Source organism: Eucyclogobius newberryi, unplaced genomic scaffold (assembly GCF_026437365.1).
Source record: "Eucyclogobius newberryi isolate DKJ021-1_F unplaced genomic scaffold, fEucNew1.0.hap1 SCAF_1, whole genome shotgun sequence".
NCBI lineage: Eukaryota > Metazoa > Chordata > Actinopteri > Gobiiformes > Gobiidae > Eucyclogobius > Eucyclogobius newberryi.
In genome coordinates this window covers 20,285,486-20,426,545 of record NW_027315723.1, presented here as the reverse complement: position 1 = coordinate 20,426,545, position 141,060 = coordinate 20,285,486, and the positions used below count along the sequence as shown (strand labels likewise).

Genomic DNA, 141,060 nt, shown 5'->3' with positions numbered 1-141,060 from the left:
ATCGACAGCTGAGCGATTGAGACAAACACGCATCAATACCGGTTAGCTCTCCTCAGCCTCTACCTCAGCCCTCCTGCGGCGCCTCTCGGGCCCCAAACCCGGGGCAGTCGAGTCTCCCACCGCCGCTCGCATGCCTCGAATACTGGGATCATTCGATTATACGGCCGCACAATGATTCATTCTCCTCCGCTCTGACAATCTCCTCTGCAGCGCGCTCTTCTGACGCCGCCAAATGACACCAAATGGCCCTCTTATCATCATAACGGGGATAAACAGTGACAGCGGCTGCAGGCGGGGGGGCGGCGCCATGGCAGCGGATCAAATGAAAGCTCGTTATGAAAAGTCTGAACCTTAAAAAAATAAGAGTTCGAAATGATGCCCGGGCACATTCCTACGGCGCTTGTGTGGAAGTACATTTTACACACACGGAGTAGAATCAAACACGTTATCCTACTTCGAGAGTAGATTTAATAGTTTGTGTAATACCGTATTTTACGGACTATAAGTTGCACCTTTATTCATAGTTTTGGCCGGGGTGCAACTTCCACTTCTACTTATTTACTTATACTCCAGAGCGACTTATATGTGATATTTTTTGTTATTTTCACACTTGCAACCGCATTTCATACTCCAGTGCAAATTATAGGCAAGGCAAGTTTATTTGTAGATCACATTTCATACACAAGGCAATTCAAAGTGCTTCACCCAGCAGGACAAATGCATTAAAATCACAAAGACATTACAGACACTCTTTCACATATTTATTTGACATTTCCAGCATGACAGGCGTCTCCAGGATGGACACATCACTTTTAGATTGATTCTTTCCCATATCAACGCGCTATCTGCAAACTGTTATATATGTTTTTTTCTTCTCTATTATGCATTTTTTGGCTGGTGCAACTTATACTACATTTATTTGGGGAATTCGTATTTTGATATCGATTTGAAGGTTTGTTCATGTTGTGTTGCACTTATTTTATTTTGGGTACATTTATTCAGTTATCCTGCTACACATGTATACTTAGGTGGCTCCTGTTTAAGTTGTTTCTGTACAACGCTTTTGATTGACGCACAGGAAGTGAGTGGAAAAACCCGTGAAAAGAAAGAAAGACGCCGCTAAACACTGTCCTGCCGTGTTTGTGTATTTAAGCGAGGAAAACCGCAGAAAACATATAACATCTTTAATCCTAACTGTAACCCGCGGTACCCACAGCCTTCAGAGACTGGCGAGATCAAGACTTAAGGGTCACAGTTTGCCTTCGACTGAAACCCAAATGTGCACCTCCATGTTTTTAAAGTCTGTGAGTTGTTCCGGTCATGTAACAGATCTATACTGTAAAATGTTGATCCACGATTGTCACGGATAATAACTAGCAGACAAAAATACAATGTGTTTTATTTAAAGTTGTGCGGACCAGTGTCACGCCGCGAAGTTTCCATTTGAAAGAACATTTTCGCCGCCCGTTGTCGCCAGAAGAGGGCCTCTGACGGGCAGTTAATCCAAGCGTTCAAAGAGAAAGTTGAACGCTACAAGTTGGCTTCGTTTACAAAGTCAGGGAGGTCAAACCGCAAGGAAACTAATATTTACCAAAGACGGAGAACATGGAATAGCGAAGTAAAGTTATTTTCGATAGCCACAATTAACCACAATCCCTGTAACTTCCTGGCTATTTGGCCTTGTGCCTCATACAGCTGACAGAAGAGTGACTTGCCCAGTTTAAAGTGTCCCCTACAGGTCGGACGACTCAATGAACTAAAAGGCAGTTAAGGTTTATATATTTAAATGTTGCTAAAAAATTACAAAAATATGTATTCCAGAATTGCTTATTTTTTAGCTTCATAATTTCACTTCCTGTTTATAATTGATGACATCACACTAGGAAATAACCCAGCAAACACTGAGAAAAACTAATCTATTCTTTGACAAATGAAAATATATGAGAGTGACTTTATTTTGTTGAGTTAACGTTTAGAATGTGGAAAAAGTAGTTTCTGGAATGAGTGTCCCTAGTGTGATGTCACTTCCTGCCATTTTCCACTGATTTTTCAACTTTTCTCCACAAATAACCTGCTCGATTGGTGTGAAACTATAATTTATGTGTACAACAGGTATAAACACACCAAAAAAAAAAATCTAAATGAGAAAATCGTAAACACCTGTCATAGGCACTTTAACTTTACTTACACCAGTGCATCCGTCTTTCTTTCTTTTTCACGCTTGTCTTGTCTCACAGTAAAACATGTCAGTCTCCGGTGCCTTATGTCACTTCCTCCCCTCCCCCACGCCCCATGCTCTCTCCCCTCTGCACTTTCTCTCCATTTTTGGACATCCCGAATGCCAAAGAGAGAGAGGAAAAATAGACAGAAACGAGCGAAAACGGCGGTTGTGTTATTTTTCCTCGAGGATTATCAGGACTTTTCACCTCGCACGCATTCGACAAAGATCGCATGTTTGTTTTTAAGTATAATATTTCCGCGGCAAGTTCATTAACACGCCGCGTACACGTTGGCGGTAGGCGAGAACGATAATATTTGGACGTTTACATCCCCGCCGTGAACGTGGAAACGCCTGACATTCACGGCGGGGATGTAAACGTCAGGCGTTTCCATGTGGTCTGCGATGTCTGGGAATCGACCCAAACGAGAGGGAAATGCAAACCACCTGGAAGCAAACCCGGAGTATTAGACGTCCAGTTGCGTATTTGAAAAACTGTTTGTCTTACGCTGCTGGTTAAGCGGTGCACTGTAAAACATAAATATCTAAGATTTGTTGAGCTAGCTTGAAGTCAAAATATTAGTCTTAATTTCAATGGTTTTGGCAAGATAACATCGATTTAAATGATGGATCTGGGCTATTTGACCTGTTTCAAGAGGACGCGTACCTATATTCCTCGGTACCTATGTTCCCCCTTTTCTATGAACGGGGGAACTACGCTAATACTAGCATAGGCTACTGGTTCAGGTTGCACAGACCCAAATATTTTGCATAAATGTATGGTTTTACAGTATAAAATATAGCAGCATATGACCCAAACCCTTGGGACGTTTCTCACTTCAATGCATTACTTTCTTTTTTTGCCAATGGGGTAAGAGAATGTCACTTGCCCCTTTGGAAAATTGCAAGCTAAATGTACGAGTAACCATCAGAAACATCTTGAAACTACGTCACATCAGCAATTAAATCTCACCTAATCAAATGTACTCAATTCCAGTTTAATCATCTAAATTTAGATCATTTTAATTTTTCTTCAGTGTATAGACAGTGTAAAAAAAAATAATAAAAAAAAAATAAAAAAATAAAGAATACAACTTGTTAAAAATCCATTCCTCTGAAACTGTTTAATTGAAGAAAAATTTAATACATATAACATATTTTCTAGACTATAAGTCGCACCAGCCAAAAAATCCATATTAGAGGAAAAAAAACACATATAAGTTGCACTGGAGTATGAAATGCATTTACAAGTGTGAAAATAACAAATAATATCACATATAAGTCGCTCTGGAGTATAAGTATAGTATAAGTATATAAGTATAAATATAAGTATAAGTCGCACCCCGGCCAAAACTTTGAAAAAAGGTGCGATTTATTGTCCGGAAAATACGGTAATATATTTTAAGTCCAAACTTCTTGAATGGTGAAGCTTCTTGAATGATCGACTGAGCCTAAAAGACCAGGCTCTCCAGTGGGATGCTCAGCCCGAGGCCCCAGAGCCACCGGACCCTCTCATGTACTAACTATCTGAATTCAAATGACACCATGAAGGGCATCTGGTACATTCTGCATTCAGGTTTTAACTTTGCCACAAGCTAGATTGATATGATAGTTCTCATAAGGTTTGCGCTGAAATATTAAATCTGGGAAAATGGAAGTGTCGACTCCATTTAAATAAATGATGAAGCTTTTTCCCCATTAAAATGCTTTTTGTTAAATTAATGCTTATATTTTAAGGCATTCGTACAGAATATATGATTTTGATTAGCATAGAGGGTCAGCTTTTCTTTCTTTTTTGAGAGTCATAAAATAGAGAACATAACAAAACAATAAACTATTTACCAGAATAAATGTTTAACACCTTAATATATTTTATAACAATTCAAAAGAACCATTGTTTTTTAGTTGCATGGAAAAAAACAACACAAAATACTCACTACAAGGTTATAGTGACGTATGAAGGGTTTTTACGATGTCCTAATTTTGACTTTATTTGGTGTATTTATACCCGTTGTACATATAAATGATAGTTTTACATCAATCGAGCAGGTATTTGTTGAAAAAACGTTGAAAAATAGGTATAAAATGACAGGAAGTGACATCACACCAGGGACACTCATTCCAGACAAAGTTTATGCAGAATTTACACAATGAAAAAGCTTTTTTGACTCTTTGAAAATGTATTCAACAAATTAAAATTGCTCTTGTTTATTTACATTGGTCAAATTTTTAAAGAAGTGACATTAGATGAGTTTTTTCCCAGTGTTTGTTGGGTAATTTCCTGCTGTGATGTCATCAATTTCAAACAGGAAGTGAAAGTATAAATCTAAAAAGTGAGCTATTCTGGGATGATATTTTCATGATTTTAAGCAAACATAAATATATAAAACTTAACTGCATTATAGTTCGATGAGTCGTCCGACCGGTCATTGGCCCTTTACATATAAAAAGCAAACATTGCCTGTCGTGTCTCGCCTTGACAGTGTTTTTTTCCCGTCCCTGGGGAGACACTTGATCTATTTCATTTTTTTCGTTTTTTTTTCGACCACTACTCGACATTAATTGGCCCGGATCTTGTTTACTTCCATTAAGCGTGCGGATATGAAAGGCCCGGAGCTGAACTGGAGTGCTTTGAGTGTTACACAAGGTTTCGCTGGACTCAAAAACAATATACAAAAAATATTTACTTTCTCTATTTACTGTCACTAAAGACTTTTTTCTAGGTCAGCCTCAAACAATTTTAACGCTGTCACAACAAACAAGCTCTTCACACAATAATATCTACTCAGAAAGTGCCATTAGCAGACTCTGAAAAGGCAGGATTTAGTGTGTACTCCGAGGACGCCGCTGAGCTAAGAGGTTACTGTACTTTGGGTAGTCGTATTATTTATCTATCAAAATCATTTATTTGAAAAAGCTACCGTATTTTCCGGATTATAAAGTGCTTCGGAGTATAAATCGCACCAGCCCAAAAAAAAAAAAAAAAGCATAATAGAGAAGAAAACATGTATAATTCGCATTTTTGGGGAACATTTATTTGATAAAATCCAGGACCAAGAACAGACATTTAAACTCTTGAAATGCAGTTTATAATAATAACAGATTAGAGAACATGGTGAATAGATGTACGTATGCTAACGCTAACACCTTCAGCTACATGACGCACAGACAGAACTGTGGTAAGTGTCTGGTATGTTAACGTAACATATGAACAGTTCTTCAGATAACTATAGCATTAAGAACATGCGAACAAGTTTACCAAAGCATCAGTTTTACCCCAAATCACTAAATCCATTGAATTATTCTTCCTCTGTGTCACTTCTAAACAACTCCACAAACTCAGGAGGTAAAGGAAGTGCAGATTCTTCTTCTGCGTCACTTAAAGCCTAGAGCGCCCTCTTGTGGTTGTCAGTGTGAATTTTTTTCCTCAAAAGTCTATAATTGAGGAAAATTTACATTATGACGATGAAACATCTTTTGGCGTGCATTTCAGAGTCTGTATCGATGAACGATTATCGAAATAGTCAGCACATATTTTAGCAGTTGATTCGTGTAACTACCGTACTTTTACTGCCAGGACACCGGTGCATCTTTTTACACCACGAAAACAAAAGGGAAGATAAAGAAATGCCACAGCTCTAATACTTTACAAAACGGTACGAAAGAAAACGTACACAGAAAGAATATTCACTGTGTTCGCCGACATATGACCATTGGTAGTTGCTTTTCCTTGTACCGGCGTTTTCTTTTACCGTCCCGTTTCTGTTTCGCGGCTTCTCTCCAGCGACGTCCAGGGCAACGCCAGCGGTCACATGACAACGCACACAGGTAAATCTCTACTTAAATAAGACGCGCAAAGAATTAAACAATCGTGACAACATTTGGGTCAATTTGGCGAGTGACTAACGAATTTTCTAAAGTTTTAGGTTTCGGTGAGTAACTCTAATGAATTTCCAACGTTTTCGGTTTCTCTGTTGCCATAGAAACATATACTGACAAGTAAGCGTCAGCTACAATTAGTCGCGATCACCCTAATTCGTTGTTCAGTGCAGAAAGTGGCTCGGGTGCACGTTTAGGCTGTTTCTTTTTCACATTTAACCTGTAGTAATTCCGTTGACAGTCTGGAGACTTAGCCCAGGCGACTTGTTCTAGAAAAAATGGCAAGACGGAGGTTTAATTTAAAGTCGTCCTGAACATCAGAACGGTACGATTATGAATGAAGACAGTTTTGATCTGGATGACGGAACGATCTGTCGCCGTGAGTTCGGATTTGACAGAGACGGACCGGAGGCCACGTTATCCGAAGAGATCAAACTAAAGCGCAGGATGTTTCTGAGCTCGAGGGTGAGGCAGCGGGTGAAGGGGGAGTCGCCGGGGGTAACGGGAGATCGACACAGAGATGGAGAGAGAGAGAGAGAGACGAGCTCCGACTTTGGATGGACTCCAGAATCCTGCTCTCCGGCCGACCAGAAAATTCTCTCGGCGAAACCTCAAAACTTCAGAGACGAGACGCTTCAGCGGCACTGCGGAAATGTGGATTTGGAAAAGCCTTTGGTGAAAAATATGCATCCAAAAGTCAGGAATAGAGGACAAAATGAAGTGGAACATGATGCGATTTCAAAGAACGATAAAGGTTCGGCAACAGAATATCCCAAAATGCAAACGATAACCAGTCGAGTACATGTGAGCGATGCCAAAACCTGCTTAGAAAACAAAATTTTAGTATTTTACATTGTTTAATTGGTGATTATTACATGTTTTGTCAACTTCACGCTGCAGAGTTTTGCGCATTCTGATGACAAAGCATTAAAATTGTTATTATATCTATACATTTTTTATTGATTATGAATTAATGATATTTGCCATAAAGTCATTTATCTCGACTAGATTCAGTTTAGTGGTTCTTTACGTTCTGTTTTAGACCTGGATTAGGCTTGTTATAAACCAAGGTTACACAAATGGCATCGATTTAATATCTATTATATAACATGTGTGAAAAGTTAATAGTATATATATATATATATATATAAATAACAAATATTTAATATTATTATTTGACTGATTTCAATAATTATGTTCTTTTCCCAAGTATAATTGATTGCATTTGAAATATTATGTTAAAAATGATTCACTGTTGATAAAAGTTTGAAGAGAAATTGAAACAAGACAAATAAGTGTTTAAAGGCTTATTTATTATAGAGGATATAAGAACATAATATTACTCTTCTTTCTGCTCCTTTTCATTAATTCTTTGTGTAACTGTATGTCACCGGTCTTGTATTTTACAGGTTATGAATGGAATAAATAAACACATGAACCTGTCAAAACGACTCAAAAGTGCACTCTTTTTACAGCGTTAGCGTGTGCTTCGTCATGTGTAACGCCAGAAGTGGACTTTTGGCCTTGGTGCGTGTGATTAAAGCGTCCGAGAGGAGGAGAAGAGTGATGCAACCTAAGGAAGTGAAGTGAGAGGACGAGAGGCCGGAAGGAAGGAAGGGAGGGAGGAAGGAAGGAAGGGAAGGAGGGAGGAAGGAGGGGAGGGAGGATAGTAGGGTACTGTAGTTGTACGTAGACTTTAGACTTTATTCTTCAGTTTTCTCTATTTTTTTCCTTTCTTTTGTTTTTGTTTGTTTATGTTCTTAAAAAAAAAGAAAAAAAAAAGGAAAAAGCACAGACTAAAACACGCTGCATCCTCATGAGTGAAAAGGCAGTTTAAGCAGTGCAGTCAGTCCACTACGCTGTCCTATATAAACCCTGATAATCCTATAATTAACACATTAGTTATGGTTTGTTTAATCTGGTTTTGAATGCTGGTGAATCTCTAACTCTTTAATTTAACCCTGAGGTTGGATCGACTGCTTTTGCCTTGCGACGACAAATTTTACACTTTTACTCACGCTTGCTGTTTATTTCTTTATTTGTGAGGCTGAAATTCCATGCGCGCATTGAATATGTAAAAGGCAATTTATATTTGAAAAAGGTTCAGTTGTATCATCTGGACTCGTTTAGAAAAAACAAAACGTTTCGACTCTCATCCAAGAGTCATTGTCAATCTGCGAATTTAGACCGGGAACTCAGATCTATTCTGTGGTAAGCCCCGCCCATCGGGCCCTCCTGAAGTAGAAGAAAAAGTTGTTTGCTTCAACAGAAACTTACACCTCTTTGTTTTCTATCAAGCTAGCCTCTTGTTTACTATCAGTCCTTTAATGGGCTAAGTAGTCTCCTCCGGGCTCCTCCAGGCACCTCCGGTCTCCTCCGGTCTCCTCCGGATTGTTTCCGCCCTCGTAGCCCTGCAAGCGACGGTGGGAATCTATTTTGGGTGCGAGCTGGAGCCCCCCACGCGCTCGCTGTGGGTTTGGCCGATTGGAAAGGCTGGACAAACAAGCTATTTATGAACACAACGCAAGTCCTTGAGCGGGCGAGTCTGCCGTCTGAAGTGCTAAGTGCTGTATACAGTTACAATAGAGAGAACACGGGCAAGGACGAGAGAGGGCGGAGCCGGGAGACGAGACGAGAGAGGGCGGAGCCAGAGAGACGGGATGAGAGAGGGCGGAGCCAGGGAGACGGGACGAGAGAGGACGGAGCCAGGGAGATGGGACAAGAGAGGGCGGAGCCAGGGAGACGGGACAAGAGAGGGCGGAGCCAGGGAGATGGGACGAGAGAGGGTGGAGTAGGAGAGACGGGACAAGAGAGGGCGGAGCCGGGGGGGGAGAGCCAGAGAGACAGGACGAGAGGGGGCGGAGCCGGGGAGGAGAGCCAGAGAGACTGGACGAGAGAGGGCGGAGCCGGGGAGACGGGGCGAGAGAGGGCGGAGCCGGGGAGACAGAGAAACGGGATGGCTTTTTTCTGGTCAAAGTTAGTGTCACAGTTTGAGGGGGAAATGTGTTTTCGGAGGATTGCAATTGCGATTTAACTTGACTGAAGTGAAAAGTAGGATTCTGTTCATTGTAAACACCAGGAGCATTAACATTTGGAGGAGACACAAATATGAACTGATGAACTTTGCAAAGGACGTTCTATCCATGGGATTCAGAGCGATTCAGATCCAACACCAGTGCCATGGCGACAATACAAAATATCATATCATCTGAATGTCCTCAAATATCATCCACAAACAGGAAGCTGAAACCATGACAACTGTGCCAGCCGGGCTCGAGTACGATTTAGCATTATTATATAGCATTATTATTCAGTATTATGATTTAGAGTGGCAGGTGAAAGTGGGACTATAACAATCACTCGAACGTGTGCGATTCGATCGAAACATCGTTTTGAGAGAGTTTAATGATGGAAACTAATAGAGTAAACGCTCTTTGTGTCCTTTACTGTATTTAATTGTATTTGTTTTATTCCGTGGTACATTGTATTTCAGTTGCTGCACGGTGACCTTGAGTGGGAGGAGGGAGGGAGAGAGAGGGGGAAGAGTAGAGAGATGGGTGAAAGGGAGGAGTGAAATAGTATAGAGAGAGGGGTGAGAGAAAGAAAGAAGAGTGAGAGAGAGTATGGGATCAAGGAGAAAGGTGGCAAAAGAGGTTACGAGAGACGGGTAGGGAAGAGGAGAGAGAGAAACAGAGAAAAAGAGAGACTGAGGAGAAACACAGAAAGAGAGAGAGACAGGAAAACAGCACGAGAGAGAAACAGAGAGTCAGCGAGAGAGAGCAAAACTGAGACAGAGAGAGAGACAAAGATAGATTAAAAAAGAGAGATACATAGACACAGAGAGAGAGAGATACAGAGAGAGAGAGAGAGAGACACATAGAGGGATAAAGCAAGAGAGTAGAGGGATAAAGCAAGAGAGAGAGGAACAAAGAGAGGGAGAGAGAGAGGGAGACACAGAGAGAGAGACACAGAGAGAAACAAGGAGAGAGACAAAGAGAGAGAGAGTCAATGGTCATGTACGCACTCGTTTCCTCTGAATGTGGAGCATGTTTTCATCAATGAAAGTTCTGCCAAGAAGAAAAACATCAGAGACTCAAATCCCAGTCATTCTCTTCAGTGGCCGCGTTTTCGACGTTAAGTTGTTGTCGACGTTAAGTTGTTATCGACGTTAAGTTGTTGTCGACGTTAAGTTGTTTTCGACGTTAAGTTGTTGTCGACGTTAAGTTGTTTTCCACATTAAGTTGTTGTCGACGTTAGGTTGTTGTCGATGTTAAGTTGTTGTCGACGTTAAGTTGTTTTGACGTTAAGTTGTTGTCGACGTTAAGTTGTTGACGTTAAGTTGTTGTTGACGTTAAGTTGTTTTGACGTTAAGTTGTTGTCGACGTTAAGTTGTTGACGTTAAGTTGTTGTTGACGTTAAGTTGCTTTAGATGTTAAGTTGTTGTTGACGTTAAGTTGTTGTCGACGTTAAGTTGCTTTAGATGTTAAGTTGTTGTCGACGTTAAGTTGTTGTAGACGTTAAGTTGCTTTAGATGTTAAGTTGCTTTAGATGTTAAGTTGTTGTCGACGTTAAGTTGCTTTAGATGTTAAGTTGTTGTCGACGTTAGGTTGTTGTCGACGTTAGGTTGTTGTCGACGTTAAGTTGTTTTCTACGTTAAGTTGTTGTCGACGTTAAGTTGTTGTCGAGGTTAAGTTGTTGTCGACGTTAAGTTGTTGTTAACTTTAAGTTGCTGTCGACGTTAAGTTGTTGTCGACGTTAAGTTGTTGTCGACGTTAAGTTGTTGTCGACGTTAAGTTGTTGTCGACGTTAAGTTGTTGTCGACGTTAAGTTGCTTTAGATGTTAAGTTGTTGTCGACGTTAAGTTGTTGTCGACGTTAAGTCGTTGTAGACGTTAAGTTGCTTTAGATGTTAAGTTATTGTCGATGTTAAGTTGCTTTAGATGTTAAGTTGTTGTCGACGTTAAGTTGTTGACGTTAAGTTGTTGTCGACGTTAAGTTGCTTTAGATGTTAAGTTGTTGTCGACGTTAAGTTGCTTTAGATGTTAAGTTGTTGTTGACGTTAAGTTGCTTTAGATGTTAAGTTGTTGTCGACGTTAAGTTGCTTTAGATGTTAAGTTGTTGTCGACGTTAAGTTGTTGTTGACGTTAAGTTGTTGTCGACGTTAAGTTGCTTTAGATGTTAAGTTGTTGTCGACGTTAAGTTGCTTTAGATGTTAAGTTGTTGTCGACGTTAAGTTGCTTTAGATGTTAAGTTGTTGTTGACGTTAAGTTGTTGTCGACGTTAAGTTGCTTTAGATGTTAAGTTGTTGTCGACGTTAAGTTGCTTTAGATGTTAAGTTGTTGTCGACGTTAAGTTGCTTTAGATGTTAAGTTGCTTTAGATGTTAAGTTGCTTTAGATGTTAAGTTGTTGTTGACGTTAAGGTGTTGTTGACGTTAAGTTGTTGTCGACGTTAAGTTGCTTTAGATGTTAAGTTGTTGTTGACGTTAAGTTGCTTTACATGTTAAGTTGTTGTTGACATTAAGTTGTTGTTGACGTTAAGTTGCTTTAGATGTTAAGTTGCTTTAGATGTTAAGTTGTTGTTGACGTTAAGTTGTTGTTGACGTTAAGTTGTTGACGACGTTAAGTTGCTTTAGATGTTAAGTTGTTGTTGACGTTAAGTTGTTGTCGACGTTAAGTTGTTGACGTTAAGTTGCTTTAGATGTTAAGTTGTTGTTGACGTTAAGCTGTTGTCGTCGTTAAGTTGTTGTCAACGTTAAGCTGTTGTCGACGTTAAGTTGCTTTAGATGTTAAGTTATTGTCGACGTTAAGTTGCTTTAGATGTTAAGTTGTTGTCGACGTTAAGTTGTTGTTGACGTTAAGTTGTTGTCGACGTTAAGTTGCTTTAGATGTTAAGTTGTTGTCGACGTTAAGTTGCTTTAGATGTTAAGTTGTTGTTGACGTTAAGTTGTTGTCGACGTTAAGTTGTTGTCGATGTTAAGTTGCTTTAGATGTTAAGTTGTTGTCGACGTTAAGTTGCTTTAGATGTTAAGTTGTTGTCGACGTTAAGTTGCTTTAGATGTTAAGTTGTTGTCGACGTTAAGTTGCTTTAGATGTTAAGTTGTTGTCGACGTTAAGTTGCTTTAGATGTTAAGTTGCTTTAGATGTTAAGTTGTTGTTGACGTTAAGGTGTTGTTGACGTTAAGTTGCTTTAGATGTTAAGTTGTTGTTGACGTTAAGTTGTTGTCGACGTTAAGTTGTTGTCGACGTTAAGTTGCTTTACATGTTAAGTTGTTGTTGACATTAAGTTGTTGTTGACGTTAAGTTGCTTTAGATGTTAAGTTGCTTTAGATGTTAAGTTGCTTTAGATGTTAAGTTGTTGTTGACGTTAAGTTGTTGTCGACGTTAAGTTGCTTTAGATGTTAAGTTGTTGTTGACGTTAAGTTGTTGTCGACGTTAAGTTGTTGTTGACGTTAAGTTGTTGTTGACGTTAAGTTGCTTTAGATGTTAAGTTGTTGTTGACGTTAAGTTATTGTCGACGTTAAGCTGTTGTCGTCGTTAAGTTGTTGTTGACGTTAAGTTGCTTTAGATGTTAAGTTGTTGTTGACGTTAAGTTATTGTCGACGTTAAGCTGTTGTCGTCGTTAAGTTGTTGTCAACGTTAAGCTGTTGTCGACGTTAAGTTGTTGTCGACGTTAAGTTGTTGTCGACGTTAAGTTGTTGTTGACGTTAAGTTGTTGTTGACGTTAAGTTGTTGTCGACGTTAAGTTGCTTTAGATGTTAAGTTGTTGTTGACGTTAAGTTATTGTCGACGTTAAGCTGTTGTCGATGTTAAGTTGTTGACGTTAAGTTGTTGTTGACGTTAAGTTCCTTTAGATGTTAAGTTGTTGTTGACGTTGAGTTGTTGACGTTAAGTTCCTTTAGATGTTAAGTTGTTGTTGACGTTAAGTTGTTGTTGATGTTAAGTTGCTTTAGATGTTAAGTTGTTGTTGACGTTAAGTTGTTTTCGATGCTTTCGTCTGGCTTTCGTGCGATGCTCCGTTACGTTCCATCCAAGGGGCAAAACTCGGGCCAGGACAGAGTGGATTTACTGCCGAGCGACGACGAGACGTTTGCAATTCCAGTGAATCATCGGCGGTCAATGTCCTGGGCCTAATTTGAGGTTTTGGAGTGGTGGTTTTGTACTGGCCGGAGTGAATGTGGGCTGGCACCGGCCCAGTGGCCCACTATTAGAGACCCAGAGGAGGGAGAGTGAGCCGCACTGTAAAACACAGATTTGCAGAGATCCGTCTTTTAGATTCATTTAGTATCATTTTTGTTTCAATGTTTTCATGTTTTCTACAGTGACGTCTCGGTGTTCGACCAGTGCGCCGTGTTTGAGAGATTCACAGATTTAATTGAAGTTCTTCATCACAAAAAAGAAATAAAAACAGTCATTATTATTGCAATACTTAAAGAACAACTACACAAAGCACAGACAATATATGCTACATTAAACACTGTTTTTTATATTTTTTTTTAATTTTTAGATTTGGTGAGCTTCTATCAAAAATACCCGAGTTGTGGCAGAAAGAATAAAGTCTAAAGAATAAAGTCAAAAGAATAAAGTCTAAAGAATAAAGTCTAAAGATTAAAGTCTAAAGAATAAAGTCTAAAGATTAAAGTCAAAAGAATAAAGTCTAAAGAATAAAGTCTAAAGAATAATAATTCTAATGCGGCACGAGAGGAAATGTCCCATCAAAATAAAAGCGGAAGAGGAAGTGAAGGCATTCATTGCGCCTCTGCTGGCCAATTGTGAAAATACACAATATCTGCAATGCACTTTTTTCATGGCGTCTCGAGGACAATATAAACCATGAGTTTCAAACAAATCAGACAATGTTGAGTTTTTCACACAATGGGTAGGGGGCGCTATAGAGTAAATTTGTTACATAATTGATATTTATTTCCAATCAGACCATAAAAACGCATTCGTGAGTGAAATATGAGCTCCGCAGATCAATTCCAATAGGCGTGACTTGTCCTTGAAAACACTGAAAATTAAGCCTTTTTTAAGGTCGTGTTACACGGAGACCGTAAAGAATATCAACATTCTTTTGAATATTTATTAAATTTCAATGTCTTTGGATGAAGGTGTTGTTTTGAGCTCGACAAAAAACTTAGAACGATTTTGAAAAAAAAAAGTCAAGCGTGGCGGTGCCACTTTGATTCGACATGGCTGACTTCCTGTTTATCATAGAGCGATGCTGCCAGGTGTGTTTTACTCCTCAAAGGTCAGAGGTCAAAGGTAGCTCTATCACTGTCCATGTTTCATGTGCCTAGGCCAAAGATTAAGCGTTTCATGTTTTTTCTTTTTTGAACTAGTCGGCACTGTTGCGACGGGCGTTCTCGCAACCTCCATTTTATTGGAGTTTTGGCCGAGCCGATTGCGTCTATGCCCCCATGTGACCTATGACCCCATGTGACCTATGCCCCCATGTGACCTATGCCCCCATGTGACCTATGACCTCATGTGTGACATTCATCAATGTTAGGGGGTCAAAAATGCCAGAGTTGTGGCAACATTTTACCATGAAAAACTATAATAAGAAACCATTCCATTCTGGAAGGCTCGAGCCAATAATGATAATAAATAATAATAATAAAAACAATTGTTTCCACTCAAAAAAGGTTGAAAAACACAGATCTAACATATCTTTTCTCATTAACATATTCATCTCCAATATTTGGTCAAATAATCTAATTGCATAAAACTACAAAAATCAAGATTAAAATTCTGAATTCAAGTCAGTTTAACGAGTCTACAAATGAATTTTTGTCGTAAATCATGAAGACCGTTATTTAAAGGAGACACAAGATGCTTTTTTAAAATATTTGAAACGTGGCAATATGACATTTTACAGCCTCACGTGAATCATCATTATTATTATTATTATTATTTATTATTATCATATTATAATATTATTATGACTAAGCACGAGGATGTGGTCGGTGAGTGCTGGAGCCAAACAGGAAAACTCAAACATGCTGGAATCAAGCAGAGGAAGAAACTCACAATAAAATGAATAAAACGTCTCCTTTATTTAATCCTAACGTGAACCATCTGAATTACGGCCGATTATTCGTGCATCGTGTTAATTTTATTCAGTCTGTCAGTTTTGGAAGCGACTCAACGGACGAAAATGATAAAAACGTGCGTCAAAGTTCAAGAAAAAAGCAAAAAAAAACAAAAACTGGCAGGAGCGAAAAACAATTGTGGAGCAGTGAGTTGGAGAGGTTCTGGCGGTCGGTGGGTTTTGGCGCTGGGCCGTGTGGTTAAAACGGAGAAAAGAGCGATGCATTTTGTGTCTTGGACGGCCACCATCCGGTTGTGTTCAAGTCCTGATGATTGTGGGCAGTTTGAGGTCATCCGCGGTGATCATGAGTCAGGGGTGTTAAGGAGAAGCAGGAGAAGAAGGAGGAGAAGGAGAAGCAGGAGGAGCAGGAGGAGAAGGAGAAGAAGGAGAAGAAGGAGAAGCAGGAGAAGCAGGAGGAGAAGGAGGAGAAGGAGAAGAAGGAGGAGAAGCAGGAGAAGGAGAAGAAGGAGGAGGAGAAGGAGAATAAGGAGGAGAAGCAGGAGAAGCAGGAGGAGAAGGAGGAGAAGGAGAAGAAGGAGGAGAAGCAGGAGGAGAAGGAGAAGAAGGAGAATAAGGAGGAGAAGCAGGAGGAGAAGGAGGAGAAGGAGAAGAAGGAGGAGAAGCAGGAGGAGAAGGAGAAGAAGGAGAATAAGGAGGAGAAGCAGGAGGAGAAGGAGAAGAAGGAGAATAAGGAGGAGAAGCAGGAGGAGAAGGAGAAGTAGGAGAAGCAGGAGGAGGAGGAGAAGCAGGAGGAGAAGGAGAAGAAGGAGAAGCAGGAGGAGAAGGATAAGAAGGAGGAGAAGCAGGAGGAGAAGGAGAAGCAGGAGGAGAAGGAGAAGAAGGAGAAGCAGGAGGAGAAGGAGAAGAAGGAGGAGAAGCAGGAGGAGAAGGAGAAGCAGGAGGAGAAGGAGAAGGAGGAGAAACAGGAGGAGAAGGAGAAGGAGAAGAAGGAGAAACAGGAGAAACAGGAGAAGAAGGAGGAGAAGAAGAAGGAGTCTTTTTTATAATGCATTTGGTCATGTATGTGTTTTAGCCTGTTCTACGCAGGCATATTTTAGGCCGCCCCGTTGTCTTAATTAGTCATAGATGGGTAATGACAGTTAACAATGCTTCTTTGCATCAATTTGAGACATCAATAAAATATCTTGTAATTTGGAAAAAATAGTTTGTCATTTTTGCTCCCGTGTGGCCTGGAGTGGCAAATATGCGACAAACCCAAAAGTACCATTATTTTAAGTGCTATTGAAAAAACATCAATGGATCCTTGTTTTGGGGTCTAACTGAAGTAGAAACAACCATTCGCATACTTTGTTTCATTATTTGGAAAATAATTCAGGTGCCGAGGGCTTGAAGCATCTGTGTTTCGTTACGTGGAGGAGCACCTTTCAGTGAAGCATTTCTCCCGCCTCCTTCGCCAATGACAAGTCGACGATATATCCACGGGAATTTAATTTGTTTCCAGGAGCAGCTGGCTAAACCTTGTCGAACATCTGCGGCGTTGACACGAGTTAAACGCTACGTTCCCGGCTCGTCCGTCCGCGGCTCATCTGGTGCCTACGGGTTTGAACGCTCCCTGGAGTCGTCAGAGGAGGCGCTCGAGCTAAATGGAAACAGCGTATCCGCGGGAGCGCCTGACCTTGTGTCGTCGTGGGCGCGGCTGCAGATGTTCCACGCACTCGATTCACACGTGTCGGGCGGTGATGACGTGGACGAGCCTTCGTACCCGAGCGCTTCCGTCTCCATCAAGGCAACGGTAGCATCCTGTGAGGGACACAACACGCATAGAGTACTTACAGATGAGATCAGGGCTAAAACAGGTCTGAACGTGGACTTAAGATGGTCTAAAAGCACTGTCAAAATGAACCAGAACAAGACTAAAAATGGTCTAAAAGCACTGTTAAAATGAACCAGAACAGGACTAAAGAGTGGGACCTGTACCACAAACACTGCACATTTACATACATTTACTTCTTTTTCTTTTTTGGCCTTTGGTGCTGATAGTTCCCTAAATATTGGACATATATACATAGTGCACCTTTCATTAAGTATGCAAGTATACATAGTGCACCTTTCATTAAGTATGCAAGTATACATAGTGCACCTTTCATTAAGTATGCAAGTACATTCCCCATGTTTTGTCCTGACTCTGGCACCAGCAGGAGGCCGGTCCCTGAGGTCCTCAGAGTCCGAGATGGTTCATATGGCACTAACATATCAAAGATGTACTTTGGTGCTAGGCCATGGAGAGACTTGTACACAAGCAGAGCTGCTTTAAAGTCTATTCTCTGAGCCACAGGGGGCAGTGCAGAGACCTGAGAACAGGACTCATGTGATCATACTTCCTGGTTCTAGTCAGGACCCGAGCAGCAGCGTTCTGGACGTACTGCAGCTGTTTTACAACTCGTTTGGTGAGGCCAGTGAGCAGGCCGTTACAGTAGTCTAATCTACTGGAGACAAATGCATGGATAAGTCTCTCTAAATCTGGTTTTGACACTATATTTTTGATTTTGGCAATGTTTTTTAGATGGTAAAAAGCTGCTGTTATTGATTTGACGTGGCTATTAAAGTTCAAGTCTGAGTCCATTATTACCCCCAGATTTCTAATTTGGTTTGTAGGTTTTAGAGCGAGACTCTGGAGGTGACCGCTAACACTTTCATAGTGCACCTTTCATTAAGTATGCAAGTATACACAGGGCTCAGATTAAGGATTTTCACTTGTATAGCGGTGCTGCTAAACAATCTGTTAATTTTTCGAAATTGGTATAGCAATTTCATAATTGCATAGCAAAACACGAAAGTGACTAACAATCAATATTTTCCATTGATATAACACGATCATTTATTTAAATTAACACTTTTTTAAAAAAAATCTTTAAATAAAACTTGCAAATAAAATTAATTGTTGAACAAATTAATCAACACAAAGTCAGACGGCCTTATTTAAAACTTTCTTCCATATCATCATCAATCAGATGACTATTTGCAGGAGTCTCATTTACATATTAATTGTCTTTACACTCACAAAAATATGTGTTAAGCTTCTGATGGAAAAATAAAGGTTGCTGTGGTGTTTCCATCATGGTGTATTTTATGTGTTATTCAAATTGTACCGCTCTATTTGACGTTCCATTCCATTTTTCGTTTTTCTACTTGATGACGGTCCCTAAGTACTCTCGTCACCGCTCCGGCTGCACATTTGATGACGGTCCCTAAGCACTCGTCTCGGCTCCGGCTGCACATTCGGAGCCGTGTAATTCGCTGCGCCCAAAATACACATCTGATTGTTAAAAACGAGGTTGTGTCACTTGGCAGTGTAAATATGAATATTTTGGCTGTGTATGATCTGCAAAGACTTTTGCGTTTAGGAGATATTGACCTCGGAAGTCTGAATCTGACGCTAACTTTACCGCACGTGGCTCCTCCCACTTTCAGACTCGTGGTCTGTGACAGCAGCGGGACTCGTCATGACAACACAGCGTCCTACATGTGTCATGACAACACAGCGTCCTACATGTGTCAGGCCGTTATTGACGATCGATTGACGAGTGATCAGTACTTTTAGGCGCTTTGGTTGTACAATTGAACACACATTTTTGTATCGCAAAAGCTGCAATACAAAAACACTTTTTTATGACGAATGCATTGCATTTGAGAGAAATTGCGTCGCATTTTGCGATGTGATACCGCTTATTCTGAACCCTGATAAATAGTGCACCTTTCATTAAGTATGCAAGTACACATAGTGCACCTTTAATTGTGCAAGTATACATTAGTACACTTTTCCTTAAGTATGCAAGTATACACAGCGCCCCTTTAATTAAGTATACAAAGTGCACCTTTAGTTAAGTATACACAGTGCACCTTTAATTAAGTATGCAAGTATACATAGTGCCCCTTTAATTAAGTATACATAGTGCCCCTTTAATAAAGTATGCAAGTATACATAGTGCACCTTTAATTAAGTATGCAAGTACACATAGTACATCTTTCATCAAATATGCAAGTACACATAGTGCACCTTTCATTAAGTATGCAAGTATACATAGTGCACCTTTCATTAAGTATGCAAGTACACATAGTGCACTTTCATTAAGTATGTAAGTACACATAGTGCACCTTTCATTAAGTATGCAAGTATACATAGTGCACCTTTCATTAAGTATGCAAGTACACATAGTGCACCTTTCATTAAGTATGCAAGTACTCATAGTGCACCTTTCATTAAGTATGCAAGTATACATAGTGCATCTTTCATTAAGTATGCAAGTATACATAGTGAACCTTTCATTAAGTATGCAAGTATACATAGTGCACCTCTAATTAAGTATGCAAGTACACAAGATACGTCATAAGGCGCTGGTACAGCTGGCAGCCCGGTGTAAACGCTCTCTCTTCTTTCTCACACTTATTGTGCTTTATCTCCTATATTTTGTAAATATAGTTAGTATATTTTTTATATTTTACTGTACGATAGGGACACGCGCTGGAATAGTTTTTTAATTCAACTGTTTTTGACTTTTCTTCGGCTGGATTTGAGCGTTTTTCATTGTGTTGTTGTGACGTGAGCTAGCTCCGAGCGAGCCCACCAGCCCCCCCCGCGCCCTCCGGCCGCGCTAAAGTACGGCGTGTCGTCGGTACACGTTTATATACACGTTTATATGAAAGAGGAACTTCACGAATGATCGGGATACGCACTGGAATCGCTTTAAATTAACTTGTTTTGACTTTATTCGGCTGGATTGAGTGTTTTCGTCGTGTCGTTGCGATGTGTCTTGGCTCTGAGTCCCCCGGCTTCGGCCCCGCCCCCCGCCCGGCGCCGTACCGCGTTTACACAAAGGAGGAACTAATGAAACTGCGGAGAACAGTCGTCTTACCCGGAGATCGTCACGTTATCCCGGCGGACATCCTAAGGAAAACGCAACGAAGCAGACGGGCTGGACATAAACTCCGAGAGAAGAGAGGGACAAACAGGAAGTCGATTCCCGCCGTAGTCATGGGTAACGTGAGGTCCCTTCAAAATAAAATGACGGAAATAGGGAGCCTCATGCGGTCCCAGAGGATTTATAGGGACAGCAGCGTCTTGATTTTCACAGAGACCTGGTTAACAGCAGAAATGCCAGACTCTATTGTAGGTTTGGACAATTTTCATCTGCTGCGGGCGGACAGAACGAGAGAATCCGGGAAGAAAAGAGGTGGAGGTCTGGCGGTGTATGTGAACACGAGCTGGTCCAAACCCGAACACTGCACAGTGAAGGAGCAGCTATGTAACAGGGATATTGAACTATTGGCTATTGGCATGAGGCCATATTATCTGCCCCGGGAGTTCTCACATGTGATTTTAATCGCAGTCTATGTGGCCCCGTCTGCCAATGCTGAAGATGCTTGTGAAGCACTGCTCTCCTGCACTTGTAGGCTGCAAACACAGCATCCACAGGCTCTCTTCCTCATCTCTGGTGACTTTAACCACGCTTCTCCCTCTTCTGTTCTACCAACATACACCCAGTATGTTACCTGCCCCACCAGAGAGAATAGAACATTGGACTTGTTTTTTGCCAACACCAAGGAGGCTTATTCTTCTTCCCCCCTCCCTCCCCTGGGAAGCTCGGACCACAACCTTGTACATCTGAGGCCTGTGTATGAACCCATCGTGCGCAGGCAGCCTGTGGTGTCCCGTGAGGTGAGGATGTGGTCTGCTGAGAGCGAGGAGGCTCTGAGGGACTGCTTCAGCACCACTGTCTGGACTGAGCTTTATGACCCACATGGGAAGGACATCAACACCATCACAGAGTGCATCAGGGGCTACATCAATTTCTGTTTTGAGAACATTGTTCCCTCCCGGACGGTGCGGTGTTTTCCAAACAACAAGCCATGGATTAACCGTGAACTGAAGGCTCTGCTGAAGGAGAAGAAGAGAGCCTTCAGGTCAGGGAACAAGGAGGAGCTGAGGAGAAAGATCAGGCAGGCTGAGGCCGGCTACAAGAGGAGGATGGAGGAGCAGCTGCAGCAAAAGAACATTCAGGGAGTGTGGAGGAACCTGAAAACCATCTCGGGCTTCAAAATCCCCCCTGCCCAGACAGAGGGGGATCTACAGTAGGTGAATGATTTAAATGCTCACTTCTTGAGGTTTGATCGGTCACCCGCCCCTCCTCCTGCACAGCTGCATGCTCCCTCTTCCACAGCTGAACAATGCCCTGCATCTGTTCCTCTTCGCTTATCTGCCCCGGACCATCAGCTCCCCACTTCGCCTGGACTAACCCATCCCCCCAGCACACGGTCCCCCTGCCAACCACTGACTGTCACAGCAGCACAGGTGAGGAGTGAGCTGAAGAGGATTAAAGTGAGGAAGGCAGCAGGACCTGATGGCATCAGCCCCAGACTCCTTAAGTCCTGCGCAGATGAACTGTGTGGAGTTATGGAGCATGTCTTCAAGATGAGCCTGAAGCTGAGGGTGGTACCACAGGTCTGGAAGACCTCCTGTCTGGTACCTGTGCCCAAGACACCGCGCCCCAAAGACCTCAACAGCTTCAGGCCAGTGGCTCTCACGTCCCACCTGATGAAGACACTGGAGCGGCTAGTCCTGGACCACCTCCGCTCCACCGTGAGCTCAGCCATGGACCCGCTGCAGTTTGCATATCGGTCTGGCGTCGGAGTGGAGGACGCCGTCATCTCCCTGCTGCACCGCTCTCTCTCTCACCTGGAAAAGCCTGGCAGCTCTGTGAGGATTCTGTTCTTCGATCTTTCCAGCGCCTTCAACACCATCCAGCCGCTGCTCCTGAGGGACAAGCTGGAGACGGCTGGTGTGGAGTATGACCTGGCAGAGTGGATCCTGGACTACCTCACAGACCGACCCCAGTTTGTGAGAGCCCGGGACTGTGTGTCTGACACTCGGACCTGCAGTGTGGAGCGCCCCAGGGCACTGTCCTCGCGCCCTTTCTCTTCACCCTTTACACTGCAGACTTCAGACATGACACGGACAGCTGTGTCCTGCAGAAGTTCTCTGACGACTCTGCCATCATCAGACTCATCACGGACGACGATGACGCGGAGTACAGAGGACTGGCGCAGGACTTTGTGGACTGGTGTCAGCGGAACCACCTCCTCATCAACGCGGGGAAGACCAAGGAGATGGTGGTGGATTTCCGCAGACGCCACCCCACTGCCCCCTCACCAGTGAACATCCAGGGACGGGGCATTGAGAGAGTGGACTCATACAAGTACCTGGGTGTTCATCTGAACCACAAACTGGACTGGACTCATAACACAGACGCACTGTACAGGAAGAGCCAGAGTCGGCTCTACCTCCTGAGGAGACTCAGGTCTTTTGGAGTGACAGGGCCACTCCTGAAGACCTTCTACGACTCTGTGGTGGCATCGGCCCTCCTGTATGGTGTGGCCTGCTGGAGCAGCAGCATCACAGAGAGGGAGAGGAAGAGGCTGGACAGAGTCATCAAGAAGTCCAGCTCCGTCCTGGGCTGTGCTCTGGACTCGGTGCAGGAGGTGGGGGACAGGAGGGTCCTGGCTAGATTCACATCTATGCTGGACCATGAGTGTCACCCCCTGCAGGACACTCTCTCCGCTCTGGAGAGCAGCTTCAGTGAGAGACTGATCCACCCTCGATGTGTGAAGGAAAGGTTCCGTAGGTCTTTCCTTCCTGCTGCTGTCAGACTTTATAACAAAAACTGTTAGTCCTGAACACTCGCAATACTGACCTAACCTAATACTGATGTGCAATTCTGTCATATGTGCAATTACTGTGAAATTCATGTGCAATCTATGTGCTGTCGTGACACATATTCATGTGCAATTACTGTCGGGATCACATGCAATGGTATTTATTTATTTATTTATTTGTCTATGGGAGTTTTTATTTATTTATAGGAGATCTTCTACTGAAAGTGTTTTTCAGACTTCCTATAAGTGATCTGTTCTTCTGTATCTACTTCTGTATCTACCTGCGTTGCACCAATGAAATTTCCCCATGTGGGACAATAAAGGAATATCTTATCTTATCTTAGTGCACCTTTAATTATGCAAGTATACATAGTTGACTTTTCATTAAGTATGCAAGTATACATAGTGCCCCTTTAATTAAGTTTACAAATGCACCTTTAATTAAGTATACAAAGTGCACCTTTAATTAAGTATACATAGTGCCCCTTTAATTAAGTATACATAGTGCCCCTTTACTTAAGTATGCAAGTATACATAGCGCACCTTTAATTAAGTATGCAAGTATACATAGTGCACCTTTAATTAAGTATGCAAGTACTCATAGTACATCTTTCATTAAGTATGCAAGTATACATAGTGCCCCTTTAATAAGTATGCAAGTATACATAGTGCACCTTTAATTAAGTATGTAAGTATACATAGTGCCCCTTTAATTAAGTATGCAAGTATACATAGTGCACCTTTAATTAAGTATGTAAGTAGACTTAGTGCATCTTTCATTAAGTATGCAAGTATACATAGTGCACCTTTCATTAAGTATGCAAGTATACATAGTGCCCCTTTAATTAAGTATGCAAGTATACATAGTGCACCTTTAATTAAGTATGTAAGTATACTTAGTGCATCTTTCATTAAGTATGCAAGTATACATAGTGCACCTTTAATTAGGTATGCAAGTACTCATAGTACATCTTTCATTAAGTATGCAAGTGTACATAGTGCCCCTTTAATTAAGTATGCTAGTACACATAGTGCACCTTTAATTATGCAAGTATACATAGTACACTTTTACTTAGGTATGCAAGTATACACAGCGCCCCTTTAATTAAGTATACAAAGTGCACCTTTAGTTAAGTATACACAGTGCACCTTTAATTAAAGGTGGTATGGACGATTTTTTTCAGCAAATTTTTTATCATATTTCCTTGTGGCGTGGATTAATCATTTGTCCTGCCACGTATCAATCATAAAACGCACCTACCGCTCACCCACAGCCGCGTCAGGCTCGTCCCCACGTTTCCGCGTGCCTAAGCACATGGATCTATCATAATATAGTTCCCTCAGTGTACGGGGCAAAATGAAGACGGAGAAAGACAGTTCGAGCTGACTCAGAAGAAGACGGAAATCTACGGGAGACGAGCGATGCGATGCGCTCCGTTGCGCTAATAAACAAACGCACGTGTGTGTTGTATCAGTCCACACGGGGGAGGGGCATGTGCACTTCCGCCTGCGTTCTCAAATCGCCGAAAAATCGTCCATACCGCCTTTAAGTATGCAAGTATACATAGTGCCCCTTTAATTAAGTATACATAGTGCCCCTTTAATGAAGTATGCAAGTACACATAGTACATCTTTCATTAAGTATGCAAGTACACATAGTGCACCTTTCATTAAGTATGCAAGTACACATAGTACATCTTTCATTAAGTATGCAAGTACACATAGTGCACCTTTCATTAAGTATGCAAGTATACATAGTGCACCTTTCATTAAGTATGCAAGTATACATCGCGCACCTTTCATTAACTATGCAAGTATACATAGTACATCTTTCATTAAGTATGCAAGTATACATAGTGCACCTTTCATTAAGTATGCAAGTATACATAGTGCACCTTTCATTAAGTATGCAAGTATACATAGTACATCTTTCATTAAGTATGCAAGCATACATAGTACATCTTTCATTAAGTATGCTAATAGACTCATAAAGCTGCATATACGTCTGCATTATGAAGTGGGCCTGATTTAGCCTGTAATATCAGAGTACAGTGCATGATATCAAAGACAAAGAACACGCCGCACTATGATGTGTGAGAGTGTGCTTCGTCGTAGGGAGCTCTATGAGTCACCGAAAAAGGCACAGAATTCATTAAAGACCAAAAAATGAAAGATGGACGGATTTCCTGTGGCTCGACGCCGCGGACAGAGCGCGCCGTTTCTGTATTTCTGTGTGTGTAGTTAGTTTCATCATTCACTAGCTTGCATGAAGCCAAAAAAAAAGAACTGCCGTTGCCATGGAAATCCCCCATGTTTGTTGCCGGTGCATAGAGATACATTAGCCAAGTGTCAAAAAAATAAATAAAAAAAACTTAACAAAAAAAAAGCTGTGGAACAACCTGCCAAACGACAGAGTCACTATCAGTAAATATATTTATCAATCTACAGTGTTAGAATACTTTTTAATGGACGGTTTAGTTAGTAATTAGCATCTTAAACTCTCCATGACATAGCAAGCTAACTGAGCTCGGATGGAATGTCAAAAAAACAGCCGTTGCCATGGAAATTCGCCATGTTTGTTGCTGGTGCATAGAGATAAGTTACATTAGTCAAAACTATATAAAAAAAGAACAAAAGAAGAACAAAAACGACCGAGCCACCACCGGTAAACACATTTATCAATCTAGTGTTCGAATACTTCAATGAACGGCTAGGTTTGGTCATTAGCAGCTTAATTAGTGCATTGTTTTAGCGTTAACAATAGGCTAACAATCCCGAGAAGTGCATGAGACGCTGGAATACATGTGCACGTTATGAAAACATTCTATAATATCGATGAAAACGAACAGAACTGTTAAAAAGAACAATGTTGAGGGGAAATATTAGCTTACAGTAGCGTAGGTTTCCCCCACAGGGCCAGCGTCTCCATAAATCACATGCAATGCATTCATTTTAAACCTATGGCGTCCTCAGGTGGACGGCTAACGCCACTGCATCATCCGGAAGCTCGAATCACGTCAGATGTGCAATGTTTTCAGCTATATTTTTTGTACTTTACGGCAGATCAGGTTATCGTTGCTGTAGTTTCATTGTGTTTTTTTTTAATTTTTGGTTGAATTTGCAGTTAAATAGGCCTGACTTCATGCTTACTAGACAGTGTACAATTAATATAAATCCTTAAATCTAACAATTTAACTAGAATATTAGTATAAACTTTGGCTAAAATCGGCGTAAAGATACAAAAAAAAACATATATATTGCTGAATTTACAAGGATTGTGGGATATTTTGCCCATTTCTAATCCCCTAAATCAGTAGTATTTCATCGCAAAAAGCGTCCGATACTATGAACGATCTGGGAACAGTAAATAAATCGTGCTAAACCTAAAAACGCCGTCGCCAAATCCATTTTTAATCTGATCTGGGGTCTGTTTCCGGCCCCGCACCGGAAGTGTGTTGCGCACTTCTACAGGAAATACTCCTCCGTTCTCACGCAGATTTTCGAGGCCGCCATTTTACCGACCTTACGGTAAGTAAACTTCACTTTGCCTTTTGTGTCCCGCGTGCATCCTGCCAAATAGCAAACAATGACGGTGTTTCGGGCCAATATCGCGCATTTTCGTCCAGTTTGAGCATTTATTACGTTGATTAGATCCACTCTACGGACAATATTCATGCACGTCGTTGTTGTTGTGCTACTGTTAGCTGCTGCAACGCTCTCTACCGAAACAACTGGCGACAATAATGTTTAATGTGTACATTTTATGAACGTCGACACGCATCAGCAATAGTTAATGTATTGTAGCCGTTTAAATAATTGTGAATTGTATACGTATTTATGACAAATGCTTTGTTATTGCAGTGTTTGAGCTCCTGTGTCCAAGTGATGTCCCTTGTGGATCAATAAAGTTTGATAATCCAGAAGTAAATATCCCACGTGACAGCATTATTATCGTTTTATTTAAACGTTTGTGCTTGTTCCATTAGCACTGAGCTTAAATATATTTTGTCTGAGCTGTGTTTGTTTCAAGAATTCAATTAAATTTTTTACTATTGACTGTCATTAATATATATAATTTAAAATAGTGTGATTGTAGTTATTTTTCAAAGAACTTGAATTTAGCACTGAACGAAATAGATTTCTTGCTTTAACGTCGTAATAATTACAGGCAAGGCAAGTTTAATTGTAGAGCACAATTTGTACAAAAGGCAATTCAAAGTTCTTCACGCAACAGGAAAAAATGCATTAAAATCAGAGAGACAGAAATCACAAAACAGTCATAAACAGACATAAAAGAGTGCAAATAAAACCCTTTCAATCATATACACAGCTAAACAAACCCATTTTTTAGCTTATATTTGAACATTGCCGGAGTAGAACCCGTCTCACAACTTCAGAATAATCTTACATTATAAGATCCAAAGTAAAAGTTCAAAAATGTTCTTATATTTTATGCAATTGCACCACAAATTGCCACATTAACAACAGTAGTTTTGTTCTGAATTCAAGACTACAGTAGGAAAAAAGTGATTGACATCCAGCGCTGTGACGACTAACTCCAGAACAACTGTGACTTCACATAATTATAATTAGTGTTTCGATAATCGTACCGGTTATCTGGACTGTACGGACTCTAAAACACACGACAAAAAGCATTATTACACAAAAACGCCACAAAAACGATGAAAATGTCAGATAAACTACATTATTACACATTATTCGTACATATTCTCTTCATTCGCCATATTTCAACCTTTTTATTGAGTAAAAAATCTATGAATGTACAACAGAAATAACCGTTTGACAGGTCGACCGATCATAAAAACAATCGAGTGTTTATTTCTCTTCCTTACTTCCTGGACAGTGCGGGACAAACGATGGCGGTCAGCGGGATCCTGCTCGAGTCGGCGTCCCACCCGGCCAACATGCTTGCGTCGCTGAACGAGCTGCGTCTCCGCGAGCAGCTCAGCGACATCACCGTCCGCGTCGACTTCCAGGGCGTCGCCGAAGAGTTCCGGGCCCACTGGTCGATGCTGGCGGCGTCCAGCGGCTACTTCAAGAGCGCCGCGCTGTCCGAGCACCGCGCCCAGGACAAAGTGCTGCTCACCAACATGCGCGCGGCCGACTTCCGGACGTTCCTGGAGTTCGTCTACACCGGGAGGGCGGAAGTCGGCGGGGGGAAAGTGGACGACGTGCGGGCGATGGCCAAGTTCCTGGACTGCCGGGAGCTGCTGGTGCTGTGCGAAGAAACGAGGAAACGTGAAAAAATACAGACGATAGCAACGGATTCTACTGCTGCCGCGGCGGAAAGGGAGAAGGAAAACAATCCGAGGAGGTCAAAGAGGAGGAAAAGGAAGAAGAAACCGGAGTCGGACGATGGCGATCACGCGCCGACGAGCGACGAGGCAAAGGGTAAAACGCCCGCGCTACGAGATGCGAGAGACGCGGCCGAAACGGACAAGGAAAGCGCGGACGATGACGAGGAAGAGGCGGAAGTTGAAAGTCCCGAACCCAAAAAGTCTAAAGGCGCAGTGCCGTCGGACGAAGAGTGGACACCGGAGGATAATGTTCCAAATGACTGTGGCGGCGACGGGTTTCTCGTTGGATTCGAGGGGCACGAGCCTTTGGGAGACGACAGCCTAGAGGAAGGGGAAGGGGAGGAGGAAGAGGAAGGGGAAGGGGAGGACACGGTGTTCAAGTGGACGTCTAAAGCTCAGTTCGAGTGCACCGAGTGTCAGCGAACGTTCCACTACGAGAAGAGCTTTTTAAAACACAGGAGGTGAGCGGGCGAGATGGTTTTCTTCTCATGTCCTTTGCTAGTTTTTTTGGCGTTCCTGTTAAAACGTGCGTTGCAGTGTTTTTTATATTTGTTACGGAGATGAAATTGTGGCTGATCGCGACGATAAAATATAATTGACGTCTTTTTTGAGAATCTTCATCGTTATCTGGTTATCAGGCTCTAAAACTCATATTGAATCAAAATGTCATAATAATAATACACTTTATTTATATATCTAGACGCCTTCCATCACAATATTTCAACCGTTTATTTGATGGATTAAAAAGAATAAATATCGCTGAATAATCAACTACTAAAATAACCATAAGTCGCAGCTCTAGTTATATCAAATACTGTATTTTTTTCATAGTTCTGGCCGGGGTGCGACTTAAGATTATATTTGTACTTATATACTTATACTCCGGAGCGACTTATGTGTGATCTTATTTGTTATTTTCACACTTGCAACAGCATTTCATACTCTAGTGCAATTTATATATGTTTTTTTTCTTCTCTTATGATGCATTTTTGGCTGGTGCGACTTATACTCCGGAAAATACGGTAACCTTAATTTACTAAATGAGAAGTCGATATTATTATTAAATTCCATCCGTAATTTTTTCCACAAACGACAAAATAAATAAATAAAAATAGTCTTAACGCTGCATTAAAAACAGCTTATTCTGCAGTATACAGCTGTACAAACCGAATTACACGTTTGTCCGTCCATAGGCCTATTTGTCTATATTTGCGTTTTGTCAGAAAAATCGCTATTAGATGTTTTTTCCCTAATAATAATAATAATAATAATAATAATAATAATAATAATAATAATAATAATAATAATAATAATAATAATAATAATAATAATAATAATAATAATAATAATAATAATAATAATAATAATAATAATAATAATAATAATAATAATAGAAGTAGGTTACTTCGTGTTGTAGTCCAGACGTGCATCAATCCAGCTTTTTCTGTTCTAATACTGATATTTTCACATATGCCGTCTAATATGTTCAGTATTCAGGCTTTAAGATAGGATTGGAAAACACCCCGTCCAAATAATTTTGTCCGGGGGTACAGAGGCCGACTAGGCGAAAAAACGAGTAGCTTAGGCATTCTCCGGATCACGGCTCGGCAGCCAATCAGAGCCAAGCACACAAATTTCGTTGATCGTTCAGCGCGCAGCATGCACATTTTCACTTGTAAACAGTAAACTGTAATGGTGGACTATCGTCAAATGCTTCCCGGCTCGATTTAATGATAATATTCCCTTTTTTTCTAAGATTTATAAATAAAATGGCCGTCCCGTCCACATTTTAAAATTCCCTGTCCAAAATACGGGAAGACGGGTCTCTATCTAAAAGCCTGTACGTATTCTATGATGTATTATACGATGTGATGTATTCTAATATGTTGTATACTCATTAAGACATTCTAGGCAACAACAGACATGAAATAGTGTGTAATAGTAGAACGTTTGAAGGCAGCAGTGTCGAGATTGCATTAAAATGACACCGTTACATCATAACGGTCGTGTTTTAGAATACTGACGATCCCTTGGACTGCTTTGCCTCCCGCAGCACTTACCACGGCGTGATGTCCGAGATCGTCCACCGCTGCAAGATCTGCCAGCAGTCGTTCGCCAACCGCAGCAACCTGAAGACCCACGAGAAGCACGTCCACAGCACCGAACGGCTTTTCTGCTGCGGCACCTGCGCCAAGGACTTCAAGCGGAAGAAAGACCTGGTCCGACATCAGCGACAGGTGAGGGAACACTGAGGGGGCGCGGCGGTCGTGGAGCTGAGGAAACTGTGAGGGGGCGCGGCGGTCGTGGAGTTGAGGGAACTGTAAGGGGGCGCGGCGGTCGTGGAGCTGAGGGAACTGCCAGGAGGGGGGCGCGGCGGTTGTGGAGCTGAGGGAACTGCCAGGAGGCGGGCGCGGTGGTCGTGGAGCTGAGGGAACGGCGAGGGGACGCGGCGGTCGTGGAGCTGAGGGAACTGTGAGGGGGCGCGGTGGTCGTGGAGCTGAGGGAACTGTGAGGGGGCGTGGCGGTCGTGGAGCTGAGGGAACTGTGAGGGGGCGCGGCGGTCGTGGAGCTGAGGGAACTGTGAGGGGGCGCGGCGGTCGTGGAGTTGAGGGAACTGTGAAGGGGCGCGGCGGTCGTGGAGCTGAGGAAACTGTGAGGGGGCGCGGCGGTCGTGGAGCTGAGGGAACTGCCAGGAGGGGGGCGCGGCGGTTGTGGAGCTGAGGGAACTGCCAGGAGGCGGGCGCGGTGGTCGTGGAGCTGAGGGAACGGCGAGGGGACGCGGCGGTCGTGGAGCTGAGGGAACTGTGAGGGGGCGCGGTGGTCGTGGAGCTGAGGGAACTGTGAGGGGGCGTGGCGGTCGTGGAGCTGAGGGAACTGTGAGGGGGCGCGGCGGTCGTGGAGCTGAGGGAACTGTGAGGGGGCGCGGCGGTCGTGGAGTTGAGGGAACTGTGAAGGGGCGCGGCGGTCGTGGAGTTGAGGGAACTGTAAGGGGGCGCGGCGGTCGTGGAGCTGAGGGAACTGCCAGGAGGGGGGCGCGGCGGTCGTGGAGCTGAGGGAACTGCGAGGGGACGCGGCGGTCGTGGAGCTGAGGGAACTGCGAGGGGACGCGGTGGTCGTGGAGCTGAGGGAACTGTGAGGGGGCGTGGCGGTCGTGGAGCTGAGGGAACTGTGAGGGGGCGTGGCGGTCGTGGAGCTGAGGGAACTGTGAGGGGTCGTGGAGCTGAGGGAACTGCCAGGAGGCGGGCGCGGCGGTCGTGGAGCTGAGGGAACTGTAAGGGGGCGTGGCGGTTGTGGAGCTGAGGGAACTGTGAGGGGGCGTGGCGGTCGTGGAGCTGAGGGAACTGTGAGGGGGGCGCGGCGGTCGTGGAGCTGAGGGAACTGTGAGGGGGCGCGGTGGTCGTGGAGCTGAGGGAACTGTGAGGGGGCGAGGCGGTCGTGGAGTTGAGGGATGTGTAAGGGGGCGCGGCGGTCGTGGAGCTGAGGGAACTGCCAGGAGGGGTGCGCGGTGGTCGTGGAGCTGAGGGAACTGTGAGGGGGCGCAATGGTCGTGGAGCTGAGGGAACTGTGAGGGGGCGCGGCGGTCGTGGAGCTGAGGGAACTGTGAGGGGGCGCGGCGGTTGTGGAGTTGAGGGAACTGTGAGGGGGCGCAGCGGTCGTGGAGTTGAGGGAACTGTAAGGGGGCGCGGCGGTCGTGGAGCTGAGGGAACTGCCAGGAGGGGGGCGTGGCGGTCGTGGAGCTGAGGGAACTGCGAGGGGACGCGGCGGTCGTGGAGCTGAGGAAACTGCGAGGGGACGCGGCGGTCGTGGAGCTGAGGGAACTGCCAGGAGGGGGGCGCGGTGGTCGTGGAGCTGAGGGAACTGCCAGGAGGGGGGCGCGGTGGTCGTGGAGCTGAGGGAACTGCGGGGGGGACGCGGCGCGATCCGGCGATGTCAAATGGAGTTGTGTTTGACCTGAACGCCCTTGAGGGAAATGCTGGGCTGCAGCTACCGAATATTTTATCAATCGGTAAATTTTTTTGTACATTTGTAAATGTTTTAAAAACGTATTAAATATTTATATATATTTTTTTAAATATTTTTTTTAAATAAACTTTATAATTTATAGTGATGAAGAAATAACAAAAAAGGAGTTTCTGTTTAGAATAACATATTCTATTCTTAATTTCACATACGTTTGTCCCCAAAACAGCATAATTTCACTTCAGTCCAAACTGTTTGTATATAAAGAATATATATATATAAAGGACTAATTCACAGTTTCAGTTGCCTTAAAATAAGAAACTTTATGTTGAGTGAGACCAGTGATGCTGGAGTTTTTGAACTGTAACTCTGAATTTTACATTTTGCAGCGTTAGCGCCGTGCGCTGTTCACTTTAGCCTAATTAATCGTTCGAGAATGTCTTCTTAGTCGACCAACATTTTTATTGGTCATCAAGTATTTATGTTGGAAAAAAGGGAAAGATGAGGAGTGAGTTAGCTGAAGACTTTGGAGTTTAATCTAACTTGTATACGTCTCATAACATAAAAGTACACCATTTACTAGTACTTCTCTGTACAAAGGGTTGTTTTTGCATGCACTCCAGTGCTGTCGTCTTTCAAGTGCAGTTCGGGTCAGTTTTGAGAGCTTTTGCGGTCGACAGGGCACAGTTTTAGTCACCCTCACCCCCACAATACCAAACACGTCACCTTTTGTCAGTGCGCGGGTCCTCGGGCTCGGTAATCATCATCCTCTTTGACTGACTTTCCTCTGCGTTCCCCCTCTCGAGGTGCACGAGCGCGAATACAGCAAGCAAATCTGCAGCGTCTGTGGGAAGACCCTGAGCTGCAAAAACAACCTGCTCCTGCACGAGCGGATCCACACCGGGACCAAACCGTACCACTGCTCTGTGTGCAACGCCAGGTTCACCCAGAAAACCGCCCTCAACATGCACTACAGGTAAAGAGACGGACAGAAACGAGCGCCAGAAACAAGCGCGCAATTCATTACGTATTCGTGGAGGTCTGATAATTGTTACTTTTAATACAAATGAACATATTGTCGCATCAAGTAGCAGTAATGGTAAGACAGGACCACAACTACACACAGGGCCGGCCCAGCCTATAAGCGAACTAAGCAGCCGCGTAGGGCCCCGAGGCTTTAATAGGGCCCCCAATCTGGCAACCCGTCTTATGAGAAGTGCAAGCGCAGCGTGCGCCACTAGTGTAGTAGCGCTGCTGGCGCGGCAGCGCACACAGCGGTAACATATAAGGCACAAACTGCATTTATTTGTAATGACAATCTGGCAACCAAGACACCAAACCTGCACTGATTGGGCAACTGCATTATGCGCGAGCAGAACGAGAGCAAAACATAAACACAACAGAACATGGTCCCTGCGTGGTCCTTATGTCCAGAGGAATATATCCCCCCGATGCCGAAAAACGAAAGAAGAAACTTCTTGACGATGTAAAGAAACTGCAAACTCAACAACACTTTCCAGGTATTGAACTTCTCTTACAAACAGACGGTTAATGCTGCTGTTTGAAACAACACGATTCTGTCACGTTAGTTCGCTCAGGCTGGAGGCGACGAGAGCTCTGCCCCGCGCATAATATGTGTCTGAATGAAAGATAATAAGCTTAACATTTACACCAGCCCCGTAGTGTTAGCTGCAGGTGAGGCCGGTGAGGGGCGTCTATGCCCCGGTCACTAGAGGCGGAGATCCGGTCCGGACGAGCGCCGTCTCGTCCAGAACCTCTGATGTGAGACTTTGGAGTGAACAGTGTGCGGCCCTGTCCCGGGCCCCTGTCCCGGGCCCCTGTCCCGGGCCCCTGTCCCGGGCCCCTGTGCAGCCTCAGTCAGAGATGAGCGGGTTTGAGTTTGCGTCCCTCTCTCACATCACCATGTGTGAGATCAATCGTGACTCGTGATGTCTGTTTTACTTCTTAACGTGCAATAAGAGGAACGTAAAGGTGCAGGAGTCCAGTGTGTGATGTTCTGATCAGAACAAACATTTATATTGTAATTCACTTTTAATAGAGCAATAAAACATTTCAATTTATTTAAAAAGCATCATTAGACTATTTGTTATAAATTATAATAAATTGATAGTGAAAAATAACCAGACATATTATGATTACGTCTGTTATAGAATAATACTATATATTTTTATACAAAAGTGGCAAAGTTGCAGAAACGCAGTCTCTTCACTATAGCGAGGTTTGGACCTTCACTTCTCGTTCTGTTCATTCTCTGGGAATAACATGTTTGCACTGTTTTATCAGTGTTAATTGTTAATCAAGCAATGCTTATGCCATTTGTTTAATTTAATATAACTTGTTTTGTCACTTTGGCAAGAAGGAACAGTTGGGAGCTGTAAAAGATAAATTAGTAAGGATAACTATTACTTTTACATTTTCAGTTAAAATTAATCAATTTGACCATCATTATTTTTCATAGCCAATATTGTATTGAGTAATTAAGTACACTAATGTATTAATAACTGGCTTTAGTCATTTTCTCCTGGCACAGTTTCATCACATCATCATTTTATAGCATTACAACCTCAACATTTTACTCTTACTTTAGCCGGCTGGACCACATTAAAATGCAGCAGAAGACCCAAAAAAGGTCTGAAAATTTCTGGGGGAGGGCCCCCAGACCCCCCTGTTCATTAGTTTAAACTGCTAATGTGGCTGTCGACCCTTAACGCCCACAAATACGCACAAAAACATATCTGGGACGTGTGTTATTTGTACAGGGAGTAGAGGTGATGTCAGCGGAATACCAAGTTGCATTGTGGGATTTAAGTTATCAATATTTGAGCTTGTGAGGTGTTGAGAATAAACTAACTGGCAAACGGATGCCCTGGAGTTTTGGTGCGCTTTGTTAGCGTTGAAGAAAGTTCCCATATGTGAATTGTTTACTGACAATGGCAATAAAACTGATTCTGATGACGTGGTGAGGGGCCCCCAAAAATGTTTTCGCTTAGGGCCCCCTGAAGGCTTGGGCCGGCCCTGACTACACACAACCATTATTTTATCAGTGGACTAGTCAAACGCAAAAGTATTTACGAATAAAGTGCATTACTGATGAAAGTAAGAAGTCTTTAATTCGTTTTTCCACATTTTGATTTAATAATGGCGCCGTCTTTGTTATTAAAGGTCTTGTGTGCTTGAGTCTGTACAGTCCGGATTATGACTATCAAAATATGTCGAAATACCGTATTTTCCGCACTATAAGGCGCACTTAAAAGCCTTATAATTTTCTCGCCTTATAATCCAGCGCGTCTTATACATGGATTCATTCAAACTGACCTCGAAGCGATTTTGTGCGGTGCACATTTTGTTTCTCTTAATGCGCCTTATACATAAAAAATTATCGAAAATATACCATTATTTGACAGTGCTCCTTATAATCCAGTGCGCTCTATAGTGTGGAAAATACGGTAGTTTATTGACGATCGCAGCCTTAAAAGGCACTGTAGGAGGTCAACTAGTAAAACCCATCCACATCTGCACTAAATCATGGCTCAATCAAACCATAAATTGGCACAAATTCAATGTACATTATAGAACATTGTACTGTCTGAATAAGTGCAGCCTGTCTATTTCTTAGCACTATTTCTTAGCTAAATTAAGTACATTTGTACAAGTTTGTAAGATTATAAAAGTAATTAACTACATATATTGCAAGACAGACCTACACAACTGCAAATTAGTAACATTTTGTATATCAGCCTGGATGTTAGCAGTTTTATTTCTGTTGTATAAGAACATTTTAGACATTAGCTCTTTATGGTTGCATTTGTTGCAGATATTATATTTAATATCTCTGTAATGACTGGGCCAACATGAAACAAAAACCGATAGAAACGTTAAAATGTTTTCTATTGACGACACACCTGAGCTAAGGCTAAATATACGCTTTACTTTTGTATAAATGCAGCATCGGACAATCTTGAGTAAATTATTATTTATGTTTAAGAGTACATTTTGTACATGAGTACATGTTCCCTGTATTTGTGCAATAAGATGTTTTTACCCTCTAATTTCAAATTAATAAAAACATGTCTCATTAGGACTGTAATTAATCAAATTATGATCAGGCACCATTGTCTAGAATATTTGTTATAATATTCATCAAGTAATGGCTGTTTAAACTACTATGATGTTGTGCAGGACGCATACCGGAGAGAAGCCTTTTGCCTGCACCATGTGCACCGCTCGATTTACACAGAAACAGATGCTGACCAGTCACATCCGCTCACACACAGGTAAAATCTACATTATACCTCATATTTTAGAGTCAAATGGCAACAACACTATGAGTTATTGTGTTTTTTTTCTGCTTTTTCTCCTCTTTTCCTAGGAGAGAAACCTTTTATGTGCGAAGCGTGTGGTAAAAGTTTTTCGTCCCGTGAATATTTGCGACATCATTTGAACATTCACACCGGAAACAAGCCCTTTAAGTGCGAGCACTGTGGGCGGGGCTTCTCACAGAGGAACTCCCTCAACCAGCATGTAAAAATACACACAGGTACGTGGAAGAGGTACTGCGTCCTGTTATACTCTGAATCACTACATGTTCATACTCATTTCTACTCTTGCCATTCGCCGCCATATTAGAGCGAGTTATGAACGTAAACAAACTCTTATAGAAAAATACATTAACTCTTGTAAAGTTCAATCTTAAAGTGCCTCTGACAGATTGGACGACTCATTAAAAAGAAATGCAGTTAGGCTTTTATATATTATTTTAAAACTTATCTCAGAACAGCAAATTTTTTAGGTTTATAATTTCACTTCCTGTTTGTAATTGATGACATCACACTGGGAAATTACCCAGCAAACACTGGGCCCAAAAAATTGACACGTGAAAATATATTAGAGTGACTTTATTTAGTTGAATTATGTCAAAAAAAGTTGTTTCTTTGTGTAAATTCTACATAAACTTCGACTGGAATGAGTGTCCCTGGTGTGATGTCACTTCCTGTCTTTCTACAGATTTTTCAAAGTTTTCTCCACAAATACCTGCTCGATTGGTGTAAAACTAATGTTTATGTACAACAAGTATAAATACACCAAATAAAGTCAAAATTAGAACATGGTAAAAACCTGTCATACGCCCTTTAACAGGCTACACTGGTAAAAACACAGTGGCCTTTAAAAAAAAAAAAAAAGATTTGCTTCCAGGTCGTACGTGATGCAGTAAATGACTTGTTCATGTCTTTGATTTGCATGTTTTGCTTGGTGATGGCGCGGTTACCGTAGGCGACCGTCCTTACGCCTGCCCGTTCTGTGAGAAGCAGTTCACTCAGCTCAACGCCTTGCAGAGGCACCGCAGGATCCACACGGGGGAGAAGCCCTACATGTGCAGCATGTGTAACCGCACCTTCACCGACAAGTCCACGCTGCGCCGACACACCACGGTAAGCGAGGCGCGCCACCGGCCACGCCCAAAAAGATGAATTTAATGAGCAAATCCCAGGCTGCAGTTATGTAGATGCTATTCTATACTCTCCAAATGATGGGATTTTATTGTGTATAAACCTGTTAAGTACTGTTTCAGACAAGTTCTGAAATGCATGTTTATGACATTTAAAGATTGAAAAACACAGTGGAAATGTGCCGAAAAGCTCAGATTGCTCAGTAAAACATGAAAAACTTAAGAGGTTATCGGTGTGCACTTGAGCAAGACACTTACCCACCACTTGATTGGGGAAAAGTGAAATAATAAGCCACTAAATTGTACAGAAAAATTAAGCGCCAAGATTTTATTTTAATGTAGGACCTATTACCGTATTTGCTGGATTATAAATCGCACCCTTATGCATAGTTTTTGCTGGGATGAGATTTATACTCCAGAGCGACTTTTATGTGGTATTATTTGTTCTTTTCACACTGTCAACCTACGTTAACATACCAGACACTTACCACAGTTCTGTCTGTGTGTCATGTACCTGAAGGTGTTAGCGTTAGCATACGTACACCTATTCACCATGTTCTCTAATCTGTTATTATTTTAAACTGCATTTAAAGATTAAATGTCTGTTCTTGGTCTTGGATTTTAGCAAATACATTTTGCCAAAAACATATTCTCCAATGTGACTTATATATGTTTTTTTCTTCTCTATTATGCATTTTTTGTCTGGTGTGACTTCTACGGTTGTAATTTTAGTAATAATAAAAGGTAATCGTCTCAAATCTTTTCCTTCTTATTTCAGACCCATTCTTCTGACGCTCCCTGGACGTCATATTTAGTGGTGCTAGAAGGAAACATCGAAGACAAAAAAAACCCAGAGGAGCTCAAGAAAAAGTCTCCCAAAACTGTGGATAAAAAGAACAAGTTAAGTACCAAGGAGGGAGACGAGGCCAAACCCGCCAGGAAGTCCGAAACGACAGAGACATCAACCGTTACCGTCCCGCCGAATTGGGCTAGCCACGGAGCTATTGCTTTGGTTAGCCACGCCGCGCTCGGGGGCATCACTGTCATCCACACAGAAATACCAGCAGGAACCAAACTCCAGCCGGTCGTCAATACCGATAGCACCGGAGCTAGCGTGCTATCCTTGGACAATTCATCTATAACCGTACCTTTCTCGATAGCGGCTAGCGTAGCTCAGTCTATGTCTACTGCGACAATCCCTGCCGTTACCATTTCGGACGGTGCGCTAGCGATCGTTTCAGAAAGCCCAACTATTAGCACGCAGTCTGTCCTAGAGGTGGCAGCGTCACAGACAATTTTAGCTTCGGGATCCGATTCGAAATCCAACGACGAAAATATTGTAGTGCTAAATGATGAATCTGAGGTTGAGAATGTGGAGACAGAGGTCGTTACGAATCTTGAAACCGAGGTTGTTACGACGACTGAAATAGAAGAAGCAAAAAGTGAGGCTAAAGATGACAACAAAAGGCAAAATTAAACACAAGGTCTTTCTAGAATTCTGATAGTATTGTATTCAGGTGGAAACGACAGACAATTTTAGATTCGGGATCAGACTCAAATTACAACGGAAATATTGTAGCTGCGAATGCCGTGAGGCCGAGGTCGCTGCGAGACTGAGGGACCGAGGTCGCTGCGAGTGTTGTGAGACTGAGGGACCGAGGTCGCTGCGAGTGTCGAGAGACTGAGAGGCCGAGGTCGCCGCGAGGGTCGAGAGACTGAGAGGCCGAGGTCGCCGCGAGTGTCGTGAGGCCGAGGTCGCTGCGAGTGTCGTGAGACTGAGGGACCGAGGTCGCTGCGAGTGTCGAGGCCGAGGGACCGAGGTCGCTGCGAGTGTCGAGAGGCCGAGGGAGCGAGGGACCGAGGTCGCTGCGAGTGTGGTGAGACTGAGGGACCGAGGTCGCTGCGAGTGTCGAGAGGCCGAGGGACCGAGGTCGCTGCGAGTGTCGAGAGGCCGAGGGACCGAGGTCGCTGCGAGTGTCGAGAGGCCGAGGGAGCGAGGGACCGAGGTCGCTGCGAGTGTCGAGAGGCCGAGGGAGCGAGGGACCGAGGTCGCTGCGAGTGTCGAGAGGCCGAGGGACCGAGGTCGCTGCGAGTGTCGAGAGACCGAGGGAGCGAGGTCGCTGCGAGTGTCGAGAGGCCGAGGGACCGAGGTCGCTGCGAGACTGAGGGACCGAGGTCGGACACTGAGGGACCGAGGTCGCTGCGAGTGTCGAGAGACCGAGGGAGCGAGGGACCGAGGTCGCTGCGAGTGTCGAGAGACCGAGGTCGCTGCGAGTGTCGAGAGGCCGAGGGACCGAGGTCGCTGCGAGTGTCGAGAGACCGAGGTCGCTGTGAGACTGAGGGACCGAGGTCGCTGTGAGACTGAGGGACCGAGGTCGCTGTGAGACTGAGGGACCGAGGTCGCTGCGAGTGTCGTGAGACCGAGGTTGTTATGCGGGCGAGTAGGCTAAAGATGACAAAGAACAACATGAAACATGAGGTCTTCTAAAATTCTAATACTTTATTGTATGTTGGTAATCGAATAATATATGAAATGTAGTTATTTATTTGACATAGCTGCGTGAAATGTTTAGTCTCTTTAAAACTGGCAAGCTTCATTGTTGTCACGGATGAAATAAACCTAAATGAAAGCAAATATACAATCTGTTTATTCAGTGTGTACTTTTTGAGTTGCATCGAGACCTTCGACCGAGACACAAAAGCGAAGTGGAAGCAAAGTGAAAACGTTTCTGCAGCTGAACTTTCCTTCAAGATCAATAAGAATATTATATTTAACATTCTTTTGAACAGCTAAGTGCAAAGACGGAACCAGATGACTTCACTTGACGGATGGAACACTTGTAGAGAGTCATTTATTAACACGGACAGCCTGCTCGTGTCGACACTAAACCAGTCTTCATCAGGGCTTCTTTGTTTCACGATTTGGGGAATATTATCTCGCTGGGCTCAAATATCAGCAGAGCTTATCCTCCATCGTTGTCACTGGATTCTGAACAATCGGCCTTGAAAACGTAGCGGCCCCGATCGTCAGATTTTGAAGCGCCTCGCCCGAATAGACTAAATTAAAAGTGGTTCGATGTGGATTTTCTGAGCCGATATCAATAATGAGGCGGGAAAAAAGGGCGGAATAATGTGGTGAAGGAGAGAGAATGTAAGATCTAAATAAATACACAAATTGACACATTTTGGCGTTATCGATTTCTCTTGGGCATTTGTGAACAACACACCAAAATCTGATCAAATAATTTAGATTTCTGATTATCACTGGCCATTTAAATGTACCCCGACCAAAAGGATTCAATAAATTGCACAGAAATATAGCGGAGTTGCTTCAAATTAAACCGGGAGCTCCAAAGTACTGCAGTGTGGATCTACTTTCTCCTCAGAACGGACTCGGCACGCCATCTACAAAACCCATTAAAAACCAGCAGAAGACAGACGTTTGAAGTTTGAATTGACTAACTTTATTGTCCATTCGCACAAGCACACACGGTACATCATAGAATTATTCCATCTCGACACAGTGGTCAACTATTCCCTTTAGTAAAAACTTTGGTCTGGCTCACGAAGGAGAATGTACAGCAACACTATAGTACACTTTAAAGGTACGCGCTGTTAGGGTGGGGAGGTGTGCCGCGGCAGTAAACCTCCAGGGATGATTCACGACAAATTACCCGACTACGTGAACAAAACTGCAGAAAAATGAGCTAAAATGACTCAAATCCTCCATTAATTTACATTTGTTTATTTTGTCACATTTTGGTGATATAACTGCCATTATCAGTTATACAAAACAGATTTTGTCCCTTTCTATCCAACATTTCTTTGCTCGTATCAAAGTTTTTCCGATTTGTCCCATACATTTTTTAAAGAATGATCAACGCGGCTCATATTTATCAATTAGTTTGGTCGTAATTCAAAATAGGATTTCTTTAATACTTTTCTTATTCATCTGAAGCGGTGGTAAAGACTTCAACATTTAGTAATTTTATACATTTCTTTCCAACTGATGTCAAGCAGGTAATTATTGGTTCGTTGAAATATAGAACAAAAGTAGACAAATTTACAAAATAAAGAGTGAAAAACAATTCGTAGTAGTAACGGCACAAATCAAAATGACGGTTGAAGCTCAAGCACAAAGGATTTTATTACTATCGCATGTTAAAACACCAACTAAGACTCAGCGCAATCATATTCAAACATTTAAATACGATGAGCTATAACAAAGATACACTTACGTAAGTAAAGTGTGACGATGTGTGAATTCACCCCGTGACTCGCGATAAGGTACAAGTGTTTAACAGTCTTCACTTGGTGCATAAGATCTTTCATTACGTCTCTTACAGCTGCACAGTCTAAAATAAATATATAGTCAATTTAAATTATACACAACAAAAACGTCTTTATCAGGGCTGTAGAAAACGTGCAACACTCGATTGGGCCACTAGGGGGAGCGTGGAGTCGTGAAACCTCAATGAGCAAGTGGATTACGTTTTCTAGATTCAAACGTGCCCAGGACATAATAAAAAATAAATAATGAATGACAAAAACGCAGAAGACGGCAGAGCGGGTGCGCTGTGGTCAGTTCTAACATCGTGCTGCTTTCAAGTGCGTGTGGGCATGTCCGTACGATGCGTTTAAGTGCCTTTGGTGGAGTTCATGTAGATACAATTCAAACTATTATTTCAGTCGACCATTTTGTTCAATTTAAACTGAATTTTTATGTTTTTGCACTGAGATTTTAGGCATTGTGTTGATTTTTAACTGTAAAGCAAAACGTCATTTCTTTGCTAGTTTAAATGAATTTATCTCCAAGACAAAATATTGACAGGTTAAATCCACAGCATTTTTTACCTTTGTAAATCTTCGTAAAATTCCCATTTAGAGTTCAAATTATTTTGCACAAATGAACAAAACATTTTCTTGAGAGAATTTACTGTAGAAACCTGCCAAATAATAATAATCTCAAAATGTCAAATAAATTACACTTTATAGACTATTCCCATATTGAAATAATACAAAAATGTGGATTACCGTATTTTCCGGACTATAAATTGCACCTTTTTTCATAGGTTTGCCCGGGGTGCGACTTATACTTATACATGTTTTTTTCTTCTCTATTGTGCATTTTTTGGCTGGTGCGACTTATACTCCGGTGCGACTTAGTCCGGAAAATACGGTATGTTTTTTATGCTCACTTTTACTTCCATATTTCCTATAATATAATATCCATCAGGTTGTCGTTTTCCACTTCTTTCCTAACTCCAAACACAAATGACCGAGCGGCACTTGAAAGCGGCGTTCTCCGAGTACTACGGACGGGGGCTGTGTGTATTTATTGGTGTGTAAATATATGGGTGTGTGAAACATGCAGAGTGGCCGGTGCGCGGGCTCATTTGAGGTCGCCTTCATCGCCCTGGATGGTCTTCTTGATGCGCAGCAGGAGCGTCGTGTGCCACTGGTCCAAACGAGAGATGGAGTCGAACTCTTTCACCTGGAAACAAAACGAGGCGCAGGCGTTTGAACGTGAGCGCTTTGCCATTCCGACAACAGAATTTGGCTCTAAACTAGTCAAAATGCAGCCGTTTTGACCCGGTTCATAGTTCAGAACGCTGTAATGTAACGGAAACTGACGCAAAAGCTCAACCGCGATGTCAAAATCTCACAATGAAGTCATAGTTTTCCACTGAATACTGTAACGTAACGAAAACTGACACGAAACATTGTCAAAATCTCACAATAAAGTAATAGTTTTTCGTTATATCCAGCAGTTATTTTTTAGTTTCCCACTAAATACTGTAATGTAACAAAAACTGACACGAAGCTCAATGTCTTCACTGTCAGCGGAAACACTTTTTTAATTTTATATTTTTTCAAAACAACTTCGAAACGTGATTTCGTATCCATCTAAAGGATTTTGAGCCATAGGATTAATCTGACACTGAAACAACTAATCTGGTTAAACATTATTTTGTTGTGTATAAATTTAGATATTTAAAAATAACAGTAAACTTCTTGACAAATGAAGAGCGCCTTGTTTTAATCCTCTATTAGTGATGAAATGGTTATAAATCTCACAATAAAGTCAGTTTTTCATAATAATCTGGTTCAACATGATTTTGTTGATAAATTTGGACATAAAAAAAACAGTAAATCTGAAATCCTCCATCTGAAATGAGAAAACGTGAACGCAACTTTTCAAACGTTTTAAACTCTTATTCAGCCCAATTAAATTAAAGCTTTTTTACACTTTGACACATGAAGAGTCCCTGGTTTAAAGATGAAACTGTCTCACTATAAAGTGGATTAATTGAAAAAGGTGGTAGAACTCACCGCGTCCGTGAAGGCCTCGGAGTTCTGCTCCTCGTGGGCCTCCAGAAGTTTCTGTTTCATCACAACACGAAGGTTACTCGACAAAACGGCGTGAGATTTACAGCGCGTTAGGCGCTCGCGTTACCTTCAGCAGCTTGCATTCTCTCGAGTCGGAAAAAGCAGGGAACATCTCCTCGTACTTCTCGATCGCGATCTGTGGGAGACGAAAACGTAAAAGAAGTCCAAAAATAAACACTTGTACCAAAGGTTAAATGACTTGATATCAAAATATGAACCTGGATTTGAGTGTTTTGATTAAATTAGATATAACGTTTCTGGTGATTTTGTTTTATTTTTATTGCTTTAATGACCAAGATAACATGACATTTCTGACTTAGGACAAAGCTAAAGGCTAACGTGTCTCAGAGCTAAAGGCTAACGTGTCTCAGAGCTAAAGGCTAACGTGTCTCAGAGCTAAAGGCTAACGTGTCTCAGAGCTAAAGGCTAACGTGTCTCAGAGCTAAAGGCTAACGTGTCTCAGAGCTAAAGGCTAACGTGTCTCAGAGCTAAAGGCTAACGTGTCTCAGAGCTAAAGGCTAACGTGTCTCAGAGCTAAAGGCTAACGTGTCTCAGAGCTAAAGGCTAACGTGTCTCAGAGCTAAAGGCTAACGTGTCTCAGAGCTAAAGGCTAACGTGTCTCAGAGCTAAAGGCTAACGTGTCTCAGAGCTAAAGGCTAACGTGTCTCAGAGCAAAAGGCTAACGTGTCTCAGAGCTAAAGGCTAACGTGTCTCAGAGCTAAAGGCTAACGTGTCTCAGAGCTAAAGGCTAACGTGTCTCAGAGCAAAAGGCTAACGTGTCTCAGAGCAAAAGGCTAACGTGTCTCAGAGCTAAAGGCTAACGTGTCTCAGAGCTAAAGGCTAACGTGTCTCAGAGCTAAAGGCTAACGTGTCTCAGAGCTAAAGGCTAACGTGTCTCAGAGCTAAAGGCTAACGTGTCTCAGAGCTAAAGGCTAACGTGTCTCAGAGCTAAAGGCTAACGTGTCTCAGAGCTAAAGGCTAACGTGTCTCAGAGCTAAAGGCTAACGTGCATTAACTTAAATATAAAACACACACACTTGATAAAAGAACATAGGATGCGAAGTGTAGTGTTTTTGTACACGGGTTAGTTCAGTTTGTGATATTTTACCGGTATCGATTACATTTATTGTATGTTAGCATTAGCTTAGCGACAAAAGCTCTTACTTTTATAAACACTTAGACGTACCAGTTGAAGTATTTCCACTGTACGTAAAGGTCTGAACGTGCTCCGCTGTCTTCATCAATTATTCATTTATTTTAGACTCGGCTACTTCCCCGTAAGGCACGAATTAAACAGGAAGTGAACCTCTGCATTTTTAAAGAAAACACACTTGACGGGCAAAAAAGATGATTCCACTTATTTACGGGAATAAAGTTGTGTGCCCCAGATTTAAAGACAAATAAAGTAATTTCCCCCTCCTCTTGCGTCTCGACTGGTTGCCGCGACAACTTGCCTTGGCGTTGAGCTCGTCCACGATAAAATGGCACAGGGAGGCTTTAAAGAAATACTCCTTGGCGCTGTATTTCAGAAGCGGGTTGTCCATCACGTTGGTCCCGACCTGTGGGGAGAGAAATGAGTCGGGTTTGTAGAATAAAGATGAATACTAATACTAATACTAAATATAGCCGCAAGCGGCAATGATCGGCCCTCGCCACGCCGCCGCAAGAGGAGGGGGCGCTAACGCGCCCAAATTGTCCTTTTATTACATCTACTGCTGAATCTGTGACGCTGTCACATCTTCTCCCCTTTGTTTTACCATCAAAAAGCAATTTTATTTTGAATTCTTGGCAAAATGTGCGGCTTTGCCGCACAGACACCGTGACTCTTTGAATAAAAATGTGGATAACTTTTGATGGTCCACCCCTGAAGATGAGTCTCACCAAATTTCAGGTTAATATGTCTAACGCCCTAAGAGGAGTTCATGAAAGTCTAAAGTGTAAACATGTTCTGGCGATTTCCCCATTGGAATAACATGGGAGGTTTTGGTCATCGCTAATGCAAGGCCATAACAATTATGACATGGCTCTCATTGACTTTTTTGATGGGGCCAAAATTGAGTTGTGTGTCAAATTTCATATAATTTCGCAAAACTAAACATTTAACCTCCATATAAAATCTGTAGGGGGCGCTGTGGCGCCAAATTAATTTATTTCACTTCAAGTAGGTTTAGGGCAAAGAGTTTAACAACTGATTCTAATTTGACGCAATTCGGACTTTATCTGCGCAAACGGCAGAAATGTTAAATTTGGGAGATTTCTGAAATTCTTGCTACAGTTTGCGGCTTCGCCGCACAGAGACAGTGACAGGTATCAATGTAATTTGATTAACTTTTGATGTCCCACTCCTCAGTAGCATTTTCACCAAATTTCAGCTTTTTAGGGCCAACGCCCTGGGAGGAGTTCGTAAAAGTACGACGTTTGGAAAAACTCCCGAGTCATGCTTGAAGCAATATGGCCGACATTTGGTTGGGCGGACGGAGTTGCCGTAATAATATTTTTTACTTCTCTTGTCACCATCTACCTCTGCGCTTACGATCAGATTTTTTTGGGGTTATTTCCCATCTCTCAATGCATTTTTGGTACATTTGGGGGCACTGACGCGCCAATTTTTTTATTTTAGAAAAGGGAAATAGCCAGAATGTAGAGAGGCACGATTTTTAGAGGTGTGAACATTTTTGTGACTTTTCGTCAATGTTCACTGGGTGAAAAATAGGGGGGTTGGTCCCGAGAAGAAAGAAAGAATAATATTCTGATGCGAAAACAATGTTTCCCATTTTTCAAATATCATAAACTATACATTTTCGGAAAGCGCTCGCGCTTTCCTACCTCATGGTGTGGGTCCCTGGTCACTGACGGGTACTTTCGATAATTTTGAGTGGGCTCCGCCCACTTTGTGTTTTTGGCCCTCTATACAGTAATAATGTTCAATTTTTGCATTACATGCTTATATGCACGGAACATGCAAGAGATGGGGAACGTATTCGTGAGCTACTTAGCGCAAATGAGTGCTTTATATGTAAAGTGCTCGTTTAGTGCGCACTTTTGCACGGGCTTTGCACGGTAATGTTCCATTTTCCTACTACTAATTAGTATGCACGGGGCGTGCATGAGTGAAGGAGTGCGTTAGTGAGTGTTTGGAAGTGGGCGAGCGCTCTTTCGCAGGCCTTACGAGACTAATAGGCCTCTCGCCAGCTTGTGGCGCTCGGGCCTAATAATAATTCTGGGCGTGTCGTCGGTAGTAACTCACCTGCTCGTAGATTTCGATGGCCTTCTGGTACTGCTCCAACTGGGCGCAGTACGCTCCCACTTTCAGCAGACATTTGTTGGCCGAACTAGGAACAGCAGAACAACCATAATGTCACGTATTATTAGCAGTTCAAATATGTACCAGGTCGTGGCCATTACCTGTTGGATTCTTCTCCTTTGTAGTAGTCTGCGGCCTGTTCATAATGTGCGATGGCCTGTGGACAAAAGGAACGGTTTACGGTTTCAAATGCAAACACAGGGAAGCTTTCGTTGCACGGTCTCGAATGAACGGTCCAGGGTTTTGAGCGTTCCCCACCTTTTCCATGTCCACCATTTCAGACTCGTATATCTCGGCGATGCTGATGTGATGTTTGGCGGCGATGGTGAATCTTCCCTTCGAGAGGCGAGAGTGAACAAAGACATTAGTATGTTTGTGAATATGACGAGTAAAGAAAGTATTCGGCTAGAACAATGACTCTACAACACAAACTATTGAAACTAAAGCTGCCATTAACCATTGTTTTAGTGTTCCTTTTGTACATCGAGACGTTTTAAACACATTATCAATCAAATAAAGGTTGAACTATGAAAAGCGGAGCTTCTAAAGAGAGAAGATTTAAAAGTAAAGTGCATTATTGTTGACAAAAAAATATATTTTGTTCTTTTTGACATTTTGATTTACTAATGCCACTGTATTATTATTTTTTAAAGTATGCGTTTCAGAGCCTGTAAAGTTCCGATAACGGTAAATCAAAATACGACTATAATTTCTTATTGTCGATACGCTTTTGCAGCGTTAATGGCAAATATTTTTCAAAACAGAGACCAAATCAGGATTAAACCAGGAATAAAAAACAATTAAACCAGGAATAAAAAAAGGACAAAACCAGGAATAAAAAACAATTAAACCAGGAATAAAAAAAGGACAAAACCAGGAATAAAAAATAATTAAACCAGGAATAAAGCAGGACAAATCCAGGAATAAAAAATAATTAAACCAGGAAAAAAACAGGATTAAACCAGGAATAAAAGAGGATAAAACCAGGAATAAAAGAGGATAAAACCAGGAATTAAACAGAATCAAACCAGGAATTAAACAGACTCAAACCAGGAATGAAACAGGATAAAACCAGGAATCAAAAAGAATCAAACTAGGAATAAAAAAAGAATCAAAACAGGAATAAAAAAAAGAATCAAACCAGGAATTAAAAAAGGAAAAAAAAAACACGGAATAAAACAGGATTAAACGGGATTAAACCAGGAATAAAACGGGATTAAACCAGGAATAAAACTGGACTAAACCTGGTCCAAACAAGCTCAAAATCACACTTCAAAACCTTGTCTAAACTAAGACTAAATAAATGTCTCTAAACCTTTGACACCAGGAGAGTCCAGTATAGTACAGCTTAAGAACAGGGATGTCCAGATTATTGGGATAATCGTAAATATCCAAAAAAATTATAATCGTGACCATTTTAGAAGCAAAATTCAATCTTTTTAGTTAAATCCATCCTCCAGAAAATAGACCCAACTGTAAATAACGTTTAAACCAATTAAACTTTCAGACAAAATAACATTAAAAGTGATAACACTTTTAACGTTATTTTGTCTGAAAGTTTAATTTTGTAAAGCCGGACACAAACTTGAGGAAGAGAACCAAAGTGTAAAATAATAGCACATAGCAATAAGCAGGAGAAAGTGAAAGTGTGGAAGCTTCCGGTCTGGCACGACCCTTACCATGTCCGTGTAAATATCGATGGCGGCGTTTAAACACTTGATTGCCTCTGAGCAGCGTGAAGAAAAAAGGGAGAAGACACCACAACAGTTCAATGCAAAAAAAGCGTCAGCGGCGGTAAATCTTCCGTCGGCATGTTCGTGGTTGCTCGGGGCGTGTCGCGACCGCAGAGGCGTGCTCACCGTTTGGGTCGCACTTCTTGTAAGCGTTGCCCGCGTCGATGAAGCTGACGGCGCTGTCGTGCTTGTTCTGCAGCTGCATGTGGATGCGGGCGGCTTTGCAGAACGCTCCTCCGGCCGCTAAGGAAACACGCGGTCAGATGTGCAGTATTATTATTACCGTATTTTCCGGACTATAAATTGCACCTTTTTTCATAGTTTTGGCCGGGGTGCAACTTATACTTATATTTATACTTATATACTTATACTCCAGAGCGACTTATGTGATATTATTTGTTATTTTCACACTTGCAACCGCATTTCATTCTCCAGTGCGACTTATATATGTTTTTTTCTTCTCTATTATGCATTTTTTGCCTGGTGCGACTTATACTTGTTGTATGTAATAAAGTGATTCTTATTTTTTATTTATTTTATTTTCAGTGGACGGTGGAGCTGAAGGGACAGTCTTTTTTTCCCACTTTAAACAGTTGTACGTTTGTAAAAAAAAAGGGCAATATAAATAAAGTGGAATAGATCTGAACATATAAAAGTAGAAATTTAAAGTGAAATATAGTACACTGTGGTTATTTTTACCTTTTCAATTCCAGATTAAAACACTAGTAAAAGACCGTGAAGGCCATATTCATCCTACCAGGTCATAACAGTCACAATATTATTTAACAGCACAGGATTATTAAATGATCGTTACCGCCCCAGTTCTTGGCCATCTTGAACATGTTGGCAGCTCTGCAGTACATCTCGCACGCCTCTTCAACTTTTTGAGGGCCTCTGCGTGAACACAAACACAATACATCGTTATTGGCGTGAATAAAAGGAACCGGGAGAAGATTCATCTCATCAAGATTCATCTCATCAACGCTCTTTTCACACATCGTTAACATAAATATTTCCCTTTCCCCCGTGTTTATGCATCGGACCGAACTGGTGTAATGCACGACAAATGCGTAATATGATGTGGGGTCAAGGGTCGTGGTACAGGTCACAATCATCATTATGTCTTTGACTTGATTACTTTCCTTATTTGATGTCATAATTTAACCATAGCTCGGCTCCACAAACAGATCTACTTCACACCAAAACGTTAGTAATTTTGGTTTTGCTTGATTCTGAATTAATTTAAACCCTATAAAAAAGCATTGCCAGTTTTACTAGAATCCCGCGGACCAAAAACAACTGTCCCGAGGGCTGCATTTGGCCCCCCGGCCGTAGTTTGGACCATCTTGATTTTAATGTTTCCTACATACACACAAATTCAAAAAGAAAATAGATTTGAGTAAACACGTCTTCTGACCTTATAATCTGACCAGGTTGAGCTTTGGTAGCATTAGCATTAGCAACTGACATGTTGCAGTGATTTAGAAATACATTTTACAAACAAGCTAAAGACAAACAAAGCTGCCAAACGTATAGATGGCAGGAGAATATAACGTGTCGTTTTTAAGGCTTAACTGCTTAAATGTGGCGTGTATGCGTGGTGAAAACAGGCTGCGTGCCAACTGTCATGACGCTGTTTATCTTTGCTGCAGTGCTTTCTTTGCTCTCTCTTACCCTCCAAACATTCCTCCCAGAAAAGAGCCCGTGGATTTGACTTTCTTGTCCGCGTCGGCCATGAGCTGGATCGCCTCCTTCTCTTTCCCGGAGCAGTCCATTTTCTCCTCTATTGAAATTAAACTCGCAGCAACAAACTGAAAAATCCGGAGATGTTTCAGGTGCGGCGAGGATTACAGTGGTTTATTTATCGTGGGCGTGTCCTCGGAGGCTTTACCGCGGTGCAGTCTGGGAAATGCCGTTCTTCCACGTGTCCACCATGGTGTCCACGGATTTCAAAGAACGGAGATTATGAACGCGGCCAGGGCGATTAATAATTACATAAATAATTATTTTTGAATGCTTAAAATGTTGGGGGGAAACGTGTAGAATCGATTTAGTGCAAAATAACAAAATATCAAAGAAACTACAATTCCCATTTTTTCAGTTTAGTTACTTTACGAACAATAAATTTAAACGTTTAATTATAAATGTGACGCCTGTTTTTGTTGGGTTTAATGTAAAATTAAATTGAGTACATAATAATAAAAAAACAAAATTAGAAGTATTTTGTGTTTTTTCGACAGCAGAGGGTGCAACATCACTGCTAAATAACAGAACTTTATCTAAACAGTTGGACGTACACAGCGGTTAGTGTGATTGTGTGTGCAATAACTCTGGGTATTTGTTGTGCTGGAAAGTTAGATAAATGTCTTAATCGTCCGACAAAACACGTAAAATACAATGCATCGAAAGCAACTGTTTTAAAGTGGTAAAGATTTAACGTCAAATAAAACGTCTCCTGGGTTATTCATTTACTGCAGTATCAAATCTGCTTGTATAGTAAATGCTTATCAAGTAGTATTTATCAGTTTTAAAAGCCCTGCGCTGGAGCGAAATAGTACATTGGTTTCAGGTATCGTTTATTCTAGTCTGTTGTGAAGAAGTAGTAGCTTTTGATTAAAATTGTAACAAAAAAACAAAAAGATAAGTTGTCTTGAGCTGTAAATTTAGATAGTTTCTTAAGGAATATGGTTTTAACACATATGATTGCATTTTTGCTTTGCACGCAGGGATGTAAACACCTAATTCTGGGCCCTCTGAGGTACAGAACGTCCCCCAAATGCATAATCTTGTAACCGTGTCGTCTCGTGAATAACTTAAAACTACGATACAAATGAAATACGCGTCCTAGAACGACCAAACATCGAGCTTGAACCGCGCATCGACCTCATCGAGACTCGAGCAAGAAAGTGACACAAACAGATTCAAAGAGCCGACTTTCCCTCAAATTTTCATTTTGGATTTGACACCGTCGTGGCAGTACACGTTATTTACAACATTCGTCCAGCTTTAAAGGGCATTCACACCATGCACTTGTCGCCCTTTTACATTTTCGTAGCTGGATTTGTGCGATTATGACATGAGGATACATTGCATACATTACAGTCAGTGAACACGTTGCGTTGCTAAGCGAGATTCTTCTAACACGTGCAAAGTGGAAGTAGAACAAGCAATCGGCTGCAGAATCCTGAATGTGTTGCGTTCGCGTTCACGTCTTGACACTTAAAACAGCAAAATACCACAAAAAATGGGCCTGTTCTGTCTAAAAATTAAGAGTTCATTTGCTAAAACAGACATCTCCGTTTTGTCAGAAGTAATATACAGTTGATTGCTTAAGTAGAGATGAAATCCTATCTTTATTGCACTAAAAACGATTCGACAAAGAGTGAATTGTAAGACTTCAACAACAACTTGTTAGTGGCATTTATCGCTTTATTCTCGCAACTTAACTCTCATTTTTACCTGAAGTTTGGTCAGTACGAATGCTAATCTTAAAAAACAGTTTAAAAAAAGGTGAAAATTGTTGTTGAAAGTTGTAAACATGTTTCTGTCAAGTTTGTAGAGCAAATAAAAAAGCGAGAAGACGTGCTAATTGCTGTTTTACAGCGTCTGTGATTTCGACGTGAACGAACGCAACCGATTCGAGCGATTGTTACGTGACAGAATATCACCGGAGCGCGGACAATTCCCTCTTTAAGGCAGCGGCTACCATTCATTTACCGGTAAATTCAGGTCGTTCAATTGAAGTAAATCATACACAAAGCAGAAAAAAAGAGCTAAATAGCATTGAGAACTTACAATTTCCCACCGCGTTCCATTTAGTCTAAGGCTAAACGACTTACAATCTACATAAGGAAGCGTTTTAGCACTTTGACTGGCGATAAATGTAGAAGGAATACAAACTAAAAACGGCACCGGCCTGTTGGTATTCCACGATCGCCGACGAGTTTTCTCAGGGAGGTGTAGATCGTCAGCATCAAAGAGGAATAAAGAAGCGAAGACGCGTGATATTTGGCTCAAAATGTGTGACGAACGCTATGTAGGTCTTCATCTTTTAATATTATTAGTCATTATTTATTACTCTTTTAAAAGGACACATATTATGCCAAATCAACTCTTAAAACCTCATTGTTTCCTCATCAAAAACATGTCTGGAGTAGCATTTAGCGTCGACGCGTTCAGCTTGTTCGGTGAATCCGGTTTAGCGCGTTCTTTTCCTCTACGAGCGTCAGAAAACAATCAGTTGCAAATTGCCCACATTTGTAACGTCAAAAGGTAGAGATCCTGAGTTCTGTGCCGTTTTTAAATCCACAAATCGACATTTTTCATTACGTTACTGTGTACATTTGCATATTTTGGGGCAAGCTAGCTTTTGTTTATTCCCTCTGCTGCCAGTAGATGGAGTGCTAACAGAATATCCCGATGAACGAACGACTCGCAGATGCTTTCCATACATTATTTTAAGTTGTAAAGTATGAACTGCTGGAGTAAAAGGTATTGAAGAGCATGTTTGAAGGCCAATAATGATACAAATATTGCATAATATGGGTCCTTTAAAACTGATTTAGACCTGGTTTTGTCCTGGTCACGTCTGGCTTTACGTCTTATTAAGTCCTGATTTGAATTATGTTTAGTTTTGATTTGGACCCAGCTTAGTAAAGACCTGTTTTAGTCCCGTATTTACACCTGATTTTGCCTATTTCGGAGACCCGATTTGAACCTGGTATCCCGTAAACCTTGTTTGGACCTGTTTGGATCTTGAATTAAGTCTCGGTTTAGAATTAGGCTAATTTCTGTCCGGGTCGCGTGAAAAGCTCGAGAATTGCAGCAACCTCGGCGGACATTTAGCGACGAGATGAAGTGACGGTTTTTATGAAATGAACCAGCTTTTGTCCGTAATCGCCTCAAACGTCTGCTTCCTGCTGTGAAAGGGGCGGCGGCTTCAGGAGGAGCTGAGGCCTGAATCGGACTCCGCACTGCCGTTCCGGGCCTTGGAGCAGAGGCCAAAGTCGGACTCCGCGATGCCGTTCTGGGCCTTGGTCCGGGCCTTGGAGCAGAGGCCAAAGTCGGACTCTGCGATGCCGTTCCGGGCCTTGGAGCAGAGGCCAAAGTCGGACTCCGCGATGCCGTTCCGGGCCTCAGAGTTGAGGCCTAAGTCGGACTCCGCGATGCCGTTCCGGGCCTCAGAGTTGAGGCCTAAGTCGGACTCCGCGATGCCGTTCCGGGCCTCAGAGCTGAGGCCAGAGTCGGACTCCGCTATGGCGTTCCGGGCCGAGCTGGGGCAGAGGTGGACGGAGATGCAGGGGATGGAGTAGCACGAGCAGGAGGAGCTTTTCATGGTTTCCTCGTTGATCACCTCGCCCAGAGAGTGCTGCGCCTCCACCTGGAAGATGTCCGGTTGCTCTACTTGGTCCTCGCCGACTCTACAAAAAGAAGAGGAAACATAACGGATGAGATGCGAACGTTCAAGAAGAGCTGAGAATCTACGTCTGCAGAGGAACGTGATGTGAATGGGCATGGCCAAAAAGAGGAAAGTATTTACTAGTAGAATGTCTGCTTGCACGCCGTTAATCATAGTTATTATGAATCATGTTATTATTATTGACTGTTTCATCGTTTTATGCTGCACAATATCGCCGAGGCAAATTCTTAAGTTTGTGATTTTTGTTCAGTGAAAATGGAAAATGTTCTAAATCAAATCGTCGGTGTTTTGTTCAGTCAAGTTACCAAATTAACTGAGGGAATTGTTTTTCATTGTATTTTATTGAATTTATTTTTATTTTTTATTTTTTAACTTATTTTATTCTAACTTATTTTTATTCTAACTTATTTTATTTATTTTATTACATTTATTTAACTTATTTATTTTAAATTATGTTTTTATGTTATTTATTTCATTTATGTTATTTATTTCATTTATGTTATTTACCTTATTTATCTTATTTACCTATTTAATTGTATTTATTTATTTATAGGCAGCTTTGTTATCATTCCTACATTATCTATACCTCTGTTTTTAAGGTTTCAGAGTGATGAAAAATCACAATCAGAGGTTGGTCGTTCTCATAGAAGTAGTTTTCACACTATAATTTTACTCCTGAATATTGTATCGTTTGAAAGGTGAAAATCTCTCAAAATGTCACGTACAAAAGGAAGTTGAACCCAAACGATCCATTTGTGTGTCAAAATGAACACAACTTGAACTTAAGCTGTTGAGCACAAAGATAATTCTGTTTTTTATATATTTATTTGTGATATTCTGGTAAAAGATGTCACCACGAGCTTTTATTTGATACGTGAAAACAACTAACGTCACTCACAACATCACATTGGCCCTTTAGATTCTCAGCCCCTAAAATAATAATAATTTAATTGGCAAAACACGTGTCAAGATGCAGTGTACAGGGTTAAGAAGAGTCAGGCCAAAGAAGAAACAGCAGCGTTAATTCAAATCAAAACAGTGAGAGAAGCAGCAGCAGATAAACTGTGAGCGGTATTCTGACTGTGAGCGGTATTCTGAGCAAAGCTAATGTTTCACACCTGCTTTTAGGTTTCAGTTTCAGAGTGTGAATAAAATCTTAACCGCAATAGAGTTTAAATAGTTTCTAATGGTGGAGGATCATCTGGTTTGTCTTTGTGTTAAATGGTACTGTCTATTGTTTATGTTGAGGAAATTATAGTTGAAAAAGTAGCACTGCAACTAATGATGATGATGATGATGATGATGATGATGATGATGATGATGATGATGATGATGATGATTATTATTAAATAATTTGTATTGTATTATTATTACATTATCTTTATTGTTAGATTATTTTTATATTATTATTATCATCATTATTAAATTATTTTTGTATTATCATTATTAAATTATATTTATTACCATTATTAAATTATTTTTATATCAGTATTACTACTACTACTACTACTAACAGTCGACTCGTCAGCGATTATCATTATTATTGATATTTTTAGAATACATTTTAAACCAAATAAATATGGCGAGTGAATGAACGCTTCCAGATTTTCACAAATAAACTGTATTATTGATGATGGCTTATTCTATTTTGCAAATTTTGTCTTAGTAATTAAACATATTTTTGCCACAATTTCAGAATGTGGAGAGTCCAGATAACGATTACAATGATCAAATTATGATTATTTTAATAGTCGATGAGTAACGATTATTCTGATTGTTGCAGCCCTAATTGAAAACTAGTTTTTAATTTGTTTTTTCTAATATAAAATTTAAATCTAAAATGGGGATTGTTGAAGATGGAGAAAAAAAACATGATTTAATGTACCGTATTTTCCGGACTATAAGTCGCACTTTTTTTCATAATTTTGGCCGGGGTGCGACTTATACTTATATTTATACATATGTACTTATACTTGTACTCCGGAGCGACTTATATGTGATATTATTTGTTATTTTCACACTTGCAACTGCATTTCATACTCCAGTGCAACTTATATATGTTTTTTTCTTCTCTATTATGCATTTTTTGGCTGGTGCGACTTATACTCCGGAAAATACGGTATATTGTTTTGTCATATTGTCCAGCTCTAATTAGCGTCGTCAAAAAACACATTTAATATCAAGGCGCCAGATCATCATTTGTGCCGGTTCGAGTAGTAGAAAGGGTACTTTAACTCAGAACAATAGTATTCAAAATTAAACTATTACTTATTTCAGTATCAAACGTTTTCCTTAGAAGTTGAGGTTAATATGCAAAAAGATTCTAAGTCTCATGCAATCACGTCAGCATTTCCACACCATGTTTTGTCTCATAGCATTACCAAAAAGATATAAAAGACAAAAGAATTGAGCAGCTTGAATGAGCCACAGGGCAGTTGACCCGTCAGCTTTAACAATACATGAATTTCAATGGACAGTTTCAGTGATTCTGTCACAGTTTGATAAAGCAAAGCGGTGCTGTTTTGGAGTCAACCGCCTTGAATCATCTCGCAGGAACCCGTTTGTTCCCGCTGCGCTCCAGACACAGAGACATTCAGGCAATAACCGAGCAGGTGCGGTTCATTCAAAAACACGGGAGTATCCGAGAAAGATGCACCGGCGGACGGGCAGAAGAGACACTTTACGGGAACTCGAAGCGCTCGAGTCAAAGTACATCATCGAGCAATCGTAGCAAATTCTGCAGGGAAAAGATAAAGAGTTGTGATACCGCGGCACGTGCGGATGTCTCGAGACACGAGAGCGGCGGAGGCGGCTCGGGGAGAGGGAAGTGAAACGGCTGAGCACGACGTTTGAGCAGATGTAAGCAGATTTAACGCCCCAATGCCATTTATTGTAATGAAAACATGTGCATTGGTCATGTTTTAAAGCTTAATCATGAGCATTTGGGTATCACACAACTACGGTATTTTCTGGACTATATAAGATAAGATAAACCTTTAATGTCCACACAAGGGGAAATTTCGTTGTTACAACGCAGTAGAACAGGAGGAAAGGACAGATTATAGAAGTTTCAAAACACTCTTAATAGAACTCTTATGAACAAAACAAAAAAACTCTTATAAACAAAACTCTCCTATCTTAATAGGGAATGGAGGGGGGGAAATAAAATAAGATAATCAATATTTAAAATAAAGATAAAAATCAGATAATAATAATAAATATAGCCGCAAGCGGCAATGATCGGCCCTCGCCACGCCGCCGCCACACCGCCGCCACGCCGCAAGAGGAGGGGGCGCTAACGCGCCCCAATTGTCCTTTTATTACGCCTACTGCTGAATCTGTGACGCTGTCACATCTTCTCCCCTTTGTTTTACCATCAAAAAGACATTTTATTTTGAATTCTTGGCAAAATGTGCGGCTTTGCCGCACAGACACCGTGACTCTTTGAATGAAAATGTGGATAACTTTTGATGGTCCTGAAGATGAGTCTCACCAAATTTCAGGTTAATAGGGCTGGGAGGAGTTTGTGAAAGTCTAAAGTGTAAACATGTTCTGGCGATTTCCCCATTGGAATAACATCAAAGGTTTCGGTCATCGTTACGGCAACGCCATAACAATTATGACATGGGTCTCATTGACTTTTTTGATGGGGATTCTAAAATTGAGTTGTGTGTCAAATTTCATATAATTTCGCAAAACTAAACATTTAACCTCCATATAAAATCTGTAGGGGGCGCTGTGGCGCCAAATGAATTTATTTCACTTCAAGTAGGTTTAGGGCAAAGAGTTTAACAACTGATTCTAATTTGACGCAATTCGGACTTTATCTGCGCAAACGGCAGAAATTTTAAATATGGGAGATTTCTGAAATTCTAGCTACAGTTTGCGGCTTCGCCGCACAGAGACCGTGAGAGGTATCAATGTAATTTGGATAACTTTTGATGTCCCACTCCTCAGTAGCATTTTCACCAAATTTCAGCTTTTTAGGGCCAACGCCCTGGGAGGAGTTCGTAAAAGTACGACGTTTGGAAAAACTCCAAAGTCATGTTTAGCCATTTTTGAAGCAATATGGCCGACATTTGGTTGGGCGGACGGCGTTGCCGTAATAATATTTTTTACTTCTCTTGTCACCATCTACCTCTGCGCCAAATTTCATGATTCTACGATCAGATTTTTTTTGGGTCATTTCCCATCTCTCAATGCATTTTTGGTACATTTGGGGGCGCTGACGCGCCATTTTTTTATTTTAGAAAAGGGAAATAGCCAGAATGTAGAGAGGCACGATTTTTAGAGGTGTGAACATTTTTGTGACTTTTCGTCAATGTTCACTGGGTGAAAAATAGGGGGGTTGGTCCCGAGAAGAAGAAAGAAAGAAGATTAAAGCCGCAAGCGGCATCCAACGGCCCTCGCGGGCCGCCGGCCTTCCGACTCTGTGCTTTTGACTTGATAAAGATGGCGCCCTTATTGTGTGTGAATTAGAAAAGAACTTGACAGACGGGGACACATTGGACATGGCCAATCCAGTGCAAATCAACACAAGTGTCAGTCAAATTTGCTGCGCCGCCGCACAGAGACCGTAGCACTTAGAATATAAATATGGATAACTTTTGATGCCCCGCTTGTCTAGATGATATTTCCCAAAGTAAAGCTTAATCGAGCTATTGCCCACGGAGGAGTTTGTTAAAGTGTGAAGCATGAATTTGAACATTTCAAAGATTTGGCGTTTTCCCATTTGTGACAGTATATTTGCAGCTCCACGGCACAGAGACCGTACCACTTAAAATCAAAATATGGACAACTTTTGATGCCCCGCTTGTGTAGATGATATTCCCCAAATATGAGTTTGATCGGACAATCGCCCTAGGAGGAGTTTGTTAAAGTGTGAAGCGTAAAAATGTGGTGATTTGAGCGATTTAGCGATTTTCCCATAAGGATAACATGGGATGTTTCTGTCATCGCTACGGTTACGCCGTACAAAATATGACTTTGGCTCTCATACTTTTATGATCAGGATGGCAAATTAGAATTTAGTGCAAAATATCATGTCATTTGGAAAAACTCTATTGTTTATAGGCCACTCTGAAGGCCAAATTGTCAGAATTCTGGGAAACGTTTGCGGCTCCGTCGCACAGAGACCGTAAAAGTTATCCTTAAAATTTGGATAACTTTAGATGCCCCACTTGTCTAGAGGACGTACACCGATTTTGAGGTTGGTGGGCAAAACGCACTAGGAGGAGTTCGTTAAAGTGTGAAACATAAAAATGTGGTAATTTGAGAGATTTTGTGGTTTTCCCATAGGGATAACATGGGAGGTTTCTGTCATCGCTACGACTACGCCGTAAAAATGTAGGCATTTTTGTGATTGGCTTTTGTGATCAGGACGGCAAAATAGAATTTTGGGTAAAGTTTAGACAATTTTGGCAAAACTAATTTTTGACCTTCAATGTTAATTTAAAGGTCACTCTGTAGGGGGGCGCTATCGCGGCCATTTCAATTTTGTCACCATAAACTGGTCCAAACAAGAAAGTTTAACAACTGATTCAAATTTGGTCCTAATCGGACTCGTTTTGATCAAATGGGAGCAATTTTTAGATCGGCAATATTCCAAAATAAGTGGTCCAACTTTGCGCACACAGAGCGTAAAAGGTATACCAAAAATTTGGATAACTTTAGATGCCCCACTTGTCCAGAGGACGTACGCCGATTTTGAAGTCGGTGGGCAAAACGCCCTAGGAGGAGTTCGTCAAAGTTTGACGTGAACAAAATGGCTAACTCTTGTTAGCCATTTTGGCTATGAAAACATGAAAATGAAAATGGCGGGCTGGGGTCTGGGGGCGTGGCCACAGTAATATTTTTTTTTTGTCCTCAAGAGAGGAATGCGTGTCCCGAATTTCGTAGCTCTACGACAAAGTTGACCTCGGGGCGTCTCCCATAGGCGCAATGTATTTTGACTTTTGTCGGTGGCGCTGTCGCGCCATTTTTTGATAAAAAAAAAAAAAAATGGCCCAGAAAAAATCAAATTTTTCGCCGATTCTGAATTTTGGGCAAAGTTTGGTGAGTTTTTGAGCATGTTCAGGGGGTCAAATTAGAGCTCAAAAAGCAGAAGAACAAGAAAAATAATAAAAACGAGATTAATAGGCCTCTCGCCAGCTTGTGGCGCTCGGGCCTACTAAAAAAAATAATAATATTTTTAGCAAAAACAATATAGCCGTTTCCACTATAACAACAAATTATACATCGTTTGAAAGCTCTAAGCCTTCCCCATGCCGCCATGGGGTGGAATCATCATTACGAGGGCTTACGCGCTCGTCACTCCCTATTCCGTCGGGATGCCCCGCCCACTCCCCATAGACTTCCATTGATTTCAGCAGATACAAGCATGACCCATGCCTGCGGCATGGATTCTCGCGTACGGGACGATGCCAAGAGGGTTTTTGGAGGAATGCAGCGCTTCGCGCTGCTGTTGTCAACAATGAGTGAATGGGCTACGCCCATTCACTCATTGTTGACTATTTCTGTCATAGCAGGAGTAAGTATGCATGATCCATGCCTTCGGCATGGGCTAGTTCACTGTACTTGCCAGGGGCGACGGGGTACCAAACATGCGGGCCCGCATGTTTGGTCAGACAGCTCCGCCCTGCAATAGGCCCTCCGCCCTGCTGGGGCTCGGGCCTAATAATATTCCGATGCGAAAACAACGTTTCCCATTTTTCAAATACCATGAACTATACATTTTCGGAAAGCGCTCGCGCTTTCCTACCTCATGGTGTGGGTCCCTGGTCACTGACGGGTACTTTCGTTAATTTTGAGTGGGCTCCGCCCACTTTGTGTTTTTGGCCCTCTATACAGTAATAATGTTCAATTTTTGCATTACATGCTTATATGCACGGAACATGCAAGAGATGGGGAACGTATTCGTGAGCTACTTAGCGCAAATAGGTGCTTTATATGGGGATGATGACCGCGAATTTAAAGTGCTCGTTTAGTGCGTACTTTTGCACGGGCTTCGCCCGTTTACAACGGTAAAGTTCCATTTTCCTTTTACTAATTAGTATGTACGGGGCGTGCGTGAGTGAAGGAGTGCGTTAGTGAGTGTTTGGAAGTGGGCGAGCGCTTCGCGCTCGATTTCGTGTGCACTACGTGCGCACTTTCGCAGCCGTGCTTCGCACGGCCTTAGGAGATTAATAGGCCTCTCGCCAGCTTGTGGCGCTCTGGCCTAATAATGATAATAGAATAAAATAAAAATAAAGTAAAAATAGCTAGCACAAGACTAGGTAATACTATTAGCAGGTAAGTAAACCGTATAAAAAACAAAATAGAACACTTATTTACAGGTATTGCACATGGTTGATTCAGTATTGCACATGAATATGATGGTATTGCACATGGTTACATCAGTATTGCACATGTTCAGGGCTAGCAGTGTTTGTTGTAGAGTCTGACAGCAGCAGGAAGGAAAGATCTGCGAAACCTTTCCTTCACACAGCGAGGGTGGATCTGTCTCTCACTGACGCTGCTCTCCAGAGCGGACAGTGTCCTGCAGGGGGTATATAGTGCACCTTTTTTCATAGTTTGACTTATACTCCAGAGCGACTTATGTGATATTATTAACACATTATTATATAATTTTGTTTGTTATTTTCACCCTGACAACCACAAGAGGGCGCTCTAGGCTCTAAGCGATGCAGAAGAAGAATTTGCACTTCCTCTACCTCTGGAGTTTGTGGAGTTGTTTAGAAGTGACACAGAGGAAGAAGAATTCTATGGATTTAGTGATTTGGGGTAAAACTGATGCTTTGGTAAACTTGTTAGCATGTTCTTTATGCTATAGTTATCTGAATAACTGTTAATGTTACGTTAACATACCAGACACTTACCACAGTTCTGTCTGTGCCTCATCTAGCTGAAGGTGCTACATTAGCATATGTAAACCTATTCATCATGTTCTTTAATCTGTTATTATTTTAAATTGTATTTCAAGATGAAATGTCTGTTCTTGGTCTTGGATTTTATCAAATAAATTTCCCCCAAAACTTAAAGACTTATACTCGGGTGCGACTTATATATGTTTTTTCTTCTCTGTTATGTATTTTTTTTGGCTGGTGCGACTTATACTCTTGAAAATACGGTACAAATTGAGCCCATAATTGAAGTTCTATTTTAGGATTGGATTGTTCCTCCTCTCCTTTACTTAAATTATTCATGTTTTTGTTTTGTCCGTATAAAATCTGGAACAGTCTTTCTGAAACGTGACGCAACTCGATCAAAATCAGGCTCAAAATAGTTCTGTTTAGCTGCGCACACAACCAAAAGAGAAGAGTGCAGATAACATCCTTTCAAAGTCAATGTTATAATGATTAATTTGGTTTTTATTTGTTTTTTTTTGCTTATGATTTTAACGCATCACTTCCTGTTATGTAAAGCACTTTGAGTTATTTTTAGACAGACTGGCCCGAAGGTTTTACTGACATGATGTTGACCAATTCCTGCAAAACCACAAATAAAGAGTTTAAAGGTTTTGTTTTCATTTTCACACAGTCGCAAGCGCGGACCGAACTTGACTGGACTGAAGAGCCGTCTGTCTCGGGTCGAAAGAATGTTTTATGTAACAGAATCCTGCCACAGAACATGCTGCCGCTCCCTCGTCAGCAGCTCCAGCTCATTAACCTGTTTGTGAACAATCATTACATAAACTGAAACACCGAAAGACACTGTTCGAGTGCTGCAGGAACGGTCTTTGATAAATGCAGAGAAACACTGAAACTGCTCAAACAGTACAGAGCCTCTCTCTAACGCAGTAGAACTAAATACATTTCTGTGAAGAGCACAGTTTGTATTTTCTGTCTCTCACAAACGTTGTACAAACCCTTGGTGACTCACCGGTCGTATATGACGCCATCGATGCCCTTCTCCCTCAGCTTCCTCCTGTTCTCGTGGTCGTTGTTGTCTTCTCCCCAGCTGAACACCACCAGACCTTTGGACTGGGCCTCCTCGATGTAGTTCAGGTGCTTTAGCAGCTCCTCTGTGTGTGCGCTGATCCCCTAAAGGCCCAAGAGAAAGATTCAGTTTATCTGTAGTGTATAATAGCATTCTGAAGCTATGGGGCGGGGCCAGGTCATTCTGATGCTAAATCAGGTGCTCAATAGTGATGAAGGAGCTACAGTCAGCTAACAATATGATTGATATGGCCCATTACAGGGCTGTTGGGGTAACAAAGAAGATTAGTTTCAAGGGAAACTCGGACAGTGTAAACACATAAACAGGACAGGCTCCGCCCCAGGGGGCAGGGCTAACGTCGCTCAGAGTAGGATAAACATCAGATTTTTCAGACGAGATCTGCAGATTGACTCTGTCCAGATGAGAGCAACTGAATATTTTTCTATGAGGAACACTTTACAAATGAGGGATTACACCAAACATCTGAATCTGGGAGTTGTGTTTCTCATTCAGCCAATCACAGTCCACGAGTCACAGAACCTCGGACAGTTCTGCTTCTTACATCGGCATCTGAATATATAAGGGTTATAGATTGAAATGGCGGAGATTGTTTTGTCAGAGGACAACACACTGGTGCATGCTGCACGTCTCCACCCGGTGGAAATCTGCCCACATAAAACACCGTCAGTGTCACCTTTACCTTTGACCCGGCCTTTTTCTCGGGTTTGAACAGGATCGAGCTCATGACAGTAAAACAACATCCTGGACACGCAAAACCACGTTGGCATTCGATTGTCCAGATTACATACAGATACAGATTGACTTTTACAGGCGTGTTTGAGCGCCTCGTCTGGGAATGAAGCGGGTTGTAGTCTGTATTCTTACCAGAATGTTCTCGCTCTGTGCAAAGCTGATGGCGATCTGCGTGGTCTGGCAGCGGGCGTCCATGAGCTCCGGGTATCGCTCACAGATGCCCTGACTCAGGAACAGGATCGGGTACTTGTTCTGTTTGTTACGCACCCTGCAGGCGAGAAAAACAGCACAAGTCATTCCAGGTCACAAAACGTGTCAGCGCCTGATCATTAAGCATAAAAGCATAAAACATGTTGATATGAAACTGTGAAATGTCATAGCAACAAGGTTTAGTTTATTAGACCTGCATTGTTGGACTCAAAGACGACATTTGAACAAACAATGACTTCTACAGTAAATGGATCATTTGAATACATTTTAAACCAGATAAAGATAAAAAACAAACTAAATGCTTCTACAGTGATTAAGTGCTAGAATTGAGTAGTTTTTTTATCTTGATTGGAGTATTTTTTCACTGTCTTAGAGAAGTTCTTTTCTTACTTTAAATAAAAAAATGCTCTTAAAATATGATCTGCCAATAAAACAAGTAGGTTTAATCTTATCTCAAACATGGCTAAATATGACTTAAATCAAGCACTTTTTATAACTAGATCTTACTAAGATCACTGTTCCCTCTACGCTGCGCACAAAATAAAAACCCAACCTGAATTGAAAATAAACTCCCCTCCGCGTAGGCCCCTCCCTTAGCCGTGTTGGGCCCCGTGTAGGCCCCTCCCTTAGCGGTGTTGGGCACCGCGTAGGCCCCTCCCTTAGCGGTGTTGGGCCCCGCGTAGGCCCCTCCCTTAGCTGTGTTGGGCCCCGCGTAGGCCCCTCCCTTAGCTGTGTTGGGCCCCGCGTAGGCCCCTCCCTTAGCTGTGTTGGGCCCCGCGTAGGCCCCTCCCTTAGCTGTGTTGGGCCCCGCGTAGGCCCCTCCCTTAGCTGTGCCCTGACTAAAGACTTGTGGCGGGTCAAATGCTGCAGGATCAGGCGGGTTTGCGTGAGGAGTGCACGTTTTTTTCCACTATAGCTAGAGAATATTCTTTACATATATACATACATACATACATCTTCTGGCATCTGTTTTAGAGTATGTATAGTCCATAATAACAACTAACGATTTTTTAAATAGTCTATAATTATCTTAATAGTCACTTTATTAGTCGACAAGTCTATTCAATTATTCCGATTACCGTATTTTCCTAACTATAAGTCGCACCTTTTTTCATAGTTTTGGCCGGGATGCGACTTATACTTATTTTATACTTATACCCTGGAGCGACTTATGTGATATTATTTGTTATTTTCACACTTGCAACCGCATTTCATTCTCCAGTGCAACTTATATATGTTTTTTTCTTCTCTATTATAATTTTTTGGGCAGGTGCAACTTATAGTCTGGAAAATACGGTAATTCACTTACACAAAAAACAAGCGATTGATTATGTTGCTTGATGTAATATTTTGTTTTATGGTGAGAAAATTTAAAAAATCTTGGTCAGTTCTACAAGAAAACTGATCTTGAAAACATTTTAGATTTGTCCATGATCTTGGTTTTGGCTTTGGACTTTCAAAATGCATTCTTATATCATCTATTTAAAGGCTTCTTTCTAACTCTTTTATTGTATTGCTTTACCAAGACCGTTTCCATCTTGCACTGCTTCGATTACAAGCGTTTATGTGTAAAAGCGGCTGGATTTTGACCTAATGCAGATGAAGTTTGAAGCGTCGGTCGCGTTTGAAGTGGTCACTCACATGGTGCAGATATCGGGGTCAAACGACGAGAACACGATGCGCCTGTTTCCACCTTTTTGCAGCACGCAGGACAGAATTATGTCCAGGAACGTGTTCATGTTGAAGTAGGACGAGAGGTTGCCGTCCCACGACCCGTTCTGAAGAAAAAGAAAAGTGCAAAATAGAATAATTTGGAAATAGCGGTTTTAATTTAAATGGAATATTCTTTGTATTTAGCAGAGGAAAAACAAACCTTCATTTGGCTGATCCATTTGAGTTCGATGTTGAATCCGACATTTTCAGGTATGGCTTGAAATATCTATAAAACGTGCAAAATATATTCATAGTTGTGTAATAAAGGGGCTGTAGTTTACATTTGTGGTGCCAAAAAGAGCAGCATGCCAACGTTTTGTGAAGAACACTATTAGGGCTGGGCACCTTTCCATTTCATTTATATCAGGACTGAAAAACCATACCTGATTTTTGATACTTTGACCGAAACTTTTTTCAACACCAATGTTATTTTAACGGACTTCTTAAACACAAAAGAATATCCTTGTTTTACATATTTGGGTCATTTAGTACTGTGTAACACAAGGGTCACCAACCTTTGGGGCAGAGGGCTACGTGATAAGGACTTGGGCTTGTGATTACATTTATAACCAAATTACATTTACTATTAAAAAGCAGCGTTTTTGGCTAAACTAGAAAGCTTTGGTTGAGCTGTTCTAAATTTAGAACAGGTTCATGCGGGCAACTGAGAGAGGCCCAAAGGGGCCCTCGGGGGCCCGCAGGCACCAGGGTGGCGACTCCTGGTGAAACACTAAAATTTCAAGGTCAATTTTGATACAGAGGGAAAGAATTTTGATATCACAAAAACACTCTTTCATGCAACAGAATGTAACTTCGACAGGGGATGTCACGATATCCAGTTCTATTGTGAGAAGAAATATCTCTCACCAATACATCAACACTCCTCATGTTTGTCACATAAAGAGGAGATAAAAAGTACTTTACATGTAATTTTACTTTCTTGGAGAATAGATTGAACCAAAATAACTCATTCTTGTTGCCTACGATTCTCAGGCAGAGCAAAATAATGTGTCTGTTTGCCGTAACCGGACCGACCCGGTATTAAACTAGCCGACTGAAACACAAATATCATAATTTTGTCAAAATTACGCCAAATTATTTTATTTTACTAATATTTCGCAGACTCACCAACCATTCTTTTCACGCTGGTGGTTCATTTTATCGCGCTGGTGACTTTATTTTTCATCCCACGGGACGAATAACACATTGTGCATAAGCGCTTACATTTTCGGGCCTCCATATGCTTCTGTATTAAACAGACCATGTAGGAGGGAACCCATATTGCCTTTTACCTCTTAGCTTGCCTCTGTCAGCGCCACTGCCCTGGCCACCGCTCATGCCGTTCTGCGTCATGGTGTGGCTTCATGTTAAAGGCCTAATGGATGTTATTTTGGCGATTTGAGATCTCCGGACTGATACATCACACACGTGCGTTTGTTTATTAGCCCGACGGATCGCATCGCATCTTTCGTCTCCCGTAGATTTCCGCCGTCTTCTGAGTCAGCTCGAACTGTCTCTCTCAGTCTTAATCTTGTCCCGTACACTGAGGGAACTATATTATGATAGATCAATGCGCTTAGACACGCGGAAACATGCTGATCTCCTGGGGACGAGCCGGACGCGGCTGCAGGTGAGCGGTAGGTGCGTTTTATGATTGATACGTGGCAGGACTAATCGGCAGTCCATGCCACGAGGAAATAAGACTCAGATTTGGGGGGGGAAAAAATCGTCCATTACACCTTTAAATTTGACCTGCGCTTTGCATTCTGGGACATAAACACGCCCAGCAGGGTGCACAAAAGGTCGATTGAAATATCTTAAAATCAGGAGATTTAGTCTTCCGATCGGGTTGATCGAGACGTTTTCCGTCATTGACTGTTGAAGCCTGACCCCTGGTGGTCACTCTGAGTCAAAAAATGGCGACGATTTTTTATATTTTTGTCCCCTTTAAAGTAAAAAAAAAAATGAATTTACCGACCCACTTGAAAAATGTTGGGTCGGGTTACAGCAAACATACAACTTATTTGGGGTAGCCTCATGATTATTTTTTTTAGTTCTTACGATTAAATTATTGTGTCCTGAATAATCCCGATTATTGATTAACCGAGTAAACTTGACATCCCCATTTTAAAACACAAAATGTAAATAGTTTCTCACCATCATCAGGTTTTACACTGGTTCAACAAACTCAATAAAAAAAAAAAATGAGTTAAAAAAAAATGGTAGTCACATCGATAAAAAGCCAAATGCTTTTGAAAACGAGGTCCGTCCTTGGCCTTGGTTTGGGGCAGAGTGAGCGCTCTTACTTTGGACAGTTCTTTGACATCTTTTCCCTCTCACCTGGGGCTCTGCCTCTATTGTTTGAGTACATAAACACATCGGTAAAGGAGCTACAGGCTTCACACACTATTCAATGCAGTCTCCCTTTGCATTGTGACACCACAGCATTGTATGTTAATCACACAATAAAATGGAGGTGCAACGATATGAAACACCGATACCGATGTTATGGGGACCACTTTGGCCGATAACCGATATTAGAGCGATATTTTCTAAATGGTTATTACACTTTTTTCTTGTTTTAATATATTTTTTTATTTTAGGATTATACTAGCTTTTATAAGCGAATTGTTATTCTAAAATACGATAAAATCTATTTTAACATCTAGTTCTCTAACAACTAGTTAGAACATAATACCCAAAGTTTGATAGGGCTTATGTAACGCTATGTGTAGAGATAGATAGGCAAGAGGCTTGAGTATGATTATTATTTCTTAAGAGTAAAATTAGCCTTTACCCTTTTCAGTTCTGTAAATTTCCTGTTTTATTTAGATCATTTCTCAAACTAAAGCAGGGGTGGGCAAACTACGGCCCGCCGGGCCACATCCAGCATCCGGCCCACCGGGCCACATCCGGTGGGCCTTTCAATCCGGCCTGCCAAGCTTGTAATAGTAGTAGTAATAGTAATATTAAAAAAAAAAAAAAAAAAAAAAAAAAATCTTGTTCTTTTTTGCCCTGAGGCATCTGTCTGCACTTGTATCCTTAATAAATATGACGTGAAATGACGTAAATAATAGATTCAATAGCCTATATTTGACAGAAAAGTGATATTTTATTTGATATTTAATTTTTGGGATTTCTTTTTTTCCACACCAATGATGGCGGGCCGGCCCGCCGCTACTTGCCTGGATTCGAATACGGCCCTCGGAGGAAAATAATTGCCCACCCCTGGACTAAAGAGTCTCTCTGAAGCTCTGCAGCCCATGTGTCATCATCGTGTTGCTGCTGCCGCTACAGAAGCTTGTCCTCAGACTATGATAAGACACTCTTCTCTTCTCCTTTCTCGCACTAGAGTTATCTAGAGTAAACATGTCTAAACTGATCGTTTAGGAGGAAAACTAGTCAAATAATGTCTGAAATAATGTCTGCTTTTATCGTGGGTCACAAGTTATTTTTAACGATAAATTTTGTCTAAAACTTTTCTAGAGCTTTTAAAAGCCAGTAACTTTGTTATTTGTGATGGTCAGTTCTACACGGCCATCATGGCGTCCATCCTCAAATCCTCCATCACTATGTGGTACGATGGAGCCACAGCCAGGAACAAACTGAGACTACAGCACATTGTGCGCTCTGCTGAGAAGATGATCGGCTGCAGACTTCCATCTCTGCAGAACACGGACTATTTGAGCCGCTCCCTCAGGCAGGAGGCCACTCCCCTCAGGCAGGCGGCCACTCCCCTCAGGCAGGAGGCCACTCCCCTCAGGCAGGAGGCCACTCCCCTCAGGCAGGAGGCTACGGTCCATCCAGACCAGAACCTCCCGCCATAAAAACAGTTTCTTTCCCTCTGCCGTTGGACTCATAAACACTTCCTAAACACTGTCACTTTAACCATAATTGAATCACTCACTGCACTGTTCACTTTCTGTACTACATCCGTAAATTCAACTGTAAATTTGTGTACATAGTAAGCCTATTTTTATTTTTTATCATATAGTAGATTTAAATTGTTTTTCTTTTTTACTTATATAGGTTGTTTAATCATTGTTCATTGTTTTATGTTGCACCGAATCAACAAAGGAAGTTCAATGTTTGTGAATTCTGTTCAATGACAACAAACCTTTTCTGATTCTGATTTCTGCGTCTTTTGACTCAGATTACATACAGATACAGATTTATTTTTTCTGTTTCTGAGGACGCAGAGTTAACTCTTTCATTACCGGAGTGTAACCATCGTGGACTATCAGTGGTTTTGGACTGAAACAGATATTATTCAGTGATGTGAATATCGGCTGATACCGATACTGGGCCGATATATCGGTGCACCCCTAAAATAAATTACATGTTTTCTTTTGTTAATCCTGATATTTATGAGAATACATGCACAGAACGTCAAAATGCAAGTGTTGGAAATAAGGGTTGCGTTCTGTGGTACAATTTATAGCAAAAAAAAACACAAATTATATTTTAACTGGTTTTAAAATGGCCGAACGTGGAAATGCAGTACTACAGGTGTAGTTTACTGCATTTGCATAATTTACACCGTTTCAGATGAAGTTTTTCAAAAATCACATGTATTTATTTCCACTAAGGCTGGGCAATTTTAATCTAATTGCAATTTTGATTTATGTTGATGCACATTTTAAACCCTTCCAGGAGCTTAACACTAGAGAGAACTAATATTTGCTGCTAAACTAACGAGAAAACCATGCATTTCAAAACAGGTTTCTTGAAATCGTTTACAGAGGAAATTACAACTCACATTTATAAGACGTAGACTTTGTTGGCGTGTTTCAGATTACTTTTTTCTTACCGTGAAACGGTAAAAAACGGCTTACATTTGACTCACTTTAATTTGTAAGACAACTGCAGCACAAAACGCACAACAAACACCTTCTCCCTTTAAACAGGAAGAAGAATTTGACGCCGTTTTTCTGCAGCCTTCTCAGAACTTCTTAATTTGTATATATCGAATCGCTTTATTTTCCTTCCGTTACGGCTCAGCGCTGGAGGTTTTCTGTTCGTGCCAAGCGGATTGTGTTTGGTACCCAGCCCTAAGTGCGAGCCTATCGGCGCGAGACGGTACAAAGTTTAACGTCCTCCCAGAAACAATCACGTTTTCACGACAGAAACTACACAGAAGTAACAAAGGCGCTGTTACCTATATTAATTCTGTCAATGAAAAGGTGATGGAGCCACAGGATAAACATTGTACGTCTGTGGCGCCCGTTACTTCGTGCGCGTTTGCTGCCGGCGAATGAAATGAAGCGGTCGGTTTTTCGAGCGGCGCGTACCTGCGAGAGCGACGGGAACGGCTGGTGTTCGTCCACATCGTCCTCGTCTTCCAGTTCTGCACAGAGACAAAGCGCCGCGTCGTCAGGTTAAACGACCCGGCAACAAAAAAACGCAAACATCCTTTTCAGCTAAACAAACGGGCGACGCGTACCTCGGTGGTCCGTCCCGACGCGACCCAGCTGTGGAAATAAAACAAATCAAGTCACCCCCAGGATAAAGGCCAAAACCGTAAAACTGTTTTATGTAGAAGTGCGTTTAATTCTATTTTGCAATCTCTTCTATTTGATGTGTGTTTGACGTTCATTTTTAATTCTATTTTCCACATTTTAGCCTAAATTGTAATGATTATGGCTTATTTTATTGCTGTGGTTCGATGAAAAATAACTCACTTTTGCTTTTGGTCATCACAAAGAAATGGATGGCACGGACCAACAAGGATTGGACTGAGATTGAGGCAGACATTCGACAAATGGAAATAAATGCCGTTTTTAACTTTGGACTAAATGCAACCTTTTTAATTCAAACACGTCATGATTCTCTTAGTATTTATGTTTGGATAATGTTTCTATGTAATGTTGTACTCTCTGGTCGTTTTGTGTTCTGTTCTGTTTGGGTTTGGTTTTATCTATTTGTTTACGAAATTGGAATTTTTTTTAATATATATTTTAAAAAAAGAAAGAAAAATAACTCACTTTTAAGAGCTGAAGTTGATCAAAAGTCAAGTCTTTCACTGGCACCTCGATGAGCTCCAGAGTCGTGTCGTTTTTCTGCAAAGGCACGCAATTATCAACCGTGTAATGCACAAATTCAAATAAAATGATAAGAAAAATGTGAATATCTTTATTAACTTGTTCGGCTGTGCAAAAATAAAAAAGAAGAAAAAAACTGGACCAAATCAAAGCTAAATTGGGACAGATCATGATATACTTCTTAAATATTTCACAAAAACACATGTTCCTTTAAGGCTTTGAAAACAACTACCGTATTTTCCGGAGTATAAGTAAATGCATAACAGAGAAAAAAAAAACATATATAAGTCGCACTGGAGTATGAAATGCGGTTGCAAGTGTGAAAATAACAAATATTATATAAGTATAAAGATAAGTATAAGTCGCACCCCGGCCAAAACTATGAAAAAAGGTGCGACTTATAGTCCGGAAAATACGGTATTTGCACCGTTGCCGTAGCATTCAACTAAAAAAAAATCTAAAAAGTCCTTCAAAACAGGAAGTTATTTGACTGAAACCCCTGAATTGTGCATTAGATCAAGGTTATGCCATTTTAGTTCTTAGTCTTTATTCATCAGGGACCGTGTACGAATGAACGACTCCAAACCGGTCCCTAAAACACACACCTTCTTCTTGGTGGCGATGCAGCATGTGAGGTCATGGTAAACGATGGGGACCGCGTCTTTGGAAAGGTGAACGTCAAACTCCACGTACGCGGCACCCTGCGAAAAAACGCTACGTTAAAGATTCCGAGGTCGGACCGACGGCGGCGACTGTGTTCGACTTACGTTCATGGCGGCGCTTTTGAACGAGGCGATGGTGTTCTCCCTGATTCTGTGATGCCTGGAAAAGCCACGGGACAAAAGGCAGATTAGTTTCAGGTACATTTGGTCAGTGACGCAACAGATTAGGTAGATTTTTTAATCTTTCTAAATGGGTCTTTAAATACCGTATTTTTCACACTGTAAGGCGCACTTAAAAGCCTTTAATTTTCCCAAAAAACAACGCCTTATATGTGGATACACATTTTGTTTAACTTAATGCGCCTTATAGTCCGGTGCGCCGTATAGTGTGGAAAATACGGTAAATTGATATGTCAATTCACAAAAGTGTAGTTTGTGTTAACTTTACATTTATACATAAATCCTTTGAAAGCCAAAAAAAATCATCAATTACATGTATATTTCCAAAAAGGTAACTATGCAACTGCATCTATGATTTTTTATGATGTTTATGCACATTTTAAACCCGTCCAGGAGCTTTATTGTTAAAGTAACTGCTAAACTAACACAAGAATTACATTTCAATACGTTTGTTGACATGGTTTGCAGAGGAATTTCCCCTCGAGGATGATTAAAAGTAACTTTAATTCACATTTATTCGTTCACACTTGGATTATTCTAGGTTTGAGGCTTGGTTTAGTCCCGGTTTAGTCCCAGTCTGAATGCGGTGATTGTGCCTTTGCTAAACGTGACTGTTCAGTGCGATCGCCTTGATGCTCATATGTCGGTGTAATCCCTCATTTGTCCAGGCGTGTTCCATAGTAGAAAAAGCTTCAGTTGTAGTCATCTGGACTCAGTTTGAAAAAATAGACGTTTCGACTCTCATCCAAGAGTCATTGTCAGTATTAATATCGGAGTTCTCGATCTAAATTCTTTTATTGACAATGACTCTTGGATGAGAGTCGAAACGTCTATTTTTTCAAACTGAGTCCAGATGACTACAACTGAAGCTTTTTCTACTTGATGCTCATACCATCTTTTACCACTTTTACCTTCAGATATTAACCGCGGATGAGACTAATGTCTACAAGTGCAGCCTTCTCTCACTTGTCTGCGTGAGTGCTCCCGGCGCCCCTGTGTCCCACGTCCAGGGTGTGTCTCTTCTTCCAGTATTTTGAAAACGAGGAGCTCAAGTCGCATTGCAGCCCACGGATCGGACGGATGACCAGGAAATCCACTGTGAGCCAAGCAAACAAAAGCACAATGACTTTGAATAAAGATTACGCCTCAAACTGTTCAAACAAGGTCAATGCGCCTGTAGAGATTGGCATGGCGCTTGTGACTGTCTCGAGTCTGGAGTCCACTGCACCATTTTTGTCTCATCTTAAAAGATGAATAACATGTGACACAAATGAGCAAACATCAGACTCACTTCATGTGGTGAAGTTGCCACAGTGCAATTAGCGAAGGCTAGTGCGAGATGCTAGTGGTGCGTTTGTGTTTGTGAAAGCCATTAAATAATAATGAGCATAATAAGGAGATTATAAGGACTATATATCTATAACGACTATTAAAAAAATAATGGCAGTCATATTTTGGTAATACATTGGCCAAACGACACAGACTCTAATAAACACATTAAATACGTTTTTTATAACAAAGACAGTGACATTATTAAATCAAAAGAAGAATAAACCACTTCTGATTTTCATGAACAATACACTTCAATTGTAAATATTTTCTATCTCGAAGCTTTCAGCACAGATCTATTACCTGGATAAGTCACGCCCCCTCTGCCCGCGATACAAACCGAGTAGTGGCCGCTCCGCTGTACTGCAGCCTCACGGCACAGACATTCTAGAGTTCAGCTGTAAACTTAACCACAGTGCTCAATTATTTTTAGTCTAAAAATAAAATAGAAGGAATTTAATTATTTTACTGTTTCTATCTCTTCCATCCATCACTCCTTTTCCCCCCTCCGCTCCCTAAAATCCTCAAAATTACATTTTTGACGTCACATGGACAGTGAACAGCAATCTGCTGCTGGCGTGCTCGCTCCTGTCGCCCAAAGCATCATGGGAAAAGGCCCAACATAATTGTAAGTCGCAGCCCTACATGTAAATACAAGCAATGTGCCGTTTGTAAGAGCTAAGATTGAGCCAGAGGAAACAGTTTAAAACAACATGAACTCTCACCTTTAACTTTCCCAATCGTCTGCCTGGAGTTGCGTCCCATGATGGGCAGTGTCACCACGCCGATGTCCTTCCCGCTTTCCAGAAAGGAGGAGGAGAGGAGACACGCCGTGCCCACGTTGCCCGGGAGCACGTCGCCCTGCACCACATGCTCGCCCAGGTCCTCCTCGAAGAACTCGAAGGTCAGCTCCAGGTTGTCGGGGTCCATGGTGTGGATGCTGTACTCGGTCCAGCGCGACGGCTCCAGGGCGTAGCCGCACTCGGGCTGCGAGTGGCGCGACTTGTAGCCGCCGGCGCTGATCATGCTGATGCCCAGGGTGGTGGCCATTTTGTGCCTCGGGGGAGTGGTGTGCTCCTCCTCCATCTCGTCGCCCTCCTCCTCGACGCCCTCCAGGGTCAGCTTAATCCTGGAGAGGAATGTGTCACTTGCAATGTGGGTTTTTTCACGGCCAATATTTTAGAATCCAGAAAAGGCGACGATGAGCTCTGCCGATATGCTGGGCCGATTTTCATAATGTCCCCAAAATATATGATTTGAAATGACGTATCTTAACTGTATACTGATTTGGATGATTAAAGTATGATCAGGAAATCACATAATCACATCAGAAATTCCATTTCCACAAGTTTTACTACTAACCCAGAAGGGAGCAGTGCAATTATACTTTGTGGAATTCCTTCTTTGCAACGAGTGTTAAAATACAACTTCATCTCTTTCGTTTATGCAATTTTTGTCCGAAACAAAATATCTGCCTTTGCTACAGTTCTGGCCTGATTTATCTGTCAACCAATAAATCCCTCCGTCTTTGTTTTTGAAGATTTGTTGCTGAAAAACTGAAGAGATTCATCAAATATTTCGTTCCAAATCTGATTACCTCATAATTGTGAACAAAATTACTCTGCTTTTATATGTATGAAGCTTTGTAATTGTGGAAGATATTGCTCATTTCTTTTAGCGCTGGAAAGGGGTCAGTTTCCTGATAACAAAGAGCTGTTATTGATGTTAAATCTTGCATATGTGCATCTCATTGAGCTTGTCCAGCGTCGACACACAGTTTATTTGTCTCTTATTTGTTATGGACTTATTTCCGTGGAGCTGTGGTCACATGATTTGGGCTTGGTTGGCTTGTAGCTCTTTAAAAATCAGACAACCCCTGACAAACGGGGCAGACGCAAACTTTAAACTGCGCCGCACAGAGACATAACCATTACGATTAACTTCACCTCGTTTCGGTTCAATAATGAAAGCAGGATTCGAGTTGCACTCAGATAGAGTAACACAGCAGCGTTAAGTGATCCAACTTGGTCCGACTTTCACTGCGGCGGTGTCGAGTTCGCCGTGTCGTACCTGAAGCGGGACCTCTTGAATTTCTTCTTGGTGATGGAGACGGGAGGACACTTGGAATAGTGCAGACGGAGGCGTATTTCTGTCTGGCACGTCAGCCACCCCGAGTCCACGCGGCACACACCATCTACGGACACACGACGGGACGCATTCAAAGAGACTGTAGCTACTCGTCTAGTGACAGCTCCGTTTCAGAAACACGGTCAGAACATAGAGTTATTGATTTGTAAGTAGTAAAATTTTGAAGATGTACCTGTGCCGTGTAATTTAGTTTAGTTTTAGTTCATTCGTTTTTTTTTACATAGACTAGAGTGTGAACACATTCATCTCATTTAAAAACAGATGCTTTTTAATAGCTTTAGCTCAGGGCTAATCAAGCTTCTCATTCCAGCGTGTTTCGTCTCTTGTTGACCTTTGAACCTTTCTCTACCCTGGGGTCCAGTTGTGTGGACTTCTAATACCTGGTAGTAGGTTGCAAGCATTACAGTGTGTCAAATGCTCATGATCTTGGAATAAAACATAAATTGCTATATCTACTGAGATAAGTAAGTATTTGAACCCTGCGATTTTGCAAGTTCTCCCACTTAGAAATTATGGAGGTCTGAAATTGTCATTGTAGGTACATTTCCACTGCAGAATCTAAAAACAAAATCCGGAAATCTATAATATATGTATTTGTCTGTTATTGCTGCAAAAAAGTATTTGAACGCCTGAAAAAAGTTGTTTAAATTTGGTACGGAAGCCTTTGATTACTATTACAGGTCTGTTTCCTGTGGCTCTTGAGCAGGTTTGCACTCACTGCAGCAGGGATTTTTGCAGCTGACAAGCTCACACAGGAGCTACTAATTTAGATTAATAAGTGGAGGAGAGGTGGACTTTTTAAAGGCAGACTAACAGGTCTTTGAGAGACAGAAATGTTGCCAATTGTTAAAATACTTATTTGCACCAATAACATACAAATAAATTATTTAAAATTCATACAATAAGACTCATGGATTATATTTTATTCTGTCTCTCAGTGGAAATGCACCTACAATGAACATATCAGACCCCTCTATAATCTGTAGCAGGAGAACTTTAAATACTTACTTTCCTCACTGTAAATGTACAGCACAGTTTTGATACAGCTCTAGTTTCTTCTCACAACAACAGCAATAGTACTTTGACACAGACAGGAAACGCTACACTCTTTTGTCTGATGTGAACGCCGCGCAGACAAACCAGTGACCGCAGCAGTGACAAAAGCAGAAGAGACAGTCGACTGAACTGAAATGAACTGACAGCAGATTTAAAACCGCTGAGCACAAAACATGACATAATGAGAGCTGGAACTCACCGTGGATCCCAAACTGTCTGTCGTCAACATTCAGGACGGCGGCTGAAACAAAGAAAAGGCGATTAATAAACTGCGTGTTTAGAGGTGCGCCGTGTAACTTCAATAATATCCCTCCATACGGCATTAAACTTAATTATGGCATTTACTCAATAATGGCATTTGTAGTGCTAAAGAACAAACAAAAAAACAACACAGTGCCTGGTGGTGTAATCGGAGTTAAATGCCATACTGTGGGAAAAGTTACACAGTGCACCTTTAAATGACGAGAAAAACGGGCTGAGAGATGCACAGTATAGAAAAAAAGAGTTGTGCATCTTAAATTGTGAGTAAAATTCTAAAGTGAATGGTTTATGGTCTTTCTTGCAATAAATGAAAACAAAACTCCGACTAAAGTGCAAGTGAATGAATGTTGCTTCCCGTTTAAGAGGAAAACGCTGCTGTCGAACGAACTGTGTCAACTTAAATCTATAAATGAGTTGGTTAAGCTAACATTTATGAGTTTTAGTGGGACAGGGCCGGGCCAAAAATGGGTCGAGCAAGACACATTTTCCAAACGCACTCGCACAAACGTTCAATATTTTCATCTTCAATAACAGAGCGCATGCGTATCAACCTTTTTTTTTGTCGTAAGTAGAGTACGGTTTTACTTTCAGATGAATAATTAACTTAAGTATACGGGAAGCTACGTCTGTGACTCATCGAAGCCTTGACTCCTCAGCAGTAAATTAAGTAAATAAAGATAAATACTTTTTAAATAGAGGCGGGGGATGATAATTCTATAGTAAAATGTCATATTTAACTGTCAAAATTAAAAAATTGAATATATGTGTAAGCTCCAAACAGACTTTTCAATAATGCCAGTGCGGTTTAGACATCGAGTCACAGAAACTTATGATTGGGTTCCACATTTTTGGGGTTTTCTGATTTGGATACTTCTCAAAAAGCAACAGGCAAACAGTGAACCGCTCATGAAGAAATACAAGCTGCGCCTTTGCATTTAATCAAATAGAACGTGAACAAACAAGTCGAGGCTTCGAGTGGAGTACAGAGAAATGGGACGCTCCCTGAAGTAAAACAGACACAATGAAAATGAATAAAGAGGCGTTTTGATCACCTGTGTTAAAGGCTGAAATGGGAGATCGAGTATTTGAAACCCAAACAACAACGTGCAACAACGTTACGTTTGTTCTAGATAGTTTAGATAGTTTTGTAGCTGTAGTTGTTGTAGTTTTGCAGTAGTACTTGCAGTGGTAGTTGCTGTATACCTGTGGGGCTGATGGTGCGTGGGTGGTGGTGCGTCTCCCACATATTGACTATGACTTGACGGGGGCCGCCTGGGCTCTGCAAGTCCAATGTTTAGTGTTAGGGGTTTCAAATCAGAAACACATTAAACTACGCTTCCGAGGCCGGGCCGGTCCCAAACCCTGCTCTTTTAACGCTTTCGGGGAGCGAGTGAGAAAGACATTAAGTGCTGGCAGAGTCACCGATCAGCCAGCGACCAGCCGCCAAGGGGGGGGACATCTGAAAAGTGGATTTGTTAAAGACGGTTAGACTGAAAAGTGACCGCTTAAGACAAGGTTACCCATGAAATGACAGCCGTGCAGAAGAGTACGTACATTTGTGTCTTGCCCGAGTTTGCACGTTTGTTTTTATTGAATATCTGAACGCAAACTGACCAAACGAGAAAGTTCTGACTCCTAAACCACGCCACGCTTTTGTACTTACCTATGCAAGAATTAAAGAAAAGCCACAGCAGACAAAGGACCAAGTTGTGATAAATGTCAATAGTGCGCGTGAAGCGGGGCTGAAACATTACCCAGTCAAAACATCCCATGCACTCGGAAAAGAGGTTTTATGACTCAAACAGAGCAGTAATTACATTAAATTACACATGAAATGTGGAAAGTAAAGTGTTTTTGTTGAGGAACCTGTTTTATGCATAAACAGGATCTCTTGAGCTTCATCTTGGTCAAATTAAGCCAAAATCTACAAACTACAACAACCAATAATTTAATCGCGTGTGGTTTTTTTATTTGTAGGAACACAGCTCGAGAAAAATGACACAATAAACAATATTTATATTTTGTGCCACTGGCATAATAACATCAAAAACAGTCAATTATTTGTTATTATATAGTCGTAGAAGTTAATTATTCTACCCTCTACAGCTCAAAAACGAACTAAATATCTCCACAAATGCAAGGAAATTTCAATGCCCCATAAAGAAGAGCCCCAAAAAATGAACAATGTGCCAAAGTAGTAATTATCTAGATGGAATTACAGGGTGTGGAAGCTACTATCGTCGCAGAAGCTTTTGTGTTGTAACTTGTTTTCTGGGTTAACGCTTCGGTCAAAGTAAAAGGCATCAATATGTGGATGGCAAAGAGGAAGAGCACGATGACATTTAACAGCCAAAAACTACAATCGTTTAGTTTGTTGTGAGGAAAGTTCGATTTGCTTACCTTAGACTCCAAGAAGAAGCCTTTAAAATATCTATAATTAAGAAGGGCTCCTCGCGGCACGTGAACGGTGGCAGTCCAGGTACCGCTGTATTTGGAGAAAAAGCAAATATCGAAGTTTTGGTGTGTTTTTAGATGTGATAAAAACAAAAAAAGTGCTTACACATCGTCTTCTAAAGGCTGCAGCGTGACAGCATTTTGGTGGCTCCAGTTTCCCAACGCTTCGCAACTTCCGACGACGGCGATTATCTCGCCTGAAAACATAAAAATGTGTCATTTAAATTTGGTTCAACTTTACTCGACGCTTGTGCTTTAATGAAGATAACCGATACAAAAGATACGAAGGAAAATAAATGGTTGAAAAAGTAAAAATATACGAGTATTTCGACAACTTGGCTGATACGTTAGCGTTTTGTAATAAATAAAACATTTTGGTGAAGGTTTAACTAAACAATGTATTTTACCTTAGACAATGTAAACTCTTTAAAAAAAAAAAAAAAAAAAAAGTCAATAACAAGCTGTACAATAAATAAAATAAATAAAATAAATAAAATAAATAAAATAAATAAAATTAATAAAAAACAAGGTTACCGAATAACTTGCAAAGTAAAGTTGGCCTAAATGAAGATCTCAATATTCGAGTTTTATCTCAATTGCCATATTTTGCCAGTGCAGGAAAGTGCCGACATTTGTCTGTAAATGTCTCGGTTGAGGTTCAAGTATTGCACAAAACATGAACGGACCATGAAATCAACCACAAAAGAGCAGAAATATCACTTTATACAATTGAGCATCTCTTAAATTAAAACTGATTTTGCAAATCCTCAACACAACTGCGATAATACACGTTATTCCATAAAGTCCATAGTCGACTGCGTCACAGTGCAGAAAGAAAACACAGTAATAATTTGCTCCTACTGGGATGTAAAGTAAATGCGTCATACCTGCAGATGTGTCTCCTCTCACCGCTAAATTCACCCGCGTCGTCTCCATGGCTCAAACAGGCACTGAAGGATTGGCAGCAAACACAAACTGAAATACAGAACGGATTTGTGAAGAGAGCTCCACCCCTCAGTGTTAACAACAAGTACAACTAGTTTAACGTTAGCTCTCAAAGACTGTTGTGATTGTTTAAAAAGGTAACTAGACCTGGGGCCCAAATGCAACCACTTTTTGTTGGCCCGCTCAGGCTAGTACTATTTACTGTATAATTGGACAAATTCAAACATGTTTATGTTATACCAACCTAATATGAATGTTCCAAGTCTTATTAAAAAGGTGTGGAGGCATCGAAACTATGTCAAATGCAACATTTCAAATGGTTCACTTCATTTTTGGGTTGTGGCCCTCTGCTCCGTATAAGATTCAAAATGCTGTGAAAAAGGTTTGTACACCCCTGAACCAGAGCTTCTCAAACTTTTCTGGCGCGGCCCTTGGGAGGGAAAAAAAAAGAATATCCACGCACTCGTCACTTCTCATTGTGGATCAGTTTTACCACAGACTGCTTTCTGCACGGAGCTGACTCGTACCACTGCATTGTTGTTGTTGTTGTTGTTGTTATGTTACTTTTGATGACAGTTGGCAGCGAACTGAAAAGGTGCATTTACCACCACCTACTGTAGTTGTGTCTTTAAAGTGTTTTACGCTATACCTAAAAAAAAAAAAGAGAGAAAAAGAGAGAAAACTCTTCTTCTTCTTTGGCGTTTCATGGCGGTTGGTATCAAAGTGATACATCACTGCCACCTACTGTAGTTTTACATCTTAGACTAGTCTTTATTTTTCAGACTTTATTCTTGTTGTTGTTGTGTTACTTATAATTGCAGTTGGTAGCCGGCTGAATGGTGCACTTATCGCCACCCAGTTGTACGTGTTCTGAAGTTGTACATCTTCAAAGTATGTGTTTTACACTATACAGTCAAAAAATAAATTTTGCGTTACGAGAATCTTGTACCGCTGGGTCTGTTTCATTGTCTTTAAAGCCGATGGAATCAAAGCAGAAAGGAATCGAATCGACACACGTTCTTGAGTCACATGACAGGGAGGGACAAGGGGAGGGGCAGGGTAGGGGCAGAAGAGGGACAGAAGAGGGACAGGGGAGGAGCAGAAGAGGGACAGGGGAGGGGCAGAAGAGGGACAGGGGAGGGACAGGGGAGGAGCAGAAGAGGGACAGGGGAGGGGCAGAAGAGGGACAGGGGAGGGGCAGGGGAGGGACAGAAGAGGGACAGGGGAGGGGGAGGGGAGGGACAGAAGAGAGACAGGGGAGGGGGAGGGGAGGGACAGAAGAGGGACAGGGGAGGGGGAGGGACAGAAGAGGGACAGGGGAGGGGGAGGGGAGGGACAGAAGAGAGACAGGGGAGGGACAGGGGAGGGGCAGGGGAGGGACAGAAGAGAGACAGGGGAGGGACAGAAGAGAGACAGGGGAGGGACAGGGGAGGGACAGAAGAGAGACAGGGGAGGGACAGGGGAGGGGCAGGGGAGGGACAGAAGAGAGACAGGGGAGGGACAGGGGAGGGGCAGGGGAGGGACAGAAGAGGGACAGGGGAGGGGGAGGGGAGGGACAGAAGAGAGACAGGGGAGGGACAGGGGAGGGGCAGGGGAGGGACAGAAGAGAGACAGGGGAGGGACAGAAGAGGGACAGGGGAGGGACAGAAGAGGGACAGGGGAGGGGGAGGGGAGGGACAGAAGAGAGACAGGGGAGGGACAGGGGAGGGGCAGGGGAGGGACAGAAGAGAGACAGGGGAGGGACAGAAGAGGGACAGGGGAGGGACAGAAGAGGGACAGGGGAGGGGGAGGGGAGGGACAGAAGAGAGACAGGGGAGGGACAGGGGAGGGGCAGGGGAGGGACAGAAGAGAGACAGGGGAGGGACAGAAGAGAGACAGGGGAGGGACAGGGGAGGAGGAGGGTAGGGTTGTGTTCAAAATATAGATACGGCGATATATATCGTCACGGACTCCGTATCTATCTATCTATCTGAATCCGTATATATGCGCATCGATATGGAGTCATAGTATTGATTCTTTTTTTTTATATATATATATATATATATATATATATATATATATATATATATTTTTTTTTTTTTAATTTATTTATTTTTTTAAGATTTTTGTGGCCCGTAGGCTTCAAACGAGGTGGAATCATACTTTTGATCTGCTGTTTGTGCTGCGCTCCTCTGAGCTGAGGTGAGAAGGAGCTGTGGACCTGATCAGAAGCTGATCTGTGCAGAAGATGCTGCTGCAGCAAGTTCAGACCATGAAACATGCAATACTTTACTAGAATGTGTTCCATATGTGTTCCATATGGAACACATTCTAGAAAGGTATTGCTGTTGTTATTTCTATTTGGATCAGTTGGGTGGATGTATGAAGTTATAAGAGCAGAATGGAGTGCTTTGTGGATAAACATTACATTTCATACCATTTCTTATCCAGAGTAAAAACATTACCCATTTGGTAAATTTTTAAGACCCTTTTTTTAAAAAATGTATCGGATACGTATCATATCACGAGGGTTTAGTAGTAGGGCAGGGAAGGGACAGAGGAGGGGCACCTGTGTGGGCACTGGGTGTTTTTCAGCTGCTCAAAACACGTCTGACAGGTAATGTGCCGGTCAGTAATAGATCAAACCCCCGCTGCCTCACGGAAGTCAGAATTGGCTGCAATATGGCGGCCAAAAAAAGACACCAATTTTATGGCGGCCCTCGAAACGCTTCAGACACTGGGTTAATATCAGGATTAGGGACGAGAGAGCAGATTTGGACCCAAGAGTGAAAATGATTGCCTGAGCTGTATCAGCGGGACCGGTCTCGGTCGCCGCCATGTTGGGGCCAGTAACTTCCGTTTTGGTCGCCGCCATATTGGAATTCTGACTTTCGTGAGGCAGCGGGGGTCTGATCTAGACCTAACCGTAATGTGCCCCCACAAACGGGCGCGCCCCACACTTTGAGAAGCAAATGTTTGACTTTAGAATCTGTGGTCATCTCATGTGACAAGATCGAACAACACAAAGTGTTTAGGTCCTGGTTTAGTGACACTTTAGGTCCTGCCAGGGTCCTGGTTTAGTCCTGGTTAGTCCCAGATTAGTCCCAGATTAGTCCCGGTTTAGTCCCGGTTTAGTCCCGGTTTAGTCCCGGTTTAGTCCTGGTTTAGCCCCAGATTAGTCCCGGCTTAGTCCCGGTTTAGTCCCGGTTTAGTCCCAGATTAGTCCCAGATTAGTCCTGGTGTAGCCCCGGTTTAGTCCTGGTCTAGCCCCAGATTAGTCCCAGATTAGTCCCAGATTAGTCCTGGTCTAGCCCCAGATTAGTCCTGGTTTAGTCCCAGATTAGTCCTGGTTTAGTCCCAGATTAGTCCCGGTTTAGCCCTGGTTTAGGCCTGGTCTAGTCCTGGTTTAGCCCCAGATTAGTCCTAGTTTAGTCCTGGTTTTGATCTAAACGGATCTCAAACTAAAGCCTGGACAAAACGACGTGGTCGTCGCGTTACATGAGATTAAAACACGCTTTACGTCAGACTAAAACACGCTTTACGTCAGACTAAAACACGCTTCATGCACGCCTTTAATAACCTTTAAACCGAACCTGTTTGGTAATCGCACCGCAGTCTTCCTTTGGCAGATCTGTGTCAAGTAATTTAGCAAAAAAACAACCACAAAAAGCCACATGAGCGACTATCCAGCGGAGAGGCGTCTGACAGGATGAAAGCAGCAAATGTGCTCCGTTATTTCGCTGGTTTCCATGGTTTCTTGCATCGTTAATGAAGCAAAAAATGCCGGTGATTATGTTAAAATAATCGAGGCCACGAAAACCCGACGAACAAAAGGTCAAATCGTGGCTGTTGATGTTTTATCTCGCGTCCTGTGTAACGTTTGCTCTCTTTGTGAAGTTACCTCACTAGCTAAACGAAACGCGCACTTCCGGGAAACCCTTTCAATGTAAAACACGCAGTAGGTCGATATGTCGTTAAATTATTATTTTAATTTAGTCGACGAGTCAAAGTTTTTTTGTCATTTCTTCAAATAGGTGATTAGTCGATTTAAATAAATATGTTTACTGAAATATACAAATACAGACAAATGTAAATGATGAAATTGTTTATTCTAGTTTGACATTTTGATTTATTAACGTTTCCCGTCTTTGTTATACAACGTCTATTTCGAGTCACGATTGAGAAGTCACACGTATTTCGATTAATCGTTGCAGCCCAATGTAACTCTTAAGTCATAAAAACAAGAAAATACAGAAAAGTACATTATGTTTACCAGGTAAAATAAGCCTAATAAAGACAAATACTCAATTATTCAACACATATTCAAAATTACCAGTTTCAGAATGTTATATAAAACATTTTGAGGATTGATTTCTACTCATTATTATTATTACGGTAACTCATCTCATTCTTAGAGTAAAAAGTGTGCAGCTTCTTAAAATCTATTAACCTACGTGAACCAGAAAAAAACGTTTAAATATATATATATATATATATATATATATATATATATATATATATATATATATATATATATATATATATATATCTTTCTTTTATTTTCACAGCCCGTTTTATTGTGTAAATTCGTGTTGGTGCGACTTGACGAAGCTGGTTCATACCGCTTTGCTCCGGATCGGCCTGTCAGCTGTGCCACGTTCACGGTCACTCCGACAAACAAACATCCAGCCCCTGCACCCCGTCTGCGAACAGCCAAAACAGCCAAAACAATGCAGAAAAGTTACTCGTTTGCTTCACAACGTCAAATAAACGCAGTTAATTTCGTTAAAAGCGTTAAAACGAGCAGGGAAAATAATTAAAATCGAGGAGGAACACGCCGCGTTAAGGAGAATAATGGATTTTACCTGATGAACAAACGCCACACTGCCGCTGTCAACAGGGGCAGATGGTTTAACTGGTGCAACAGGGATATTACTGGAAACACGGGTCACGAGCGAGGCAAAACCACGTGTAAACTTAAAAAAAACAAACTAAAGACACAAAGGTAAATGCACGTACCAGCAGCGGGCGACAGTAGTGCGGGTTTGTTTCCACATCGAAGCTTGTTTTGCTGATGCGGTGAAAGTGCGGGGTGGTAGTGGGTGGAGTTTGTGGCGGGTGGGGGGTGGTGTTTGTCGTGACGTCATCACTGCTGCAGTCTTGACCAGTGTGAACGAAAACAAGCTGCACACATGGATCTATAGCATGGATTTATTATATTGTCTGCATGGCCCCGTGTCTGCTCTTCCGCGAAAGCTCAGTGTCATGCAACTGTTATATCCAGATTCAATATCAACAGGATCAAAAAGGGTTTATTGCCATTGTAATTGAACAAAATCCACAAACTAATATATGTTAAACGTGTGAAAAGTAAAACATTAAAAACAAGCACATAATCAATCAATCAATCACATTTATTTATAGAGCACAATTCGTACAAGTGCAATTGAAAGTGTTTTACAATGTTAAAAACGCATAAAAAGAAAAATAAACAATACAGTCTTTAAAAATATAAAGCAGTGAATGTCAAAATAAATAAATACAAACATAAAAACAAATTAACATGTATTTTAAAATATTACATATAAGCAAGTTACAAAACAGGCTACTAACCTTGTGAAATAAACAAGTTTTGAAGTTACTAAAAATATGAATTGTAAAGTGCTAGATCGAAATTAACAGTGTATTGTTCAAGCTTGTAAATGTGATGCATTTTAAAATGTTAAAATAATAATACAATATTTATAAAATATGACATAATAGAAGCATGCATAAAATATGGTTTATAAATGGAAAAAAATATATAATAATTGACTGAATATTAATAGAAAATATTTGGTATGGACAGAAACAGTGCAAAGAATTTCCTAAACACAACAAATATTAATTGTAGAGTGTTTTTTTTTGGCCTCCAATTGTGTTGCAATGACTATTGCAATGCAAAGACTATTTTGAGCTGTGAGTAAAAATAAATGTCCTTCTGTACGAAGAAACTTGCATCACATTCAATTCCTAGCAAGGGATAGAAACAGAATGAAACCTGAATGACAATATCTGCACTTTATAAAGTGCAGATATTGTCATTCAGGTTTCATTCTGTTTCTATCCCTTGCGTAAAGAAACACATGACCCAAAAGCATTCTGTTATGTGACCAATCGACAGCACGTGTTTTGCCCTTTGTTATCGAAGGTTAAACTTGCCCGGGCAGAGAAGACGTGCCGTTGACTAACCCTAACCCTAACCCTAACCTTAACCCTAACCTTAACCTTAACCTTAACCCTAACCTTAACCTTAACCTTAGCCCTAACCCTAACCTTAACCCTAACCTTAACCTTAACCTTAACCTTAACCCTAACCTTAACCCTAACCCTAACCCTAACCTTAACCCTAACCTTAACCCTAACCTTAACCCTAACCTTAACCCTAACCTTAACCTTAACACTAACCTTAACCCTAATCCTAACCTTAACCCTAACCCTAACCTTAACCCTAACCCTAACCTTAACCCTAACCTTAACCTTAACCCTAACCTTAACCCTAACCCTAACCTTAACCCTAACCCTAACCCTAACCTTAACCCTAACCCTAACCTTAACCTTAACCCTAACCCTAACCTTAACCCTAACCTTAACCTTAACCCTAACCTTAACCCTAACCTTAACCCTAACCCTAACCCTAACCTTAACCTTAACCCTAACCCTAACCCTAACCCAAACCTTAACCTTAACCCTAACCCTAACCCTAACCCTAACCTTAACCTTAACCCTAACCCTAACCTTAACCCTAACCCTAACCTTAACCTTAACCCTAACCCTAACCCTAAACTTAACCCTAACCCTAACCTTAACCTTAACCTTAACCCTAACCTTAACCTTAACCCTAACCCTAACCTTAACCTTAACCTTAACCTTAACCCTGACCCTAACCTTAACCCTAACCCTAACCCTAACCTTAACCCTAACCTTAACCCTAACCTTAACCCTAACCCTAACCCTAACCTTAACCTTAACCTTAACCCTAACCTTAACCCTAACCCTAACCTTAACCCTAACCTTAACCCTAACCTTAACCTTAACCTTAACCCTAACCTTAACCCTAACCTTAACCCTAACCCTAACCCTAACCTTAACCTTAACCCTAACCCTAACCCTAACCTTAACCTTAACCCTAACCTTAACCTTAACCTTAACCCTAACCCTAACCCTAACCTTAACCTTAACCTTAACCTTAACCTTAACCTTAACCCTAACCTTAACCTTAACCCTAACCCTAACCTTAACCTTAACCTTAACCTTAACCCTGACCCTAACCTTAACCCTAACCCTAACCCTAACCCTAACCTTAACCCTAACCTTAACCCTAACCCTAACCTTAACCCTAACCCTAACCCTAACCCTAACCTTAACCTTAACCTTAACCTTAACCTTAACCTTAACCTTAACCCTAACCTTAACCCTAACCCTAACCTTAACCTTAACCCTAACCCTAACCTTAACCCTAACCTTAACCCTAACCTTAACCCTAACCTTAACCCTAACCCTAACCTTAACCCTAACCCTAACCCTAACCCTAACCTTAACCTTAACCTTAACCTTAACCTTAACCTTAACCTTAACCCTAACCTTAACCTTAACCCTAACCCTAACCCTAACCCTAACCCTAACCTTAACCCTAACCCTAACCTTAACCCTAACCCTAACCTTAACCTTAACCTTAACCTTAACCTTAACCTTAACCTTAACCTTAACCTTAACCTTAACCCTGACCCTAACCCTAACCTTAACCTTAACCTTAACCTTAACCTTAACCCGGCGCGGTCTAAAACGGCGCTAAAACGCGGTCAAATAGCGGTGCAGTTTCAGGAGCCGCGGCGCGCGGCCGTCACAAAAATAACATAGCACTGTCGGCCGCGCGCCGCGGCTCTGCAGACACTCCCTTAGAAAATTCAGCCTGGAGCGCCCTTTAGTGGTGAAATGACAGTAGCGCAGCGTGAGCAGGGATTCAGCTTTTTTATTTTTTTGCAGCACGTGGGTTTTATTGATAGAGATATTTTTAGATAAATTGAACAGTGGATCTATTTCAACGATTACATTACAACATTACAACCCCATTTAAACTTGTATAAAATGAATGAATCAGCAACACAACTGTTTCATGGTTGTTCACAAATGGGATCAGATTTAAAAAATGGACAGAAACCAACTGCTAAATAAATGTTCAGCGGAAAATACAAAAGTTTATCATGTATCAATAGAGAGAGAGGTATAAAGAGAAGAGGCAAAGTAGCATAGAGAGGGGGAGGAAAGAGAGAGTTACACAGAGGACATAAAGAAGGAGACAGAAGAGGGGAAGAGAGAGATAAGAACAGATGAGAGCATGGGAGAGAGATAGAAACCCTTGTGGTTCTGGGTTCTTCCCTGGTTAAATAAAGGTTGATAAATAATTAAAAGAGCAAAGAGTGAGCGAGTGTTGGGAGGACAGGGAGAGGAAGGGGTAGAGAGGGAGAGATAGGAAGAGAAGACAAGGAAGGGAGAGGGAAGGAGAACAAGAGGGTTAGAGCTACAGATTGAAAGAAAGAGAGAATGTAGAAAGATAGAGACAGAGGAAAGAGAAGAGAGGGAAGGAGACAGGGGTAGAGCGAATGGGAAAAGAGAGGGGGCAAAGAAAAGAGAAGTAGAGACAGGAGATGGATGGGAGAGCGAGGGGAGAAATGGAGAGATGGTGGGGAGAGAGGAGGGAAGAGATAGAATACAGAGAGAGGAGGGAAAGCGCAAGGAATGGTAAGGGGAGGGGAGAGAAGAGAAGGGAGATACATAGATGGGAAAAGAGCAAGAGAAGGGAGCTAGGGGAAAGAGGGAGAGATGAGAGGGCGAGAGGAGGGAGGAGATGGAAGGCAGAGGGAGGAGAGGAGCTAACAGTGAGAGAGGAAAAAGATGGAGGGTAAAGAGTGGGAGGTTGGAGAGAGAGAGTGGAGAGACAGAGGAGAAGAGGAAGAGCGATAAAGGTGGGAAAGACTGAGAGAGGAGAGAAAGAGAGAGGGATGAAAGCGAGCGAGAGGAGGAAAAAGGAAAATATGTGTTGTAAACAGGATTGAAAAAGAGGAAGAGGAAGAGAGCTGGTAGTACGATGGTACAGAGAGAGGAGATGAAGAGAAAGAAATAGGGGGAGGAGACAGGGGAAAGAGAGGAGGAGGGAGAGAGAGGGGACGATGACAGAAGAGCGGAGGCTGCGAGCGCTTGATAAAAGTGTAATGAAGGAGAAACGTGATGACTGAGACTCTGCAGCACTGTGAATATTTCAGACGAATCTCAGCAGAGTTTCCATTTAAACGAGCGACAGAAGCACTGGACACTTCGAGCTAAAGCTGATCGTCATCGTGAAAGTATTATTATGATTTTACAGACCGAGCACAAACAGGCTCGAAGGACCTGTAACCCCCGGTAACCCACTGTATCCAATGGCCACACTCCTACCATGGGTATTTCAAGAGTTATTTGGGGCACCAGCCTCTTTCTCATATCAATCTCATATAATTTCTCATATCTGAAATGAATTGTTTTTTTTAATCAATAATTATGAGTTAGTTGATCTGTAGGTATGTGAGAATGTAACCATGACATTGCCACACTTAAGAAACTGTGGTTTATGAAGATTTTTTGACCAAACATTTAATCATATGGCATTTGATGATTAAATATGCAAGTCAGTCGTAGGTGAAAGAAGTAGACTGTGATCTAGAGTTAAGACTAAGATATTTATCTGTTTAACTGTGAAAAAACGTGTGTCTATTCGAGCAGAAGCAGGAGCCGTGTGATCCAGGCAAAGTTGGGTCCGTGTGTCCGCGGTGATGGAGCTGATGCCTCCAGGGTTCAGGTTAAAATATTCACAAGTCAATAAACAAGCAACATAAACCGTATGCACATGTATATTCGATTCATCCTGTGAGAGTTCTGACTTATCGGAGAGACAGCTGAGGGTCTTTTAATGTTGCGGTCGAAACAATTTTCAGTCGAGTAAATTTTATTGTGGAGTGACTTTGAAGTTTTCATGGCTCTTTTCAGACCAATTAAACCAAATCTGTAGCGATTCTTAAAATTGAAGCTTAATCCACATGCAGAGCGCAAACAAAACCTCTGGCAATATGTAGACCTCCAAACAGAGGGATGGTGAGCTATCAGCCACAAAAAGCCTAATGTCCCGCATCCCTGTCACCATGGCAACGCTTGGAGGTCATCTGCGGGTCGCTTACAGCAGCCTCTCCACCATAAAAGTTACATAGTAAATTTTTAAGAAAAACTGCTCCTCATCACATTTTATTCATGGCATGTATAAAAAAAAGAGTGCTTGTTGTTTATTGGTCATAAGTAGGAGGCTGCAAATGGGAGGGATGCGCTTCAGTGGCCCATAACATTACACCTCCTGTGAGTTTGCATAAATGCCTTCTGCGCACTTTGAAATACTGCCCTAATGTGTTTATACGATAGCCTTTCTCCATCCTATTTACCGTATGCAAATAGATGAAGCGACAGGACTTTCCCACTCCAGTGTGAATGCAAGTAAAATAAATAATAATAATACTAATTTAAACTGCAAGCAGTGATAAAGGGCCCTGGCACTGTTTGTGACCTTTGAGAGCCTTTTTAAAGTACAGTGCAATTCACCCATAATTGTCGAGCTCATCAAAATACACATACGCTACACTGGGTCCTTCTAAATGCGATGATGTTTAACAAATTTAGAAGGTTTTATTGTGTTTTCAATGCTTCGTTAAGAGCTCATTATGACCACAACTTGTGCAAATTATTTTTACAACTTTTGACCGCACATTTGTCCTGCCTCAGTTTTGTGACCGTCTGATAAAAACCCATGGACAAGTTTGTTCAAGCAGAACTAAGCATCTGTGGCATAATAAGACTGTATAATCGCATTGTAGTATATTATCCTTGTTTCCTCCTCACAAGGTGGCGCCAATATGTCGCACATTCTCTGGGACTAGCCATGACATTGTGGCCATTTTAGGAAGTTGATGTTCATATTATTTTTTTATGGGGCACCAGCTGAACTACTCTCATTTTCTGAAGGGAAGTTCTCGACTCAGTGACTTAACTATAGAACTCCAAAAAGATCAATACACTAGAATGATTTTGTGTGGTTTGATAAAGGAAATCATCAAAGCAAATAATAATACATTTGGTTAGACAGTCTATGCTTGTTTACCTCCCCAAAATACCAAAAATGATGATTAGAAACTGATGAAAGTGCAGGCAGAGCAATAACATCTTCATGGAGACAAACAGGGAGCAGACTCTGGACCAGAAAAGTGACATAGTGAACCTTTAAGCACCTCCCTTTCCTCAGTTGGTATTGACTTTTGCAACAGATATTTCCTGATTATTATGACCACATCTTGTCAACCTGTTGCCCTTTGCTAATGGATAAACAACCCTGAAGACGCCGTTTACGCTAATGCGCTGTCCGTTGTCCTGAAATAACACGCCGTCGCACAGGAGGCCACCGATGCTCCGCCAAAAAGTGCCCGTGGCCAAAGTGGGTCCAGATCAGATGCACTCGCCCGTCACCAGACGGACGCCCCGCGGCAGGAAATTGACCTGCAGATCCAGGCGTGGAGGGAAATAAACACGCCGTTATCTTTGTTTGCTCAATCCCCCCCAAAAAAATAAGTATACATGGCATAATAACAGCTCTGAGGTGGCGGCTGCTGGAGATCTGGGAGAAGATAGTGCCTTTTAAAGATAACACATCTATCCGGGGGCTAAATTTAATTTCCTTTGTAAGACGAGAGTGAATAAAGAATGCGGCGTGGGAGAAAGACATCTAAAAGTGTGAAGAAGGAAAGACAACGCGACAAATTAGAAGAGGATTACTTGGAATGAACAGCGTGGGATAATATCAAAGTTAGTCTCACAATACAACTTTTCGGATGCTCAGAAAAGCTGCTTGTCTAATTGGAGATGTTTTCGCTTCATCCAGAATTTTCACAGCAGAGCATTAAATACCCTCTGTACGGATCAGACCTGTAACTAGCCCTGGTGGTGTTTAATGTCACACAGAGAAACATTCTGGGCTGAGCAGTTACATCGCCATGGAGACGAGCTGGTGGCAAATCCTCCACATATAGACATATACATAATTTGGCTAACGTTCGATGCTCATGCTATCGATCAATTAGCAACGCGAGGATGTGAAAGTCTCCGGAGCCAGTCTGATGTATTTTCCCTATAGCCGTTAGCATTAACCCACAAGAAACGCAAATTGTGAATAATCAAGCGGGCGTCAGCTGGTACCAATTCATGGGCCACGTTTAAGGGAGGTCAAAGTCTGGTTAAAAGTCACTGTTGAGTGTGGTAACCTTTTGGTGTTTTTTATTCTGGATAATAGTCTATAAAACCTTCATCTGAGGCTAAAGGCTAACTAAACATCAACATTTAGCCTCGTTTACCATCCTCGTTTACATGCTACTAGTGAGGAGACCAGATAAAGGACATAAACAGTAAGTGAGTACGTTTATTTCACAGATACAATTTTGCTAAAAAATATTAAATTTTTTTTATCACAGAATAGCTCATTTTTTAGTATTGTAATTTTGCTTCCTGTTTGTAATTTGTGACATTACAATAGGAAATTACTCAGAAAACACTGGACAAAAACTCATTTTAGTTTGAGAAATAAAATAAAATGTGAGAGCAACTTTATTTTGTTGAATTCATGTTTAGAGAGTCAAATAAATTGTTTCTTTGTGTAAATTATGCATAAACTTTGACTGGAATGAGTCAAAGTTTATACCCACTCGATTGGTGTAAAACTATAATATATGTACAACACGTATAAATACAAAAAATTTGAACATCGTAAAATCTGGCCTTACACACTTAAAGCTATAGCTGTAAAACACAATAATGGACTGACAAATGTATTTTCATGTTAACGTGAAAATACATGTTTATGATGTGTATTGTTATAAATGTGATAGCAACATAATTTCTCTCCATACAACACATTTTTGGGACACTCAAAGATGCTTTACAAGACAAGAAACACGTGTGTGTTATGTTCATAAAATAAAAATAAAAACATAGAAAATACATAATGAATCTTGAAGAAAATGCTATAAAAAATGTCTAATAATCATACAGACAAGTACGTAAATGTTTAAGTGATGTACATTCAAAAATAGATGAATAAAATCAATTTGTGGATATAAATCGGTGCAAATACCACAACCAAAAACAGTGCAGCAGACACACAACCCGAGCGTTCTCCGTGAAAACAAAGCCAGTCTTTTCCCTGTAGGTGGCGCTGCAATGTCATAGAGCACACGAGTCCACGCTTAACCCGTTTTGGGAGGAACATATTCGTACAACGGCCTCGTCCTTGGCTCTGTCGCCGTTCAAGGGGCAAAAGGGGATGTAGCGCCCCCACAAATGCCTCGAAAAGAAGGCGCTCATCCCGAACGGAAGATCGTAAACCCGGGACAGTTTGCCCTCGTCTTCCGGGTCCTCTTCGTCCAAACACAGCAGGCCGCGCTCTCGCTTGGTTCCTGGGGAAAATTATGCATCGCGCACATGGTCAGAAACCGGCAAACGAAGCAGAAACGGAGCCAAAAATGTGCCTTGAGAGTGCTTTGTTTGTTGCTCACAGGCACAATTTGAGGCGATGGAGTGAGATGATCGGATCAGTTGGAAGTGTGAAGGTTGTGAACGTCGTGGCTTACCAGGAATCGTGTTGTCCAGAAAGAATCCAAGGAAGCCTCCGATGAACATGTGCGTTGTCAGCAATATCTTCAGCACTTGGTCCATTTCTTTAACACCTGCAACAGGACAGAACATGCGCAATTATTTCAATACAATGGACTTTACTGCGGTGGAAGAACTCAATTTAGTTACTTCCTCAAAAATACAAATACATGTGCAAAGAAATTAGTCAAGTACAAGTGTCATATTCATGTTTGAAAGTTTCAGAGAAAAAATTTAAAGCATTTCAGATTTAATGCAGTGATTTTGGTAAAGAATTGTGCATCAACAATATTTGTAGTAGGTTTATGGAATTTATTTATAGTTTATTTAGTTTCTTTTTGTTGCTCAAAACCCTTGTGGTGCCTCTTTAGAGGTGGTGTTTCGAAGGTGCGTTGGGTAGACAAAAGACAGCTCGCTTGACACTGCTTCGTGATTTAGAAAATGGTTTTAATCATGAATAAACAGCAATCAAATACAGATGTCGACAATCTGGGTCCCCTCATAGCCGAATTGAGAAAAGACCCCGTTCCTTCGAACAGGAGGGTTTTTATATGCATTTCAAAGACAAAGAAAACCCCCTCGTTAGCCTGGCCCCACATGAGTCCAGCTGTATGCAATTTTACGGCTATCGTCTTATACCAAGGAGAGGTTGGAAACTTAACCTACACATTCTTCATCGCCCAGTTACTCAACAACATTTCCTGTTTTTCGAACAGGAAGCCTCTCCTGTTTATCCTACACATTCCAATGCAGTTTTAAGATACTTCACCCTTCAAATAACTCGTAATAACTCATAGGAAACTTTCTACTTTTCAGTCAAGTTTTTAAAAAATGTAGTGGAGTGACAAGTGACAAGAAAACTGTTCTGAAATGTACGGTATTTTCCGGACTATAAGTTGCACCTTTTTTCATAGTTTTGGCCGTTATACTCCAGAGCAACTTATATGTGATATTATTTGTTATTTTCACACTGACAACCACAAGAGGGCGTTCTAGGCTCTAAGCGATGCAGAAGAAGAATCTGCACTTCCTCTTCCTCTGGAGTTTGTGGAGTTGTTTAGAAGTGACACAGAGGAAGAAGAATTCAATGGATTTAGTGATTTGGGGTAAAACTGATGCTTTGGTAAACTTGTTAGCATGTTCTTTATGCTATAGTTATCTGAATAACTGTTAATATGTTACGTTAACATACCAGACACTTACCACAGTTCTGTCTGTGCGTCATGTAGCTGAAGGTGTTAGCGTTAGCATACGTACATCTATTCACCATGTTCGCTCATCTGTTATTATTTTAAATTGCATTTCAAGATTAATTTTTTTGGCTGGTGCGACTTATAGTCCGCAAAATACGGATAGTGAAGTAAAAGTATGAAGTATCTTCTAAGTATTTTGATAAATCCTTAAGCCGTGGTTGTAAATCTTAAATACCACCGGGTGAATAGAATAAATTCCTACCCGTTTCTAAGGAGTTGGGGTTCTTCAGTATCCAGTTGGGAATGGTGAGCGCAGTGAACATTGAAAACCCAAAAATGAATATATTTCTGGAGGAGTTCATGTCGGTCGTCTGAAAATTCAAAAATACAAATTAAATCTACAGCTGAACGTTTTATTGCGGTTTATGCGGCGTTCGATTACCTGCAGATTAGAAACGCCGGCCGCCGCTATGACCCCGAACATGATGAGAAACATGCCTCCGATCACAGGCGTGAGGATGGTGGTAAAGATGGCGCCGATCTTTCCCAGCATTCCCATTAAAACCATGATAAATCCGCTCACGAGGATGACCGTCCGGCTGCCCACCTGTTTGCAAACACGGGCAGGGCGGAGACAGGTGAGCCAGGTATAAATCTGTACTAAAACTGGAATTCTAATGGAGTCTGAAAAATGTCATGCTAATGTCAAGCTAGAATAGTTTTAGAATGATCTGGATCTTTTTCAGAACCTCCTGCTTTTGATTGAAGAGATGAGTTATTCTTGTGACATCGCTAACTGATCCAAACAATACTTCCTGTGCTTGGTTGTTAACAGAATTTAGATGAAATATTGATGTTATTTTAAGCTGAAGTTGTGGACAAAAGAGAGTTTTAATCAAATACACTGAATGTTCACATTTTCCTCATAATATTCATACAATTGCGACTTAATTTGGGTCATAAAACATCTTTTTTCATGCTCATGTTTTTGGAACCAGTTTACGATTATTCGATTACTAAATTAGTTGACGATTATTTCAATAATCGGTGAGTTGCGATTAATCGGTTTACTTGTTGCAGCCCTTTTCTTATTGGAGGATTTCCCTGTTCACAATATATTAGTAAAATTGAAAACGGTCACATATATTTTATTTAATGTAGAAGATTATGGATCAAATAAAACATGTACCGCACCAAAAGCGTCCGGTCTTCAAACAGTATCCTTTACCTTGGTGATTCCCAGAGCCGCGATGTTCTCACTGAACGACGTGGTCCCGTTCCCGGTCCCGAAGGCCCCGGCCAGCAAGGACCCCAGCCCCTCCACGCCGATGCCCAGGTTGATGGCGTGCTTCGGGGGTGGGGGGGCGCCGGAGAGCCGGGCGCACGAGTGGTAGTCGCCCACGGACTCCGCCATCGAGCACACAATCCTGGCTAGAATCCCAAAGACCCCGGCCAGGCTGACGGTCGGCAAGCCCCACTGACCTGAGGGAAGAGAGGGTCAGTCCACTGTACACGAGGGCCACTTGTCAAGGATTATATGTTGTATAGGATTAGAAGAAGGAGAAATGTAGTATTAATTGATTTATTATGTTTTCTAAAGTTGTGTTAGATGTGCATTCATAATCATGTGCAATACTGTCATAATCATGTGCAATACTGTCATAAACATGTGCAATACTGACATAATCATGTGCAATACTGTCATAAACATGTGCAATACTGTCATAATCATGTGCAATACTGTCATAAACATGTGTAATACTGTCATAAACATGTGTAATACTGACATAATCATGTGCAATACTGTCATAAACATGTGCAATACTGTCATAATCATGTGCAATACTGTCATAAACATGTGTAATACTGTCATAAACATGTGTAATACTGACATAATCATGTGCAATACTGTCATAAACATGTGCAATACTGTCATAATCATGTGCAATACTGTCATAAACATGTGTAATACTGTCATAAACATGTGCAATACTGTCATAATCATGTGCAATACTGTCATAATCATGTGCAATACTGTCATAAACATGTTCAATACTGTCATAAACATGTGTAATACTGACATAATCATGTGCAATACTGTCATAAACATGTGTAATACTGTCATAAACATGTGTAATACTGTCATAATCTTGTGCAATACTGTCATAATCATGTTCAATACTGTCATAAACATGTGCAATACTGTCATAATCAGGTGCAATACTGTCATAAACATGTGCAATACTGTCATAATCATGTGCAATACTGTCATAATCATGTGCAATACTGTCATAATCATGTGCAATACTGTGACATAAGTCAATCATCCTGGTGCAATATTTTCTGTCCATATAACAGCTGTAAATAAGAGTGGTAAGATAAAAAATATTTAGAATTTAGCTAAAAATTATAAAACGTTATCACAGAATAGCACTTTTTGTCTAGATTTATAATTCCACTTCCTGTTTGTAATTGTTTGATGATATCACATTAGGACATTACCCAGCAAACACTGGGCCAAAACTCATCTAATGTCACAATTTTTGTAAATGGAGAAATAAAAATGCATGAGCGCAACTTCATTTTGTTGAATTAATGTTTAGAGTCAAAAAAGTAGTTTCTTTGTGTAATTCTGCTTAAACTTAAACCTAGTGTGATGTCACTTACTGTCATTTTCTACTGATTTTTCAAATTTTTCTCCACAAATTCCTGCTCGATTGGTGTAAAACAATAATTTAATTGAACAACAGGTATAAATGCACCACATAAAGCAAACAATTTTAAATGTTAAAAACCTGTCACCATGTTTTTAAAAACTGTTCTTCTAGTTGGCAGCAGATGGTTAGAATCAGATGAAGAAAAGTTTTATTGAACACAATTAAAAAACGGACTTGCTTCGGTGGTTGTGAAGTACAAAACAATAAACAATACATTTAATTGATATTGTAGATTAGATAAGAACGACTGGGCTCGGGTCTACAGGGTGCAAATGGTTCTGACCTCATTTTAAAAGTGTTTTCTCCTGATTTAAGGCGTCATCTGCTCTGTAAACATCGACTTTGATGGTACTGACCTGGATACGGGAAGTTGAACCAGGCCGCTTGCCCTAAAACGTCACCCTTGACGTCAGTGCGCGCCAAGTATCCGTACTTGTCCGGGTCCGAGGGCAGGATGTCGTAGATGGTGAGCAGGTAACACACCAACCACGAGATGGAAATGCCCAGCAGAATCTGTCAACATCTGGCGTTAGAAACACTGAACTCAGCCAATACGCTGCGAGAAACCATTTAAAACTAAATATGCTCTGAACGGGAAGACGTAAAGAAAGCTGAAACCCACAAATACAGTGTCTCACTCGTTCTGGTTTGGTTCTAGTTCGATCCTGGTTAAGTCTTAGTTCAATCCTGGTTAAGTCCTAGTTCAATCCTGGTTAAGTCCTTGCCTGACCAGCCATTCCCACCACGTTTTTACAGACTACGTAACAAAACCGTGAGGGTCTGGGGCTCGAGCGCAGAATTTTAAATTCTAGGGCGGAGTTTAGAGAGCAGAGACAGAACAACAGAATCACATAATAATCATTGTGGTGTAGCGACAAGTTTTATGTCGCAATTTTATGTCAATTTTATTATTATTATTATTAAAAATGTACCGAAATACTTTCAGTCACTGAAAGGTTTTGGTCAACAAAAATGTACATACTTTTAGTCATAATGATTTCTTAGCAAAAATATACAAAATCTAAGAAATACATATTTTAGTTGATGAAATTACCACTTGGCGTTCCATGGTTTTCAGAATGATGAGGAAAGAGAACCGTTGCCATGCCATTCAAAATCTGAACCTAAATATTATTTCCTCAAATTGTTACAAAAAGCAGGAAGCTGAAAGCCATGAATACTTATTATAATTTGCAGATGTTACTATTTCTGACAGGTTTCAATATTTTTTTCAAAGCAAAATTATCCACCAGTAAATTCGGAACATTTAATAAGCAAAAACAATTTACTATTGTCAAAATTTACCTTGAGGATGGTTAAAAACTGTATTTAAATCAATCATAAATATTGAAAGCATAAACAGTCTTTATTGCCCAAAATGTAACCAACACAGATCAAGTTTATTCGGACATTTGAAAGTACGTCCATGTTTACATCTGCGGCGTGATACGTACCGACATGGTCTGGAAGATGTAGAACTTGGAGGAGTGAAGTTTCCGGGTTCTGCTGAACGTGGGCACAGGAAGAGGAACCCGACACAGATACTGAGAGAAGACGACGATCAGCGCCGTCGTTCTGTGGAAACATTATGTGAAGGTCAAATGTCATGTCATTCTATTTATGCTGTTTTTGTGTGTAGATAATATGAGAATATGGGTTCCTGATAAATATGGTCCTTCTGCGCCTCAGGACATGGCTTGACCTCCGATGAGATAGCACGAATCTTTGCATCCGTGATGGTTGTTCTACCTCTTTCGGAGCCGATTTGATTGTGATGATGTGCGTACGTGTCAGTTTATGTCACTGCCTTTAAAAGAACGTGTTTTGTCATTGTTCTGGAGGATGAGGGACAGATACCTTTGTTAGGGAAAGTGATTATTTACTGTGCATGAGTAAATAAAGATCTACCTTTTGAGAAAGACAAACTCTGTTCAGTTTAAATGAAGATAAGTTTGTTACCTTAAGTTCGGGAGCAGGACGACGCCCCTTTCACGCCCCTTCCTGCGGCTACACTATTTAAGCATCTAGGTCATACACACCTGTGCTTGTGACGTCGTCCCCCTCCCACCCTCTTTTAATCGTTCTAATCATTCTATTTTATCTCATAGATGGGGGTATCGAGGCCCGGGAGCCCACAGCCCTCATCGCCAGAAGTCCCAAAACGGCATCAACTTCTGTACATTTGTGTTGTTCATGTTTCTCGCCTGCTAATAAACACTTTGCATCGTAGCCGGGGTCGTGGTCCTTGATAGTGAATTATTTCTTGCAACTTGTTTGCAGAAATTCCACAACACATATCATCCGTAGCTGAAAGACACATTTGCATCAACGGAATACGAGCACCAAGGGATAAGTTCAGCTAGATTAGTTCAGAGCTCTTCGTGGACAAGAAGTAAAAATGAGTAGCAAAATGTGGTTATAAAATTCCCAAAGACAAAAATCCAAGGAACTCAGCATTTACTATTGTAATTCAGTAGCGTACGGTGACTTTCATGGGACGGGCGAGCAGGTTTTGGGTGTTCATCAATATTTAATGGGTGACATTAGCGCACAAAAAGTGAAAGAACATTTATATGCAAGGGAGAGTTTCAAATCGCAGTCTCCCGCGTGAAGGGCAGATACTTATCCCACTTGGCTAAACTCCCATGCCTGTTAAAACTGCTGAATGGAGTAAGTAGTCTCTTAAATCTTATTAAAATACTGCCTGTATTTATAACTAACGTCTAGTCATTATAAACGTGAACAGAGCCTGAGCTACAAACAAAGACTTGTCTCGAAAAGATTGTTTTTGAGTCCGTTTGTTGTAACTTGGCGCTGCTGCTGTTGCTTTGCTTCGTCCTCTGCACATGCTCAATGAGGCACAACCTGTAAACATACACACTTTGAGTTTGTCCTCGGAGCGCATGTGCAGAGCTCTAAAACAAGCTGCTGTCCGCTCTGATTCTCAAAGCTCATGTTGGAGAGCGGAGCGTGAACGGGCCTCTGAACACGGCCACAGACGGAGCAGCTGCTTGAGAAGAAGAACCAAGCTTCCCGCAGTACTGCTTAGCGGACTGTAGAGGGCACTGATAGACACCGTGACTTAATATTTTTAAACATTGATATTTTGGATCTACAGCACCCCTTATCTTCTTTTTTTTTGATTGATCGCTTGAGGTCATGAGGTCATCTGCAGTACATTAACACAGAATCACATCTATATTTACTATATGTTGTTAATTCAAGATGTAAGCGTCTGTGGGCGAGGCTCTTATGTCTTTGTTTATTCTGCTTTCATTGAGTCCGTCATAGCCTTCTGCGTGTCATCTTGGTTTGAAAATGTGTCAGTGAAGAACAAAAATGTACTTTGGACGGCCACGACGAAGAATGGAATCTATATACGTCAACCAGCTGCAGAGATAAGCTCCAGTGTCATGCAGGATCGGAGCCACGCACTGAACGCTCCGTTTCACCACGCACTGAACGCTCTGTTTCAGGAACCACGGCCTGAACGCTCTGTTTCAGGAGCCACGCACTGAACGCTCTGTTTCAGGAACCACGGCCTGAACGCTCTGTTTCAGGAGCCACGCCCTGAACGCTCTGTTTCAGGAGCCACGCACTGAACGCTCCGTTTCACCACGCACTGAACGCTCTGTTTCAGGAACCACGGCCTGAACGCTCTGTTTCAGGAGCCACGCACTGAACGCTCTGTTTCAGGAGCCACGCCCTGAACGCTCTGTTTCAGGAGCCACGCACTGAACGCTCCGTTTCACCACGCACTGAACGCTCTGTTTCAGGAACCACGGCCTGAACGCTCTGTTTCAGGAGCCACGCACTGAACGCTCTGTTTCAGGAACCACGGCCTGAACGCTCTGTTTCAGGAGCCACGCCCTGAACGCTCTGTTTCAGGAGCCACGCCCTGAACGCTCTGTTTCAGGAGCCACGCCCTGAACGCTCTGTTTCAGGAGCCACGCACTGAACGCTCTGTTTCACCACGCACTGAACGCTCTGTTTCAGGAACCACAGCCTGAACGCTCTGTTTCAGGAGCCACGCCCTGAACGCTCTGTTTCAGGAGCCACGCCCTGAACGCTCTGTTTCAGGAACCACGGCCTGAACGCTCTGTTTCAGGAGCCACGCACTGAACGCTCTGTTTCAGGAGCCACGCCCTGAACGCTCTGTTTCAGGAGCCACGCCCTGAACGCTCTGTTTCAGGAGCCACGCCCTGAACGCTCTGTTTCAGGAGCCACGCCCTGAACGCTCTGTTTCAGGAGCCACGCCCTGAACGCTCTGTTTCAGGAGCCACGCACTGAACGCTCTGTTTCAGGAGCCACGCACTGAACGCTCTGTTTCAGGAGCCACGCCCTGAACGCTCTGTTTCAGGAGCCACGCACTGAACGCTCTGTTTCACCACGCACTGAACGCTCTGTTTCAGGAACCACAGCCTGAACGCTCTGTTTCAGGAGCCACGCCCTGAACGCTCTGTTTCAGGAGCCACGCCCTGAACGCTCTGTTTCAGGAACCACGGCCTGAACGCTCTGTTTCAGGAGCCACGCACTGAACGCTCTGTTTCAGGAGCCACGCCCTGAACGCTCTGTTTCAGGAGCCACGCCCTGAACGCTCTGTTTCAGGAGCCACGCCCTGAACGCTCTGTTTCAGGAGCCACGCCCTGAACGCTCTGTTTCAGGAGCCACGCACTGAACGCTCTGTTTCAGGAGCCACGCACTGAACGCTCTGTTTCAGGAGCCACGCCCTGAACGCTCTGTTTCAGGAGCCACGCCCTGAACGCTCTGTTTCAGGAGCCACGCACTGAACGCTCTGTTTCACCACGCACTGAACGCTCTGTTTCAGGAACCACAGCCTGAACGCTCTGTTTCAGGAGCCACGCCCTGAACGCTCTGTTTCAGGAGCCACGCCCTGAACGCTCTGTTTCAGGAACCACGGCCTGAACGCTCTGTTTCAGGAGCCACGCACTGAACGCTCTGTTTCAGGAGCCACGCCCTGAACGCTCTGTTTCAGGAGCCACGCCCTGAACGCTCTGTTTCAGGAGCCACGCCCTGAACGCTCTGTTTCAGGAGCCACGCCCTGAACGCTCTGTTTCAGGAGCCACGCACTGAACGCTCTGTTTCAGGAGCCACGCACTGAACGCTCTGTTTCAGGAGCCACGCACTGAACGCTCTGTTTCAGGAGCCACGCCCTGAACGCTCTGTTTCAGGAGCCACGCCCTGAACGCTCTGTTTCAGGAGCCACGCACTGAACGCTCTGTTTCAGGAACCACGCCCTGAACGCTCTGTTTAAGGAGCCACGCCCTGAACGCTCTGTTTCAGGAGCCACGCATTGAACTCTCTGTTTCAGGAGCCACGCCCTGAACGCTCTGTTTCAGGAGCCACGCCCTGAACGCTCTGTTTCAGGAGCCACGCCCTGAACGCTCTGTTTCAGGAGCCACGCACTGAACGCTCTGTTTCAGGAGCCAGGCCCTGAACGCTCTGTTTCAGGAGCCACGCCCTGAACGCTCTGCTTCAGGAGCCACGCCCTGAACGCTCTGTTTCAGGAGCTACGCACTGAACGCTCTGTTTCAGGAGCCACGCACTGACCGCTCTGTTTCACCACGCACTGAACGCTCTGTTTCAGGAGCCACGCCCTGAACGCTCTGTTTCAGGAGCCACGCCCTGAATGCTCTGTTTCAGGAGCCACGCCCTGAACGCTCTGTTTCAGGAGCCACACACTGAACGCTCTGTTTCAGGAGCCACACACTGAACGCTCTGTTCCAGGAGCCACACCCTGAACGCTCTGTTTAAGGAGCCACGCCCTGAACGCTCTGTTTCAGGAGCCACGCACTGAACGCTCTGTTTCAGGAGCCACACACTGAACGCTCTGTTTCAGGAGCCACACAATGAACGCTCTGTTTCAGGAGCCACGCACTGAACGCTCTGTTTCAGGAGCCACGCACTGAACGCTCTGTTTCAGGAGCCACACACTGAACGCTCTGTTTCAGGAGCCACGCACTGAACGCTCTGTTTCAGGAGCCACGCACTGAACGCTCTGTTTCAGGAGCCACGCACTGAACGCTCTGTTTCAGGAGCCACGCACTGAACGCTCTGTTTCAGGAGCCACGCACTGAACGCTCTGTTTCAGGAGCCACGCACTGAACGCTCTGTTTCAGGAGCCACGCACTGAACGCTCTGTTTCAGGAGCCACGCCCTGAACGCTCTGTTTCAGGAGCCACGCACTGAACGCTCTGTTTCAGGAGCCACGCACTGAACGCTCTGTTTCAGGAGCCACGCACTGAACGCTCTGTTTCAGGAGCCACGCACTGAACGCTCTGTTTCAGGAGCCACGCACTGAACGCTCTGTTTCAGGAGCCACGCACTGAATGCTCTGTTTCAGGAGCCACGCTCTGTTTCAGGAGCCACACACTGAACGCTCTGTTTCAGGAGCCACGCACTGAACGCTCTGTTTCAGGAGCCACGCACTGAACGCTCTGTTTCAGGAGCCACGCACTGAACGCTGTTTCAGGAGCCACGCACTGAACGCTCTGTTTCAGGAGCCACGCACTGAACGCTCTGTTTCAGGAGCCACACACTGAACGCTCTGTTTCAGGAGCCACGCACTGAACGCTCTGTTTCAGGAGCCACGCACTGAACGCTCTGTTTCAGGAGCCACGCACTGAACGCTCTGTTTCAGGAGCCACGCCCTGAACGCTCTGTTTCAGGAGCCACGCCCTGAACGCTCTGTTTCAGGAGCCACGCACTGAACGCTCTGTTTCAGGAGCCACGCCCTGAACGCTCTGTTTCAGGAGCCACGCACTGAACGCTCTGTTTCAGGAGCCACGCACTGAACGCTCTGTTTCAGGAGCCACGCACTGAACGCTCTGTTTCAGGAGCCACGCACTGAACGCTCTGTTTCAGGAGCCACGCACTGAACGCTCTGTTTCAGGAGCCACGCACTGAACGCTCTGTTTCAGGAGCCACGCTCTGTTTCAGGAGCCACACACTGAACGCTCTGTTTCAGGAGCCACGCACTGAACGCTCTGTTTCAGGAGCCACGCTCTGTTTCAGGAGCCACGCACTGAACGCTCTGTTTCAGGAGCCACGCACTGAAAGCTCTGTTTCAGGGGCCACACACTGAACGCTCTGTTTCAGGAGCCACGCACTGAACGCTCTGTTTCAGGAGCCACGCACTGAACGCTCTGTTTCAGGAGCCACACACTGAACGCTCTGTTTCAGGAGCCACACACTGAACACTGAAGGCTCTGTTTCAGGAGCCACGCACTGAACGCTCTGTCTCAGGAGCCACGCACTGAACGCTCTGTTTCAGGAGCCACACACTGAACACTGAACGCTCTGTTTCAGGAGCCACACACTGAACACTGAACGCTCTGTTTCAGGAGCCACACACTGAACACTCTGTTTCAGGAGCCACACACTGAACGCTCTGTTTCAGGAGCCACACACTGAACGCTCTGTTTCAGGAGCCACGCACTGAACGCTCTGTTTCAGGAGCCACACACTGAACGCTCTGTTTCAGGAGCCACACACTGAACACTGAAGGCTCTGTTTCAGGAGCTACGCACTGAACGCTCTGTTTCAGGAGCCACGCCCTGAACGCTCTGTTTCAGGAGCCACACACTGAACGCTCTGTTTCAAGAGCCACACACTGAATGCTCTGTTTCAGGAGCCACACACTGAACGCTCTGTTTCAGGAGCCACACACTGAACACTGAACGCTCTGTTTCAGGAGCCACACACTGAACACTGAACGCTCTGTTTCAGGAGCCACACACTGAACGCTCTGTTTTAGGAGCCACACACTGAACACTGAACGCTCTGTTTCAGGAGCCACACACTGAACGCTCTGTTTCAGGAGCCACACACTGAACACTGAACGCTCTGTTTTAGGAGCCACACACTGAACACTGAACGCTCTGTTTCAGGAGCCACACACTGAACGCTCTGTTTTAGGAGCCACACACTGAACACTGAACGCTCTGTTTCAGGAGCCACACACTGAACGCTCTGTTTTAGGAGCCACACACTGAACACTGAACACTCTGTTTCAGGAGCCACACACTGAACACTGAACGCTCTGTTTTAGGAGCCACACACTGAACACTGAACGCTCTGTTTCAGGAGCCACACACTGAACACTCTGTTTTAGGAGCCACACACTGAACACTGAACACTCTGTTTCAGGAGCCACACACTGAACGCTCTGTTTTAGGAGCCACACACTGAACACTGAACGCTCTGTTTTAGGAGCCACACACTGAACACTGAACGCTCTGTTTCAGGAGCCACACACTGAACACTCTGTTTCAGGAGCTACCATCGGGGCAAAGACCGGCCGTGCCAAAATGCAGGACCAAAGGATCTAGAGACAGTTTCCTCCCAGCAGCTATTGTCCTCTTGAACAAGCTCACTCAGAGCAATTTTTCCATTTATTAATCCAGTATATCTGCATTTTTCCGTGTGTGTTTGATGTCTCTTAATCATTCCAAACCAATTTACATAAGGGTACGAATAAAGACACCTAACCTAGCCTAACATAATATCCTGTCACTATTTACTATACATTTTGGGCAGAAGATCAACAAATAAACAAGACATCGGCGTATTATACTGAAGAACACGTTGGTTGATTAAATTTAAGGTTTGTTGACCATGTCTCAGTCAAATAGTGACATCGCACAGTGAGGCCGCAAGATCATTTTGACTTACTGCATGTCTTCTGCCTTCCAAAACACAAGGGTGTATTAAAGTACTAAAGCCCTCGGTCCACGTCAGAACTGGGACGACGTGCAAACGCTGTGGGTTCACTTCAGGATTCATCACGACAACAGTTGGACCGAAGAAAAAACAGTTGGACCGAAGACCCATTTAGCCACAAGCCGCTGTCAGAATTCATTTCACAATTTGCCTTTTCTGTAAAGGAGTCTGTCGCCGCTCAGAACTAAAGCTGGGTCTGTTTTAATTTCGAGTAGCGTACTTGACTTGACTTTGTTTGAAAAGTGCTGCTTCGAAGGTCTTTTTTGTAATGTCGACGTACAATAAATCATATTACTGCATTAATTAAAGCAGCACCATGTTAAGTTTTCACAATAAACTTATTTCTTGTTTTACACATTGTTTCTTCGATATTTGGACTCGGTTAACGTTCATTGTAAGTCACTGAAACATCAAAACCCCTCGGACACGTTCACGTAACATTTTAATTAACGTTACTTTTGCATTGAGTGGCATGAGAGTCAGTGCGTAGTAATGAGATTTTCCGTCATTAGGCAAAAAGTAGCTGGCCTAAAATGTGAATCTGCTTCAATCTAATAAAACATAAATCATTCTAAAACTGAGCACAATATTGAGTTTGTATCTGGCCACTAAACAAAGAAAATGAAGTAAACAGTTAAAGAAAGCCAGATAAACAGGAACACTGAAGCTACACTTATCGCTGACTTTATGATCGCACACAGTTGAACAAGGAGTTGGAATGTTCTAGTTATTTGAGCGAAACAACAGCCACACGGGCCAAATATAAGCAAACCAAAAAAGAAAGTTCAGTATCAGCTGTGCTCTTCATAACCCGCCTCCAGGGCCGGCCCAAGCCTTCAGGGGGCCCTAAGCGAAAACATTTTTGGGGGCCCCTCACCACGTCATCAGAATCAGTTTTATTGCCATTGTCAGTAAACAATTCACATATGGGAACTTTCTTCAACGCAAACAAAGCGCACCAAAACTCCAGGGCATCTGTTTGACAGTTACTTTATTCTCAACACCTCACAAACTCAAATATTGATAACTTAAATCCCACAATGCAACTTGGTATTCCGCTGACATCACCTCTACTCCCTGTACAAATAACACACGTCCCAGATATGTTTTTGTTCGTATTTGTGGGCGTTAAGGGTCGACAGCCACATTAGTTTAAATTAATGAACAGGGGGGTCTGGGGGCCCTCCCCCAGAAATTTTCTGAGCTTTTTTGGGTCTTCTGGTGCATTTTAATGTGGTCCAGCCGGCTAAAGTAAGAGTAAAATGTTGAGGTTGTTATGCTATAAAATGATGATGTGATGAAACTGTGCCAGGAGAAAATGACTAAAGCCAGTTATTAATACATTAGTGTACTTAATTACTCAATACAATATTGGCTATGAAAAATAATGATGGTCAAATTGATTAATTTTAACTGAAAATGTAAAAGTAATAGTTATCCTTACTAATTTATCTTTTACAGCTCCCAACTGTTCCTTCTTGCCAAAGTGACAAAACAAGTTATATTAAATTAAACAAATGGCATAAGCATTGCTTGATTAACAATTAACACTGATAAAACAGTGCAAACATGTTATTCCCAGAGAATGAACAGAACGAGAAGTGAAGGTCCAAACCTAGCTATAGTGAAGAGACTGCGTTTCTGCAACTTTGCCACTTTTGTATAAAAATATATAGTATTATTCTATAACAGACGTAATCATAATATGTCTGGTTATTTTTCACTATCAATTTATTATAATTTATAACAAATAGTCTAATGATGCTTTTTAAATAAATTGAAATGTTTTATTGCTCTATTAAAAGTGAATTACAATATAAATGTTTGTTCTGATCAGAACATCACACACTGGACTCCTGCACCTTTACGTTCCTCTCATTGCACTTTAAGAAGTCAAAGTAAAACAGACATCACGAGTCACGATTGATCTCACACATGGTGATGTGAGAGAGGGACGCAAACTCAAACCCGCTCATCTCTGACTGAGGCTGCACAGGGGCCCGGGACAGGGGCCCGGGACAGGGGCCGCACACTGTTCACTCCAAAGTCTCACGTCAGAGGTTCTGGACGAGATGGCGCTCGTCCGGACCGGATCTCCGCCTCTTAGTGACCCGGGGCATAGACGCCCCTCACCGGCCTCACCTGCAGCTAACACTCCCGGGCTGGTGTCAATGTGAAGCTCATTATCTTTCATTCAGACACATATTATGCGCGGGGCAGAGCTTTCGTCGCCTCCAGTCTGAACTAACGTGACAGAATCGTGTTGTTTCAAACAGCAGCATTAAGAGAAGTTCAATACCTGGAGAGTGTTGTTGAGTTTGCAGTTTCTTTACATCGTCAAGAAGTTTCTTCTTTCGTTTTTCGGCATCGGGGGGATATATTCCTCTGGACATGAGGACCACGTTCTGTTGTGTTTATGTTTTGCTCTCGTTCTGCTCGCGCATAATGCAGTTGCCCAATCAGCGCAGGTTTGGTGTCTCGGTTGCCAGATTGTCATTACAAATAAATGCGGTTTGTGCCTTATATGTTACCGCTGTGTGCGCTGCCGCGCCAGCAGCACTACTACACTAGTGGCGCACGCTGCGCTTGCACTTCTCATAAGACGGGTTGCCAGATTGGGGGCCCTATTAACGCCTCGGGGCCCTACGCGGCTGCTTAGTTCGCTTATAGGCTGGGCCGGCCCTGCCCGCCTCAGTTGAAATGTTGAATAAAAGAATGTTGGTAAATAACTCTAGATTTAAAATGTAAAATAAAGAAACAATTGCATTTTGAAGTAAAGACAGATTGTTTTGATGTGAATATGATATCATTTTGTTGCTTTAATTCATTTTTTTTTTTTTATGTTTTTGCCTCAACAGTAGCATAAGCATTAAGTGTTAGCATTGGGACACAAACAAATCGTCCTCTGTTGAAGTTGTCACCTATTTTGTAAAGTCATTGTTCACTGCCTGATCTTGTATTATGTATTTCATTTTAGACTGACTTAGTGAAACCCACAGATGGAATTAGACTGATGCTAACGCTAAGCTAGCAGTGTGATGTGATGAGAGCTAATAGTGACCTCATGGTAAATACTGGTTGTCTGCTTTAGAGTAAATAGTTATTGTGGTCTTAAATGCAAGTTGTTGTTTTTTTTGCAGTAAAACAAATTCTAGACGGTTGCAGACCCTCCACCTGAAAAGTTCCACAGAGCACCTTTAGCGAGTTCGAGTGCACCTTTAATTAATGCGCCTTTAGTGAGTGCATCTTTAATTAGTGCGCCTTTAATGAGTGCACCTTTAGCAAGTGCACCTAGTGCACCTTTAGCGAGAGCACCTTTAGCGAGAGCACCTTTAGCGAGTGCACCTAGTGCACCTTTAGCAAGAGCACCTTTAGCGAGTGCACCTAGTGCACCTTTAGCGAGAGCACACCTTTAGCGAGTGCACCTTTAGCGAGAGCACCTTTAGCGAGTGCACCTAGTGCACCTTTAGCAAGAGCACCTTTAGCGAGTGCACCTAGTGCACCTTTAGCGAGAGCACACCTTTAGCGATTGCACCTTTAGCGAGAGCACCTTTAGTGAGTGCACCTAGTGCACCTTTAGCAAGAGCACACCTTTAGCGAGTGCACACCTTTAGCGAGTGCACCTTTAGCGAGAGCACCTTTAGCGAGTGCACCTTTAGCGAGAGCACCTTTAGCGAGTGCACCTAGTGCACCTTTAGCAAGAGCACCTTTAGCGAGTGCACCTAGTGCACCTTTAGCGAGAGCACACCTTTAGCGAGTGCACCTTTAGCGAGTCCACCTTTAGCGAGAGCACCTTTAGCGAGTGCACCTAGTGCACCTTTAGCAAGAGCACACCTTTAGCGAGTGCACCTTTAGCGAGAGCACCTTTAGCGAGTGCGAGAGCACCTTTAGCGAGAGCACCTTTAGCGAGTGCGAGAGCACCTTTAGCGAGAGCACACCTTTAGCGAGTGCACCTTTAGCGAGTGCGAGAGCACCTTTAGCGAGTGCGAGAGCACCTTTAGCGAGAGCACCTTTAGCGAGTGCGAGAGCACCTTTAGAGAGTGCGAGAGCACCTTTAGCGAGAGCACCTTTAGCGAGAGCACCTTTAGCGAGTGCGAGAGCACCTTTAGAGAGTGCGAGAGCACCTTTAGCGAGAGCACACCTTTAGCGAGTGCACACCTTTAGCGAGTGCACCTTTAGCGAGAGCACCTTTAGCGAGTGCAACTTTAGCGAGAGCACCTTTAGCGAGTGCACCTAGTGCACCTTTAGCAAGAGCACCTTTAGCGAGTGCACCTAGTGCACCTTTAGCGAGAGCACACCTTTAGCGAGTGCACCTTTAGCGAGTGCACCTTTAGCGAGAGCACCTTTAGCGAGTGCACCTAGTGCACCTTTAGCAAGAGCACACCTTTAGCGAGTGCACCTTTAGCGAGAGCACCTTTAGCGAGTGCGAGAGCACCTTTAGCGAGAGCACACCTTTAGCGAGTGCACCTTTAGCGAGTGCGAGAGCACCTTTAGCGAGAGCACCTTTAGCGAGTGCGAGAGCACCTTTAGCGAGAGCACCTTTAGCGAGTGCGAGAGCACCTTTAGCGAGAGCACACCTTTAGCGAGTGCACCTTTAGCGAGTGCGAGAGCACCTTTAGCGAGAGCACCTTTAGCGAGTGCGAGAGCACCTTTAGAGAGTGCGAGAGCACCTTTAGCGAGAGCACCTTTAGCGAGTGCGAGAGCACCTTTAGAGAGTGCGAGAGCACCTTTAGCGACAGCACCTTTAGCAAGTGCGAGGGCACCTTTAGCGAGAGCACCTTAAGCGAGAGCACCTTTAGCGAGCGGCACCTTTAGCAAGTGCTACGTACAGCACTGAGATGCCCCAGTGACTTCCTGCTCTGTCTCCAGCCGAGTCGTAGAGCGAGAGGCCGATCAGAGACACGGTGGGAGCGATGGTCAAAGGTCCAATGAACCTCATGAGGAAGCCAATGAGACCAGAGAAACCCACCACGATCTGCAGCACCGAGGCCACCATGATGGAGCCCTGCAGCTGAGGGAGGGGGAGAGAGAGGAGGGGAAGAGGAGAGAGAGGGGGGGAAGAGGAGAGAGGGAGGGGGCGGGAAAGGGGGGAGAGGAGGACAGAACAAGAGGGGAGAGAGGGGAGGGAGGAGGAGCGAGGGGAGAGAGGAGAAGAGATGGGGAGAGAGGAGGACAGAGGGAGGGGGCGGGGAAGGGGGGAGAGGAGGAGAGAGGGGAGAGAGGGGAGAGAGAAGGAGAGATGGGGAGAGAGGAGGACAGAGGAGGAGAGAGGGGAGGGAACCAGAGAGGTGAGAAATAAGGAGAAACAGAGACAGAGGAATAAAGATGGGTATAAGGGGGGAGAGAGTGGGAGAGCGGAGGGGGAGAGAGAGAGAGAGAGAGAAGACGATGAAGGAAAAGGAGAGTGAGAGCAAGAAGAGATAAAGAAAGAGTGAAGAAAGTGAAAGAAGGGAGAGTCAGGAGGGAGGGAAAGAGGGCGGGAGTGGGGAGTAGGGTAAGAGTGGAAGAGAGAGGGAAAGACATATATAGAGGGAGAGGGAAGAGAAGCAAAGAGAGAAAACAACAGTGTTATGCAATGACGTGAGATGGCCTGCGGAGGGCACTGTCACATTAAAGTCATATATGCTAAGGGACAGTACAATAGTATACGAGTAAGAATATAGCCAAATATTGACTTCACACCATGTACGGGACGAGGGGGAAAGGGTTAGGAGACAAGCATGTGCACCCTTAAGCCAAGTTACAGGTCAGATCTGTGGAGAGGCAAGCCCGCTCGCAGTAATAATACATTTTTCATGGTGTAGATGAATGATTTTCAAATGGAAGTCAAAAGTTGATTTTAAAATCGTTGTTCAGCTTCAATCAACAACAGAAATGTTACCTTTAATGAAATGAACATCACAACTGCTTACGTTATCTTTTATATATATATTTAACTAATTACATCATCAACTAAACGATATGAGCTTCACTTACTCTGTGCTGGAAGATTCATTCTCACTACTTTTTATTTGTTGATGAATTAACACGTCACGTTGAGTCATGTTTTTGTTTACCTCGATAAGTCAAAGAACTGTCTTCTTCTCATAAAGTTAAAATGCTGTGAATAACATCCGTATCTGTTGTTATGAGCGATGGGAAACTCACGGTTCGCATGCGACTCTGCCAGACCTCGATGAAAACAGGCGAGGAAACGTTCACGAGGCTGGCGTTCTGAGTCCACGCCGGGCATTCGAACTCGGGCAGCGACAGCAGGGGGTCACCAGGGAGAAGGTGCCCCCCTGCAGGATGGGCAGTCTGCCATGAACCACACAAAAAAAGAGGGTGTTTTTGTGAGAGTAAGATCAAATTTAAATGTTACGATTATTGACACCGCAACCAAAAAACTTAACAAAATTGAAAAAAAAAAATTCCAATGACGCCAATTTGATTTTTTTAATTTGATTTTTCTAGATTCATAAGGGGCTTCTGAGCTGATCTTGGTCTGACCTGTCACCAAGGACCTGTTTGCCTTGGGAGACCCTACCAGGCAACCCCTCCACCACGTTAAGGTGTCAGTTCAAGGAGGAGCAGTATATAATTAAGAACTTAAATCATGGAAATAGATAATATTACCTTTTTTCCTTTAAAATCTTTTCAAATAAACACATGTTTTCAGATCACCTTAAAATCTACATTATTGGTTTTGAATCAACTTCAAATAATCAAATGGAGACAGGATATATCTAAAAAAGGGTCAGCGTTTCATTTTCTTTAAAGCAACATTGTGCCACGCTGTGAGTCGAGTGTTGCCGTGGTAATGCAAAGGACGCCTCCGGCGCCTGCGGTGAGTCGGTGACGGCGTGCGGCAGACGCACCTGACGCCCAGCGTGACCTGCAGCAGAGTGCACAGCCCCGACACAAAGAAGATAGTGTTGATGAGGCGTCCCTGCGTCAGGCTGTCGTTCTGCAGACACAGACGCTCCGACAGGATGAGAGGGATCGAGATGATGGCTCCGAACGCCATCAGGTAATGCTGCGCGGACGCAAACAGGAAGTAAAACATGTTAATCGTGACGACACATTTTCTCACTTTTTTTTTTTTTCTTTTTTCCTCTTTCAATCTCAGTATCCGCCGGTGAAGTGAGATTTATTTGAAACTTTTGTAACTTTTCTAGTGTGAGATGCGCTAAAATTCTAAATAGCAAATATTTCATTTCCTGTTGTGCTCTGATAATTTGTTATTCTTTGTTGCAATTATTCAAGGATAATGCATTGTGATTTTAAAGACAATTTAAGCACATTTTAAATGGATTTAGCTTTAAAAATTAACTCCCAAAAAGTTTTTAAAATTTGTGAAATTTCCTTCAAAAACATAATATTTTTGACTATAACGCCAAAAAGAAATACACATAAATCCAAAACGTAGCTACCATAACAATAATAAAACAAGAAAAACAGGTATTTTTCTTCTTCCTCACACAAGATGAACACAATAGAACAAGACTGGAAAATAAACATAAATAAAATCATCACCTTTCCTGAACGGTTTCAGTCTGGTCTGGATCAAAACACATAAGAACGTACTGTTGTTTTGTGTTGTAAATTACATTAAATTGTCCAACAAAGAGTGTTTTTATTATGAAGTTTATTATGAAGTTTGTAATTTTAGCATCTCAACATCTCAACATAAGGCTACAAAATTGGCAACATACATGTTTTTAACAATATTAACGTACAAGAACGTGACAAATGTAACAGGAAATATTCGAATACTGACATTATAACTCAAAATGTATCCGCCGGTGAAGTGAGATTTATTTGAAACTTTTGTAACTTTTCTAGTGTGAGATGCGCTACCTGTGTTTCTCCATGCAGAGTAGTAGTAGTAGTAGTAGTAGTAGTAGTAGTAGTAGTAGTAGTAGTAGTAGTAGTAGTATATTATAATTAGAGAGATGAGATAATAATATATAAATCAAACTTAAATCATATTTATTTATTTTTTTACCATTTCATGGGTCTCAAGTGACGTGACACACTCGTTGCTACTGCCATCTTGAGGACATAAGCTGCGTGCTCACTGTGGGCTGTGTCAACGAAAAGCCTCAAAACAAAGGATTCTTTCTCTTCTGTCACGTCCCCAAAGACCCCGTTTGTCCAGAAATGTGTTATTGTGGTCAGGAGGGGCCAGTGGACTTACAGAGCTCACTCCAGACTGAGGCTGAGCTGTTTGTTTCAGGGTGTTAGCAGCTAATGCTAATGATGGTTTACATATTATTGCATGGCTATGCTGATAAACGTTAGCCTTTGCAGACAGTTTTAACGAGCCTCATTGCCAACTGTCTGGGTGCGATATTTTAGGCTCAGACACAAAGTCCGTGCTCTTGAAAGCTTTGAGGGCGTGTCCGGTACAGGGGGCGTGTCCAGTGCAGAGGGCTTGTGGACGCAGAGCAGATGAAAATGTCTACAAAGGTTTGTTGTCTTCTTGAAGTATCAACCCTTTTCATTTTCAGTTTCATGCTCTGTTTTTCAGGACCATCCAACAGCGGAGAGTGTCAGGGTGTGACAACAAACAAGTCACGTGACTAAAACCCAAGAGCTTTTGTTCGCTTCAACCACCACAATCAAACACATTGACGCGGACGAGACGGACGACGCGTCTCACCCGAGGGCACGGCGCCACAGTTTGAACCGAGGGCACGGCGCCACAGTTTGAACCGAGGGCACGGCGCCACAGTTTGAACAGAGGGCACGGCGCCACAGTTTGAACAGAGGGCACGGCGCCACAGTCTGAACCGAGGGCACGGCGCCACAGTTTGAACCGAGGGCACGGCGCCACAGTTTGAACCGAGGGCACGGCGCCACAGTTTGAACCCAGGGCACGGCGCCACAGTTTGAACCCAGGGCACGGCGCCACAGTTTGAACCCAGGGCACGGCGCCACAGTTTGAACCCAGGGCACGGCGCCACAGTTTGAACCCAGGGCACGGCGCCACAGTTTGAACCCAGGGCACAGCGCCACAGTTTGAACCCAGGGCACAGCGCCACAGTTTGAACAGAGGGCACGGCGCCACAGTTTGAACCCAGGGCACAGCGCCACAGTTTGAACCCAGGGCACGGCGCCACAGTTTGAACCCAGGGCACAGCGCCACAGTTTGAACCCAGGGCACGGCGCCACAGTTTGAACAGAGGGCACGGCGCCACAGTCTGAACCGTTTACATTCGGCTCGATGACTCACGTTGGTAGCCATGGCAAAGCTGTACACGGTACAAACTTACCTGTAGAGCCAGAAGCACGCACAGGTACCAGGGCGGAACATCAGTGACGCAGTAGGTTGGCTTATTCCTGTCCTCTTCTTCCTCTTCGTCTCGTTGTTGCCCATGTTTAGCCTCGTCACCGCCGTGTTCATCCATCTGTGACGACATCCAGACCACATAAACCAGGCGTTGACCCAAACACACCAGCAACACTCTCGGGCATTAATGTGCACTAGCTTCCACTGACGCTGGCACAAGAGACGAGCAAAGAAGGCCATTGGAAACTGTACTTCAGGCCTCGCAGAGAATCAATATAACAAAAAATATACACGTACATCTTCCCATTGGTAGAATTTGGTGGAAAGAAAACTCTGCTATAAAGCACTGTACTATATATGCTAATATATTTATTTATTTATTTATATATTTTTTATTTATTTAATTGAATTCATTGAATTCATTTGATTGATTTGGTTTAATTTGATTAATTTTCTTAATTTTCTTTCATTTATTTCATTTTATTACAAACTAAAGCGGTCAAGCTATTGTTTTTTGTAAATCACAAACATTCACACGTCACATCCATATCAACTACGCTCACTCATATATTAAATCATATTTTTTTTTAAAACAAACAGTTTAACTCAAGAAATAAGCAAGGAAAATGAGCAAAAGTAGAAAAGAACAAAAAAACATAAGATTCAAATTACTTTCAAAACTAAAGAGAAAATGAATGTTATCCTAAAATTCTAAATAGCAAATATTTCATTTCCTGTTGTGCTCTGATAATTTGTTATTCTTTGTTGCAATTATTCAAGGATAATGCATTGTGATTTTAAAGACAATTTAAGCACATTTTAAATGGATTTAGCTTTAAAAATTAACTCCCAAAAAGTTTTTAAAATTTGTGAAATTTCCTTCAAAAACATAATATTTTTGACTATAACGCCAAAAAGAAATACACATAAATCCAAAACGTAGCTACCATAACAATAATAAAACAAGAAAAACAGGTATTTTTCTTCTTCCTCACACAAGATGAACACAATAGAACAAGACTGGAAAATAAACATAAATAAAATCATCACCTTTCCTGAACGGTTTCAGTCTGGTCTGGATCAAAACACATAAGAACGTACTGTTGTTTTGTGTTGTAAATTACATTAAATTGTCCAACAAAGAGTGTTTTTATTATGAAGTTTATTATGAAGTTTGTAATTTTAGCATCTCAACATCTCAACATAAGGCTACAAAATTGGCAACATACATGTTTTTAACAATATTAACGTACAAGAACGTGACAAATGTAACAGGAAATATTCGAATACTGACATTATAACTCAAAATGTGATGGGAAAAATCTGAATATTCGATCAGTAAATGTTCAAAGCGACACAAAGTCACTTAAAACACCAATAATTTAATAAACAGCTCCAATAGCATCAGTCAAGGGGAATTTATCACTCACATGAAACGCACGGTTGTCAACTCCTCCGTTTTCCATTTGAAATCCACAAAAGTCGTCGCAGAAAGAGTCGAGCGCCTGCGTCCTCCACTGAGCTGCTTTTAGGCTTTGTTATCGCTTAGAATTTATGTTCTGGACAAAGTTCAACCAAATCGTATCGTTTAGTAGAAGTGTTAATCATTGCTAACCCATTTAACCCATTTAACCAAAGAACACATATTTGGAATGCATGAGAGTAACCTGCTTCACGCGCTGCTCATCGTGACTTTACTGTTTGTTTTGAAAGGAAAAACATACGATATGCAGCAGATTAAAGGGTGTCTGACAGGTTTTTATGATTTTCGAATTGTTATTTTATTTGGTGTATTTATACCTGTTGTACATATACATTATAGTTTTACACCAATTGAGCAGGCATTTGTGGAAAAAAAGTTGGAAAATCTGTAGAAAATGACAGATAAATGAAGTTTATGCAGAATTGACATGATAGAAACGACTGTTTTGACTCTCTAAACATGAATGCAACGAAAATAAAGTCACTCTCATATAATTGTATTTGTCAAATTAAACAAATTGTGACATTAGATGAGTTTTGGCCCAGTGTTTGCTGGGTAATCTCCAAGTGTGATGTCATCAATTACAAACAACAACAATTACAAAGGAAGTTAAATGATAAACCAAAAAAAATTGCTATTATGGGATTACATTTTTAATATTTTTTAGCAAAATTTTAAATACGTAAAACTTAACTGAGTTTTAGTTCAATGAGTGGTGCAACTTTTAAATTAATTTATGTATTTACTAACTTATTTATTGACTTACATATTTATTGACTTACTTCTTTATTTACCTATTTACTTTTTTACCTATTTAATTACCTATTTATTTACTTACTTATTTAATTATGTATTTATTTACTTACTTATTGATTTACTTATTTACTTACTTGTTTATTAGCATAATTGTGCCGTATCGGTGGGTTTGGTGGGAAGTGGCAGAGTCAATGTTTAGGTGCAAAGAGACCCCAATAATAAGAGTACTTTTTTAGTGGAAACTACTTGAGGTCCGAGCAACAGTTTGGACGGGAAATATGTTTGAGTCGTTGTAATCTCACAGTCGACACACGAAACAACGAGTGCGGTCTGATCGTTTCAAAGTATTAGCCACAAAATGATTAAATTTTTGAAAAAATTAAAACTAAATCATGTCTGAACTAACGGTGCAAGAAACGCAAATGTTCAAAGAATTTAATATTATCAACTTAAAGCTTTTGACACTGAAACCAATGAAAATAATATAACTGTTACGTCGTCAAATGTGTCAAATATTTGTGTCTGGAAACTTTTCTGAGAAGTACAATTTATTTACTTTCATTTAGTTACTCGAGTAAATGTAAGTGCAGCTGAGGATACACGAGATCTTGTCAGTGAAGGAAAGTAAAAGTACTGCACGTAAACTATGTAGGTACCGTATTCTCCGGACTATAAGTCGCGCTTTTTTCATAGTTTTGACCGGGGTGCGACTTATACTCCAGAGCGACTAATATATGTTTTTTTCTTCTCTATTATGCATTTTTTGGCTGGTGCAACTTATACTTTCTTTCTACACTACATTTTTTAACTGGACTGAAAAGTGAAAGTTCTTATTCTTAAGGTTTTGGAGCTGCTGAAATGGCAGAAGGGTTTGTTTTTTAGTCTGCATTTTTAGTTCCATTAGACAAACAAAAATAGGCTTTAAAATAACCTGGATCGTTGCCTTTAACAACTTCACCGGACGGACATGACTCTGGTCGACTGCAGCTCTGACGGCCTCAACATACTCTTTTTTAAAGTTATAATTGCGAGTGTAGGTCCGTGTAGGTACAACTCTCAGAGAACAAAAGAATAAACGCGCTCACTAACTGCCGAAAAGCGTGGCATCGATTTGACAGGTGGAAAATTGCAAAAAATGTTAGATGAAAAGAAAGGGTTTAAGAAAATGGAGCAGTTACGTACAGTTCACGAGTGTTGACGCAGAAAAGGCAATCAGAGAAGGTCGCTCCAGGCTGTTTTGTGATTATGATTCATATTTTATTGTGAAGGGCTGTGCGCAGTGGCAGAGTGGTTAGACATGTGAGTCCGTGTTAAGAGTCGATATCTGGATGTTGATTAAGGTTTTTCGTCTTTCCTTATATTTATTGTGGTTTTTGTGTGTTGCTTTCTGGTTTTACAGTGTCTTTTTCATATATTAATAAATAATATGACTGTCACTTTAGACAAACTAAACCAGGACTAAACTAGGACTAAACTAGGTCTAAGTGTAACCATTAAAGGCGTAATGGACGATTTTTTTGGCCCAAATCTGAGTCTTATTTCCTCGTGGACTGACGATTAGTCCTGCCACGTATCAATCATAAAACGCACCTATCGCTCACCTGCTGCTCGTCCCCAGGAGAGCAGCACGTTTCCCCTTGGCTAAGCGCATGGATCTATCATAATATAGTTCCCTCAGTGTACGGGACAAAATTAGGACGGAGAAAGACAGTTCGAGCTGACTCTGAAGAGACGGAAATCTGCGGGAGACGAGCGATGTGATGCGATCCGTCTCGCTGATAAACAAACGCACGTGTGTGTTGTATCAGTTCCGCCTGAGTTCTCAAATCGGCGAAAAATCGTCCATAACGTCTTTAAGCTAAACCAGACTAAACCAGGACTAAACTAGGAATACACCAGGTCTTAGTGTAACCATCAGGCTGAACCAGACTAAACCAGGACTAAACTAGGACTAAACCAGGTCTAAGCGTAACCATTAGTCTAAACTAGATTAAACCAGGACTAAATTAGGACTAAACCAGGTCTAAACCAGAAACGAGGCCATACCATCTTGAGAATGCATGATGTCGACAGATCTTGGACCCAAAGCACGCTGGGAAAAGCGGGAGCCACCGGGGGCAGCAGAGGCTCTAGTGCAGACAGACACAATCCAGTAGCATTGTATATCACGTATGTTCATTAAAGTCAATCAAAAGTATTCCTCTCTCGTTTATTGTGATTCATGTTTGAGTACATTAATTCTCCTGCACTGTTGATGATTTTACAATAGTTACATCAGTAATCCATCACAGCATGACTATACCTTCTATTTTGTTTGTTCATCTTTTCTCACTCTCTTCTCTCAACACGTCTCACGAGGCAGTTTGTTTCCCTCTGGATGGTTTTTAAACACAAAATGTTTGCCGTGGAGCGACACTTTTACGGATCGGGCGTGGAATTCGCAGCGTTTGACTTGATTTGTCATGATGTAAACTATGAAGAGGAATTTGTTGGAAAATAACAATAATGATAATAATTTCTTGTTAGACTCAGCACTAATGAGTTACAGAAATAGATGGGGTCGTTAGTTGCGGGTTGGTAGCTTTATCGGCCGCTTCCAGATTTCTATTAGGTTTTATGACAAAAAGAATTCCTATTTTATGGCTTTTCACACTTTTACTGGAAATTAGGGTCTTCACTTTGCAATATATTGTTTAAAAATTAATTAGCCTGCCTTTTATCGTTACCCAGCTCTAGGTTCTTCATAAAGATCTAGTAAGTTAATTTTCACATACTGTAAAAAGTTGTTTATATTCCTGTTTTTCAATGTTATAGGCAACAGTTTGAAGACTTTTATTCATTCAAAAGACACAATATTGATATTAAATTGTTAATTGCTATATCAACGGTCTTAATTTCTCATAATTTGGAAACCATGAGTTATATTGGTGTTTAAAGGTCTACCACCTACTTGTCTCCATGGAGATTTGTCTGAAATGTTCCATCGTAGGCAAGGCAAAGTTTGTTTGTTGAGCATAATTTCATACACCAGGCAATTCAAAGTGCTTCTCACAACAGGAAAATGAAAGCATCAAAATACCTTCATATCTATTCATTCAATTTGACAGTTTTGCTGACATGAATCATCATTTTTGTCTGTGCTTAGTGATCCGCCAGATGGAAAACCACAATGGAACACACTGGCAGACACTCTTCACCATATTTATTTGATATTGCCAGTGTGACAGGCGTCTCTGGGACGGGCACATCGCTTTTAGATTGATTCTGTCCCATGTTTAACCGTCCCTAGACGTCAATGCGCTATCTGCCTCTTCGTATGGCGTAATACTTAAGTTTTACTGGTGAAGAAATAACATTTCTATCAAAAAATTTACACGACGCACCTAAAACATTTATTTTCTCCTGTATTGTTGTGTCAGGTTAGTTAGTTGCTTTGTCTATATTTAATTTTATTTTTTATCTCTTTTTACCATCTAAAAATAAGATAATAAGTGCTTGAATACAGTAGCATCGAGCACTTATTCACGCGTTATCGTACTCAAGATTGTCAGCTTTTCCAGCGTATTAACTTTTTGCAATGATTCTTTCCAGACAAATATGAAAACACGCCAAAGTGCTTAACTAACAAACTAAATTAATCTAAAAACCTGACAAAACAACACTGTAATTAGCCAAGTCGTTCACAAGTCATTTATACATGACTTTGTGCTGCATCAGACTTAAAAAACAATCCACATTTGCACAAACTCACAGTCATTTACAGGAGAAAAGCAGCGTGAACAGATGTGTTTGCAGGCGGGAAGCGTCACGGAACATAAAGCCTCTGTTCAGCCGGGAACAAACTATTTCCACCAGAGCCTCAGGGAAACAGACTCTTTCAAAGTCATTGTTTTAGGGCATTGAACTCAACACACGCCTGTATTAGGATTAGAAGTATTATTATTATTATTTTAATTTTTGCTTTTTTGTGAGACAAACAAGCAATAATATATATATATATATATATATATATATATATATATATATATATATACTTTTTTTTTTTAAGACACAACAAGGAAAACAACCAAAAAAGACAAAAAAAAAGGGACAATATTGTTTTTTAAAAGTAACGTGTAATGTTTACATGCTGTAAATGTTGTTTATAATAATGGGTTTTAATTTTGATTTCACATTTTGAAGACTTCAAAATGTGAAATCAAAATTAAAGGATGAGGAGTTAAACTCGCAGGAAAAGAGATTAGTCTGAAATGTTCCATCGTACATGGCATAAAACATATTACCATGGTTAAGTACTTTACTGGCAGTAAAAGCTGTCGGCTTGGGAAATGATAATAAAAACACACAATAAAAAATGTCTTGGCGCAGATGTGTCATGTTATCATTATTTATCAAAGAGATACAAGCTGTTATCTTAATTTGACAGTAATCTAATACAAGTATGCGCTATATCTGGCAGTTTAACATCATATTTTAGTCATATAACAATATTATAATGCAGACACACTCATATATTCTCATAAACGGTCTAATTTGACAGACAGAGATTATGAATCTTTCGCACTACAGCGTTACATTACAGACGTAGATAACGACGTAACCTTCCCACTGGTCACATCGCTCCTGCTCCGGCAAAAACGGTTAAGTTAATTATGACAGAAGGCCTATTTTGAGGGTCAACGTATTCTTCTGTGATACTAGAATGTAAAAAAATAGCATCGCAGACCTCGACGTGACTTGTAAAATTGTTATTCCCGCCGGGGGAGTTCGACGCAACCACAGAAAGTAACGTGTTTCCGGAGCGCGCGGGCAGTTCGATTCGACGGGGAAGCAGTTGGTCGGACGATGCGGAGAAGGGGAAAAAATCAAGAAAAAACTATCTGGTAAAAATGTAGTGTTTTGTTACTGGGAGCACCAAAGATGATAAACGCAAACAGCCAGTCCTCATCAAGTATAACACACGATGACATCAACCCGTGCCCGGGGGAAAACATCAGCGCTCTTCCCGTCCTTCCACCGCGCATGCGTTCGGGCGCCTGGAGCGAGCCGAAATCACATCACGCCTCGGCAGTTAACGCGCGTCCTCGGCCTGATTCCCTGGGACCTTTTCGGAGCCAACGACAATTTGCCACGAACGATTTGTCTCACGGCGTCGGGGCGTTGAGCAGGCGAGCCGAGAGCGGGGTATCGATCCCGACGCCGGTGACAATGAGGCCGTATTGACGCTAGCGAGAAGGAAAAGGGGGAAGAAAACCGTCCCAAACGCCGTCTCTCTGCAGAGCTTAACAATTAACTTCATGGATACAATTGTAAATCTATACCTCTCTTTAAATGTCACTTCGAATGACTTCAGACCGACAGCTTTTTCCTGTAAAATTGTCCGGTCGTGTCTCTTGAGACGACGTTTTTGTGTGGCGTATTTATCAGTTCTTTTAGCAATTGACCAATTTCTTAAAGGTGCACAGAGTAACTTTTCGAGCTGCGGGTACTCGAGGAGTTGTTTGTCATTGGTTGGCCTAGAACGTGCCATTGCGTCACAAGGCCAAGCTTACTGGTCAGCTCTGCGGCGAGGGGAGCACGCTCACAGTGAGAATGCTCAGGGTCTTTATGAAGATAAGTTTGTCAGGAGCAGGACCACACCCCTTTCACACCCCTTCTTGCAGCTACACTATCTAAGCATCCAGGTCACACACATCAGCGTTCGTGACTTCGTGCCCCTCCCTCCGTCCCTCTTCTAATTATTATTCTAATTAATCTCGTAGATGGTTGTATCGAGGCCCGGGCGCCCACAGCCCTCGTCACAAGAACCCCCAAAACGGCATCCATTTCTGTACATTTGTGTTGTGGTCGATGCTTGTGAATTGAGCAATAGAATGCAATGGTTTTCCTTTATTTCCTCATAATTGTGGGCAGCACGACTGACAAAAATGTTGTTCCTTTGCCTCTTTGGCCTCATTATTTATGTCCGCGGAGCTGTCGTTTCGCTCAAATCCTTTTTTAAGCGTTAAAATGGAAACTGAAAGTCGGTTCTTCATTGTTCCGCTAACGGCGCAGAGTTAAGCTAGCTTGTTTGCTAAAGTTTCAGGACTTTTAAATTGGCCTGCCACATTTATTTTCCTCAACACAAGGACTCTGGGGGGGAAAAAACAATTAGGGAGTGTGTCTGTTGTTTTCTAGTTTACTTTGATTTTATTTATTTGGATGTCAGGTACGTACTAAATATCGAGCAGAGTTGGAGACCTTTATATTTGTTGTTGGACTGTAGCAGCTCTTCTACATTTCCCTTGTGATCAGTTGAGCTCTCAAGGGAGAAAAGGTCATACTCATCAACCCTTTTCGCCACTCACTGCTTAAATCCTGAATGCCGTCATATCATCAAACACTTACGAGATGTTTTCTGAAGAGAATGTGAACTTCAAGTGTCTCTTCTCAAGCATCGCAGATATTGCCTGAAGCGGTAAAGTTGGCAAAACGTGACAAAATTAACCAATTTGTCTCAGAGGTGTCAGAGTGTGATTCAATCTGAGCCGTGCAGAATGCTTAGTGTCAGTGTCGGCTCAAATCTGCAGCAGCATGGAATAATTAAAGCGGCAGTTTGTAACTTTCTGGAGGTGGAAAGTCATGCAAGATAAACGAAGTGGAAGGCAAAAGCAGAGTAGGAGGCAGAGCGTTTAGCTCCCAAGCTCCTGTGTTATGGAATCAGCTCCTGTCCATGTTAAAGAAGCCGACACAGTCTCTTCATTTAAGACCAGGCTTAAAACGTTCCTCTTTGAAATAGTTTATGTTCAGGTCAGTTAGGAACAGAAATATAAACCTACAGTTTCCCAGCTATGCTGCCCTAGGAGCAACTATGCTGGGGGAAGTATGGCAGCTTGAGCACTATCCTCTGCTGCTGAATACTTATTCTATCAAACAATATTTAATATTTAATTTCACTTGCAATCTGTTCATTGCCTTTTCTTCTTCTTTTCTCTCTTCCTGTCGGGAGTCGAACAGGCACATTGATGACCTGTGGACTCCTCGAGTCCCTGGAGAAACGGTCCCTACTCCATATGAACGGTTCTTCATCTGCCTGGAAGAACTGGTTCTCCTCCTGAAGAACTGGTTCTCCTCCTGAAGAACTGGTTCTCCTCCTGAGTGGCTCCAGCTCCAATGTCTCTTGGAGACATTGGTTGTACACAGAGGACCCTGGGACATTGCAAAGTCCCTATGAACATTGTTTATTCGTTTTTCACTCTCACGCTGATATGATTTTGGGCGTTACAAAAATAAATTTAATTGAATGAGTCCATGGAAATAGAAAGTTAAAGAATATGATTAGACTCCACACTTCACCAAAACCTAGTGATGACAATTATATTTCAGATTTTTTCTGAAGATTCTGCCTATTTGTCCCCAGTTTGAGTATTTTTGCAAAGTTTATAATGTAACTTCCGGACGTAGTCTATGATTTTCATATTGTTCCAGAAAATACGGTAATATTCCTCGAAATATACGTAACTTTCATTCAGACCGTTAAATTATAAACGAGTCTGCAACAGTTCACAATGTCAGTAGCTGCAACTGCATTGGTAATATTCATGACATTTGCAGTATTTAATGGCGTGTCTCTAAATATAACAGCTGAATGGACAAATGGGTCTGTGACAGAAATCTATAATTGCGGCCATTTGTGTCGCCAAAATCACAACCTCTTCACTTATTTTGACGAATGAAAGCGCCGGACTGAGCACAAACCCACACTGAGGCAAGCTTTAGCTCACGTTCATCATTTTTCAGTTGTTATTGGGTAAGAAATGCATCGCGTCAGCTTTTTCAGGTCCGTCACCGCTGGACATCCACAGGGACCGCCCACTGCTTGGTTCTGGAAGTGCATTTCCTATACATTTTTCACAAAAACATTCAGAATTTTATTCTTGAAAGTTTGCTAATCAACTACATGGCAATTCATGAGTAAAAGACCCATCATTTTATTTATAATCTGCTCCTGATACTTCATCACCCGCCAAGTTATTAAAAGATTTTACATGTGTTTTTTGGACATGGGTTAGCTTAAAGGCGGTATGGACGATTTTTCTGCGATTTGAGAACGCAGGCGGAAGTGCGCATGTGCACTCCCCCGTGTGGACTGATACAACACACACGTGCGTTTGTTTAATAGCGCAACGGAGCGCATCACATCTCTAGTCTCCCGTAGATTTCCGTCTTCTTCTGCGTCAGCTCGAACTGTCTTTCTCCGTCTTCATTTTGTCCCGTACACTGAGGGAACTATATTATGATAGATCCATGCGCTTAGGCACGCGGAAACGTGGGGACGAGCCTGACGCGGCTGCAGGTGAGCGATAGGTGCATTTTATGATTGATACGTGGCAGGACAAATGATTTATCCACGCCACAAGGAAATATGATACAAAAAATTGCTGAAAAAAATCGTCCATACCACCTTTATGAGATAATCTCAAAATGGGTTGAAGCTGAAACGACGTTATATTTTTTGTCTGGGGGGGGGGTTAAACCTACATTTCGTCTTTTTGTTGCTTTGAAGCTTCAATACATCGTTGTGGCAGTCATTGTTTTGAAATGCTAAAAAACTCTCTCAGCAACGAGCATTAGGCCAACATTAGGCGGCGGGTGCGGCGCGGAGCACGGGGAGTACGTACAGGGGAGCACCGCGACCCGCCGCAGCGCACACCTCGGCCCGTGCGCACGGTGCGTTGTGATCACGGCGCACAGTGGCCCGTGCACGACCCGTGCGCACGGTGCGTTGTGATCACGCCAGCTCGAGGGCGCACCCGCCCCGCTCCCCGTGCTGGCCACGGCGCGCCGTGGACCATGTGGATTGAGTAAACAAACATGCGCGACAGGTGACATTATTTGGAGAGTTCATAACTTCTAAATATAAACTTACCAAAGGATGTTCAGAGATGTTCACTAGAGGTGAGCAGGTCTATCAAGTTACTATCGCTTTATCAACGCGTAAAATTTTATGTGAAGCAAGTCTTAAGTCTTTTGAGGGGGGGAGGGGCTCCAGAGAGAGACGAAAAAAATTACGTCTTTTCAGCTTCAACCCATTTTGAGATGATCCCTAAGCTGTTTAGCCTCACGTTAAAAACTCCTAATATTTGAATTTTTCTAAATAAAAACGATCCAAATGTGTTGTGTAGCCAGTATGTATCCCACAACTAGCAACAGAACAGCTATGTAAATCAATGTATTTAGTCTGAACATAATTAGACATTCGGGGCCGTCGGGGACCAGCGATATTACATTTATTTATCAGTCCAACCTGGATTTTGACTGTTTGCGTTATAAAACTTCCACTATCTTGGAACCGAGAGCCGATCCAGCGAATCTCCACGCTTATATCCAACATTCTTATCCGTGCATCGCTTGTTTTGGGGTATTTTGTTGTTTTTACATTAACATTTAGCGATTCATCAAGTCCTAAAACCTAGATATTTCACGAAGAAGAAGAAATTGCTTTAAAAATATTCATAAACTGCCAAGAGGTCTAATTTTTACACCAATAAAACAAGAAATAGGCCGTCGTGCCAGTTGTACTAATGCTAAGTTTAATGGAGTAAGCATTTGTGATCATCTTTTGCATTATCTACCTCCGCCAAAGCACAAATCTGCATATCGGCTGCAGCCCGGCATCAATAACGATAAATTTCGCTAGCAGTCCATAAAACGCGCGCAAAATAATTACACGTTTCGATCGCCCGCCTCAGCTGTGATCTATCCTCATGACGGACGCCCAGAGGAGACGACGGCCCGCCCTGCCCCGCCCACACGCCCACTGCAATCAAGGAATATCTGCACCAAATGATCTCTTCGTCTTTAGTCGCAAAGTTTTTTTTAATTTCATTTGCAAAGTAGATTATTCCATCCCTTTTTGAGCAAGTCTACTCGACTACTGTTATTAATAATGCAAAAAACAACAACTGTTGTACACATTTTTAAAACGGAGATATGTTTTTGCAACTCTTTTCAGTGTATATGAATGATTTTATTGCTATTATTATCTTTCATTTATTAGTTCATTTTGGTCTAGATTATTTGATTTGTCTTTTACATAAAGCGCATGTCAACCTTTCAATGTCTTTACTTTTTCAGTAGTAGATTTAAAAAAAAATGTCTTTAATGCGTGACCTTTTTGATTTTATACATATTGTTTTATCATTGTTCATTTTTTAATGTTGCACCAAAATGTTAACCTTATCAAATGTCTTTGTAAGTCCCTGTGATGTGTATATTTGCGACGATTGAAATGTTCGCCGTTGCCCCCTTCTGTTTCTGTGTGGAAAACCAGCCTTGCATTAATGCTGACATCGACCGGAAGAAAACTTTCCTGAGAAACCCTGGCTCCCTTTTTCATCATTTGGCAACGTTAAATGTTTTGTCAGTGATTATCATGCCTTATTTAAATAAAAAAGAAATAAATACATTTTTGGGTCTGTTCTTTGACAGTGTATTTTCCCAGGCGAGCTGCAGGGGTAGCTCTGGCCATAAACGTACTTAGTTCTGCTTTAAATCGAGACGTTTTGACTGTCATCCAAAAGCCATTTACTGAAGGGACTGACTTGAGAAGCTACAATGTATCCTGCCCTGTGCTGGATTAGTCCTGCCCTGATGAGAGAGTTAAAGCCTGAAACCGTTCTGTCTTTGTCTCCTGATCAAGTTTTAGGTCATTCTTACCCTGTTACTCTGGGTAACTCATAGTTTTAGTTAAGAAGAGCCTTCAATTGCAAAAACATATAACAGAAAATTGTCACACAGTATTTTTCTTTTTGAAGATATTATCAATGGAAATAACGATGGAAAGGAATGGAATAACATTTTGAAAACATAAAGAGTAAACCTATGACTTTTTTTTCATGGCACTTATCTGTTTATGCAAAAGAACTGTTGCTGTGTAGAAGGCAGGGATTTTCAACACCTTCTCCTTGCCTGAAATTTGCATCTCACTGTCTTCAAAAGATTGATTTGTACAATGTAAAAGCATATTACATTATGTGAATAGGTCTCTTGGTAGAAGATGGAGGTCTCTTAGTCTCTTGTTCCTCTGTAGTCGAGCCCTGGGCCGTGGTTGGATTGATAAGACTTGTCGTTTGCAGTCATTTGGGCTCGCTCTGTCTGAGCAGAGCAGAGGAGAGAGGACCACTGAGGCACGCTCCATCACCTCTTATGCAAGACCCTTAAACCACAGCAACAGAGCTATGTCAGTGGTTCTCAAACTTTTCACAACCTCACATGTGGCTAAGATCTAAATCCAGACAATATCAGGCAGAAATGAAGGTTAAACATGGTCTAAAATTAGATAAAAACAAAGTCTAAACCGAACATATCACTGTATTTTCCGGTGTATAAATCGCACAAGCCAAAAAATGCATAATAGAGAACAAAAAATATATATAATGTAAGTCACACTGGGGAAATTTAAGACCAAAAACAGACATTTCATCTTGAAATGCAGTTTAAAATAATAACAGATGAGAGAACATGGTGAATATGTGTACGTATGCTAACGCTAACACCTTCAGCTACATGAGGCACAGACAGAACTGTGGTAAGTGTCTGGTATGTTAACGTAACATATGAACAGTTATTCAGATAACTATAGCATAAAGAACATGCTAACAAGTTTACCAAAGCATCAGTTTTACCCCAAATCACTAAATCCATTGAATTCTTCTTCCTCTGTGTCACTTCTAAACAACTCCACAAACTCCAGAGGTAGAGGAAGTGCAGATTCTTCTTCTGCGTCGCTTAGAGCCTACAGCGCCCTCTTGTGGTTGCCTGTGTGAAAATAACAAATAATATTACACAATTATAAGTCATGGCCAAACTATGAAAAAAGGTGCGATTTATAGTCCGGAAAATACATACTGAGGAAAGGAGAGAAGGAGCCAAGCAGGAGGAGACATGAGCTGACGGGACAGACTTTCCTCAGGCTCAAAACAACAATGTCTAAATTTAGGATTACCTTGCATTATTATTATCCTAGGATCAATATTTGTTTTGTAATCACATTCAACAAAGATGATGTGTTGTGTTTAACATCCTCGATCCTCTGAAAGTCTTACATCTGCCTCCTAAACCCCCGTTCATAGTTTCCTCCCCTCGTCTCATCTGAGCTTTCGGACACCACAGTTGATTGACAGCTGAAGAATCGTGGAATTGAGGAGGCGAGGCGAGGAAAGGAAGCGAGGATGCGGCCAGAGATGGGACATTGGCCTCCTCTTGACAGGGTAATAGCGTTTCCCTGTAAGGTGGCGTTTCCACTTTAAGTACAGACTGCGTTGCGTTTGTCGACGTGCGCGATGCAGGAAGTGGAAGAACAAAAGCTGTGAAAAACACTATAGCATTAGTTTCAGTGAGAGGCCTGAGAAACCGGTGTTTTTGTGTCATTAACCTTGCTGTTAACTGCTTATTTGTCACTGCTGCACAACTTATCTCTTTCTAATAAGACCTTACTTTGAATACGTGCTGTTAGCTGGAGAGGCTCGGGTTAATGGCTCGTGGCAAATACACACAAACATAAAACTGTATTAGATTTAGTTAATGAGGATTAACAAAGCTGGAGTAATTCGTGGATGAGAGATGACGGCAAACAGTTTGTTGTAAAGGTTTATGTTCATGTGATACAATATTCATAGTCCTGGTCCAATGAGACGCAGCAAACAGAGATGGGACAGACATTTCTTGTTGATGTTGTACACAAAACAGAGCAGCGTGTGAACAAATTTGTGAGTTTACATACGTATCCTGCATAGAATCTGGAGATTGGACCCTTGACCTTCTGGTTGTGATGAAAGGAGACTAACTACTCCTGAAATCTGTTTGCTGCAGATATTCCAGTAGAGCTGGAATAGACCTTACCGGGCTGAGGCCTGTGATCCCTCTGTAGTTGGAACACACCCTCCGGTCCCCCTTCTTGAACAGAGGGACCACCACCCCGGTCTGCCAGTCCAGAGGCACTGTCCCCGACCACCCGAGACGTGTCAGCCAAGACAGTCCTACAACATCCAGAGACTTTAGGTACTCAGGGTGGACCTCATCCATCCAGCCCTGCCACTGATGCATTTCCTAACAACCTCAGTGACTTCAGCTCGGGTGATGGACGGGTCAGTTGCTGAGTCCTCAGTCTCTGCTTCCTCTCGGTCCAAAATGGTCCACTCGGACTCAATGTCGACAGGCCAGATGTCCCCAACAGTCCCACTCTAAATGCGCTTGACCCTGCCAAGTCTCTCCGGCTTTCTCTGGGAAAAAAATTATGGGTTGAGAGCTTTGCCATGCCTTTCACCGGCCGAAAGTCAGATGACACAACAAAGTGGATCATTGACCTAGGGCAGGCATGACCAAACTACGGCCCGGGGGCTAAACGCGGCCCTCAGACCAATTTTTCAGTACTTTTTATTGTAAAATTGGAAAAGTTCAAGCATTTTGATGTTATACCAACATAATATTAATGCCAAGTCTTATTAAAGCTGTGGAGGCATTGAAACTATGTCAAATGCAAAATATCAAATGATTCGCTTTTTCATTCGACAAATTCAAAATGGTCGGGTTGTTTGTGGCCCTCTGCTCTGTATAAGTTTCATAATGTGGCCCTCAGTGAAAAAGGTTTGGACCCCCTGACCCGTGTCCTGGGGCCACGTGCGCTGATGTCACCCTTGTGCTTGGTGTTAGTTAAGGACAAACTGTGGCTCGCACAGAAGTTTTACTTTCACAAAAAGAAAATAAATCTGAGGTATTTGTTATTTGTGACTCAAGACTCAGCTTTATAGTTTCATTTTATGAATATCTCTGTAATTACTGATCAGTCATTTTTAAATGACATGCAAACTGCAAAATCAGATTTGAGTGATCGAAGGAACTAATCCCAAACGGCCTATAATCGACTGCACTTTTACTGTTTATCCAATAGTGAAAGAGTTTTGCAGACTGAAGATTCAGAAAGGCCAAATGTTCAATAATACATGAAGCTTTGAGCTGATCCTTTCCCTCCGGAGAAGCCTCTGTCTCGACACCAAAACAGAAAAGTGAGTTAGAGGCTTCTGAGAGCAATACAAACGAGTTAAGACCGTTTTTGTCCATCTTCATTGATTAGTATTGGAAACTTCCATCCATCCATCCATCTTCTGCCGCTTTATCCGGGGCCGGGTCGCGGGGGCAGCAGTCTGAGCAGGGACTCCCAGACTTCCTCCTCCCCAGACACTTCCTCTAACTCCTCCGGGGGGATCCCGAGGCGTTCCCAGGCCAGCCGAGAGACATAGTCTCTCCAGCGTGTCCTGGGTCTTCCCCGGGGCCTCTTCCCGGTGGGACATGCCTGAAACACCTCCCGAGGGAGGCGCCCAGGAGGCATCCGGAACAGATGCCCGAGCCACCTCAGCTGGCTCCTCTCGACGTGGAGGAGCAGCGGCTCTACTCCGAGCTCCCCCCGTAAGGGAGCGCCCAGCCACACGGCGGAGGAAACTCATTTCGACCGCTTGTATCCGCGATCTTGTTCTTTCGGTCACTACCCAAAGCTCATGACCATAGGTGAGGGCAGAACGTAGACCGACCGGTAAATCGAGAGCTTTGCCTTTCGGCTCAGCTCCCTCTTCACCACAACGGTCCGATGCAGCGACTGCATCACTGCAGCCGCTGCACCGATCCGCCTGTCGATCTCACGCTCCATCCTTCCCTCACTCGTGAACAAGACCCCGAGATACTTGAACTCCTCCACTTGGGGCAAGGACACCCCACCCACCTGAAGAGGGCAAGCCACCTTTTTCCGGTCGAGAACCATGGCCTCGGACTTGGAGGTGCTGATTCTCATCCCAGCCGCTTCACACTCGGCTGCAAACCGTCCCAGTGCATGTTGCAGGTCCGGGTTTGATGGAGCCATCAGGACAACATCGTCTGCAAATAGCAGAGATGAGATCCTGTGGTCCCCAAACCGGACACCCTCCAACCCCTGACTGCGCCTAGAAATTCTGTCCATAAAAAATTATGAACAGAACCGGTGACACAGGGCAGCCCTGGCGAAGTCCAACATGCACTGGGAACAGGTCTGACTTACTGCCGGCAATGCAAACACAGCTCCTGCTCCGGTCATACAGGGACCGGACAGCCCTGAGCAAAGGGCCCCGGACCCCGTACTCCCGGAGCACCCCCCAAAGGACACCCCGAGGGACACGGTCGAAAGCCTTCTCCAGATTCAAGTATTGGAAACTTTACACATTTAAACTGTCACAAAATGTAATTGAGACCAGATTAAGAACTTTGGATATGACACATTTATGTTTGTATTTCATGTGTTAAAACATTTAATATTAGATATTCACTCACTTTATTTTGTATTGTGACAATTATATCATTGTATATTTTAATATACTGTGTTTCTGACACAAAATAAATTAAAAATGTATTTAAATTACATTATAATTATTAGTTAAAAACTAAATTACAGCCTTAAATTACTAATCCAACATGTGCCATAATAAATACTTAATCAAGATAATTTGTGATGAATATTTTTGCGATATACAAAGCAGCCCAAATAAGAGCATAATATTTTACTGTGCTGCCTGATGGTCAAGTGTTTAAGGCGTCAGAACATATGCTCCAACAGTTTACTGCATGTCCTCCCGTCTCTCTCATCCCCATTTCACGTTGTCTAATAAAACTTAAAATAAACTGAACCCTGCGACGAGTTGACCCGGTGTACCCGCTTACGGCCCAAAGTCACCGGGATAGGCTCCAGTCCCCTGCGACCCCAAACGGGAACAAGCCATAGAAAATGGATAAATGAACGTAATTGTCTGTCAGTCTTGTAACCTGGCAACCCAAAGTGACTTTTCTGATTGGATAATTGGCCTTTAAACCAAAATATAGATTTGTATCATTTTTTGTTCTTAATCACCTTCCAGCTGAATCCACACTTCACACCTTTGTAGCGCTTCTACTCCAGTTAAAACAAATCGGTTTAGCTGTGCATACGACTGAAATGATTGTATCTGCACTCTTACATTTAAAATGATTATGTTTTTATCTGTTTGTATTCTGATTTCAATGCATCGCTTCCTGTTGTGTAACCATCTTTGAAGTACTCACTTACTAAACTTGCCGCGGCTAATTGTAGAAGCTAAAGCTGGCGCCGTCGCTGCATCACATCAAACCGCCTCAAACGCCATTATATTCACACTACACACCTACATTTCTTTACATCACTGTTTGCACAAGCAGCACCGCCCCTTCTATACGGCACGTTCAAATCCAATCATGTCCCGTGAAACCGTGGGGCCAGAAACTGCGACAGCCGCGAGAACAAAAACGAGCCAGAAAACACGCTCCGTAAATCTGCTCTTTTTTTGCTCCCGCGCCGCAGCCACATCTGTCTTTGTAACCGAGGCGAGCTGCTCGACGGCGTGTGAAACAATTACTGGTCAGCAGCATCACTGTAGTTCTCAGAGCGATCAATTCGAGGGGAAAGAAAGAGGAGCTGTTTTATGTAGCTGAAAGTTTTCTGTTTTACGAGCACTGCAGGGGCTGGAGTGCGTCCCAAAAGGGCTGCTGCGCATGGCCCGGCTTTAGCGCAGACTTGTAGATTTGAGGGAGAATTGTGCGTTTACCTATAAGTGGATGTTTCTGTATCAAACAGCATTCCTCGAAGTTTTCAAGCGGACGTATTGAGTATCTCTGTGGGTTTTGGTCACTTCTAATTTTGTCATTTAAAGGACCAACATGATGAATTATTTGTGTTGTCGTTGTCCTTTAAACATGCTCCTGGGTCACTTTGCTTTGGCATCTCACAAAATTGAATAATTTAATATGACGTTTTCCATGCCAGGAATTGACTTGGGGCTCCATCTACTGGTTGCAGGTGGAATTGCGCACAGGAGATACACAAAGGCAAGCGCGCCTCGGAAATATAAATGTAGCCATGACGTTTTAATGATCTGGGGCTTGAACTCAAAACCTTCACGCATAATCTCACCGTGAACGTGCTAAAAAAAAAAACGTCAAACCAAACAGAAAGTCTAAAATGTAGTAGAGTAGAAAGTACAGATACCGGCTCTCCGATGTAATAAAGTACTTTTTTACTACACCTTTGTTTCTATGTCCAGTGGAAGGATTAAAGAAACAAGCGTGAATGAAACAAAATACAATATACAGCTGTGTTGTTTGGTTCAAATGGTCAAATGTGCATAATACTGTATGTGTCCTATAAAGTTACATCATCTTTTATTGTTCAGATTAATTTCAAGATATTTCAGGTGCTTTACACAACGTTATTCTTTCAATTCCTGTGCTTGGTGGTGGTAAAATGTACTTTTGATTGATGGAAAATATGCGTTCTTGGTTTTCTGTGGTGATAGTTTAAAGGAACAGTTCAGTTGGACGTGTTTCACAACATTCACGCAGCAGGGACGAGACTGCCAAAGTAAACGAGACATTTACATGGATCAATTTCTGCCACACAATGTTTGTTTATTTGACTTAAAGGTGCTGTAGAATGTAGAATGAATCAAAACGTAACAGTTTATAATCACAAACTTGTAGACATTTTGTCCAGCAAGTGTTAACCTCTTCTTCTGTTTGGGGGAAACTAGTTTGACAACACCGACTCTCTCAAGGTCCTGGCTCACAGACACTGTCACCAACTGTCACTTTTGACACTGATTTTAAACGAGAAAAACGAGTAAATGCCTGTGTCAAATCTGGCTTTTAGAATTTGAGGCTTTTATCTAAAGTGAAACAGTTTTTATCTTTTAAAATGTTTGAAAAGATCATGCATGCTTTTATTTTGTCTATCGTAATGTACTTCACTGTGCACTTTCACTTTTACAGTTGGTCATATTCAGCAGCAACACTTTTAATAAACTTCATCTCACGATCATCTCAGACCTACATGTCCACACCAGCGTGAACCCTGAGGGGCAGCTCCAGCATGCGCCTCAGGTCCGAGTGTGAACGTGTGTGAACGTGTGTGAACGAGTGTGAACGTGTGAACGTGTGAGCGCGTGTTAACGAGTGTGAGTGAACGAGTGTGAACGTGTGAGCGCGTGTTAACGAGTGTGAACGAGTGTGAACGTGTGAGCGCGTGTTAACGAGTGTGAACGTGTGTGAGCGTCTGTGAACGTGTGTGAACGTGTGTGAACGTGTGTGAACGTGTGTGAGCGTGTGTGAACGAGTGTGAACGTGTGTGAACGAGTGTGAGCGCGTGTGAACGTGTGTGAGCGTGTGTGAACGAGTTTGAACGAGTGTGAACGTGTGTGAACGAGTGTGAGCGCGTGTGAACGAAGTGTGAGCGCGTGTGAACAAGTTTGAACGAGTGTGAACGTGTGTGAACGTGTGTGAACGTGTGTGAACGTGTGTGAGCGTGTGTGAACGAGTGTGAACGTGTGTGAACGAGTGTGAGCGCGTGTGAACGTGTGTGAGCGTGTGTGAACGAGTTTGAACGAGTGTGAACGTGTGTGAACGAGTGTGAACGAGTGTGAGCGCGTGTGAACGAAGTGTGAGCGCGTGTGAACAAGTTTGAACGAGTGTGAACGTGTGTGAACGTGTGTGAACGTGTGTGAGCGTGTGTGAACGAGTGTGAACGTGTGTGAACGAGTGTGAGCGCGTGTGAACGTGTGTGAGCGTGTGTGAACGAGTTTGAACGAGTGTGAACGTGTGTGAACGAGTGTGAACGAGTGTGAGCGCGTGTGAACGAAGTGTGAGCGCGTGTGAACAAGTTTGAACGAGTGTGAACGTGTGTGAACGAGTGTGAACGAGTGTGAGCGCGTGTGAACGTGTGTGAGCGCGTGTGAACGAGTTTGAGCGTGTGTGTATGTGTGTGAGCGTGTGTGAACGAGTTTGAACGAGTGTGAACGTGTGTGAACGAGTGTGAGCGCGTGTGAACGAGTTTGAGCATGTGTGTATGTGTGTGAGCGTGTGTGAACGAGTTTGAACGAGTTTGAACGAGTGTGAACGTGTGTGAACGAGTGTCAATGTGTGTGAACGAGTGTGAATGTGTGTGAACGAGTGTGAACGCGTGTGAACAAGTGTCAATGTGTGTGAACGAGTGTGAATGTGTGTGAACGAGTGTGAACGTGTGTGAACGCGTGTGAACGTGTGTGAGCGCGTGTGAACGAGTGTGAACGTGTGTGAACGAGTGTGAACGCGTGTGAACGAGTGTCAATGTGTGTGAACGAGTGTGAATGTGTGTGAACGAGTGTGAACGTGTGTGAACGAGTGTGAACGCGTGTGAACGAGTGTCAACGTGTGTGAACGAGTGTGAATGTGTGTGAACGAGTGTGAACGTGTGTGAACGCGTGTGAACGTGTGTGAGCGCGTGTGAACGAGTGTGAACGTGTGTGAACGAGTGTGAACGCGTGTGAACGAGTGTCAATGTGTGTGAACGAGTGTGAATGTGTGTGAACGAGTGTGAACGTGTGTGAACGCGTGTGAACGTGTGTGAGCGCGTGTGAACGAGTGTGAACGTGTGTGAACGAGTGTGAATGTGTGTGAACGAGTGTGAACGTGTGTGAACGCGTGTGAACGCGTGTGAGCGCGTGTGAACGAGTTTGAACGAGTTTGAACGAGTGTGAACGAGTGTGAACGAGTGTGTTTGAACGCTTTGAAGGCCGAAAAGCGTTATATAAATGTGATAATTCATCTTATACATGTCCAACTACAGGTGTTTGCACTGGTCAAAACTAACTTGAACAAAACAGCTCCATCTCACTACAGAAGAAAAGGTTTTTGTGTTAGAAACTAAGCTGTTTTGAAAAATCTTGAAAGGTCTTGATGTCTAAAAACATCTAAGACAACTTTAGAACCTGCTGCACAAATGAGGGAAACATCAACTCATCGATGTATTCCTTCTCACTGCCAGCGTCTCATTTATGAAGCGTGCGTATGACGAATGACTCTCTCATCACTTTGCTTTGATCTGACAATTATTTTTGGGACTTTTTAAATACATTTGAACCAAATAAAGGATTAAATCTGCGACTGAAAATTCTGTGAAGAGAATATTTATGAATTAAGTGTTTTATAGAAGAACATCAGGAATAATTCACAATTTTTTGACAATTTTCATTTTGATAATGTCACACAGACTTTGTTAAAAAAGGTCTTTTCGTGGGTTTTCTTACTGCGAGCGTCTCATTTATAAAGCGAGCGTGTGACTTTCTGCATTACATTTGAGCTCTATAAAAAGACAACTTTAGAAATAAGCGTCTCGGTCCAAAAACGACGTTGTTGTGCGTCAGAGCTTTCAGAGACAAAGCGGAAGGAAACCTGAGCTCAGAGTTTGTGTTTTGTTTGCATGTACACTTTTAGTCGGAACTCTTAAAGCTTTATAAATCTGACCTGGCCTCACCCGCTTGTCCGCGTTTATTGCCAAACTGCGGAACTTCAAGCAACAAACTAAGCACAAATTGTCAGTTATTGCCTGCAGTTAAGATAAAATAACCTTTTAGTTTGTTCTCCCCGTGTAAGAAATGTTTTTTCTTTTAGCTTCAAGGCACAGTACGGTTTCCAGTCCACTAGTGGGTGCCCTGGTTTGGCGTTTTTGCCGTTTATGGCCTCTGCTGCTCTCGCTCTGAGGCTGATGAATATTTCAAGAGCGTCGGAGCTAAGAGACCACTGAACACAGAAAAGATGCAGAGTTTTAACCTGCGGCAGAGAGAGACTAACAAAAGTATATGCGCTGTCGAACTTTAACCTTTAACTTTAAAATACAGGTTTACTACATTTCAATGCAGTTTCAGTAGTATTTTAAATCAGTCTTTTGGACAAAACTTGTATAATTTAACTGTTTAATGCTGAACTAAGCTGTTTTAAATCACAATCCCCGGATGGCGAGGCAGTGCTGTGACAAAAGGAGCAGATGCAGCATTAAGATGGTCGTGAATTTGGGACCATCGACTACATTTAACTGTTGTTTTAAACGTAGCTAATCTCTCAGTTGATGATTATACTCAATTATGAGCAAGTAAATGCTTAAGATCTACTAAAAAGGTACAATTATACAAAGCAAATCGACTCAATTACAGTAACTTGAGTATTTGTTACTTTTCCCTCATGGTTTTACGCAGCAAAATTCTCCAAAACATTAACTCAAATGTTTAAAAAGAGGCAGAAAAAATGCAAATAATAATGTTTGTCAGATTTGATTTGATTTTCCTTCTACAGTAGATTGATTCCAACATTGTCAAACATGATATGACAACACGGCACACTATTTTAGAAGAAATATCCAAAACTGTTACGTTATTTCAAAGATTTGGTTCATGTTTTTTTGCTGTATATTAATATTGTGGTCCAAAGTTTTTCTAATACAAACGGATGGTCGGGAAATGGATTTTAGAGACAATGTTCTTTGCCAAGCCAAGATTATTCTGATTTGTTAAAATGTAGAATTAAATGTCCTTCTACAAACATATTTTTCCATCGTGAATTTATGGTAAGAAATCTATGGGATCTATTATTTGAGTCGGTGAATTGAAAAGTGCAGTATGTAAAATGAGTTCGGCTGCAAGAGGAAAAAGTAGGACATAATTTAATCTCTTCAACTTCTGATTACGTTTTTCACCAAAGACAATAGAGTTAGCGAAACTGCAGGGTTCAATCTGAAGTGTTCAACTGCGTTAGGGAAAGATCAGATGATTTAAGTCAAGACGCTGCAGGTGAATAAGAAACAAATCTTAACTTTAGAAAATTGCTATAAAATTAAAAATATTCTTCATTTTCTGGGGGAGTTCAAACTTTAATAAATTGTGTTTGGAATTGGATATCATCAAATACTTCTGTACCAGATTGTAAATTTTGGTGTGTGTAAGTGCTACTTTAAGGACTGATCTTTATGCCTCTGTGCGAGGAAAATGCAATAGGAGAAAACGCACTTTGAAGTTACATCGTCCCATATAAATCTGAAGCCGCAATTAAAACATATTGAAGTACAGATTATTGGACAATGCCGTTGTGCACGTTGAGAACTGACCATAAAAACAGCCTGTAATGTCTCCCTGTAAGAACTTTCCTTG

At 42.2% G+C, this 141,060-nt stretch overlaps 3 protein-coding genes, 1 long non-coding RNA gene and 1 pseudogene across 4 annotated transcripts; 2 read left to right on the top strand and 3 right to left on the bottom strand.

Moving 5' to 3' along the window:
- Nucleotides 1-26,341: 26,341 nt before the first annotated feature.
- On the top strand, nt 26,342-39,290 carry gzf1 (GDNF-inducible zinc finger protein 1). The gene is made up of 8 exons (XM_072440129.1): nt 26,342-26,387; nt 27,724-28,638; nt 30,231-30,414; nt 32,944-33,113; nt 36,338-36,432; nt 36,528-36,695; nt 37,430-37,587; nt 38,383-39,290. Exons 2-8 carry the CDS (start codon nt 27,737-27,739, stop codon nt 39,079-39,081), a joined length of 2,376 nt encoding a protein of 791 aa, XP_072296230.1. The 5' UTR covers nt 26,342-26,387; nt 27,724-27,736; the 3' UTR covers nt 39,082-39,290.
- A 1,762-nt stretch (nt 39,291-41,052) lies between these two features.
- On the bottom strand, nt 41,053-50,923 carry napbb (N-ethylmaleimide-sensitive factor attachment protein, beta b). Its single transcript, XM_072440131.1, has 11 exons — nt 50,706-50,923; nt 49,846-49,925; nt 49,158-49,274; nt 48,978-49,024; nt 47,557-47,634; nt 47,400-47,455; nt 47,242-47,326; nt 45,449-45,553; nt 44,062-44,130; nt 43,938-43,988; nt 41,053-43,098 (listed from the first exon to the last, which is right to left on the bottom strand). Exons 1-11 carry the CDS (start codon nt 50,804-50,806, stop codon nt 42,997-42,999), a joined length of 891 nt encoding a protein of 296 aa, XP_072296232.1. The 5' UTR covers nt 50,807-50,923; the 3' UTR covers nt 41,053-42,996.
- Nucleotides 50,924-52,173: 1,250 nt separating this feature from the next.
- On the bottom strand, nt 52,174-85,821 carry gpcpd1 (glycerophosphocholine phosphodiesterase 1). Its single transcript, XM_072440130.1, has 20 exons — nt 85,741-85,821; nt 81,082-81,169; nt 80,301-80,391; nt 80,141-80,225; nt 78,944-79,019; nt 77,679-77,720; nt 76,346-76,469; nt 75,001-75,404; nt 73,913-74,042; nt 72,872-72,926; nt 72,710-72,805; nt 72,048-72,122; nt 71,507-71,534; nt 71,355-71,410; nt 66,224-66,289; nt 65,992-66,128; nt 64,273-64,408; nt 63,331-63,491; nt 54,316-54,451; nt 52,174-54,036 (listed from the first exon to the last, which is right to left on the bottom strand). Exons 2-20 carry the CDS (start codon nt 81,128-81,130, stop codon nt 53,971-53,973), a joined length of 2,013 nt encoding a protein of 670 aa, XP_072296231.1. The 5' UTR covers nt 81,131-81,169; nt 85,741-85,821; the 3' UTR covers nt 52,174-53,970.
- Nucleotides 54,108-54,460, top strand: LOC140355132 (uncharacterized). Its single transcript, XR_011926007.1, has 2 exons — nt 54,108-54,138; nt 54,316-54,460. It is a non-coding gene; the product is annotated as an uncharacterized lncRNA (long non-coding RNA).
- An 8,623-nt stretch (nt 85,822-94,444) lies between the features above and the next one.
- LOC140362978 (solute carrier family 23 member 1-like) lies at nt 94,445-116,929 on the bottom strand (annotated as a pseudogene).
- Between the last annotated feature and the right edge of the window lie 24,131 nt (nt 116,930-141,060).

What these genes read in the sequence shown, in the direction of transcription:
- gpcpd1 (XM_072440130.1), bottom strand. Translation starts at nt 81,130, where the DNA reads ATGGAGACGACGCGGGTGAATTTAGCGGTGAGAGGAGACACATCTGCA. An exon ending in CAGACAGTTTGGGATCCACG is followed by an intron (nt 76,470 to 77,678) that starts GTGAGTTCCAGC and finishes GTGTGTCCGTAG; the next exon opens with ATGGTGTGTGCCGCGTGGAC. An exon ending in GACGATTGGGAAAGTTAAAG is followed by an intron (nt 74,043 to 75,000) that starts GTGAGAGTTCAT and finishes CTTGGCTCACAG; the next exon opens with TGGATTTCCTGGTCATCCGT.
- napbb (XM_072440131.1), bottom strand. Translation starts at nt 50,806, where the DNA reads ATGGACTGCTCCGGGAAAGAGAAGGAGGCGATCCAGCTCATGGCCGAC. An exon ending in AAATGGTGGACATGGAAAAG is followed by an intron (nt 47,456 to 47,556) that starts GTGGGGAACGCT and finishes TTTTGTCCACAG; the next exon opens with GCCATCGCACATTATGAACA. An exon ending in AAAGGAGAAGAATCCAACAG is followed by an intron (nt 47,327 to 47,399) that starts GTAATGGCCACG and finishes TGCTGTTCCTAG; the next exon opens with TTCGGCCAACAAATGTCTGC.
- gzf1 (XM_072440129.1), top strand. Translation starts at nt 27,737, where the DNA reads ATGGCGGTCAGCGGGATCCTGCTCGAGTCGGCGTCCCACCCGGCCAAC. An exon ending in TGGTCCGACATCAGCGACAG is followed by an intron (nt 30,415 to 32,943) that starts GTGAGGGAACAC and finishes CCCCCTCTCGAG; the next exon opens with GTGCACGAGCGCGAATACAG. An exon ending in GCCCTCAACATGCACTACAG is followed by an intron (nt 33,114 to 36,337) that starts GTAAAGAGACGG and finishes GATGTTGTGCAG; the next exon opens with GACGCATACCGGAGAGAAGC.